The sequence below is a fragment of the Chlorocebus sabaeus genome, chromosome 16 (assembly GCF_047675955.1).
Source record: "Chlorocebus sabaeus isolate Y175 chromosome 16, mChlSab1.0.hap1, whole genome shotgun sequence".
Classification (NCBI taxonomy): domain Eukaryota; kingdom Metazoa; phylum Chordata; class Mammalia; order Primates; family Cercopithecidae; genus Chlorocebus; species Chlorocebus sabaeus.
The window spans coordinates 28,348,120-28,472,854 of record NC_132919.1 but is presented as its reverse complement, the minus strand read 5'-3'; the positions used below and the strand labels follow the sequence as shown (position 1 = coordinate 28,472,854).

General features: G+C 42.3%; 2 protein-coding genes across 4 annotated transcripts; one reads left to right on the top strand and one right to left on the bottom strand.

Annotated features, from left to right (window-relative positions):
- Positions 1 to 17,314: 17,314 nt before the first annotated feature.
- On the top strand, positions 17,315 to 43,468 carry SLC6A4 (solute carrier family 6 member 4). The gene is made up of 13 exons (XM_037992569.2): positions 17,315 to 17,935; positions 20,502 to 20,636; positions 21,086 to 21,305; positions 22,130 to 22,268; positions 23,537 to 23,671; positions 24,037 to 24,140; positions 26,418 to 26,545; positions 27,886 to 27,998; positions 28,665 to 28,796; positions 30,091 to 30,190; positions 31,494 to 31,594; positions 36,263 to 36,430; positions 41,338 to 43,468. Exons 1-13 carry the CDS (start codon positions 17,593 to 17,595, stop codon positions 41,410 to 41,412), a joined length of 1,893 nt encoding a protein of 630 aa, XP_037848497.1. The 5' UTR covers positions 17,315 to 17,592; the 3' UTR covers positions 41,413 to 43,468.
- A 10,028-nt stretch (positions 43,469 to 53,496) lies between these two features.
- On the bottom strand, positions 53,497 to 120,052 carry NSRP1 (nuclear speckle splicing regulatory protein 1). Of its 3 annotated transcripts, none has more exons than XM_008010908.3 (7): positions 119,972 to 120,052; positions 118,675 to 118,768; positions 67,385 to 67,441; positions 61,753 to 61,881; positions 60,650 to 60,857; positions 58,902 to 59,010; positions 53,497 to 55,303 (listed from the first exon to the last, which is right to left on the bottom strand). In XM_008010908.3, the coding sequence occupies exons 1-7, from the start codon at positions 119,989 to 119,991 to the stop codon at positions 54,244 to 54,246; spliced, it is 1,677 nt and encodes a 558-aa protein (XP_008009099.3). In that variant the 5' UTR covers positions 119,992 to 120,052; the 3' UTR covers positions 53,497 to 54,243. The 3 variants fall into 3 exon arrangements, with proteins under 3 accessions (XP_008009099.3, XP_008009101.1, XP_037848606.1); XM_008010910.3 differs by lacking the exon at positions 119,972 to 120,052 and adding an exon at positions 119,503 to 119,964; XM_037992678.2 differs by lacking the exon at positions 119,972 to 120,052 and adding an exon at positions 119,452 to 119,470.
- Positions 120,053 to 124,735: the final 4,683 nt, after the last annotated feature.

Sequence of the window (124,735 nt, the reverse complement as noted above, 5' to 3'; positions counted from 1 at the left end):
CCTTCTTCCTTTATTGTATAAACAGGGCAGAGGCAGGACAGACAGATGGCACCAAAGGCTTCCGGAGGGAGATCCCGGGATTCACATGGTTGGGTCCTGGCTGGCTCCACCGAGGACTCACTGCTGGCCTTTGAGACTCCCAGTAAGTGGGTTTTCTTGGCGGTGTTTGGGGCAGGTGTAAATATTTATGTGCTCCTTACCTCTCAAAGCGAAAGCCTACGTTTATTCTGAGCCCCAGAGCAGCTTCTAAGCCCCACTATTTCTGGGCTCAAGCAGGTGAACAAAGAAAAATATTGCCGTGCGGTGATCGCCTGGCAGCCTCTTCCCAGCTGCCCAGGACCTGTCGCCCTTGACATCTCCATGGCTGTCCCTATACATCACCAGCACCAAGCTTCGCAGGTGCCTGCTGGGTTTCTGGCTTGCATCCCTTCCCTGCGGCCACCCGCTGACACCTGCATTCACATTCTAAGGAACCCCAATCACCACGACGCTCCCCGCTGTTACCTGCAGCGCACGCAGGTCATAGATATTAGATTCTTCCCCGAAACACTGCTTCCCTCCTGCCGCGCTCAGGGCTCCCTCTTGCCTTCCACGCCCAGGATAGGGTCTCCCAGCCTCCCCAGGTCTCTGGAGCAACAGAGGTGGTGACTTCCTCATGCGGTCAGGCTCAGGCTGGGAAGGAGCGGCCAGAGGCGGGGGAGGCACGGGTGTCGGGCTGCCCCTTCCCGGGCGGTGGAGGCTGAAACCTGTCCACCTGAATTGGAGGCGGGGAGGGGCAGTCGACTGACCGCCTGGCAGGGGAGCACGGTGCGGGTTCAGAGGGAGGGAATGGGAGGCCCGAGAAGGACAAGGCGCCTGTGGTGATGAGTATCAGAAGGCAGAATGGAGCTGCTCCAGTGGGGAGAAGGGCTGGCTCTGTGGAGGTGAGGACCTGCAGGTGGGCCTGTCCTTTCTGTGGGATGGTGCCCAGGGCAGGAGAAAGAGAAACACCTGTTTAAAGAGACGGGGAGGGTCTGGACCAATTGTGTGCGGACTCTGCGAGGGAGGCAGGGGGAATCAGGGTGGGGCCGTCTGTGTAATTCTAATGTCGTTTGCTAATGGTGGGTGCCTGCAGCCAGGGAGCAAGAGAGGAGGAGATGGGATCACTCGGCCGGACAGAGGATGGGTCGAAGGCCCCCTTGGAGGAAGGGCCCAGCGCACAGGGCCTGCAAGGAGTTGGTCCCTTCCCCACCCACAGCTGGGCAGTGCCCACTGAGATCATCCTCCCTACTTCACAGACAGAGACACAAAGGCCAGACAGCTTGAGGTTAAGGAGCTCGGCCAAGCCCACACGACTGTACAGGGTGGGGGCCGGGATTTGACCCAGGTCCACAGGGTGCCCACTCTCTAGGCAGCACCCGCACAGAACAGGGCAGTGCCGTAGGGAGGGGCTGCGCGCTGGGCAGGAATGGATGTTCGGCTAGAAAGAATCTAGAAGGAAGGCCAGGAGTGATGAGGTCAAGTTCACGAGACTGCACAGTTAAGAAGTATTAAGTCACACTGGACAGACCTGGTCTTGGTGGCCAAGCGCTAAAGTCACCCCTGCCGCCGTCCTCCGCTGGCGCCTCTTCCCAGCGCCCCTGCCCCCCTCCTTTGGCCCTCCTGGAAACAGCGCCTCGCGTTTTTTGTTGCCCTTGCCTATACGGCACAAACATGCTCATTTAAGAACGAGAACTAGGGGCCGGGCGCGGTGGCTCAAGCCTGTAATCCTAGCACTTTGGGAGGCCGAGACGGGCGGATCATGAGGTCAGGAGATCGAGACTATCCTGACTAACACGGTGAAATCCTGTCTCTACTAAAAAAAAATACAAAAAACTAGGTGGCGGGCGCCTGTAGTCCCAGCTACTTGGGAGGCTGAGGCGGGAGAATGGTGTAAACCCGGGAGGCGAAACTTGCAGTGAGCTGAGATTCGGCCACTGCACCCCAGCCTGGGCGACAGAGCGAGACTCCGTCTCAAAAAAAAAAAAAAAAAAAAAAAAAAAAAAAAAAAAAAAAAGAACGAGAAGTGGAACGTGGGAGGCAGCAGACAACTGTGTTCATCTGAAAGGAGGAGCCCCCACCCCCATGCAGGCGCTGCCCCTGGGGATGAAATTCCCAAGCTTGTTGGGGAATCCCCCGCCTGGTGTTGCCGCTCTGAATGCCAGCACCTAACCCCCTAATGTCCCTGCTGCAGCCCTCCCAGCATCTCCTTGTTCCCCTCCTAGGATCTCCCCTACACCCCCCATTATCCTCCCTGCACCCCTTGCGGCATCCCCCCTGCACCCCCTAGCATTCCCCCTGCAGCTTCCCAGCATCTCCCCTGCACCCCGCAGCATCCCCCCTGCAGCCCTTTCAGCATTCCCCTGCACCCCTCCCAGGATCTCCCTTGCACCCCCATTATCTCCCCTGCACCCCTCGCAGTATCCCCCGCACCTCCATTATCCCCCCTGCACCCCTTGCGGCATGCCCCCTGCACCCCCCAGTATTCCCCCTGCAGCCCCCCCAGCATCTTCCCCGCACCCCCTCAGCATCCCCCCTGCAGCCCTTCCAGGATCTCCCCTGCAACCCCATTATCCCCCCTGCGCCCCTCGCGGCATCCCCCTACACCCCCCAACATACCCTCTGCACCCCCCGGAATTCCCCCTGCACCCCTCCAGCATTCCCCTTGCACCCTCCCAGTATCCCCCTGCATCCCGGGCTCCAAGCCTCCCGCCCACCTTGCGGTCCCCGCCCTGGCGTCTAGGTGGCACCAGAATCCCGCGCGGACTCCTCCCGCTGGGTGCCGCCCTCGCTTGCCCGTGGTTGTCCAGCTCAGTCCCTCTAGACGCTCAGCCCAACCGGCCGCACAGTTTTCAGGGGTCAGTTCCTCCAAGTACAACGGGCTGTGGCATCTCTGGAGCTGCAAACTTGTTACTGCTATTTCCTTTCGGTCTTCTACTTCCTATCGTTCCTGGCCTCTTCTTGGGGAGAGGTAGAGCCTTCTCCTCTCTGCCTCAGGGACAATCGAAAGCAAGTACTGCATGTGCCCTTTTTAAAATTTTAAATAATTTTAGCAAAAAGGGTATTAACATTAAATCCATTTTTAAACTTTTTGAAAAAAATTATCAAAATAACATGCACATGGTTCAAAACAACAGGCTCCTGCTGGGCGCTTTCAGATAATTCAAATTATCACCCAGGTTTGAGTGCAGTGGCTCCATCACGGCTTACTGCAGCCTCTACCTCCTGGGCTCAGCTGATCCTCCACCTCAGCCCCCTGAGTAGCTGGGACCACAGGTGCGGGCAACCACGCCCGGTTAATTAAAAAAAAAAAATTTTTTTTCTAGAGATAGGGTCTTGCTGTGTTGCCCAGGCTAGTCTCGAATTCCTGGGCTCAAGCGATCCTCCCGCCTCAGCCTCCCAAAGCACTGTGCTCCGTTTTGACGCAGCTTTGAACAGTAGCTGGTTAACAAAATGAGAACCAGTTCTTCATTCCTTCATTGTGGAAGTCTTTATTGTGGGACTCTGGGGACAGAGAGGAATTAGACAAGGGCCTCTAAGCTGAGCTCACATCCCAGCAGTCAGATAAACGCATGGGTACCAAGTACTGTTAACGTCCCAGGAAGAAAAAGCAGGTTTCGGGATGGGGGCGATGGGGAGGTGTCGGAGGTCAAGAGGAAGCGGCACCAGCAGACCCCTATGTGCCGTCCTGGGGGAGGGGGGCGGCAGGGGAGGCGCATACCCCGTGCCCCGTTGTGCAGCCTCCCCCCTCCCGCAAAGTTAAAGAGCAGGAAAGTCAGGATTCCTCGCTCGGCCCTGCCCTACCCTGCCTGCTGCTCCGCGCTCCGCTCCTCCCTGCGAGCGTGTGTGTGTCGGGGGTCCCTCCCCTCCTGGCGCTGGGGTCGGGCGCGCACCCCGCCCAGTAGCGCGGCCCCTCCCGGGCGAGCGCAACCCCATCCAGCGGGAGCGCCGAGCCGCGGCCGCGGGGAAGCATTAAGTTTATTCGCCTCAAAGTGACGCAAAAATTCTTCAAGAGCTCTTTGGCGGCGGCTATCTAGAGATCAGACCATGTGAGGGGCCGCGGGTACAAATACGGCCGCGCGGGCGCCCCTCTGCACAGCCAGCGCTGCCCGGTGCCTCGAGGGCGCGAGGCCCGCCCGACTCCCCAGCCCGGGACCAGCCTCCCGGCACAGCCCTGCAGGTGGGTCCGCTTTTCCTCTCCGCCTCGAACCCACGTTTCTTTCCAGAACTTCTTCCCCGCCTCAGGGAGGGGGAGAGAACCGCTGCGCCTCACCGCCCGGCGAGGAGGCGAGGACGTGCATGCGCCCCAGCGGTGGGCGCCGGATCCTGGCCCTGCGCCCTCCAAGCTCAGCAAGAGCCAGAGCTGAAGCGGACCGGCCAGGGTGGGGGACGAGGAACGTGGAGTGCTCAAAGGAGCCTGGGGGGCGGGCGTAGGGGGTTGCTTTGTTGTTGCAGTGGCTTTGCAACCTCTTGAGGACCCCTGGAAGACCCCTTAAAGAGGGTCTTGAGCAAAGTGCTGTCCTGCGCTTTGGGAAAAGTTGCTTTCGTTTCAACCCATGGTTTAGGTTTGATCTTTCCTTTGCTGTCATCGCGTGCAGGTGGCTTTATGCAAAGGGAGAGTTCTGGTTGACACAAATGCCCGGATAGCTAGAGAAGTCTCTGAGTGGCGCTTAAGTGGGCCCAGTCTCCGCGCGCTCGGGTGGTTTCACTGTCAGAGCTGAGGTGCGCTCAGACGTTTCACAGGCCATTCAGAATTTATGTGAAACTCCAACTGCAATGACTGTGCTGCGTGGTTGAAGGGTATAACCATCATTTGCTTGAAAATTGTGTACATTCAAATTTGTTCTTGAAAAAAAAAAGCTCTCTGGAGCTCGAGAGTGGATTTGGGTCTTGGGCTAAGGAGCAGATTTTCTTCTGAACTGGGGCTTTTGCATATTGAATTGTTCCTTTTCCATTTGGGACTCTGAAGAATTTGAGAGGGGTAGAATTTCTGAATCAGACATTGCAAAGGCTTTGTGTATGTATTTTTACGATCAGTTTTGTCCAGAAAAGTGAACCAGGTCAATGGATTATTTATGAGCCTGCTAGCTAACTCTCATCATAGGAAGACGAGATCAAATATTTAATGTGTTTTGCCTTCAGTTACATAGGAAAAATGTCTGAGAAAGTGACATTGGGACTTGTGTTTAATGAAACAGAGAACTGTGGGCAGCGTCAGTGTTGGGTTTTTAGGAGCGCAGGGAGCACACAGCTTTGACTCTTTGTCCCATTACTTGCTTCTGTGAAGCCACTGAGGCCCCAGGGTTTGGGTTTTCCTACCACGCACTCGGGTTGCAGTGACCGTTCCAGCATGGATGAGTGAGAGGCAGGTTCTTAGGAGGTTTATGTAAATTGAGCAAGACACTTGGGGCATGGGCTTTTCTTTCTTTCTTTTTCCCACTAAAGAACAGATTGGAACTGGTTCACAGTTAATCAAAAGTTCCCTCAACACTCTGGTGATCCATCTAAGACCTCTCAGAGATGTAACCACCAACACAGATATTCAAACACATTTTTTCCAATCTGGTTGTTTAAGAAATATATATATACTAGGAGTGGGATAGAGGGATTAATGTTGATGTTTTAATGGAATCCGAAAGACCTCAGAAATTCCTCTTGGGGGATGTTTAGAGTCATCTGAGCATTTTGATGAAACTTGGAGAGGCATGTTGAAGAGTTTTGCAAATGGGTGAGGTGCCTGAGGAATGGGGATGCTTGGCTGGAGGGGGGGGGGTTAGGAGCATGGATCAGTCTCTTTCTTACAGCAGGTACTTGCTTCCCAAACACCCTGGATGTCCCCTGCCAAACAGAAACACAGGTAACTCCAGACATTAAGCCAATACGTGGCGGCTCCTTCTGCTTCCTACTTGTGGAATGAATGGTATAATTGGAGAGAACATAGAAGGCAGGGTTTCCTGAAGAAGCTTAATTTTAATTTGGCTTCATGAATCAACAGGATATGGTCATGACTTGACTTTTTCTAAAGATGTCTGGACAGTCAGAGCAAACATTATACAGTCATTTTTGGCTGTTGTTGAGAAGGTAACTCAGACCTTAGTTATTCCCAGTGACACATCAGCTCCTCGTGGTCCTCAGCTCTAAATGAGGGGCTATGAGGAGGCCTGCCTAACACGATGTCCGAGTCCCCTCCAACTCACTCTGCAACCGTGACCCTAACCTCTCCACTTGAAGAAAACACGAGTTGAAATGATGGTGCAAAAATGCTGCAGGTCTGGTACTCTCCACCCAGAGATCACCTTCAAATCAGGGTCTCCTGGGGATCCCCTCGGGTTTCACTCTAAGGCAGAGGCTGTGCACACTCTGACACACGTAAGTGAGTTAAGCCCCGCACCTTAGCCACATCCAACCAACAGGGGCCCAGTAACCCCCCAGCTGCCCCAATGCCCTTTGCAAGATGCCCAGGGTGTGGTGAGGTAGAAACGGCCCCCAGGCAGCACAAATTTGGGCTGCGTCAATTTTCCTGTCCAGTCCCTGGGCTACTGACAGCCGCCTGCACTCCCCTGAGGTTTGCAATGTTCATGGAATATACGTGGGTGTGGAGCGAAACCTCTCATAAAAGTGCCTGTTTCTCCACACTTGGGACAAGTGAGGCACACTCCCTTGCTCTTACAGAGAATCTGTTTCTGGGCTTAACCAGGCAAAATGACATTCCAAGGAAAGAAAACTCCCACCTTTCTAGGAGGAATCCAGGGGAAAACATGAAACTAGCCTTTCACAGAAACCTGGCATCAATGATCTTCCCTGAGCAGAAAGGCAAATTGCTCTTCTAGGGTGTGCACGGGCTCCACCATCGGCCTGCACAGCCCCGTACTTCCAGGTGGAGCTCACCGTGCTGACTTTGGTTCACATTCAGAAATGTTGGTCTCTGCAGCAGCTGGTCCCTTCAGCCTGACTTTTGTTCGCTCTGGGTGACTGGGAAGATAAAGGCTCATTTACTGAATGTCAACAATGCGCTTTTAAATGGGAGCAAGTGTTTTCCCAGCCCTGTGTCTAATGAGGTGACAAAATGAGTAGTGATAAAGTGGGTGTGAGGCAATCTGACTGTCTTATTATTATTTCCATCTTTCCTTTGGCCCCCCTGGAACCTGGCAGCAGCTCCCCAGCTTCCATCCCAACTGTGAACCAAGGGGATTTGTTAATGGGATTGAAGCCACAGGCTCTTTAGCACCCACGACTGGATGGACCTCCATTAATCCCAGAAGCCCCTGGGCTGCAAAAGGAGAGACGCACCCCAGTGATGTAGAGACACAGAGGCAATGTCCCAGGGCCTTCAGGTACTGAGGAGTGACAGACGGGTCTGTCTCCTGGGAGGGTCTCCTGGGATGGTGAAGTCAAGTTTTTCAGGTACATTATTTGAGGTAGGGAGGGCAGAGGTGACAGGAGGGGTTGTGATGAGACCAGGTGGTGGTCTGGGCAAGCACTTCTCAGCCACGTTGGGGACACAGTGAGCCCGCTGTGCGCTTCGGGAGAGCCCAGAGCCCCAGGCTGGGTAGGCAGCCGGTGGGAGGGGGCAAGTACGTAGGCCTTTGCCATCCTGGGTTTTGGTGTGATCTTTCTGTGTGGATACCAGGAAAAAAGTGCATTTCATTTCCTTTGTTACTGAACTGTCGAATAAAATAAGCCGATTTGTTTTCTCTAAGGGGCCGAGAATTAGAGACTGTGAGACCCGGAAGGACCAGGGAGGGGTTCTGCTGCCCGTAGCTCTGTGTGTGGCTGGCTTGAGCTCGCCCACAGCTCCTGAGGACAGAGCCAGGCCTGGAACTTGAGACTCTTGTACTTTCACTCTCTTCTCTTCCCTCCGTAATGGTGGGCATGTCGTCTTTAAAAGGCGAATCAAATTAGCTGGCCCTTTCCCGTGTTTCAGGGGAGGGGAGCTGGGCCGAAGGAACAGAGAGGGAGGAGCCTGGAGGGGAGAGGGGAGATAAGCTATTCTGGCCAGCAGGGAGCTTTGGCTGACTGGAAGTTTCCCAGCACTGGCTGAGGGCTAGAATTATTTTTTCTTTTGAAAATGTTCAACTGAAAAATCAGAGATATGGTCCATTTTCCCCAGTTAACATTTTGCCAATTTGTGTACAAAGTCACTCTAATTATGCATAGATCTAATTTTTGCATATGCAGTATATGTATAATTTGATATGTGTAATATGTAAGATCATTAATATTATACCTTTTATATATTTGTATATATACATACAGCTATATATCATGTATATATAGATATATAGTATATATAATCTGTATATATACAGATTATATATACACTCTCTGTATATATAGGTTCAACTAATATATATAGTTGAACCTTTGAGAGTTTGCAGACTTCCAGATACTTCTTCCTTAAATACTTCAGCATACATTTCCAACAAACAAGGACCTTCTGGTACATAACCACAGCGCCGTGTTCATGCTGGGGAAACTGGAGATGGATACAATACTATTATCACACATACAGCTCCTATTCCCATTTCCCCCGCTGTCTCAGTGATGTCCTTTTTAGCTTACAGTGTTACTTGGTGAGACTGTAAACTAGGGGTCAGAAAGTTTTTCTTGCTCTCATCTCAGTGCATATCTGAGAACTAGATTGGTGCAATGGTGTGTGAGGATGAACTGATTTTTCGTGAGTGTCCCCAACTGTGTGACTCACACTAAAGCACATCTCAGAAATGTTTGACCTAAGAGTAGAGGCACTGTTGAGCAGCAACACCCAAACTCCAAACACCTTGTGGCTGAAGAGGTGGCTGCACGTGGCCTCCACGCCCCCTCTCCACCTGGATGCACCCCTCTCCTCCAGCAGCCTCACCTCACCTGACCTCACCTCTCCTTCTCCCCTCCATGCCCCGCCCAGAGAAATGGGCCAGTTTCTCCTCTCTTTTCTCTTCTCCACTCCCATTTTATTTTGTAATTCCACTTCAAACCTGTTTTTCCCCGCTTCCCTCTTCCACCTTGCTAAGCAGCCACAGGTAAATCCACCCTTATTTCATAGCACCCTCTCCCTGGGGCTTTTTCCCTCTTCTCCCTGTCTTGGGTCCCTTTGTGGGCCCAATCATGTCTGTTTTACACAAAGGTAATCTTAGTAATATACCCGTACAAAGGAAAAGAGAAGCTGTGTGTGGACATGTTCCCATGTGTTTTATCTTGATTTTTACTTATTGCATAAATTGTATTTATCACAACAGTAAAGGAGTGTTTAGAAGGTGTAAGTGACACTCATAATCCTGCTTAATCTAACACATCACCTGTTTTGAGTTTCTCAAGTCTCTTTCCCAGCCTCGTCCACATTTAAATATACTATGGTAACAGAGTAAAAGCAGTTTTGTTTTCTGCAAAAAGTTGTAAGTTGTGAAATTATGTGTCACAAGTAATTCATGTCATCAACTTCTTCTTCTTTCTTTTTTTTTTTTTTTTTTTTTGAGACGGAGTTTTGCTCTTGTTGCCCAGGCTGGAGTGCAATGGCCCGATCTCGGCTCACCACAGCCTCTGCCTCCTGGGTTTAAGCGATTCTCCTGCCTCAGCCTCCCAAGTAGCTGGGATTACAGGCATGCGCCACCATGCCTGGAGAATTTTTGTATTTTTAGTAGATACAGGGTTTCTCCATGTTGATCAGGCTGCTCTCAAACTCCTGATCTCAGGTAATCCACCCGCCTCGGCCTCCCAAAGTGATGGGATTACAGGCATGAGCCACTGCACCTGGCCCATGTCATCAACTTCTAAAGAACTTGGGCTGGGCGCAGTGGCTCATGCCTGTAATCCCAGCACTTTGGGAGGCTGAGGCAGGAGGATTACTGGAGTCCAGGAGTTCGAGACCAGCCTGGGCAACATAGGGAGACCTCATCTCTATTGTGTATTTTTAAATTGAACAACAAACAAAACTAAAGACCTCAAAAGTGCCTAAAAGACACCTCCATGGAATCTGTACAAGGATCTCCCTGCTCCTTGTTCTTCTTTCCTTAAATTTAGTTTTCCTTAAGAACCAAAAAGAAGGTTAAAATAAAGAAAGAACGAACTTCGGATCAGTCTCATTGTCAACCCCCTCCCCACCCCTACGCCGTCTTGTAGCACTTAACAATGCTGTGTTCATCACAGCTTTCATTTCAGATGCTTTAGTTTACCACGTTTATTTCTGTGGGTGGGAAATATATTCTAAGTTTCAAACCACCAGCTCACAGATGAACATTCGGAGCCCAGGCCGCTGATGGGTGTGCCTGCCAGTACTTGTTTCAAAGTCTGAAAGCCCATCCTGGGCTCTTTAATCCTAGGCATGTCAGTCTCTTCCTGTCCATAGTCCATGAAAATGATTTTAAGGCAGCCCTCCTCCTCTGCTACCAAGATGCCTGCCAGTCTTCCTGGCGGGAGGGGCAGGGAGGGGTAGGGTCCCTTAGAATAGAACCCTGATCCCATTTGACTTAACTCCAGGGAGGAGAGAACGAGCAGCACCTCACATGGAGCCCAGATCTGTTGACACCCTTGCCCAGCCAGGAAACCGAACACAAGCCCTCCGTGCTGAGATCTGTACAGGGCCTGCTCCAGTCTGCAAGTATTTGGACTGAGGGACGTGCAGCCATAGCCCCTGCTTCCAGAGGAACACAAAGCAAATGTACTTAAAAGCATAACTAATGATACCTGGTAATCAATGGCGAGTGACAAATGAGAATCGAGTAGAAAGAGTGTATCTTGGGCTGGAGTGGTGAGAGGAGGTGGATAGAAGTTTATGCCAGGCCTTGGAGGGTGCAGGATAATTAGAGGAAGGGAAGCTACAGGGTGGGGACGCACACAGCACTGTTGGTGCCTACTGGCCCCTTAGTAACCTGCAGTATTTGTTAAAAACTGCAGATCCCTGAGTGCCCACGTGGATCTCTTGAATTAGAATCTCTGGGAGAGCAGCCCAGGAGTCTGTTTCCCAGGTGGCCCCAAGCACTGATTGAGAGAAACAAGCATGACCCATTGAGGCCCGTGCTGGGAGCCAGAGATCGCTTAAATCTCAAGTCTTGTGGGCCTTAGTTTCCCTGACTAGGGTCTGAAGTAGAAAGGCAGAATGGGTTGCGGATGTGTGGTGGTGATACTGACATCAATTCACTGTCATTGATTGATGCTTCCCCGTGCTAGACACTGAGTTAAGCATGTGTCATACTTTAATTCCCATGACAGCCTTTAGGAAGTAGCAGTTTTAACAGTCTGCTTTTACACAGGAGGAAATGGAAGCTAAGAGAGGTGAAGTGACCTACTCAAAGTCACACAGCCAGTAAGTGGTGGACCAGGGATTCCAGTGCAGACCTGAAACAGAAAGGAGAGCTATGGGTTGTGAACACAGGAACTAATGAAGGATGACTCTGGAAGGAAGTTAGTCTGGGCTTGGCTGTTTATGTTCACTGGAGGAGACTGTTCATGTCTGCTATGCCAAATTCATTTCTTTCTAGTAAAGTCAAAATTAATCCAGTGTCCTTTTGGCCAGCCTCTCGGGGGGATCTTAACCCCATCACAAGGAGCAAATCCTCTAGATTTTAGACTCTGTGTAGAGAGAAGCCCAGGGCTATCCTCTCCCAGGCAGGGAAAGTTCTGGACAGAGATTCTTTTCCTTTCTCATGGTAACGGGCCCAAATGGCCCTGAGAATTTTATCCTACTTAATTCCTCTCCAAAAAATTAAACCAGGCTGGGTGCAGTGGATCATGCCTGTAATCCCAGCACTTTGGGAGGCCAAGGCAGGAGGATCGCTTATAGGCCAGGAATTTCAAGACCAACCTGGGCAACATGATGAAACCTCGTCTTTGAAAAAAGTACAAAAAATTAGCTGGGTATGGTGGCACACACCTGTAATCTCAGCTACTCGGGAGCCTGAGGTGGGAGGATTCCTTGAGCCTGGGAGGTTGAGGCTGCAGAGAGCCGTGATCGTGCCCCTGCACTCCAGCATGGATGACAGAGCAAGACCCTGTCTCTTAACAACAACAACAAACAAACAAACAACAAACAAACGGAAAAAACACGAAGCTGTTTGACTCTGTTATATAAGGAATCCTTTGGATAAGAAGATGGCTGTGATAGTGGAGTTCATTTCTACCCTTTTTGCCCAAAAAAACAAGCAGATTTTCTCTATTCTCTTCATTTCTATCATGAAGTCTCTTCAATTCATTGGAAAGGCAAGCCAGGAGTCCCTATGGCTTCCAACCTGTGCCCCGTGACCCTGCACACTTCTGGAACACAGCGGTGCCTTCGGCAGATGCAAACGTGAGCCTCCATTTTACACTGCGGAGCCTGCAAGGAAGGATCAGCCGACAGCCGAGGTCCTGTGACAGAAACTGTGCAATAGCAGCAAAAGAATACTTAAAGCGTGGGGCAACTGTGGTGCAAAACATGTGAGCTATCTAAACATGCCGCGGCAAGTCAGCGGCAGCCACCGTTCACCACCGGATGTGCGGCAGCACCAGCCTCTCTCCAGAAGCATCGTGTTTTTCCTAGCAATTGGTCTTCCTTTTCAGATTTTGGGCTTGGCCTGTGGACACCATGCAGGTGGACACCATGCAGGCAGGACTGCGCCTGTTGTTTCTTTTTTCTTTCTTTCTTTCTTTCTTTCTTTTTTTTTTTTTTTTTTTTTTTTTTGAGACAAAGTCTCTGTGGCCCAGGCTGGAGCGCAGTTCAGCTCACTGTAACCTCTGCCTCCCAGGTCCAGGCGATTCTCATGCATCAGCCTTCTGAGTAGCTGGGATTACAGACATGCACCATCATGCCTGGCTAATTTTTGTATGTATGTATGTGTGTATTTATTTATTTGAAACAGAGTTTCACTCTTGTCACCTAGGCTGGAGTGTAATGGCTGGATCTTGGCTCACTGCAACCTCCGACTCCTGGGTTCAAGCAATTCTCCTGGCTCAGCCTCACAAGTAGCTGAGATTACAGGTGCCCGCCACCATACCCAGCTACTTTTTGTATTTTTAGTAGAGACAGGATTTCACCGTGCTGGCTAGGCTGGTCTCAAACTCCTGACCTCAGGTGATCCATCCGCCTTGGCCTCCCAAAGTGCTGGGATTGCAGTGGTGAGTCACCCGGCCCGGCCTGCCTGCCTTTTTCCCTAGGAGCCTAGCACATGTGGGCCTGCGCGCATCTTTACTGAAGGAGTACTTCTCCGCGGAGAGGGCCAGATTCCATGTTTACTGCTTCGGGCGGCACCAGCATTCTGTAATTCCCACCACCCATGGGAGATGCCCTGGGAACTTCAGCCTCCCTCTGAATAGAGAACATTAACTACCAGTTGCCTCTATGACCTGTAACTAATCCTATCTTAGCGTTAAACACACAGTTCATTTGTTTTTGTTTGTTTTGAAAAAGAAAGTTGAATTTCCTGAGAAATGAACTCACTTTGATCTTGACGCATGAAGTCAAAGTTCAACATTTCTGTAGTGTCTTTCTGCTTAGAAGGCACTGATGGACTTCAAGTAGATGGAATGTCACAGGCATTTCCAAAGGGCTGGGTGTTTATGACCAGTCATCATGATTGCATGCTTGTTCAGGTACGGGTTGCTCCTGGCTATAGAGACAGAGTGTGTGGAAAGAGGAATGGAGATTTGATCAGGAGAGGTTTAAATAGAAACACTTCTTTTTTACTTGGAGTCAGGGATTGGGGAAATGGAGTGCATTAACTTCAGGAGAGTGAAGAGAAAGTCAACCATGCCCATTGGCTGGTCAACTGCACCCCTCACGTACAGAGACCTGGGGGGCGAGGCTCCTGCCTGCCAGCTGTCGTCCCACTGCAGAGATGGGGTCCGTGGCACCACCCTCAGCCTGTCACCAGCACAATCTGGAACAACAGCACACATCCAAGATGCAAAGGAAGGCTTCCTTCTGGGGCTTTTTCTGGCCATGGAGAAACTCAAAGGCTGCCTGGAGAAGGTCACAGCTGTAATATTGACTTCATTTGCAATCTTTCCACCCAGCAGGATAAAAATACCTTTTAAAAAAAGAAAGCTTAGAAGAGGGCATTCTCAGAAACCAACCTTCTTAACAACTCACACTTCTCTATTCCTGGGCCAGTTTGTTTTCAGCCATTGTTATGTGCAAGTCTTGATAGAAAAAGCCAGCCAGGGCTCTGCAGAATCAGAAAAAAAATGAGAAGAGAGTCTGGGGCTCCACAGGCAGGAGCTTGCAGGCAGAAACGGCCCCAGGCACATGGCATCTGCTCCTAGCCGACCCGATTAGTCACCGAGAGGAGTTTTCCTCTACCTGGCAGAGGCAGAGGAGTGAATTAAGAAAAGGAGATGTGTGTCTCCTTTGAGTGGCTGTAACTTTCTGTTTGCATCCCAGATTCTGTGATGAGGGGTGGGGGCTCAGTAGGAGAACCCCAGAAAGCACCACTGGATAGAGAGAGACAGCCTCTGGGGAGAGGCTGCCCGGTCATGAGCTGTCTGAGGGATGCTCTGGGTTTTCTTGCACTGAGACCACTTCAGCCTATTGATATAAAATTTCTTAATTAAAAAAATTAAAAAGAACTAGGGGATATTTCAGGAAACAAGACCTCTGTAATGGCTCAGAACACACAGAAACAGTGTATTACTCTTCCAGGAGCTGCTCACCATTGTCGCCAGGAATTCAGGACTGGATGCCTTCGGGGCTGAAGCCCTGAGGACTCCTGAGAACACATGTTGTCCCCCAAAGTCTACCTACCTGAACCCATTTTCTACCCTCTCTGCACGATGCCTCAAGGGAGAAGGTAAACGAAATCCAGAACAAATCATTTGGCCCCTGAGGCAGAAGCGTAACTGCTCACTGCTGTGGCTAAATGTTTATTTCCTCTCCCCAAAGTATTGCTTCTGAGATGGACCTAGTTTCCCTTCCGTAGACCCTCTGGGCCTGGGTAGAGAGGCCAGGGAAAGATTGGGTGATGCAATTGGAGCTTCTGTTCAAGTGACAGGAAAGTGGCAGTACTGAAAATAGAAGAGGTTCTTGCAGAAAACTGTGGGGCCAGGCTGGGTGTGGTGGCTCACACCTGTAATCCCAGCTCTTTGGGAGGCCGAGGCGGGTGGATCATGTGAGGTCAGGAGTTCGAGACTGTCCTGGCCAACATAGTGAAACCCCGTCTCTACTAAAAATATAAAAATGAGCCAGACATGGTGGAACGCACCTGTAGTCCCAGCTACTTGGAGGCTGGGGCACGAGAATCGCTTGAACCCGGGAGGCAGAAGTTGCAGTGAGCCAAAATTGTGCCACTGAACACCAGCGTGGGCGACACAGCAAGACTCTGTCTCAAAAAAAAAAAAAAAAAATTGTGGAAGGCCAGCAGGAGGAAGAGCAAGGGGTGGGGCAGCTCTGTCAGCTTGGTGCCCTCCAGCCGCACAGGGAAAAGCTCTTCCTCCCTGCCATTTGGCCTCCAAGTTCGTCGGTTGTTAAATGTACAAAACATGTAATTGATATAGGCTGGAAGGAAGTACAGAGGCCTTCTTAAACAACACAACCATTGACCACCAAGTTCAGGTTTAATTTAGCTGAATATTTAAATACGTTGACATCTCATCATGTAATAAAATAATAATATCCATTGGCCTGGTAAAATGGTTACCTGTGGCGGGTGAGGGCATGTGTGATTATTTTAAAAGCCTATCAAGCGTAGTTGAGGGCCCAAGGAAAGGGGAAGCAAGGGGAGGCCAAGGCCAGACAGTAGCATAGATGGTGAGCGGAATGAGGTTATGGAGATTGCTCTTGTCAGAAACTCATATCCTTCTGAGTGGTGTTTACATCTTTGAGCCTGGGGTGGGTGGCAGAGGGCTCAAACAGTGGGGTACAGCCCTAGACATCTACCCCCCCTTACACACACACCCCCCCGGCTACATAGAGCTGATTTATCCCTTGTTGCTGTAGATATTTTTGGCAACCATCAATCCCTTTAAAATTTTTATTTTCCACTTTGCAGAAAAAACGCAGCAGAGGCAAAACCCTAGTGACTGACATTCCCTGGTGTTCTTGTCTAATCCTTGCTCATATTTATAACCGTAGTCATCCATGTGAAGCTACTATTTTGTGTCCTGATTTTTCACTTACTATGTTTTTGTCTTCACGTGTGTAGATAGTTAAGTTGCAGTCACCAAAAACCCCAAGTAGGTAGGAGACACCCATGTGCCGTTTCTATTAGCCAGTCCCTAGCCATCCTCCTAACTGTTGGATCTGGAGGGTTAGCCTCAGATCATTGCAGTTATAAATAGTCCATCCCTGGCTATCTTTTCTAGAAGTGTCCAGTGTCATCTCAGCTAGGCAGAAACATATTTCAACTCCCAAACTGTTTCCAGAGTTTGAAAAGCTCAGGCCCAGAAGAAACAGAGTGAGCAGTTGAACGGTCTTACAACTGCTGCTTACAACTTTATAACAGGCCATAGGTTTAAAGTCCAAAAGGGCTCAAATTTCTACCCCATGTTTGACGACTCAGACCTCAATTCAGAGCTGAGCTGACTTCCCTGCGCCCAGGCCACGGGGGTGAAGTGAAGGCACAGCAGCCCCAGCTGGGCCCTCCCGATGGAGGCACAGGGGGACGGCGACACCAGCCACTCCAGCGTCGGTAACCTGCAAGCTCTTCTCCCTGGGTCTCCTGGAGGCAAGGCGACCTTGCTTGCCCGCTATTGCAGAATAACAAGGGGCTTAGCCACAGGAGTTGCTGGCAAGTGGCAAGAAGAGTAAATGGTGAGCAGCAGTGCCGTTTAAGGACCAGTCGGGCTTGCAAATGCATAATGGGAACGCAGAAAGGCCATGTGCAGATAGACTGGACACAGCTGGAGGCAGCTCAAAGCTGCCCCAACCTTCCTTGGGGTTAAAAGACGAGTGACAGAGTCCATAGCTAAGGAGCTGGGGTGCCTCACAAAGGGAGGCCTTTTCACCTCTGTCCTTTGCTTTTATCCTTTTAAAATCATATCTGTAGTTGATACAAAATGTAACTTTGGGTGTGCAGCTTAAATGCTGGCGAGGACTGTCCTGCCTACTGAAAGGCAGAAACGCCTTTGCTTGTCATTTTTTCCCCAACATGGCATCCAAGACAAAGGGGGTGCTCTGTGACACTTCGGAGCCTCCCTCACGTTCTTCTGAGCTGCTGGCAAACCATAAGGTGAGATTCCAGTAGCTCAAAGGGAAGTGAGTGCTTTACTCTCCAGTCCAGCCTGTGCAAAACTTGGTGATTTGCTATCTATTTTTGTTGGTTTTGTTGTTTCCTTTTGAAATTGCTTGATTGTAATTTGATGCCCTGTATAGGTTGAGAAATTTAGTTGATTTTATGGACTGCCATGTAGCAAATAGGATGTCTCACATTTAACAGATGCATTTGTAATCGTGTTAGCTAATGTAGTTTAAGATGTATGATGAGTTAATACCAAAGACGAGTAAAATGTCTAACTTTATTCTCCTTCCTCTGTGTTTCTTTCCAACAGAGTCAATCCTGACGTGTCAATCCCGACGATAGAAAGCTCGGAGGTGATCCACAAATCCAAGCACCCAGAGTTCAGTTGGGATCCTTGGCAGATGGACATCAGTGCCATTTACTAACCAGCAGGATGGAGACCACGCCCTTAAATTCTCAGAAGCAGCTCTCAGCATGTAAGGATGGAGAAGACTGTCAGGAAAATGGAGTTCTACAGAAGGTTGTTCCCACCCCAGGGGACAAAGTGGAGTCCGGGCAAATATCCAATGGATACTCAGCAGTTCCAAGTCCTGGTGCGGGAGACGATACGCGGCACTCTATCCCGGCGGCCACCACCACCCTAGTGGCTGAGCTTCATCAAGGGGAACGGGAGACCTGGGGCAAGAAGGTGGATTTCCTCCTCTCAGTCATTGGCTATGCTGTGGACCTGGGCAATGTCTGGCGCTTCCCCTACATATGTTACCAGAATGGAGGAGGTCAGTATCACAGGTTGCGAGTAGAGGCTGTGACCTGGGGTGGGCTGTGAGCCGGGGTGGGCTGAGACCCGGGTGGGCTGTGACCCGGGTGGGCTGTGACCTGGGGTGGGCTGTAGGTCCTCTTGAGAGGCCAGAACACAGATCACATCTTTTCAGTCTTCACTGGTGTAAGTCTGGGAACATGATGGCTTAGACTTTCGAGCTGGTCGAAAAGTCAAATCTCGCCAGGCATGGTGTCTCATGCCTGTAATCCCAGAACTTTGGGAGGCTCAGGCAGGTGGATCACCTGAGGTCAGGAGTTCAAGACCAGCCTTGCCAACATGGCAAAACCCCATCTTCACTAAAAGTATAAAAATTAGCTGGGTATGGTGGTGGGCCCCTGTAGTCCCAGCTACTTGGGAGGCTGAGGCAGGAGAATCACATGAACCTGGGAGGTGGAGGTTGCAGTGAGTCAAGATGATGCCGCTGCACTCCAGCCTGGGTGACAGAGCTAGACTCTGTCTCAAAAAAAAAAGAAAAGAAAAGTCAAATCTCCAGCAAGCCAAAAGCTGAAGGGAGTGTGTCTGAGGCTCTCCGGGTTGAAGCTGGGTGAAGCGCTCCCAAGCCTGACCTCATAGATCTCCAGCATCATTAGCACTCCATTTACTGAAGGGCCTCCTCATCCTGCATTCTCCAGGCTCTGTCCTCCCTCAGCTAGAAGTGAGGGAATGGCCATCAGCCCTGTGCTGAGTCCCTTCACTCCTGCTGGCAACTTCTGCTGGGAAGAGTCCAGAAGGGTAGGCCTGCGTAAGGGAAAATTTGGAGGTTGCTTCAGCGTCCCAGATGCTCCTGATCCTTTGGACCCGTGTGAGGTCAGAGAAGGGCATCAACGTAGGTCCAGAGTCTTAATTACCAGTCTGGGCAGAATTTAAGCTGGATTAGATTCACAGCATGACATTAATGCCAACCTCAAAATACGAATGGCTGGCCCTCCTATCTCCTCCTGGGATGTTAGATTTTTGAGGCCAGAGGCCCTATCTTGTTCCTTGTACCCCTAAAGCCTATCAAGTAGATAACTTATAGATTATCAAAAATAGTAGCTGACTATAGGCCTGAAGATGGGAACCTGGGGGAGAGCGGAGCAGTGGGGGAAAGTGAGTGGGTTTGGGGCCTCTGGACTTGTTATCAGCACAGGAAAATAACAAGAAGTGGGTGTCAAATGAGTCAAGCTTGATTTTGATGGAAGCTCTGACAACAGATTTGGGAGGGCAGTTAAAAAGAGGTTTGGGGATTATCCATTTGTGTCACTCTCACTTCTCCCATGACCTAACACAGAATGGCCTGGATTTACTGTCTCTTTTAAGGATTTCTGTCCATGCAGCTACAAAGGTAGTTCCAGGGGGCCCCCGGGAAGTTCAGAGCTTCCTGCCTAGGAGGAGCAAAAGTCATAATCACCTTATCTCCTGCTCCAGAGGACTCACCTTTAGCCTGAGCATTATGTAAGGGGCTGGGTCACTGGTGACGTTTCCCTTACACTCATTCCCCAGCGTAAAGCTGATCAAGCAGGCTCTTTGGAGGAAGGCCGTCACGAGAACACATGGTTTTATTCTCGAGCCGGGCTTACCCAGTGTGACTGTAAATTACGTGGACCTTTATGACTTGCATGGACCTCAGGTTTCTGGGTTCAGAGCATTTTACAGCAGGTAAAATTATCAGGGAAAAATCACAGCTGACCCCCACTTTAGGCTAAAAACTCAGGCTGCAGGTGAACATTCCCCAACTTGGTATTTTAAAATTCAGCCTCAGCCACAAGATCCGGGAGACACCAGCATCTCCAGTTAGGTAGCAGCTCTGTGCTTTCCTGTTCTGTGAAAACTACCCTGTCCAGCCCCTCCTGCAAACGGCGCTTGTCAGGGAGCGTTCCGGCTCAGTGGAATTACGGAAGTGTAGCCAAATATGAATAACCATGTGTCTGGAGCCATAGACAATACTGATGAACAAAGATGCTGATTCCGTGACTCACAGGTGGTTGCAGCTGTTGCTACAGATTGTCACAGGTGATCTATTCCAAGGATCCCAGGTATTGGTTGCATCAGAATCACCTTAGGGAGCTTGAACACAATTTTTGTGTTGTACTCATGCTTGGAGATTCTGCTTCAGGAGGTCCAGGGTAGACCCAGGAATCTAGGTGACTATGATGTGTGGCTACATTTGGGAAACTCAGCTCTCCTCAACTGTGTTCTTTTATAGGGAGGAAACTGGGGCTCAGAGAGGGGAAGTGGCCCAGGGTTCTCAGGCAGTCAGAAGGGGACGTGATCCTGCCCGTTCTGTTGACTCCCAAACCCGGCTTTCTTCCCAATTGGTCTCTTGGCCTCCTCTGAAACCTCATTTTAGTCATGGCGCTCCCCCTACGACTGCTTCTGGCAAAGCAGTAAGACCAGAGGAGCATAGCGTGAGGCCACTCAGCCCAGGGTGGCTCCGTGACACTCACATCATCCGGCGACTGTGATTCTCAGAGTCACAGATTGGTTGGGCTATCCTGGGACAGATGCGGGCAGGAAGTGAAGTTGTCTTTCATCTGCCTCAGGGGCATTCCTCCTCCCCTACACCATCATGGCCATTTTTGGGGGAATCCCGCTCTTTTACATGGAGCTCGCGCTGGGACAGTACCACCGAAACGGATGCATTTCAATATGGAGGAAAATCTGCCCGATTTTCAAAGGTAACTGAAGGGCTTGGTGGGGTGGGTTAGTGGAGCCTCTCAGGAAGGGATTTCCATCAGTGGGTGGGAGCTGGGGACCTTCTCCTGGAATCAGTCAGGCCTTAGGAGATGGCTTGAGTAATTAAGGCTTTGACTGTGTAAGTGGTGTGAAATGGTTAAAGAGAAACAGAATAAATGGCGATGAGAAGTAAACGAATGTAAATATTTTAAAGCATTAGCAAGACATGTACACATTTTCTAAAACGTGTTACCTTGCAAATACATACGAGTGACTCACAGCAGGGCCAGTTTTCCCGTGGTGGCCTGGAGTCCTTGAAATGGAACGGAGGGCGGCACCCACCTGTACCCCTCTGCTGGGCTGCGGGGCTTTCCGATGCCGCGTTTCAGCCTTTTGTCATTGGGCCACCCTTAAACTCGGCCTCTGTCTCCCCGTCTCACCCACTGCCCAGGGATTGGTTATGCCATCTGCATCATTGCCTTTTACATTGCCTCCTACTACAACACCATCATGGCCTGGGCGCTATACTACCTCATCTCCTCCTTCACGGACCAGCTGCCCTGGACCAGCTGCAAGAACTCCTGGAACACTGGCAACTGCACCAATTACTTCTCTGAGGACAACATCACCTGGACCCTCCATTCCACCTCCCCAGCTGAAGAATTTTACACGTAAGTGCATGTAAGTGAGGGGTGGGCCTGTTAGGGGCAGGCCACACCCCTGGGATTTGTCTTCTTAGGAAGGCCAGGGCCAGGGGCTCCCCACCTCTCTCCTGGCAGATTTCTGAGAGATGACGCTATCAGGGGTGGGAGTAGCAGAATTCTGAGTTGGGAAACTCTACCTCAAGTGCTCCACGGCCTGGCCCTGCTGTGCCTCCCGCACTTTCTCATGTGCCAAGCCAGGTTGCTCCAACGCGCCCAAGCCCGTCCCTCCCTTCACATTCCAAAATTACTCCCCTCCCCTTGTTCTGGGTCCTCCTCTCAGCCGAATGTCATGGAGGCAAAGCATCCTAGTACTTTGAAAGTTCAAAACTATTCAAATGGTTTAATGTGTTAACTTCGTAAGTGGCATCTACCCTTTGGAAGAAGCAGCTTGGGGAAGGTAGTATTCTTTAATGCTGGAATTTCAGGCAATGGCAGCCCAAAGAGAGAGCTACTTTGGGGTAGGGAAGAGAGCCGACTCCCCACGCTTATACATCCCTCATGTCCCCAGAAGCCAGTCACATTGGCAAAGGAGTTCAGGTCTCAGCCAGCAAAGGAGAATCCAGGAAGTCTGCCTTTAGGTTGAACACTCTTCCCGGGGTGTTAGCCAAATGGGCTTTGTGGTCCTTCAGGACAGGCAGGTCCAATCCCAGCTCTTCCTGGGCCTCAGTGACCACTTGGTCCTAGCAGCACAGTGTCCATTTGTCCTGGGCACCCTCAAAGGAGCAGCACAGATGTGTGCCCAGGTCACTCTCCAGAGCCTCTCAGGGGCCTTTCTTTCTCCTTCACCCCAGGCGCCACGTCCTGCAGATCCACCGGTCTAAGGGGCTCCAGGACCTGGGGGGCATCAGCTGGCAGCTGGCCCTCTGCATCATGCTGATCTTCACTGTTATCTACTTCAGCATCTGGAAAGGCGTCAAGACCTCTGGCAAGGTGAGGAGGGCTCTGACTGCCGAGCCAGGCCTGCCCAGGGGTCCACAGGCTCTCAAATTCAAAACCCAGTAGCCTGGACAGACAGCACTGTTTCCTTCCACACCAAACACATTCTGTGATGCACCCTCTCTCTCTTCACCACATTTGTTAGAAAATTCTAGAAGTGGGTTGGGCATGGTGGCTCACGCCTCTAATCCCAGCACTTTGGGAAGCTGAGATGGGTGGATCATTTGAGGCCAGGAGTTCAAGACCAGCCTGGCCAACATGTCGAAACCTCATCCCCACCAAAGAAAAAAAAAAAAATAGCTAGGCGTGGTGGCAGGCACCTGTAATCCCAGCTACTCGGGAGGCTGAGGCAAGAGAATCACTTGAACCTGGGAGGTGGAGGTTTCTGTGAGCCAAGATCATGCCATTACACTCCTGGGCAACAGAGCAAAATTCTGTCTCACAAAAAAAAAAAAAAAGGAAAAGAAAAAACAATATTTTCTGGAAATGGGCCAATGCCAAGAACCATTACATGATTTTTTTTTTTTTTTTCAGAATTCCTTTAACCCACCGGTAGTACCACAATTAATAATTGTGGCAATAATTTACTGGAAACCCATCGTGGACCATGTTCAGTGCTTTTTATACACTGGCCAGTGCTATTGTTTCCTGCTAGATACTCCCTCAACCTTACAGATGCGTAGTGGGCTCAGAGGTAGTTCTACTGGCCAACCTGAATCCGATCCTGTCTGTGTGATTCCAAGGGCTGTGATCTTTCTGCCACACCACCTTGCCCTCCTTTCCCAAGGTCTTCAAGAATAAAAGACATGGCTGGGCGTGGCGGCTCACGCCTGTAATCCCAGCACTTTGGGAGGCCGAGACGGGTGGATCACGAGGTCAGGAGATCGAGACCATCCTGGCTAACACGGTGAAACCCCGTCTCTACTAAAAAATACAAAAAAAAAAAAAAAAAAAAAAAACTAGCCGAGCGAGGTGGCGGGCGCCTGTAGTCCCAGCTACTCAGGAGGCTAAGGCAGGAAAATGGCGTAAACCCGGGAGGTGGAGGTTGCAGTGAGCCAAGATCCGGCCACTGCACTCCAGCCTGGGCGACAGAGCGAGACTCCGTCTCAAAAAAAAAAAAAAAAGAATAAGAGACACTGATGTCCATCCACCCATCTCCCTCCCCTCCCCTCCCCCGCTCCCCTCTGCTGTTTCCCTCCCCTCCCCTCCCCTCCCTGGAACAGCACGGTGATAACCCATGCTTTCGCCCTTCTTCCTTACAGGTGGTGTGGGTGACAGCCACCTTCCCTTATATCATCCTTTCTGTCCTGCTGGTGAGGGGTGCCACCCTCCCTGGAGCCTGGAGGGGTGTTCTCTTCTACTTGAAACCCAACTGGCAGAAACTCCTAGAGACAGGGGTAAGATAATGAGGGAAATATCTGTACCTGTCTCATTTTACTAAACGAAGCTGGTCCTCCTCCACATCGGACAGTAGGGACAACTGAAATGTGGCTTTAGTGTGCAAGTCTGCCATGATACTTTAACCAAGAAATACAAGCAGTAAAGTACAGTTGAGGCCACTGGATGGGTTTATGCCTAGATGATAGGAAGAGAAATCACATTTGTTGGCACTTGATTTATGGCTATGCCTGGAATGAGCCTTAAAAGCTGGTTTTCTGCCTCTGCACTTAGCCACATGGAAGCAGGAGAGACGACCCTGTTGGTGCCAGGGTCAGCCTGTGTCTCCCCCTCACCCCAGGCCCTTACCCCTGCTGTGTTCCAGGTGTGGATAGATGCAGCTGCTCAGATCTTCTTCTCTCTTGGTCCGGGCTTTGGGGTCCTGCTGGCTTTTGCTAGCTACAACAAGTTCAACAACAACTGCTACCAGTGAGTATCTGAGGTCCCCAAAGAAAGCTTGAAAGTGGCGTGAAAGTCAGCCAGTGTGGAGGAAGGTGATTGGACCGATGGCCTCGAATCTGGCCAGGTTTAGGCCTTGATGCCACTGCCCCTCAAGGGTACTGCAGGCCCCTGACCAGCTCACCCATGGCCAGAGCACTCACTGAAGCCGGGGCTTCACCCGGGCCGCTCAGAGGCTGAGAGGGCCCCAGGCCCTTCAGTTTTGTCAGCGCTCCTCTATATAAAAATAATAAGAGGCTGGGCGCGGTGGCTCACACCTATAATCCCAGCACTTTGGGAGGCCAAGGCAGGCGGATCACCTGAGGTCGGGAGTTCCAGGCTAACCTGGCCAACATGGCAAAACCCTGTCTGTACTAAAAATACAAAGATTAGCCAGGCGTGGTGCACACCTGTAATCCCAGCCACTTGGGAGGCTAAGGCACAAGAGGTTGCAGTGAGCCGAGATCGTGCCATTGCACTCCAACCTGAGTGACAGAGCAAGTTTCCAGAGAGAGAGAGAGAGAGAGAGAGAAAGATTTCAAAGTAAGTTTACAAAAAGCTGCAACATACAATTACATAGTTAGGTTTAACTAGTCAATGTGTTTAACAACAAAAATTATAACGTGATTATTTGTATTACGTATAAACAAAAAGTATGATGATCACGTTATTTTGACTAACACAAAATGCCATAATTTTTCTTTTCTTTTCTTTTCTTTTTTTTGAGACAGAGTTTCTTGTTGCCCAGGCTGGAGTGCAACGGTGAGATCTCGGCTCACCGCAACCTCTGCCTCCCGGGTTCAAGTGATTCTCCTGCTTCAGCCTCCCAAGTAGCTGGGATTACAGGCATGCATCACCATGCCCAGCTAATTTTGTATTTTTAGTAGAGACAGGGCTTCTCCATGTTGGTCAGGCTGATCTTGAACTCCCAACCTCAGGTGATCCACCCACCTCGGCCTCCCAAAGTGCTGGGATTACAGGCGTGAGCCACTGCACCCAGCCAAAATGCCATAATTTTTGCAACAAAATCCTATTTCAGAAATTTTAACAAAATAGGAAGTGTTACACCAATTATGGTTTTAAATATCATCCACTGGGCCAGGTGCGGTGGCTCACACCTGTAATCTTAGCTCTTTGGGAGGCTGAGGCAGGAGGATCATTTGAACCTAAGAGTTTGAGTCCAGCCTGGGTAACATGGCGAGACCCCATCTCTACAAAAAATTTAAAAATTAGCTGAGTGTAGTAGTGCATACCTATAGTCCCAGCTATCCAGGAGGCTGAAGCAGGAGGATTGCTTGAGCCCAGGAGGTTAAGGCTACAGTGAGCTGTGTTCATGCCACTGCACTATAGCCTGTGCAACAGAGGGAGACCCTGTCTCAAAAATAAATAAATAAATATCACCCATCATCTTTAGACTTAATTTTGATCGATCACAGATGGCAGCATCCAGCAATCTCCTTGTGCTATGCATAAGATAATTGTAGAACTGATTTTTTTTTAAAGGTGGGAGGGAAATTCACATGTACCCTAAGCAATGTGGCCTTGCACTGGGACACCACCCTGCAGTTGTATGATGAGGCTGTCATTTAAAAGTGTGAGGGTGGGAGTTTCAGACCAGCCTGGCCAACATGGGAAGACCTCGTCTCTACTAAAAATACAAAAATTAGCCAGGCATGGTGGCAGGCACCTGTAATCCCAGCTACTTGGGAGGCTGAAGCAGGAGAATCGCTTGAACCCGGGAGGCAGAGGGTACGGTGAGCCGAGATCGTGCTACCCGCACTCCAGCCTGGGCAATAGAGCAAGGCTTCATCTCAAAAAAAAGGAAAGAAAAAAGGTGTGAGAGTATCTCTCTGGCTGGAAGTCTGTGACTTAGTTTGAAGATAATGTCAAAGTCTAAATCTGAGGATCTCACAAATGTGAAGCTTAGGCCCTGTCCTGGCCCCCACTCCAACCCGGGCCGTGCTCCAGAACAAGGCTGGTTTGAAATGGAGAGGTCTGCGCTGGCAGGATCACCTTTTAAAGCACCTGCCACTGCTCTTCTCCCTGCACCATGTGTGGTGGTCATGGCAGTCGGAGCTGCAAGCTTCGGCAGCTGGGCTCTGGGAGAAGGGGAAGGGGCTCTGGGACAGGCTGGAGGTTCCTTCAGTTCAGCCTGCTTGTCCTTGCTGTGGCCGGCCTGTCTAAGGCAGGGCAGGCACATAGACAGTTGCTCCTTAGAGCCCTGATCTTGGAACTGTCTCAGGCAGCCCCTTGGGTTTTCCCCTCCAGAGATGCCCTGGTGACCAGCGTGGTGAACTGCATGACGAGCTTCGTTTCGGGATTTGTCATCTTCACGGTGCTCGGTTACATGGCTGAGATGAGGAATGAAGATGTGTCTGAGGTGGCCAAAGATGCAGGTAGGACCTCAGGTTTTGTGCAGGTCCCTTGCTCCTACTGAGTTGCTTTGCTTTGAACCTTTATAAAGATCTAACTTTTGATTTATTTCTAAATGTTCCCGAAATTTTCCAAAGAAGGCTGGGCATGGTGGAGTTCAAGACCAGCCTGGACAACATAGTGAGACCCTGCCTCTGTAAAAAATAAATGAGCTGGGCATGGTAGTGCACACCTGTAGTCCCAGCTACTCAGGAAGCTGAGGTGGGAGGATTGCTTAAGCCTGGGAGGTCAAGGCCACAGTGAGCCATGATCACGCCACTGTACTCAGCCTGGGTGGCAGAATAAGACCGTGTCTCTAAAGTAAAAACATTTTTTATTCAAAGATTTGAGAGAAGGTTGATGCCTTGGAGATCTTTCCATGTGTTCAGGCCATGCAGGGACAGGGCAACTTCCTTGGCACCCAGTTCTGGGGCCTTCAAAATCTGTGGGCTTGAAATGTTGACTCTGATGATGGCTTTAAAACCCGTGTTTGCTTCCTGTGATGGTCTTGTGATGGCTCAAAGTCTAGTAAGCAAATAATCATTTATCCGTAGAACTGCACCTTGCAGAAAAAGAAAATCTAGCCAATATGACCACTCTATTTTACCATGAAGTTTTCGTGGAAAAAGAAAATAGCGACAGAGGTAGAAAAAAACAGATGACGGCATCTAGTGGGCGAGGTCCCAGGGCCTTCTTGCTAACAAGCTTGTATCTTTGGCCTGATTCGGTGCTTTGACCAACTCCATGCCCCAAACGAGGGCACTGCTTTGACCAACTCCATGCCCCAAACGAGGGCACCCCTAGCTAGCCCATGAGAGGCTGAAGACATGTCCCTCACACTATCAAAAGGGACTTCACAATAGAAAGAGGTCTTTATTCCAAGGCCTCTGTGACTCTACAGAAATCAATGTAACATTTCCTACTGTTCTGGAGCTGAAGACATCAGAGGGGGTAACTGCCACGGACTTCAGAAATATCAATCCTGGTCCTGAAAAATCCCACAGAATTGTTACACGGTGGAAACTCTTATTCTTGTGTGCAGCTTTGCCAGTCTCTGGGTCTTGGGTCTGTTACCCACCCCCAGGGTTCATGGAGGGCACACAGTTTTCAAGATGGAGGCCCCACCCTTCCTGCCTCCCAGGAACTGGGGTGGCCAGGTCAGATGGAGTAGAGAGTGAGGAAGCACTTGGTGTGTGTCAAAACCTGATTCGCGCATAAGGTCTTGTGATGAGAATTGTAACTTGTTGTGGCTGAGTTTTCCTCTGTGACATCTTTGTAGGATAGGTCTTGTCAACCACCTCCTCCTCTCTCCCCTCTGTCTCAGGTCCCAGCCTCCTCTTCATCACGTATGCAGAAGCGATAGCCAACATGCCAGCGTCTACTTTCTTTGCCATCATCTTCTTTCTGATGTTAATCACGCTGGGCTTGGACAGCACGGTGAGGACATGGGAAGGGGAAGTGGGCTGTGGGAGGATGAAGTGGAAAGGAGGAGGACGCAGCTGGACTCAATTCCCTCCCATCCCTGGCCATCCCAGGCAGTGGTGGCTGCTCCCTTCTGGTGCCCCATGCCCCCTGCTGACTCCTCAGCATTTACCACCCTCTGGTGCATTCGAGTCATTCATGAGATAATGTGGGTCAAGCGCCTGGCACAGGCCCAAGGCTCACATACATGAACTGTTATTGAGCACTGTTCCTTGGCCCAATTATGGCGCCTACAGGCCAGGGCGAGGTCTCTCCTGGGTCTCTGCTTTGTCAAGCATTCAGTTCAGGGCCTGGAATTATTAGTGTGGAGTGAGTCTCAGCTTTGAGTTGGCCTTTCTGGTGCAGAGAAAGTCTCCCCGAGACCTCATATATCAAAGTTCTGTCCACGTGTTCTGTTTTGTTTCCTGGCTCTCCTTAGTGACGGGCTTTAAATGACAGTGTAAAACGGCGAAATACTCTTTGAGATGCTTTCATGGTCCAGTGAGTCGGGGAACTGGTGATAATCAGCTTGACCAGTCACTCAGCAACGTCACCCCCTTACCCCTCCCTCCCATTCACTGTTCTGAAGGCTACAGCCTTGTCCCAAAGCCTCCACTGTGACTGCTTGCCTGTACCTCCCAGTTTGCAGGCTTGGAGGGGGTGATCACAGCTGTGCTGGATGAGTTCCCACACATCTGGGCCAAGCGCCGGGAGTGGTTTGTGCTCGCCGTGGTCATCACCTGCTTCTTTGGATCCCTGGTCACCCTGACTTTTGTGAGTACCACCCCCCCAGCTTTGAGTTGGCCTCCCCTAGGGCAACAGAACACTAAGGAAGCTGTTCCTCTCCTTCCATCTCACATGGCGCCCTGGCTTTGGGACCAAAAGAGGGGAGGTTGTTATTCCCATTAAAAAATTTGTCATCAAGAAGAAAAGTTGTTTCTTGCACATCTGCTTGTAGACTCTGTGCATAGTATCCACCGGCTCTCAGCATTTTACAGTAGATCCCACTGGATTTCAGGCTTCAAAAACTATCTGGAGAAAATGAGGATTTGCTTTTCCAGCCTATTTCCACTCTTTAGAGCTGCTTTCGTGGGGATACTGCCCTGACATTTTGTACGTCATGTGTGTCATGCCGCTTGGTCTCCTCCAGAATTTGCAATGGTAAAAAAGTCACACCCTCTCTAGAGATTTCTTTCTTTCTTTCTTTCTTTTTTTTTTTTTTTGGTAACTGAAGTAAATACTCTGAAGCAGATTTTGCAGATGTGCATCTTTAAGCCCTGACCCTGATGGCCCTGGAGTGGGGGTCACAGGGACTGAGTGGAACCCCAGTGAGTCATGATTTAGGACAGAAGGCAAAACTGTGACCAAGGCCCTTAATGTGTCTGGTATCCTGGGCCCTTCTGGATTCAGTCTTTAGAGGCAGGGATTCTCCAGGGTCCGGTCCACAGCAGGTGTTCAATAAGTTGAAGAAAGTTTAAAATAGAACCCAAGGCCCTTTGGAGTTTTTCTCTTAAAGTTTAATGGGGAGAGGAAATAAGAAGAATGAACTACACAGGATGGGGGAAGAGGCGTCTGAGTAGGTAAAACCTGCCCACACTGCAGAGGCCTGTCCAAGAAGCAGTTTCTTTTTTTTTTTTTTAGATGGAGTCTTGCTCTGTCCCCCAGGCTGGAGTTCAATGGTGCTATCTCAGCTCACTGCAACCTCCACCTCTTGTGTTCAAGCAATTCTCCTGCCTCAGCCTCCTGAGTAGCTGGGATTACAGGTGCCCGCCACCACGCCTGGCTAATTTTTTGTATTTTTAGTAGAGATGGGGTTTCACCATGTTGGCCAGGCTGGTCTCGAACTCCTGACCTCAGGTGATCCGCCCGCCTCTGCCTCCCAAAGTGCTGGGATGACAGACATGAGCCACCGCACCCGGCCTAAGAGGCAGTTTCTGGGGTACTCACATTCAGTCCCAGGTGGGATTTTTCCAGAATGATTCTAAGTGAGGAAGCCCCTGCAGGTCTCTATAGTTGGAAGGGGTGGCACCTCAGAGGGCCCTCACCCAGGCTCTGCTCTCCCCTCCAGGGAGGGGCCTACGTGGTGAAGCTGCTGGAGGAGTACGCCACGGGGCCTGCAGTGCTCACTGTCGCGCTGATCGAGGCAGTCGCTGTGTCTTGGTTCTATGGTAAGACGCTTCCTTCAGCCAGCTGGGTCTCTTCTACACCATCAGCTGGCACAATGGCAAAGGGCTGATTTCACCAAAAAAGGCGGTGAAGGGCAGTTTGCAAGATGTGACCTCCCGACGATGGGTCTGTAAGAGTCTCGGCCAGGCGTGGTGGCTCCCGCCTGTAATCCCAGCACTTTGGGAGGCTGAGGCAGGTGGATCACCTGAGATCAGGAGTTCGAGACCAGCCTGCCCAACATGGTGAAACTCCGTCTCTACCAAAAATACAAAACAAACAAAAAATTTAGCCGGGCATGATGGTGCATGCTTATAATCTCAGTTACTCGGGAGACTGAGGCAGAATTGCTTGAACCTGGGAGGCAGAGGTTGCAATGAGCCAAGATCACGCCACTACACTCCAGTCTAGACAACAGAGTGAGAGTCTGTCTCAAACAAAAAACCCAAAAACAGACAAAAGTAAACCACTTTTGCTTGTTATTTGTTACACATATTATCCAGGAGGGGACACACATTTTGGGTTGCACACAGGCCCGTTTTTTTTTTTTTTTTTTTTTTTTTTTTAAAGAAGAAATCTTCTTACCTCCTTGGCAATTTAGAGGACCAAGTTCAATTGTGTGAATCTCCATAGACCTGCCCTAGGAACTGCTGGGACCTTTCGGGGAAGCAACCACAGAGCACCTTCTCCTTCTCAATTTCTCACTCTTCTTTGGGAATTTTCAGTTCTCACTTCCACACCAGTGACTTTTTGTAGAAGAACCTTTGATCTTGATCTGGCATATGAATGGGCAATATTGTGGTTAAAAATTTCCCTTGAAAGTTTCCAGTGTCATGGTCAAAGCCAGTGTCTGTCAGACGGATTCACCATTCCTGGACAAAATTCAACTTTTTTACAATAACAATGAAATCAGATACACACTCAGCTCTCAGGAAGGCAGTGCGGCACCAAGAAGGGGGTGTGCATCTCTTCCCAGATGCCCATCCATCCTCCCAGATGTCCATCCATCCTTCCAGATGCACATCCGTCCTCCCACCCTATGTAGAAAGAGTCTTGCTTGCTATAAAAATGCAGTTTTGTGACAAGTCCCCCAGTCCCACTTTCGGACCAGATTGTTGTTGCTGCAGTCCTCCTAGAGAGAAATTCCAGAGCTACTCTGTGTCCAGGGTAGGAATTCCGGCTTGTCATTTCCCCTTGTCATTCCCAGTGCTGATTCTGTGACTCTGACTCTCCCAGAGAATCAGGGCACAGCAGCACAGCCCGTGCCCTTTCTCAGCCTCTGCCTCTCTTCCCCTTGGGCGGTTCCAGGCATCACTCAGTTCTGCAGGGACGTGAAGGAAATGCTGGGCTTCAGCCCGGGCTGGTTCTGGAGGATCTGCTGGGTGGCCATCAGCCCTCTGTTTCTCCTGGTGAGTTGCGATTTCCCTGTTCCTCCTTGCCCTGGCGAAAGACTTGCCCCCAGATACATAAAAAATGAATTGTAATGGCTGGGCGCGGTGGCTCATCCTGTAATCCCAACACTTTGGGAGTCTGAGGCAGGCGGCCAACATGGCAAAACCCCATCTCTACTAAAAAAAATACAAAAATTAGCCTGGTATGGTGATGGGCACCTGTAATCCCAGCTACTCAGGAGGCTGAGGCAGGAGAATCACCTGAACCTAGGAGGCGGAGGTTGCAGTGAGCCGAGATCGCGCCACTGCACTCCAGCCTGGGTGACAAAGCGACACTCTGTCTTAGAAAATAAATAAATAAATAAATAAATCGTATTGAAGAATAACATATGCATAAAAGTATTAATATACATATCATAAGTGTACATCTCAAAGAAATGTTATAAATTGAGCACACCTATGTAGCCAAAACCATACCAGGAGACAAAAACATGACCAGCACTTCAGAAGCCCCTCTTGTGCTCCCTCCCAGCCACTATGCCCACCATGGTTCCCCACCCTTCTGACTCCTAACACCGTGGAGTAGTCTGGGCTTCAGTCACTCTGGCGCGTCACACCTCTGCTCAGTCTCAGCCTTTATGGAGTGCTAAATGCCAGGCCAGACTTCAGGCTCAACTTACACCCACTGTTCTATAAATCCTCACGATAGTTCTATGAAGTGGTTATAGTTCTGGCACTCCCGTCTTACATTTAAGGAGATTGAGGCCGGGTGCGGTGGCTCATGCCTGTCATCCCAGCACTTTGGGAGGCTGAGGCGGGTGGATCACCTGAGGTCAGGAGTTCAAGACCAGCCTGGCCAACATGGTCAAACCCCGTCTCTACTAAAAATACGAAAATTAACTGGGTGTGGTACTGGGTGCTACTCAGGAGGCTGAGGCAGGAGAATTGTTTGAATCTGGGAGGCAGAGGTTGTAGTGAGCTGAGATCATGCCATTGCACTCCAGTCTGGGTGACAGAGCAAGACTGTTTCAAAAAAAAAAAGAAAGAAAAGAAAAAGAGGCCGGGCACGGTGGCTCAAGCCTGTAATCCCAGCACTTTGGGAGGCCGAGATGGGTGGATCACGAGGTCAGGAGATCGAGACCATCCTGGCTAACACGGTGAAACTCCATCTCTACTAAAAAATACAAAAAACTAGCCAGGTGTGAAGGCCGGTGCCTGTAGTCCCAGCTACTTGGGAGGCTGAAGCAGGAGAATGGCATGAACCCGGGAGGCGGAGCTTGCAGTGAGCTGAGATCCGGCCACTATACTCCAGCCTGGGCGACAGGGCAAGACTCCGTCTTAAAAAAAAAAAAAAAAAGAAAAAGAAAAACGAAAGGAGATTGAGGCTTACCAATGTAAAGTGAAGGGTCCAAAGTCACACAGCAAAAAGAACTGTTCAAGACCAGGGAAGGATCTGCTGTGCTCTTCATGGGGGCCCTGATGGGGTACTAGTACTTGTGTGTTTACAATTTTGTATGCATCTTCTTTAAGATAACACAAAGCTCTCTAAGCAAAAATGCACGTCAAAACTAGAATCCCTGTATTACCAAAGGACCTGGGTGAGACAGTTGAGTCCCAAGGGTTGTCCATGTGTTGAGATGTGTTCAATATTCACTTTGTCCTTGGTTCACGTGCCCCTGTCCAAGATGGATAGCCTGCTGGCCTCCCAAGAGTGTGCTGAGGTAGCCTGGGGTAAACTGATGTCATGCACACCAACAGGCACTATTCTTCAGTTCTTTCATTTATCTGGAACTTTGTTTTTGTTTTTGTTTTGTCTTTTAGAGCCAGAAATGTTGTTAGATTGTTCCTTCAGTCCACCTCCAGCTTTTTAGGAGTATGTAGGCTATCCCATTTTGTTTTATGACATCTCTTTGGCATCCAGCTGTTCTGTGTCCCCTTTCAAAACAGCTGGGTGCAGTGGTTCACACCTGTAATCTCAGCATTTGGGGAGGCCGAGGCAGGTGGATGCCTTGAGGTCAGGAGTTCAAGACCAGCCTGGGCAACATGGCAAAACCCTGTCTCTACTAAAAATACAAAAATTAGCAGGGCCTGAGCAAGAATCAGTCTAAAAAAAAAAAAAACAGAAATGAAAACAGCTCTTTTTGTATTCTGTGTTTTGACTTTCTTGGGGTAGCCCTTTATTTTTTGTACTTCTTTTGTACCCACACATCTTGACATTAACTTATCTATGATGGACAACATGCTTGTTCTTGCCTTTGTGACACTGCATGTGTCTCTCTGTACCCCAGAATTCCTCCTTGACTTCCTTTCCCCGGACCCTTGAGGTTTCCAAAATCAAAGCCAATGTTTGCACCAAGCAGCACATGTTCCCAGGGTGCAGTGACTCTGGTGCAAGCTCTGGGCTCCTGAGATGTTGGCCTGGGAGCTCATTATGACCTTATCAGCTTCCTGATGTTTTTAGGCACATTTGAAATGCATGTGTTTTTAAATCCAGAAGTTTTAGTTGTTTTCAGTGAGAGGGTTGTTGGAAGTCGCCTAGCCCATCCCACCAGAAGCAGAAGCCCTGACATAAATGGGTTATTAATTTATATTATTACCAGTACTTCTCAATAATCTACTTAAACATTTTTATTTGTTTTTCAAAGGAAGAAGAGTCACTGGATTAATTCCTTGAGGGCAGAAAGATTGTTTGTTTGTTTGTGTGTTTACTTCCATATTTATTCCCCCCACAGTGAGGAAATGATGTCTAGGGAGACGTGAAGGCAAGTAAAACATTCACTGTGGGTATAAAATTTAAGAAGGCACCAAAGAGCTCAGTACTCATGATGAATATTATTTTAATGCAATATTTTTTAAAAATACAAATTAATTCAAAAAGATCCATGATTAACAAAATATCAACATTTTCAATAAACACAGGGGCCAGCCCTGTACTTGTACGTCTTACCTCACTTGCTTTACCCTAATCTGGCCGTGTTAGAGCCTGTCTTTTAAAAAATTGTAATAAAATATTATTTATTTTGATTTTGGCTCCCGCTTAAATGTTGTGCCTGAGGTGAGTGCCTCCATGTGCTTTGGGACTTGAGTCTGTTCATTTCTGTCAATTTCTGGCTGTCAGCCTGGGTAAACTCTTGGTACACAGTCATTGCGTTTCTTTGCCCAGTAAAACCCACGTGCAGCTTTGGATGTGGGCGCATTACTCACAATTCCCATGATGTTTGCCATACTCACCCCCTCTACAGCCAACTGCCGTAGTGCCTAATTGAGAGAGGCACATCTGTCTTCCGCTTCTGCGTTTACTTAACAGGTCCCCTGCTTTGGGCTTCTTAAGGCTGCTTTAGGTAAACAACAAGTAGCTTACTAAAAATATTCTTTTTCACTGCAGCCAGGTTGAAAGAAAGAAAATATTGTGCATGAGTAGAAGCCAGGATGTGTGAGGGGGTTTCTGAAGTAGCACTTGCCCCAGCCAGAGGTCGAGCCCGCGACGACTGAGTGGGATTCCATACACCTGACATTAGGAGACAATTAGCCGGGATGGCTCCTAACCACATCCTCCTTCCCTGTTCCCAATCTTCCTCCGTAGCCGGCTCTGGGGATGAGGAGCGTGGGTTAGGAGGAAGGTTTGCAATTGACCAGGCTCCTGTTTTGAAGGCTTCCTCCTAGACTTAAGATAGCACCGCTCAGAGGATGGATGTGTGTTTAGCAATTTCCCATTTTATTACCTGCAGACAGAGAAAAAAAAAGATATAAATAGATGTTTAACCACACAAATAATTTACATTACTGTCTTCTTTATGACTATGAAATAATAAAATACAATTAAATCAAGAGCAATAACGATTTCGGCACAGTGGTACTAAGCAAAATCTGGAAACCAAGGAAATAAGAAAACCCATAAACCGGGTGTTGGGAGCACACTGTGAAATTTTTCTTGGTCAAAATTCTCACAGTATGTTCAAGTGAAAGGTGTATTAAGCTGCTTTTTTTCCTTCCATAATTCCTTTCACGATGAGGGCCTGTGGCAGGCAGTCATTCACTGCTGAGATGCCTAGTGGCAGAGCTATCTTTCTTGAAACCCCAGGCGATGAAGCTTAATGCAGAAGGCAGAGAGCTCAAGAAAATGAGAGAAGGAGCACACCCCCAGAAGCCTGAGTCCTCTCTGGGTCTTGAGAACCTTCTTATCTTTCCTGGACATCAGGCACCTTCCGTCTGACCGAAAACAACCACAGCCAGAAACGCAAGGCAATGAAAACAAAGCAGAGGAAGCCCGGGGCCTGGCGGGGGCTGCAGAGAAGTCACCCAGTTTATTCGTCTGCCTTCTGGCAAGACAAGGCCCAAATCACTCTCAAGGTTGCCAGTCTCTTCGCCTGGGCAGAGGCCCGTCCTGAAGTGGGAGCTGCAGGCTCCCCGACTATAGGGGCAGCTGTAGGGCTACTGCAACATCCCCCTATAGGAAGTGAGGGCTGGGGAGGAAAATCAGGGAAAGCACCTGGCTGGTTTAGTCTTGCAGCTTGGGTACAGAGGCTGGTAATTCTGTGTGTCAGAGTTCAGTCCAGGATATATCACATCTTGGGAATTTCCTGAAAGTATCTTACCTTTAGCGTTTAGTGTTTATGGTATCGGAAATGTCTCTACCTGCATGGATATTGTTAAGGTTTTTAATGTTTCTTGGAATTTCTGTTTTAGTTCATCATTTGCAGTTTTCTGATGAGCCCGCCACAGCTACGACTTTTCCAATATAATTATCCCCACTGGAGTATCATCTTGGGTTACTGCATAGGAACCTCATCTTTCGTCTGCATCCCCACATACATAGCTTATCGGCTGATCAGCACTCCAGGGACATTTAAGGAGGTACGTGCTAGTTAGTGTGTATATGTGTGTGTTCAGACTGCTAATTGTTTTGGGAGAAAAGGATTCTCTTGTTATCCTCTATTCAAAATAGGATTCACCAGGAGGCACGCAACCCTAGATATGTATGTACCTGCGCCATAGCAAAGACCTCTCATGGCTGTCACTGTCATCTTAAGGCATCTCCCAAAGCCTCAAGTGCAAGGGTAAAAGAGTGAGCTGATCATTTGGGTGCACCAGAGCATTCAGCTTGGGCTATGCATAGGTTTTCAAACTTGTCAGGCAACTCCCCTGCCTCCTGCTTGCCACTGGCCATGGACATCAGAACTGTGATGTCTGGAGCAATACATAAATCTTAAGTGGCGATTGTGGTGGAAAATGTCCATGGTGACTTTTCTAACAGCAATGTGACAAGTACTATTTTGGAAATCATCACAAAATAAGGATGTTGCAACAATATCATAGTTTTAGCTCAAAATTGTTAGCTATCTAACAATAGCATAATTTTAGCTCAAACCATTGGAGTAAAAATGTTTTGCCAGGATAGCAAGATTCATTTTAGCAATGAATGCGCTGTAGAAACGTTAATAACAGTACCTTACAATTTGTATGAGTGCCATTTTCAAAGCATCTGCATGTCAAGTATCCTATTCTGTTATCAAAGTACCTTGGGAGGTAAACAAGCAGGCATTATTACCAGACAAGGACACAGAGGTGGGGAATAATCTTCTCGAAGTTTCCTTATTTCCGGCTGGGCACGGTGGCTCACACCTGTAATTCCAGCATTTTAGGAGGCCAAGGCGGGAAGATCACTTGAGGTCAGGAGTTCAAGACCAGCCTGGCCAACATGGTGAAACCCTGTCTCTACTAAAATTACAAAAATTAGCTGGGCATGGTGGCACTGACCTGTAGTCCCAGCTACTCAGCATAATCTATAATAGCCTGAGACCAGGGGTGGGCTAATTTGAGATCTTACAGCAAAATTTAGACATGAGACCATCACAGTAGTCATCCTAAGACATTTCATAAGAAATGAGAAGCAAGAGAACACAGGCAATTAAACATCAGCTCTTTCTTTTCTTTCAGACAAGGTCTCACTCTGTACCCCAGGCTGGAATGCAGTGGTGTAATCATGGCTTACTGCAGCCTCAAACTCCTGGGCGCAGGGGATCCTTTCACCTCAGCCTCCTGAGTAGCTGGGACTATAGGCGCCTGGCCAATTTTTAAAATTTTTAATGGAAACAAGGTCTCACTGTGTTGCCCAGGCTGGTCTCAAACTCCTGAGCTTAATCCTCCTGCCTCAGCTTCCCAAAGTGCTGGGATTGCCGGCATGAATCACTGCACCCGGCCAAACATCAGCCCTTTCTGAGAACAACTGGGTTCATTTCTTTTTCGAAACAGGAAAACTGAATTCAGGGTGAACAGAACTCTGAGCTCTGTAGTTACTAATTTCCTAGAGCCAAAGCAGCCCTCTCGTGACTGCGCTCCCCGCAAAGAGCCTTGGGCCCCGTGCTGCTTCCTGCACACTCTCTTACCCAGAGTCACTGAACGCATTCCTTCCAGTCGTCCGTCATGGCAGTTGTGATGATCTATGAGCTCTGTTGCTTCAAATCCAGAGGCCAAGGTTGGAGGTGGGAACCGTGTTAGGTTAGTAAATGTCAGGATTCTTCAGTCACAGGCTACACCTCAGATCCTGGCCATCTTTCTCACAAATTCCCCCAGTTGGCCACAAGGGAATGCCACCCAAAAGTGTGTCACTAACAGAGCTCAGATCCGTTAGCAGTAGAGGTAAGACTAATTGTAGGTAGGGCAGTCTTCATGAGGGACCACCAGACGGGGAGCAGTGGTTACCCGGAAGCAGTGTGGTACATACACCCTGTCAGTGCGGACCACGGAAAAGGCCCTAGTCGGCTCTGGCAGACACTCACCTTATCTGGGCCTCGGTTTCCTCATCTTTCAAATGTGCTCATTCGGCCATATTAACATTTCCCAAAGTGTGTTCCAGGGGCTGTCACAGGTATTATTGCTGGAGAAAAAGTTTATGTAGTCAGGTAATTTTTTCAGACGCTGGACTAAGGCAAGTTAAACAGGTTTCTTGGCTGGGCATGGTGGCTCACACCTGTAATCCCAGCACTTGGCAGGCAAAGGTGGATGGGTCACCTGAGGTCAGGAGTTCAAAACCAGCCTGGCCAACATGGTAAAACCCCGTCTCTACTAAAAATGCAAAAATTAGCTGGGCGTGGTGGCAAGCACCTGTAGTTCCAGCTTCTCAGGAGGCTGAGGCATGGGAATTGCTTGAGCCTGAGAGGCAGAGATTGCAGTGAGCTGAGATCATCGAGCCACTGCACTCCACCCTGGGCAACAGAGTGAGACTCTGTCTCAAAAAAATTAAATAAATAAATAAATGGGTTTGTTTACCTCAGGACTTCTCAGAAAAACTTCTCAAAAAATATGCCGTTGTGCATGTTTAATCTCTGAGAATAAAGCATTGCTGTGTTTTTTTTGCCAAAGGTCTAGAATTCTTCACAATTCTTTATGAATACCAGACTTGCTAGTCTGTAACTTTCTGTCTGTGAGGGAGGGAAGCCTCATATAAAATCCTTTTGGGCCCTGGCCACATGCAAGGTTGGAGTTTGTGGAGTGAGCCACCGCTTACTGGTGTAATTTGAAGCGTATCACACGTACCCACAGCCTGGAAGTCTCGTGTTGGAGTCATCCACTGGCTTAGGTCATTTTTGCAGAAACTACTAATAATCCACCCAAAGATACTGGAAAATGGTCCCTAATGAGTACACGTTTATGAAGATATCAAGAGGAATCCATTTCTTAGATTAACTTGTTATCATCTTGCAGAAGGCCAGGGCCTGGCAAATTTTGAGAGCAGCAGTGGCCTGGCAACTAGAATGCTGACAAAGTACGGAAAACAGACGTGGGCCTGGCATCCTGGGTGGTCAGTCACCAACAGGGCAGCAGACCATGTGGGTAGGTTAGGGCACAAAAGCCAAGTGTTTGACTTTACGACATTGTTCATTGCTGGCCTTGCCCCACCAAATACCTCGGTGATCTCTTCTCTCTCTGAGCTGTGGTGATAGCTCCACTTAAGACAAGTTCTAGGAGTCGAGCATGGTACCATGCACCTGTAGCTCCAGCTACTTGGGAGGCTGGGGCAGGAGGATCCCTTGAGCCCAGGGGTTCAAGACTGCAGTGAGGCATGATTGTGCCACTGCACTCCAGCCTGGGCAACAGAGCAAGACCCCGGCTCTAAAAAAAAAAAAAAAAAAAGGCGGCCGGGCGCGGTGGCTCACGCCTGTAATTCCAGCACTTTGGGAGGCCTAGGCGGGCGGATCACAAGGTCAGGAGATCGAGACCATGGTGAAACCCCGTCTCTACTAAAAAATAGAAAAAAATTAGCCGGGCGCAGTGGCGGGCGCCTGTAGTCCCAGCTACTGGGGAGGCTGAGGTAGGAGAATGGCGTGAACCCGGGAGGCGGAGCTTGCAGTGAGCCGAGATTGCGCCACTGCACTCCAGCCTGGGCGACAGAGCGAGACTCCGTCTCAAAAAAAAAAAAAAAAAAAAAAAAAAAAAGGCTTGTTATAGTGATCTCTGTCTAGTTCTCAACTAACAAGTCATAATTCCGTTGAATCAGGCATAGTTCACATGTTAATCTGTGGGAATGTGTGCCTTCTGAAAGGCTGCTTTCTGTGACTCGGCATGCTCTGGCAGCTGATGAGCCCTGCAATGACTCCTTTTAAAACGGATTTCTAGCGAGAGTTCAGTGCGCAGATACTAAGGTCATGAGGAGCACAAAATGTGCAATTTTGTGCATTTTGCCCTATAGTGCATTTCATTAACTGTAGGACTGGAACTTTTTGAATTTTATAGGCCCTATTCCTTAAACAACAAACTCCCAGAAAGAGGACATAGAAAAGCTTGAAGGCGTCTCCAGACGTTTTCAGTCCAAAATTAAAATGACAGGAGCAGAACGTCGCCTAAAGATCAGTAAATCAAAGGATGCTTTGAGATCCAAATTGTCTGCTTATGATACATACAGACTTTTGGCCAAAAAAGATTTTATTAAGCCACTTAATAAAGATTTTTCGAAGCCTCTGCAGGCAGTGCTGCTGTTTTTTTTCCTCCATATCCCTGAGCTGCTTTTTGCCACTCTGATGCTGAGTTTTACAAGGCAGGTTGTATATTTCATACTTAAGCCTAAGTATATTTCGGATCCATCTTAAAGCTTCTGTGTACCTCAGCTGTTTCTATAGTAGACCTTCTCAGCCACTTCTCTGTGATGAGTACTACATCAACACAATGTTGCATTAGAAGTGATGATTTCAATAATCGCATCTTTTACAATTTAACTATGTGATAATTTACACTCTTGTATGAACTAACCAGTATTGCTTTACAGGTGAATTCATTAAATTAGTAACATCCTGGCTGTTACAGTGGCTGATAGCACTGGGCACTATGGCTGCAGTGTGTCTGCAGGGGACAAAGAGCCTGGGTGAGGGGATGGGGGCCAAAACCCAGCAATTGCTCTGCTCCCCAAGCCCTGTGTGGCCGCAGAAGCCTCCTCTGTCCAGAGAAAAGTGTACCCTTTCCCAAGTCCTTCAAAAGCATGTTATTGGCCATCAGAGATTCTATTGAAGGCTCATCATTTTCTTCCATTAGTGTTATAATGATTTTCTCAGTTTACAGATGCGTATAGTTCCTAAATATATCATTTTAATTCATATTTGAGAGTAAATAAATTGGGAATTCTTTTCCTAAGGAAAGTCAAATTCCAACTCGCTGTTAGATGTTATTGAAGTGTTGGTTTAAGCTTTGTTTTAATATTAATGTTGACTATTTTTGCAAGTTTTAAAAATTACAAGAATGTTTATAACGTTGTATTTTCTTCCCAATAGCGTATTATTAAAAGTATCACCCCAGAAACACCAACAGAAGTTCCTTGTGGGGACATCCGCTTGAATGCTGTGTAACACACTCAATGAGAGGAAAAAGGCTTCCCCATAACCTCCTCCTCCAGTTCTGACGAGTCACGCCTGCCTTGTCCCCTCCAAGTGGATGAGTTTCCAGCTAAGCCTGATGATGGAAAGGGCCTTCTCTACAGGGACACAGTCCCAAGAGACGATGGTGCCCAGACTCAAGGCCTCCAGCCACTCATTTCCACGGACTCCCCTGGACATATTCCCACGGTAGACTGTGATGCAGCTGAGCCGGCCTGTTTTGGACATGCGAGGATGTGAATGGAGGTGATGAAAAGCACCCTATCAGTTAGGATTAGGTTTAGAATCAAGTCTGTGAAAGTCTCCTGTATCATTTCTTGGTATGACCACTGCTATCTGGTATCTGTTTGCTTCTAAAGGTTTCACTGTTCATGAATGCGTAAACTGCGTAGGAGAGAACAAGGATGCTGTGTCACTAGCCATATATTTTCTGAGTAGCATACAGAATTTTATTGCTGGAATCTACTAGAACCTTCTAATCCATGTGCTGCTGTGGTGTCAGGAAAGGAAGATATAAGAAGCTAAAATGAAAAATAATGTGTCCATGTAAGCATGTGAGTCTGTGTATATTGTTGTTTCAGTGTATTCTTATCTCTAGTTCAATACTTTGGGCCCATTACAAATATATGAACTTCCCCAAATTTTTCTTACATTAACAAATTCTACCGACTCAATTGTGTATGGAGGTTATTACTTGAAGGGTACAATCACTACTAAATGCTCTGCCACCCACTCCTTTTCCAGCGACACTGCTTGGCCCACACACTTTCCTTTACGGGCCAGCCTCTGGCGTTTGCTGCACCTCATTGCCACCTTCCTGTCTCTCTGTGCTAAACATTCACAACAGTGTTCCACAGGCAGATCTGGCCTATTTCATTAGTCACTGCAGCTTGGCTGTGAAGTACATTGCAGGTGGATCTTGTCGCATGCCCCTTCAGTGTTTACCTGACTCTCTGGTTTAAGCTTTGTCTGCCTTAGGCGACTGAGTGTGACTGTCCAGGTTGCTTTGCTAGGTAAAGAGAGGAGAGTAAATTGGATTCTTGCTTAGCCCTGGGACATACAGATCTGGCACCCTAACCTAAACCAAGGCATCTTCACTCCAAGAGCAACTGGAGAGTCTGGGTTAGCCTTACATGGACCTCGCCACTTACTGGCAGTCACAATTGTGAGCCCTCCAGATAATTTTTAAGATTGAGTCTAAGTAAGGCTGCTTGGGAAATGGTCAGCTCAGTAAATCACCTTTCATTTCACATAAAGCCCTTAACATAGATAGGTAAATTTGGCCTTTGGTGGCTCGTGACTCTCAGAGGCATAGGTAGAGGAGCAAATTAATATTTGTAGCATGGGAATTCCTTATCAGAATTTTGAGGGGAATAAATCCTCATCAGAGACAAAAGGACTTCATCATCTGGCCGCCTATCACTTCAGTTCTCTGTATAAATGAAATTTAATTCTAACAACCTTATAAAAAGAAGGTCTAGACAGCAGAGGAAACGTCCTGTCCAATTCTAGGTTTTTCTCCCTCGGCCCCCTTTCCCCAGCCTTGTCTACCCTGGCCTGCTTCCTGCATTCTCTCCACGCCCTGCTATTTCTGATTCTTTGCTTCTCTTAGTGAGATACTTTCCTTGTATGATAGCTGCTGAGACGTTTCCCAGAATACTAGAGGAAAAGAAGAGGGGAATTTAGAAATGTCCCTCACTGACCTAGCTCCATTATCTTCACTCTTTCATTCTTCCTGCCGCCTCATGCCCATTCTCTTTACCGTCTAGCATGCTGAAAAGAAGGAAGTGATCTAAATGCCAGCATATTCAGTGGTAAATATTAGTTGGGGCAAAAGAAAAACCGTGATCACTTTTGCACCAACCTAATAGCTTTGCACATTTTAAGAACTTGCTTTATGAAGATATTCAGATATGGATTCTCTGCACCCCACATACTTAGACATTGTTCAAATATGCTACTTTAAAAAAAAAAACACCTTTTCAAACAGAATTAGAGTTTTGCCAAACCTGGTATTAAGGGAATTGTGCAGGAGCTTTGAAAGTTTTCAAACTTTATTAAACTAAAATAAATAAATAAATAAAAATCTCTGTCTGTTCTGCATAGTATGCATTTATTTGACCCCTATTTATCACTACTACTACGTTTTTTTTTAAAAAAGAAAATTTAAGAGTAGGTAGGTGGATTTTAAAATAATATTTTAAAGACCTTTTACATCTATATGTAGCATTTATAGAAAAACAAAAACTAAAAATAGAATTGAATTATAACATTATTTAAGGACTGAAGTTAATTTTTTTTTTCTTGTAATTGTATCAGTAAGAAATACGCAAGAGGCCGGGTGTGGTGGCTCACACCTGAAATCCCAGCACTTTAGGAGGCTGAGGTGGGAGGATCACCTGACATCAGGAGTTTGAGACCAGCTTGGCCAACACGGCGAAACCCCGTCTCTATTAAAAATAGAAAAAATTAGCTGGGTGTGGTGGTAGGCGCCTATAATTCCAGCTACTTGAGAGTCTGAGGCAGGAGAGTCGCTTGAACCCAGGAGGCGGAGGTTGCAGTGAGCTGAGGTAGCACCATTGCACTCCAGCCTGGATGACAAGAGCGAAATTCCGTCTCAAAAAAAAAAAAAAAAAAAAAAATTGTTACACTTAGTTCCATGGAAAGAATATTCTAAAGCTTTAAGTCTTCTTTTTCTATTTTCCATAGTATTGCCCTTTCCCCACTTCATTGTTTAACTATCTCTAAATTTGAATGATAGAATAATATTTTAAAGGTCAGATAATGCCATTAGAGGCAGAGACAAACCCAAACCTGGGGACCAAGCTAATTTCTCTGCTCTTGAGAGCACTAAAGACAAGTGAACTGGAATTTTATTGCCCCTGCTAGAATGAAATAATACCTTCTCCGCCAGGCGTGGTGGCTCACACCTATAATCCCAGCACTTTGGGAGGCCAAGGCAGGCAGATCACTTGAGGTCAGGAGTTCGAGACCAGCCTGGCCGACATGGTGAAACCCCATCTCTACTAAAAGTACAAAAATTAGCCGGCCATGATGGCAGGTGCCTGTAATCCCAGCTACTTGGGAGACTGAGGTGGGATAATCACTTGAACCCAGGAGGCAGAGGTTGCAGTGAGCTGAGGTAGTGCCACTACATGCCAGCCTGGGTGACAGAGCAAGACTCCATCTTAAAAACAAAACAAAACAAAACGAAAAAAACCCTCTCAATTGGTTTAATGCCACAATAGAAAAGATAAATATTTTAGGATGGAATCTTAAATATGTCTGTCCTTTTGTTTCATATAGTTGAAATCAATTCAGTATTGTTTCTATATTAGGTGTTTCAAAAACAGTCACCTTTGCAACAGAAAAGCTCTTTTGTTGAAAATGATTCACAATATAGTTCAGTTGGAATATCAGGTGGTATTTCTCTTACCAACACCTCACAGAATCTATGCCAAGCTGCTCTACCACCAGTGCAAGTATTTTTTTAAAGCTACCAAAATAAACTTTCTTCACCAGTCAACTCTAATTTGGAGACAGCGTGCATTGGTGAAGGACCTCATCAGAATAAGTTTGAATGTCTACTGAACTAAGAAGAACTTCGTCATTTGGGGAAGAGAATAGATGGCATCGGTCCTTCAATTATGTAACTGAAGACTCTAATTATAGTAGATAAGAGTCGTGTTTTTTTAAATACTGACAGTCCAAACAAAAATATTTGGTGAAGAAGGATGTCCCATCTTTTTGCTTAAATATCATAAACAAATACGAGCATTTACTAAATTTTTAAACGATATTTTGAAAGATTACTCTTATTTACACTCTAAAATTAAAGGCGTACTTTACCTTAAGAAAGTGATATATGAAAAATGCATATTTTAAAAGATAAAATTGGGGAATTTACAGTTATTTTGTGAATGGCATTTAAACTATGATTTGATTTATATACAACTTTTCAGAATACTTTTGACTGCGTGTTGGACATATCTAAAGTTAATTTTATCTGGCAGAATTAAACCTAAATTTATTTGTGTAAAAGAGTCCCCTTTCTAAAATTCATATAGTGTCCTTGTATTCATTTATGCAGTGTTTATAAATATTTCAAGTGAGATTGTGAGATATCAATAAATGATTTATGCTGTGAACTGTTACTGTAATTAATGCTTAATATCATGACTTGTTGTATCATTAAAAAAACACAAAATTCTAAACTCTTAAGGTTAAAATAAAAATCTTACCATATAGTCAAAATATTTAAACATCTTCCAAAACATCACTGCATAGCAGTACGAAATCTACATTGAATTAGATGTATTCAATTTCAGTAAAGTTAAATTTCAGTAAAGTTATAATTCTTTGTAATTTGTGAAGAGCTTTAGTTTATAATGTGCTTCCCCATGGGATCACCAGCGGTCTAGGTGACAGATGTATTTTCCCAGGTGACGATGGGGGCGGGATGAGGAGCCTGAGGCACAAAGAGGTTGATTGATTTGCCCGAGTTCACACACCTGGGACGTTCCAGGACCGGCCTTATGCCTGGGTTTTCTAATTCCAGCCCAAAGGTTATTTACATGTTTAGCTTTAAAATTAGCATCCATAGAAGCTTGAGAAATCCAAAGAGTGTTCAACTGCGGAATGGGTTTTGTTTCTAAACTTCAAGGATGTTCTATCTCATTTTAAAGTGTGATGGGGAAGAATAATTAACATAGGGGAAGAACCTGTTACTGATATATCATTACATGTGCGCATAACCTACAGCAGCAGTCCCCAGCGTTTTTGGCATCAGGGACCGGTTTCATGGAAGACAATTTTTCCATGGATGGTGGGGAGCAGAGGGGTATTTCAGGATGAAACTATCCCACCTTAGTTCATCAGACATTAGATTCTCATAAGAAGCACACAACGGCCTAGATCCCTCGCATGCATAATTCACGACCGGGTTCACACTCTTGTGAGAATCTAATGCTGCTGCTGATGGGACAGGAGGTGAAGTTCGGGTGGTAATGAGCTGTGTGGCCCAGTTCCTAACAGACCTCCTGCCCTATAGTTAAAGACTCTCCAGTTACCATCCACACTCAATCTAATCCTTGTACTAGATTCAAATTAACTGATTTACATGGACTTGTTTAAAGAGGTATTAAGGTAGGGATTCCCAAAATAAAGGATAACATAAGCCAAAGATGGGTGACAAAAAGAAAGAAAAACAAGAGCGAGAAAATAAAATGGACCAGAAATGAGGCTACATGTCACACCAGAATGATTTTCACATGTGCTGTTGGTATGCCACAAATCTGATCCTAGGCTTTGTTAGAGATAACCATTTCATCCAGATATGAGATGCCATTTATTATCACTAAGGCTTAGTGGTCACTCTGGGTGCTGCTGCTTTTCCAGGGATATTGCTATTATTTAAAATAAATGCTAATGCTGTCAGTGCTTTATAGAGAGTTGGGGCAACTCCAGTATCAAGTGTAATATTTCAATTACAGGATTCTCTTTGGAGTCTCAGCTCCAGTTTTGGAACACATCACTAAGTAATAACTAAAGATCTCAAAATGATTACCAGTATTTTTTTTTTACACACTTTTTTTTTTTTTTGAGACAAAGTATCCTGTCACCCAGGCTGGAGTGCAGTGGCGTGATCTTGGCTCACTGTAGCCTTGACTCCTGGACTCAAGTGATCCTCCCACCTCAGCCTGCTGAGTAGCTGGGACTACAGGCATGCACCACCATGCCCAGCTAATTCTTTGCATTTTTAATAGAGACCGAGTTTTACTATGTTGCCCAGGCTGGTCTCGAACTCCTGGGCTCAAGCAATCTGCCCGCCACAGCCTCCCAAAGTACTGGAATTACAGGCATAAGCCAGTGCACCCAGACACATGGTTTTTATAAACTAAAAAATTCAATATGTAAAATGATGGAGAGGATAGTTAATGCTGAGATCTGAATAAATGGACTTGAATAAAAAGTAGAACATATCTTAAAGTATAGATTCTAACTACAAAAATGAAAATGAGGGATGTGTTTCTGACAAATGAAGACATTCTCCTACATAACCGCATTAAACCATCATAGTTAGGAAAGTAACACTGCTACACGACTGTCACCTCATCTTCAGACCCTGTTCAATGATCTTTAGGAAAAAGGATCTAGTCCAGAATCATTTTCATTTAGTTTCATGTCTCTCTTGTTTTCTTCAGTCTGGAACCGTTTTCCAGTCTTTCCTTGACTTTCACCACCTTGAAGCCTTTGACGTTAACGGGCAAGTTATTCTGTAGAATGTCCCTCAATTTGATTTGTTTGAAGATCAATTCCTCCTAATGAAATACAGTACGTATTTTTGGCAGGATTATCACTGGAATAGTGCTGTGTTGTTTTCCCTGCCTCCTACCAGGTGGAGCGTGATTTTGATTTGTGCCCTCACTGGTGATGTTAACTTCAATCATTTGGTTAAGGTGGTGTCTACCGGGCTTTCCACTGTAAAGTTCCTTTTCTTTTTGCCATTAATATTTTGGGGGATGGAGTTATTCTAACACTGTGCAAATATCCTGTCCTCATCAATCCATTTGCTTTTTAAAATAGATTCCTGTTTTATCCAATGGATTATAATCAATTTTATCCATTTATTCATTCATTCATTTTTGGATACAGGGTCTCGTTGTGTCGCCCAGGCTGGAGTACAGTGGTGCGATCATGGCTCACTACAGCCTCGACCAGGCTTAAGTGATTCTCCTGCCTCAGCCTCCTGAGTATCTGGGATCACAGGCACCTACCACCATGTCTGGCTAACTTTTGTATTTTGTGTAGAGACAGGGTTTCACCATGTTGCCCAAGGAGGTCTCCTGTGCTCAAGCAATCCTCCTATCCCAGCCTCTCAAAGTGCTGGGACTACAGGCGTGAAACACAGCACCTGCCCCCATTATTATTTATTTTGATGCTCAATTTGTCCCAAATTTAGCCAGTGAGAAAGTCCCTTCAAGCTGGTTTCTGTGTGCTTTTGACATGTCCCCATCATTCTGGGACCAGTTCCTTGTTTTCCAGAGTGAGATGTTTCAGGACCAGCTTGTACTTTCTCTGCCACAGCTCTGAAATCAGTTCTATCTCCAAGAAGCCCTGGTTCCTCTTAGTCAAGAGCAGATTTAGAAACCACGATCTAGGTGTTAGGTGTTCTCATGGCTACTGAGCTGTCACTGATCCTCAGCCCTCTCACTGGACGGAAGTGTGTATAAATAATATGAATTTAATAGTTAATTCCGTATCTTAAAAACCATGTGGTCACACCAATATCTCCAATTCCAACCCAACACTACAAAGTTCATTCTAATTTTCTTCCTTTCCATATTTATAACCCCTTTTACCACCTACCTATGTATTTTTAATAGTTTTGCCTTTTTCCCCCCTATATATATATTTCTTCTTCTCACAAGACTGAAATTCATGCAAGTTGGGTATAGCTCTAGTGTGTTCATTTAACTGTTATATTGCCTATGTGTGCGTGTGAATATATAATTATATATATTCTATATATATTTATGTTTTATATATTTATATATAATATATATAATTATATATATATATGTATTTTCTGAGACAGTCTTGCTTGTCACCCAGGCTGGAGTGCAATGGCATGATCTCGGCTCACTGCAACTTCCATCTCCTGGGTTCAAGTGATTCTCGTGCCTCAGCTTCCTAGTAGCTGGGATTACAGGCATGCACCACCACACCCAGCTAATTTCTTGTAATTTTAGTAGAGATGGGGTTTCACCATGTTGGCCAGGCTGGTCTCGAACTCCTGAGATCGGGCAGTCTGCCCACCTTGGCCTCCCAAAGTGCTACGATTACAGGCATGAGCCACCACGCCTAGCTATATATTCTCTACTACTGATGGAGATTTAGGTTGTATCATTTATGAAAAATGTATTACAGATATTCCTGGTGTATCTGTGGAACATGAGTTATAGGAAACATGCAGTGTCAGTTACTAGGTAAAGCCAAACTTTTCCCAAAAATGTTGTACCAGTTCACCTATTACTAGTAGCACACAAAAATTACTGTTGCTGCTGGGTGCAGCGGCTGATGCCTGTAATCCCAGCTCTTTGGGAGGTCGAGGCAGGCAGATCATATGAGGCCAGGAGTTCAAGATCAGCATGGCCAACATGGCAAAATCCTGTTTCTACCAAAAATACAAAAATTAGCCAGGTGTGGTGGTGTACGTCCGTAATCCCAGGTACTCGGGAGGCTAAGGCAGGAGAACTGCTTGAAGCAGGAGGCAAAGTTTGCAGTGAGCTGAAATTGCATCACTGCACTCTAGCCTGGGCGACAGAACAAGGCTATCTTTGGAAAAAAAAAAAAAAAAGGGAGCCGGGCATAGTGGCTCTCGCCTGTAATCCCAGCACTTTGAGACGACAAGGAAGGCAGATCATGACATCATGAGGTTAGGAGATCGAGACCATCCTAGCCAACACAGTGAAACCCCGTCTCTACTAAAAACAGAAAAAATTAGCTGGGTGTGTTGGCGGGTGCCTGTAGTCCCAGCTACTCCGGAGGCTGAGGCAGGAGAATGGCGTGAACCCGGGAGGTGGAGCTTGCAGTGAGCTGAGATCACACCACTGTACTCCAGCCTGGGCGTCAGAGCGAGACTCCGTCTCAAAAAAAAAAAAAAAAAATTACCGTTGCTCCACATCCTCATCAACACTTCGTATTGTAAGACTCTTAACATTTTGCCATCCTTGTGGAAGTGTAATGGTATTCACTGTGGTTTTAATCTGAACTGTCATTCATTGTTGAGTCTATTTGATATCCATATGGAACAAAATCTTAATCCCTATCTTACTCCACAAACAAAAATTAATTCCAAGTGCATTGTAGATCTAAATGGGAAATATAAGCAATAATGCTTCTAGAAAATGTTGTCCAGTATAACTTTGTGCAGTGGAAATGTTCTATAAATCTGCACTGCCCTATGTGGCAGCCACCAGCCACATGTTGAGCATTTGAAATGTCTAATGCAACTGAGGAACTTTATCTTAAATTTTATTAATTTTAATTAACTTTGTAAAATTAGAGCTATCTGTTCATTAAAAATACCGTTAAGAGAGTGAAAAGGTAAAGTCATAGAGGGGAGGGAGAAGTTCCATACAAACAACTCGTATCTAGAATATCTGAAGAACCTGTACCGGGGCCAGGCGAGGTGGCTCACGCCTGTAATCCCAGCACTTCAGGAGGCCGCGGCGGGCAGATCACTTGAGGTCGCGAGTTCAAGATCAGCCTGATTGACATGGAGAAACCCCATATCTACTAAAAATACAAAATTAGCCAGGCATGGTGGCAGGCGCCTGTAATCCTAGCTACTCAGGAGGCTGAGGCAGGAGAATCACTTGAACCTGGGAGGTGGAAGTTGCTGTGAGCCGAGATCGTGCCACTGCACTCCAGCCTGGGCAACAAGAGCGAAACTCCGTCTCAACAACAAAACAAAACAAAACCTGTATTGGATTAAGAAAAAGGCAGAGAGTTCCTCTCCACCCCCCGCCAAAAAAAAAAAAAAAAAAAAGCAGGGACTGGAAAGGTAGTTAATACCTGTAATCCCAGCACTTTGAGAAGCCGAGGCAGGCGAATTGCTTGAGCCTAGGAGTTTGAGACCAGCCTAGACAACATAGCAAAACCCTGTCTCTATAGAAAATTGGCCAGGCGTGGTGGCATGCAGCTGTAGTCCCAGCTACTTGGAAGGCTGAGGTGGGAGGATCGCTTCACCGTGGGAGGTCAAGGCTGCAGTGAGCCATGATCGCATCACTACACTCCAGCCTAGGTGACAGAAGAAGACCCTGTCTCAAAAACAAATACCACGCCCTGCCTCGCCAAGATATCAAAATGTTAAATGTTAATAAAGATATAAGAGCCATCAGGGAACCACAAAATAAAATCATGAGATACCACAACACCTACCAGAGTAGCTAAAAGACAAAAAGCTAAAAGACAAATACCAAGTGTGAGCAAGACGTGGGGCAACTGGAACTCTCATACATTGATGGAGGGAGTGCCTTTTAGTTCAAATATTTTGGAAAACCGATTGGTAGTTAACTGCTAAAGCAGAACATGAGCATACCCTATGAATCAGCAATTCCATTCCTCAGAAATACCCAACCAAAACATACATGTATGTACCAGAAGACAAGCACAAGAATGTACCTAGAAGATACATTACCTGGAAGATATTATTATTCACAACCCAAAAAGAAATAACCAATATCCATCAACAGAATGGAGAAGTAGTATACTCTAGAAAACAAGCAAAACTACTCTATGGTGCTAAAAGTCAGAAAGAGTAGGCTGGGAGAGAAGTTTAAGGGGAGCTTCTATGGCACAGGTAATGTCTTTTTAAACTAGGTGTACTGTGTGAATCCATTAAGCTGTAAACTCCATGTGCACTTTAAACATATAACAAAACAATTTACTAACAGTGTTCTGGTAATTTTTGGCACAGAGCTATCATGAATGGAACCTTGTATCAAATAGGACTTTTTGAGTTGTGACAGCAGAAATCCAATTCAAACTAATGTAACAGAAAAAGGGAAAAGTATTGGTTTAAATGTCTTTAAAACAAAACAAAAACAAACAAACAAACAAACAAAGCTACACTAGAGCCAGAGATGCAAAAGCAATCATCAGGTTTTTTGTCCTTCTCTGTTTGGCTTTTTTTGTGGGCTTTTTTTCTGCCAGGTATCAAGGCACTCTCTCATGAAACTCAGACTTACCTCATCGCCATAATCAGCAAAGACAACAGAAAACATCTTTCTGTAAATTCTGACAACAGGACCAGCATCAGCCTAGCTTGAGTTGCATACCCTTCCTGTAGGCTATTCTGCCCCATTTGAACCCGTGGACTAAGGATAGTAAAGGTGTGTTTTCTCAAGGACAAATCAAGGTGCTGTTACCAGGAAAAGGGGGGAATGAATGCCAGAGAGGCAAAACCAACATTCTGTATATTTGGAGGAGACAGAAGAAAACTCTTCATTTGCAGTCTCTCATACTGATTTATGTCAAATTAAGTCAGTTAATAAAAGTAATTTATAGCTTTCCTATCTAAGGATCCAAGCTGCTTTGTAAAACTTTCTGAGCTTTTCCCTCTGGGAGAGGGAAACGGAGTTTATCATCAGATGTCTCTGATATCAGTCTCTCCTCCTGGACTACCTTGCACCCTATGATCAAATTAATCTTCCCAATGCATGGCTCTAGTTATAAAACAATCCTAACAAAGAAACCATATTCCCCACCAAAGTTAAAGATTTTGTCTGTCACTCATGGTCCTTCCATGACGTCACCCTTTTACCTTTCCATACTTACATTATGTTGCTCCCTTTGTGTACACCAAGTCAGTGATTTTGGGAGTTTGTCACTGTCACTGACTGACTTTAGAGTATTAGGATGTAACTGACATTCAATGTATCAGTCACAGATTTGGGCGTTAACTTTCCTGTGACTTTTCCTTTCTGGTTTTAAAGGTACAATACAATAAAATGATTTATAAATGCTAGATCTGACCCTTAATATATAATGTTTTTCATCTAGTCAGCATTCTTACTAAACCAAGTTTATCCTTCTAAAAATAAGAAAGTGTGCTAACTCTTTATGATAAAGTATTGTGAGAGATATAAACAGTACTTTCTTAACGGGAAGACCTATTAGAGAACTATTTTCTCCACAGCATTCATCTTTCCCCATAAACAAAATATTTACAGTGTATAATTATTTCTCCCGAGTTTCAAAGACTCAGGAGAAAGATACTAGTTTTATTTTTATACACAAGTGGAACTTGTAATAAACTGCACTATCTTTTTCAGAGTATGTAAAACAAGATATGTTTAGAAATAGGCCACCTGGATCTTTAGCTAATTTCATTTAGGCTAATGTCCCCACAGCTTCACCTTTAACCAAAAGTGATTTACGTACATAACCAATTTACTAACTTGTCAAGGTTTCAGAATTACAAATTAATTTCTACTAAAAGCAAAAAGATGAACTGCGACATGAGTAAAATTACTTTAAAATAAACGCATAAAATGTATAAGCATATCATTTTATTTTCATTTAAGCCAACTATGCTGTAAGCTATTTAGACAAGATGTATGATTCACATTTTACACTTTAATACAAATTTCAGAACATAAAGTATATTTTCTATTTTTCAAATCCGTATTTTATCTTAAATACAATATTTATAAAACAAACAGCTCCTGCAACAAAACATTATTAGAAGAGTTAAATTATTATAAAATTTTTTTTTTAGAGACAGGGTCCCATTCTGTCACCCAGGTTGGAGTGCAGTGGTATGATCACAGATCACTGTAACATCAAATTCCTAGGCTCAAGTGATCTTCCTGCCTCAGCCTCTCGAACAGCTGGGACTACAGGCATGCACTAACATGCCAGGCTTTTTGTTTTTTAAATAGAGGCAAGGTCTCATTATCCTGCCTAGGCTGGTCTTGAATGCCTGGCCTCACGTGATCCTTCTGCCTTGGCCTCCCAAAATGCTGGTATTACAGGCACGAGCTACCACATCTGGCCAAAATTATTTTTTAATGGTTGTGGTGGAGCCAATTTTCCTCATTATGTACCTACAGGGAATTAGCACACTCTCACAGTTCTTGAATACAACAAAGAATGTGGTAATGATGAGTACATACTATATATAAATTCAGCCAAACATCCACATCCAAAATTTAAGACTGACTTTTGATTTTAACCTAAAATTTTGAAAATAAAATTTAAAATGCCCTCCAAACTATCTTTCTCTTAGGGTAGCCATCAATCATCTTCTTTCTCAATATAGGTCTTTGTATTAACCCGCGCCATCTGCCTGGCCAAGTACCTGTCTCTAGCTGACATTACAGTTTCTTCATTGTTCCGCTTTGCAAACTTGCTCACTGCCTCAGGTGGTCTGTCTGGTTCTTTACCCTTCTCTTGCCTTTCCTCTGTGAGTCTGTGTTTTGTTCCCAGTGATGATTCAGAATTAGAGGCTTTCTCCTGGTTTCTTTCTTTGTCCTTTGCCATGTTTCTCATTTTGTTGGATATTTCTTGGTCAAGAAATGTATCCTTTGCCCTAGAATTTGGGCTGCTTTCCTTTCTATCTCGATTTCTTTCTGAAGATTGAACACTTACTTCTCGTTTTTCTCTATCTCTGTATTTATCATTATTTTCATATCTTTCCTTCCTTACTTTCATATGCTCTTCCTTTGCTTTGCTTTTCTCTTCCTTCTCTCCTTTCTCACTGTGTCGGTTCTGATCATTTTGTTGTCTATCTCTTTCTTGTTCTCTTTGGGAATATTTCTCCCTGTCTTTCTCCCTTTTCCACACTCTGTCACTTCTTTCTCTTTGGTCCCTTGACCTTGGTTTATCTTCCTGTTCATGCCTCTTCCAATGGGAATCTCTATAACTGGCCTCTCTGTGCCTATGAGAATCCCTTTCTTTCCAGTAATCACGGTCAGTGTAATGGTTCTCCTGGTCTCTGGATTGCTTCTGTTGGTGCTGATCTTCCCTTTTCTCATGTCCTCTCGATGTTCGTGATCCTTTCGTGTGGTGTCTGGTACTGTGCCCTCTTTCTTCACTAGGCGACCGAGAGTGGTTTTGATTCCTGTGGTGCTTGGAGTCATTCTCAGGAGTCTCTATGACCTTTTCCCTTCTGCAGTTCACTCTCGTTTCTTCTACTTCATCATCCTCACTGCTCTTAGCATCAAAGTCACTGTCTGCATCTGGGTTTTTCTCTACTTTCACATCAGTTTGAAGAATGCATTTCTCCTGTGGTATTCTGCTTTTTGAACTTACTTCATTGGAGTAGCCCCTTGATTTTTCCTCCTTTATACCAGATCTTAAAAACAAAAAAACAAAAAGGGCAGAAAAAATGCCACATTATCAGTTGTAATAAGCAAATGAAGGGTTCATATAATTTTTATCAATACTCAAATCAATACACTTAAAATAGTGATATACAGTATCTGATTATCCAAATGCAAAAAGGTCCTGATGTCTATGCAAACTAGTAATTTCAAATTCATACCATTCAGAACATGTCTAATATTTGTAGAAGTGAAAAAAGAAAATTAGCCCTTGTCTACTATATTACTAGAACCTACAGGCAAGGGTTCGTACAGGTCTTCATTTTTTGGTAAGCCTAAGACAAAGAATAATTGGGAAAAGTAAGATATGTTCTGAATCTAAGTTCTGTTTCACAACATGAAGCTTAAGTTGTGACTCTTAGATTTTTTGTTTCCTTTCTTATTTATTTTGAGACAGTTTGTCACCCAGGCTGGAGTGCAGAGGCACAATCTTGGTTCACTGCAACCTCTGCCTCCCAGGCTCAAGTGATCCTCTCACCTTAGCTTTCTGAGCAGCTGGGATTACAGGCCTGCACCAACACACCCAGCTAATTTTTGTATTTTTAGTAGAGATGGGGTTTCACCACATTGGCCAAACCGGTCTCAAACTCTTGACCTCAGGTGATCCAACCACCTCAGCCTTCCAAAGTGCGGGGATTATAGGCGTGAGCCACCATGCTCGGCCTTTTTCTTTTCAAAAAATTATAAAAATAGTCCTAGAAATGCATGAAGATAATCTCTGCACAGCAAAACAGTGGCAAATATAATCCTAAATATTTACTCTCTCTCATGATGAAAAAAGCACTAGTATCCTGATATACTCCTTGGCACCTATCACAAAATGGAAATATATTAATTTGTCCATTAGAATCAACAGCACTAAAATTATTTATATTACTTACATTGTTCCAGCTGGCAAGTACAGTTAACTTTGTACTACTCACACAGTGAGTATAATGTAAATAAGAATCACTCAGTGATTCTTACTAATCACTTACTAACCACACTAATGCTGCAACAACTTTGGTTCTCCAGGAATTATCGGCAGAACTATCTTGGCTAAAGGACCCACTAACAGTTAGGAATTTGATTATTAGACTCTGAGAAGTACAACTATGTCAACGACATTACAGAGTTTCCAGATGAAACTCTAATACAAAGACATAATGTATAATTTCCATTCAAAACCTGAATCTTCAAATACAGTTTCTTAGGTTCATACTTCTCACCAATTTTATAATCAAAACCTAGCAGCGCAGGGAGAGAGTGGGGCATAAACTTCCTCTCCTCACCTTAATTCTATTCTCCTACCTCTTCCCTTCCTTAGCAACACAGACTCAGATCTACTCAGAACCGTTTCTGTTAAATTTTTTTTTTTTGCTTAGGACAGACTCTTTTATCTTCAGCTACATATGGCATAATCATCTCACCACTCCTATAATACGTTATAACTTTATTCAAAAATCCTCTAATCCTTTACCTTCTAGACCAGCACTAATAGAAATGCCTCAAGAAAAGGTAATGTTCATATCTGAGCTGTCCCAGTATGGCAACCATCAGCCAAATATGGCAACTGAGTATCTGAAATGTGGCCGCTGTGATCAAAACTTTAAATTTTATTTACATTTTTTATTTTATTTTATTATTAATTAATTAATTTATTTTGAGACAGAGTCTTCCACTGTCGCCCAGGCTGTAGTGCAGTGGCGCAATCTCAGCTCACTGTAATCTCAGCTCACTGCAAGCCCCCCCTCCTGGGTTCATGCCATTCTCTGGCCTCAGTCTCCCGAGAAGATGGGACTACAGGCTCCTGCCACCACACCCAGCTAATTTTTTGTTTTTGTATTTTTAGTAGAGACAGGATTTCACTGTGTTAGCGAAGATGGTCTCGATCTCCTGACCTTGCGATCCGCCCGCCTCGGTCTCCCAAAGTGCTGGGATTACAGGAGTAAGCCACCGCGCCCAGCCATTTTATTTTATTTTTTGAGATGCAGTCTAGCTCTGTTGCCAGGTTGGAGTGCAGTGGTGCAATCTCAGCTCACTGCAATCTCCGCCTTCCGGGTTTAAGCAATTCTCCTGCCTCAACCTCCTGAGTAGCTGGGATTACAGGCACGTGCCACCACGCCTAGCTAATTTTTGTATTTTTAGTAGAGACAAGGTTTCACCATGTTGGCCAGTATGGTCTCGATCTCCTGACCTCATGATCCACCCGCCTCAGCCTCCCAAAGTGCTGGGATTACAGGCGTGAGCCACCACGCTCAACCTACTTCATTTACTTTAAATTAAGTAGCTACACGTGACCAGTGCCTACATACTGAACAGTGCTGTTCTAGCCCCTGATATGTAAGTCTTACATTTTATGAAGGCTGGGTCCTATTTTTGAAAATAAATCACTTTCCTTTTTATATACGATCTGAACATGTATATAAGACCTACGTTGTAGACACCTAATTCTTTCCAAATTTCTCCTTAATTCTGACAGCAAAATCATTTTACGGTACCAGGCACCGATCATTTTAAGGATCATGAGGAATACCTACATTCTTATTTAAAAAAAAAAAAAAAAAAGCAGCCAGGTGCAGTGGCTCATACATGTAATCCCAGCACTTTGGGAGGCTGAGATGGAGGGATCACTCAAGCCCAGGAGCTCGAGACCAGCCTGGGCAACATAAAGCCCCATCTCTACAACAAAAATACAAAAAGAGGCTGGGCGTGGTGGCTCACGCATATAATCGCAGCACTTTGGGAGGCCAAGGCAGATGTATCACCTGAGGTCAGGAATTCGAGATCAGTCTGGCCAACATGGTGAAACTATCTCTACTAAAAACACAAAGATTAGCTGGGCATAGTGGCATGCGCCTGTAGTCCCAGCTACTCAGGAAGCTGAGGCAGGAAAACCGCTTGAACCTGGGAGGCAGAGGTTGCAGTGAGCTGAGATCACACCATTGCACTCCAGCCTGGGCAACAGAGCGAGACTCCATTCCATCTCAAAAAAAAAAAAAAACCAAAAAACCAAAAAAAAAAAACAAAAAACACAAAAAGAAAATTGGCTGGGCATGATGGCTTGCACCTGTAGTCCCAGCTACTTGGGGGGATCATTTGAGCCCCTGAGGCAAAGGTTGCAGTGAGCTATGACTGAATCACTGTACTCCATCCCACCCTAGGCGACAGAGTGCGACTGTATCTCAAAATAAAAAAAAGAAAAAGAAAAAAAACACAATTTGATTTTGCTTTCCCTTGAAGATTTTGCTCTCCCTTGTTAAGACTTGTAAGTCACTTAAAAATTCAGAAACTTTATACATTAAAAGTCTGTCTTTGGTTTTACAATAATATTAAACTCAATCACTGACTATGTTTTAATGTAACAATTTCTGTGAACTGCAGTTATAAAAATGATCTTAAACTAAATCTGTAGGTTTTAAAATCAAGAAACTGCAAATTTCTAGTCATTCATTCAATTAGGTAAGGCTGGCTGACAACACAATATGCAATGTTGTAATCTTCCATCTTTCAGAGGGTTAAAATGACCCCACAACCACAGATTATTATAACAGTATCTTTCTTCAAAATATTTCATATACATCTCCTCACCTGGCTTCACGAAAACTGCATTTAGGTACTTCCTCTTCACCAACTGCTTGATTTAATAGGTGCCTATAAAATCCACTGAGATCTCTCTGCTTGGTTACATCCAAACATGCTAACAGAGGGAAAGCAAAAATTAGAATATATTCAATAAGGCACAGTGCAGTTTCATTTTATAGACGTAGAGTATATAACATACAGTGTGTAAACTATTCTCTGGATCAGGATTTGGCAAACTATATCCTACAGGCCAAATTGGGCCTGTTGCCTGTTTTTGTAAATACATTTTTATTGAAACAAAGCCCTGTTCATTTATGTACTGCCCAAAGCTGCTTTTGTACTACAAAAGCAGAGCTGAGTAACTGCGACAGAGATCACACATACAAAAAGCCCTAAAGTATGAATACGATCTGGCATTTATAAATATGAATTTATAAATTTAAAGTCTTAAAATATAAATACTAAAATACTATCTGGTCCTTTATAGAAAGACTGCTGACTGGCACTCTAAACACATAGTACATGCTTAGACAGAATGTTATAGACTTGGTTTTCTTCTACTTAAAAGCTGAAGAGGCCAGGCACAGTGGCTCACACCTGTAATCCTAGAACTTTGGGAGGCTAAGGTGGGTGGATCATCTGAGCTCAGGAGTTCAAGACAAACCTGGCCAACATGGTAAAATTCCGTCTCTACTAAAAATATAAAAATTATCCAGGTGTGGTGGTACATGCCTGTAATCCTGGCTACTTGGGAGGCTGAGGCATAAGAATTACTTGAACTCGGGAGGCAGAGGTTGCAGTGAGCCAAGATCACACGACTGCACTTCAGCCTGGGCGACAGAGCGAGACTCGTGTCTCAGATTAAAAAAAAAAAAAAAAAAAAAAAAAAAAAAAAGGCTGATGAGCATTTGCCAATTAAAGTATTTACAGGGCTGGGCATGGTGGTTCATGCCTGTAATGCCAACACTTTGGGAGGCTGAGGCAGGAAGATTACTTGAGCCCAAGAGTTTGAGACCAGCCCTAGAAACATAGTGAGACCCTGCCTCTACAAAAAATACAAAAATTAACCAGACACAGTGGTATGTTCCTATAGTCCTAGCTACCCAAGAGGCTGAGGTGGGAGGATCACTGGAGCCTGGGAGGTCAGGGCCGCAGTGAGCCAAGGCTGAGCCACTGCACTTCAGCCTGGGTGACAGAAACCCAGTCTCAAAAAAAAAAAGTATTTTATAAATACATACTCTACTTAGATCTTGAGACATAATCATAAGCAGAAAGCACTAAAGCATTAAGATATTCTTAATTCATCCAATTTTTATTCTTTCTTCAATTAATGTTATTCTTTTACTAATTGCCTCATTGATGCTTCTTGAGTGGTGTTACTCTATTATTTTCTCATTCCAGAAAAATGTAACTAGGGTTTAAAATTATATTTATATTGTTTCTGACAAATGCCATGGTGTTATACTTTGTAATAAATGTTTTTACATTTCAAATCATGTTCTAAGGCAAAAGCCACAAAATGAGAACTAAGTCTAGTAGAAATAATAGTTACTGAAAAGTTCAACTGTGTTTTTAAACTTTCCTCTCTGTTTTATAGTACTATATAATACCATATTTCTCGTGTCTTGAATTCCTAAACATAAGTTATGATCACAAATTCATAACCCAAAAGTTCAGTGACAGAGCAAACAGCTAACCACAGGGTAGAGATTCTGCTACTGTTTCCTTGTGCCTTTCCCACTCTTTCATGTTACCTTCCAGCGCAGCAGCCCTCTTTTCTCTTTCTTCTTCCTCAGCTCTCTCTTGCAGTTTTTTCTTATATGCAGACGTCACAAATGCTTCTTTATCATCAAACTCTCCCTTTTCCATTTCTCGTTCTCTCTGGATTTTCTTTTCCATTCTTTTTTCCTGTTCCTTTTTTCTGATCTCAACAGCTTTTAGCAAGTTGTGAATATACTTGGGCTAAGGAAATAAAAAAGATTTACGAAAAGAGTAAAAAAATAGTAATTGTTAATATTACATTTTTTATAATGAATTCATTAAGATAGAAATGATCGGCCCAAATAAGATTGTCTTCCCTACATTCAATATGAACTTACTAGCAAGATTAATATTGAAACTGTTTTCAATAAAAATTTAGGTGTAGCAGAGATAGAAATTGTTTATAATGTGATTTAACTTTAAAAAACATCAAACTAAATACAATTTTTTTTCTCTTTTTTCTGATATTCTCTTAATTAAAAAAAAAATCAGAAAAGTTCCTGCCAGTTTTTCACATTTAGTAGAAATATGACTATTTAAAATAGTAGCTTTAATATAATTTTATACCATCACTCTACTAGTAGGTAACTGTCAGATGCAAATGCCCTTAAAATCAGCCTGTGCTTGTGAAAGAACAAGAGTTGATAGAAAGAAAATCTGAACTTATTTCAGTTTTTCCCCCTCCCACATTTTTGTCTCACTGAAAATAAAATCATGATAGGTGCAGACAGATGATTCAGTTACCAGCTAGGAAGAAATAAAAAAAAATGAGAGGATAATAAAACACAAGTAAACATACACAGGGCAGGAGCAGTACAAATTTGGTACACTAGAATTCTAAGAAAGTTTCCAAAAAACTATTTGCAAAGGTTTCAAAGCAAAAAACAAAATTGTTAGATAATTCACTTGGCCTGTTAGGATAATATACGTAGTACTTCTTGAGTTCTAAGATCAAATCTATAATATCTGGAATTAGGGACTCTTCACACTTCACATACCTAAAAGCTTTTTCTCAGATCATTCTCATGTTAAAATAAGATTAAAACACAAAATGTAGGTCAAGGTCAAAGAAAGTCTGTTATTTCAGCTAACAAACCTTTCGGTCTTTCCCCAAAAGCAATTTGGGATTATTTTCCTCCTTTTTTTTCTGCATTTCATCATAAATACTGTCATATTCATACACAGTAGCATCTTCTGCAAGGGCCTTCTGGATTTCCAGTTTGGTCTTAAAAAAAAAAAATTAAACATGTTTCAAAAATATGAGCCAGCAAATAGATATAACAAAATCTATGTTTTTTGAGAATGGTTCATAAATTGAAAATATATCATAAAAATTACAATCACATTTCAGATACGAAATATGAATAAATTCTGGAGCCAGGCTGCCTGGGTATGAATCCTGGCTCTACACTTACTAATTACCCTGGGCAAGTTTGTTTATAATCTTTTGGTACCTTAATTTCTTCATCTAGAAGAGAAAGAATAATGATTATCTTTACATTCTAAGCTGTTATAATTAAATGACTAAACTTAAAACACTTAGAGCCTGATAAAGAATAAGTATTCAATAAACATCAACTATTATTATCATCTATTCATTTGTATATAATTATCCACATCAAAAGGTCAAAAGGTACGATGGAAACACCTAACCTTGGTTTTGACAGGCCTGTATTATACACTAAACTTTCATTATCATTTTCAGAGTTGTCAAACATAAAGTCTCTGCCTTTATCATGTTCCTTCCATCTTAAATGATGTTTTTTCCTCCTCTTTCAAGCTTTCAAAATCTTATCCAGTGTTTAAGGGCCAGTCCTACTTCTTCTTTGAGCCCATTTCTGAGGCCTCTAACCCCCAATGATCTTTCTTCTAAACACTGAGGAACATTCTATTCTGCAATAATTAGCTCTTAATAACACACTATATATTTTTTTCTTTTTTTTCTTTTAAGAGATGGGGTCTCGCTCTGTCGCCCAGGCTAGAGTGCAGTGGTGCAATCTTGGCTCACTGCAACCTCTGCCTCCCAGGCTTCAAGTGGTCCTCCCACTTCAGCCGCCCAAGTAGCTGGGACTATAGGCATGTGCCACCATGCCTGGCTAATTTTTATATGTTTTGTAGAGACAGAGTTTCACCATGCTGCTCAGACTGGTCTTGAACTCCTGGGCTCAAATGATCCACCTACCTCAGCGCCCCTACAAAGTGCTGGGATTACACGCCTGAGTCACCATGCCAGGCATGGGTGTTTTTACTTCCTGTTTTACAAATCTTAGCCTTTTGCTCCCGGTTGTAAATTCCTGAAGTACAGAGTCTATACACTTTAACTTTTTCCTGAATTGCTAGGTTGGCTAATGTAGAACCCAAGAGGGATCCTTTTTAAGTGACAGGATGATGTAATTATTCAAAAGAATCTATCTGATAGACTCGGGTTTTTACATACCAACATTTAAACTCTGAATAATGCACATGCTAACTGAAAAACCTTTTTTCTAGAATATTGTTTAAAATATTAAGAAATTCATTTTTTTCACTTCTCAACCTTTAGAAAGTGAAAGAATTCTCCTGCCTAGATGTTGAAATGGCACTCCTGCTCACTCCCCAAAACCAGCCTGGATAACACAAAGAGGGAAACATGGAATCTAAGAAATAATCACCACTACAATAACAAAAAGCAAGGGAAAAGGGAGACTGAGGGCTGTTTTTTTTTGAGACGAAGTCTCTCACTGTTGCCCCGGCTGATGTGCAGTGGCGCCATCTTGGCTTGCTGCAACCTCCGCCTCCCGGGTTCAAGCAATTCCCCTGCCTCAGCCTCCAGAGTAGCTAGGATTACAGGTACCTGCCACCACACCTGGCTAATTTTTTGTATTTTTAGTAGACACGGGGTTTCACTATGTTGGTCAAGCTGTTCTCGAACTCCTGACCTCATGATCTACCCACTTTGGCCTCCTGAAGTGCCGGGATTACATGCGTGAGCCACTGTTTTAAACTGATGACATGCCTTTGTATATGTTGGGAGGAGAGCTGTAGGGGAGCACTTGAGTAGGTATGTTACTATTAACTATGTTGCAACATAAATAAAGCAAAAACTGAACAGATATCCAAGGAAAAATAGACAAATCCACAATCACAGCAAGAGATTTTAACATATGCCTCTCAGTAACAGAATGGACCAAAAAAAAAACAACAAAAAACCACAAAACAAAAAAACCAACCAACCAAAAAACAACAACAACAAAAACACAGTATGAATATATATGGATTAACACAACTGGCCCAATGGCACATACAGAACATTTTCTTTTTTCTTTTTTTTGGGGGGGTTTGGAATCTTGCTCTGTCACCTAGGCTGGAGTGCAGTGGCACCATCTTGGCTCACCGCAACCTCCACCTCCTGTGTTCAAGTGATTCTCCTGCCTCAGCCTCCTGAGTAGCTGGGACTACAGGTGCACACCACCAGGCCCGGCTAATTTTTATATCAATACAGAACATTTTCAAACACAGAAGAAATATTTATAAAAACTGACTATATACTGGACCATAAAGTATGTTTTAAAGGCATGAAACAATACAGTGCAGTGTCTTGGAACCCAAAATAATCATGTTAGGGACTCGGTGTGGTGGCTCATGCCTGTAATCCCAACACTTTGGGGGGCCAAGGTGGGCGGATCACCTGAGATCAGGAGACCAGCCTGGCCAACACAGTGAAACCCTGTCTCTACTAAAAATATAAAAATTAGCCGGGCATGGTGGTGCACACCTGTAATCCCAGCTATAAGGAGGCTGAGGCAGAAGAATCACTTGAATCCAGGAGGTGGAGGTTGCAGTGAGCCACTGCACTCCAGCCTACGTACAGAGCGAGACTCCATCTCAAAAACAAAAACAAAAACAAAACAAAACAAAACAAAACAAAACACAAAAAAACCCCAAAAACAAACAAGCAAAAAAACAAAGTAATCACATTAGGAATGAATAACAAAAAGGTAATCAAAAACCTCCGTTATGTTCAGAAATTAATACTACATGGGTCAAACAAGAAATCATAATGCAAATCAGAAAATATTTTGCATGAAACAACAAAAATATTGCCTATCAAAATCTATAAGATGCAGCTACAGAAGTACTTAGAGGGAAACATATAGCATTAAATGCATATATCAGAAAAGAGAAAGAACAGAAAACAGAGAGCTATGCACCCATCTCAAACAGTTAGAAAAATAACAAAATAAACCCAAAGAAAATAGAATGAAGAAAACACTAATCTGTCAGGACAGAAAATGAAGTAGAAATGAACAAAATGTATACAGTATTGTATTAGCTCATAGTATAAGACTCGCCAAACCTTGGTATTATCAGACTTTTTCAATGTGGATAATTATAGTGAAAGAAAAGGAAAACTACCCTATTCTGCCCAGTCTCACTTATGATGCAAAAATCTTCAATACTTAAAAACTCTCAAAAACTTCAGTAAGCCAAATGCTACAATATAAGAAAAGGATAACATTTTATGCTCATGTTAGGTTTATGCCACTTATGTGAAGTCACAGCAATTGATTTTCTAAAGTTAAGCTGACTTCACATTATTGGTATAAAACCAACATGGTCATGAAGTAGTATTCTTTCTGTATATAGTTTACCATTTAAACAAATAAACAACAAAACCCTCAAACTAAGAAAACAATTTCCTTAGATTAGCATCAAATATCTACCAGAGACCTACAGCAAATGTTTTATTTCCTGATGACATACTGAAAGTTTTCCCAACGAAATAGGGAATACAACAATAATGTTGCCATCATCGGTTCTGTAAACTTGAGGTTCTGATAAAAGAATAAAAAAATCCTTTAAAGTACCCCATTTTAAAGAGCACTTTCTCTAAGATTCAGTAAATGCAATCAAGCTAGTATTCTTCATAGTAAAATGAAAAATAGCTTCAATTGGTATGGATAAAGACACTCGACAAGCTGAATCAACCAAGTGGGGAACAAATGGAAGAGTATGTAATATACATGTGAGGAAAAAAAAAACAGCAGAAAGCAGGTGAAAGGTATAAGAGTTGTAGCAGCATTCCTAATTTTCAAGCAAACTATGAAAAAGTCCCACTAAACACATAAAGTGTCTTGAACAAGACAGAGTTAAGAATAAAATTAGATTTGGGATTCATGCTTTAAGTGAAGAAAAAAAGGCAGCATAAAAATGTTAAAATAATCCTGGAAAACAAGATACCTGTATTATCGTGGATAAGTTACCCAACTCTCCAGAACTAAGTCTCCCATTTACATAGTGAGGAAGTTGAATTTAACGGTCTCTCCAAAATTCTGACTCAAAGCACTACAGTGTTTACATTAAATAATCAGTTTTTTTATGTTTTATGTGTATATTAAATCATTCTGAGGCTGCTGAGTTACACATTATATTTCACTGTGAAACTCTGACATTATCTTAAAATGACTAAATATATTCTTCTGTGCTAATTCGTCCAGGAGGGTGTGAAACACAGTGGTTAAAAGCTTAGGTTCTGAAGTTTCACTGTCTAGTTTTGAACACAGCCCTATCATTTATTAACTATGTGGTCTCATGCAAGTCACATAAATTCTTCTTGCTTTCACTTCCTTAACTACAAAATAAGGATTATAAAAGCATAATTATTGTAAGAATTAAAGATCATTCTTAAAACATAGTTGACATGATGCCTGGCACATACAAGGTGCTTAATAAACTTACCTTTATGCAGGTTTCCAGTTAGACAAAGAGGAAACAGTATCAAAAATTATAAAGCTAATGTGGAGGATAAATAATTTAAAATGAAAAAGAAAGGCACCTTGCTATTGTTTAATTTCATTACATTCCATAGCAGAAAATCTAAGATATACTAGTATAGAAGTAGAAAAATTAGTAAGTCTTCAGGCCTAGTTTGATATTTAGTAGTATGATCTTAAGGAGCACTTTATCCTTTCTGAGTTTCAGATTTCTTAATCAGGACTATGGGCAAGTTTGTGAGAATTGTAAAAGATAAATGTATGTAAAAAGTATTTGGAAACACTAAGGTACTAGCAAGTCTTTTAAAATTATCAGGCCAGACACGGTGGCTCACGCCTGTAATCCCAGCACTTTGGGAGGCTGAGGTGGGCGGATCACCTGAGGTCAGGGGTTTCAGAACAGCCTGACCAATATGGTGAAACCCCGTCTCTACTAAAAACACAAAAATTAGCTGGGCGTGGTGGTATGCGCCTTTAGTTCCAGCTACTTGGGAGGCTGAGACAGGAGAATTGTTTGAACCCAGGAGACGGAGACTGCAGTGAGCCGAGAGTGTACCACGGCACTCCAGCCTGGGCAACAGAGCAAGACTCCATCTCAAAAATAAATAAATAAATAAATCTCTATGTCTATATATTTTTATCTATCTCTGATATTCTTCTTTCTTGGTAGATGAGTTTCAAATAATTATAAATTTGTGAAACGATTTTGATTGTGAAAAGGTTTTTTTTCCCCAAGTAAGCTCACTAGCAAGAATTCAATAATAACAACAGGCCAAACAATCCATTATTAGACTAATGAGTCATCTACAAGTAGAACTGGTTTAATCTATAGCACAGCAATAAGGAGCTAATTCTTCATTGTGTTTTTCCTTAAATCTACTCTATTTTAGTCTCAGCACCTAGATACCAAAACTGATGCTTAAAAATGAGCCAAAATGCTTCACTGAATGCACTTATCCCAGTCTTCTACCTTACCTGTTTCATGGCCTGCTTCTTAGCAGCTTCCCTCTGAAGGCTTTCACTCACGGAGGTCTATCAAACAGAAATATATTATCACTTTTTAAAAAAATTTAAAATTTATTTTCCAGTACGAGTGTCCCCTATCTAAAATACGTGGGACCAGAAATGTTTTGTATTTCAGATTTTTAAAATACTTAGTGGTTCAGCATCCCAAATTAGAAAATCTGATATCTGATGCTCCAACGAGCATTTCCTCTGAGCTTCACATTAGTGCTCAAAAAAGTTTTAGATTTTAGAACATTTAGGATTTTCGATTTTCATATTTGGGATGCTCAACCTGTTTTCTGGTTGGCAATGGTGCCTTACTTATAGCTAAAAGTAAAAAGATAATAATACGAATTAAACTAACATTTTCAGGTGCCCACTTATAGCTAAAAGTAAAAAGATAATAATACGAATTAAACTAACATTTTCAGGGTTTCTCCCCTAAACTTCAGGAAATAAATGAATTTGCATTGTAAATTCTCAGAATAGATTATAAGGTGTCAGAGAAAATAGAATGTTACAGGAAAAAATGAGGAAACATGAATTTTTAATCCTAACTTCACTACTGTCATTCAACCTTTATGGATTTCAATTTGCTTCATGTGAACATGAGAGACAGACAGAGAGAGAGAGAGAGCATGTGTGTGTGTGTGTGTGTGTTTGAGTGTGTGAAATGGGGAAAGACTGGACTAGATAATATTTCAGGTACCTTCCAACACTAAAATGGTATGATTCCCAGCTTACAAAAAGCAAATTATTTTAACATTCACCACTCAATATAGTGTATCAAGCTCTTGGTTTATGCTTAAAGCTTAGGGACAGCAGTAACTATTCGTGGCTATAATCATTCAAAAACTATGTACTGAAAAGCCTTCCATACCAGGCATATTTAGGTCCTGAGGATAGTGAAAAAGCAAGAATAGTCTCTGTCTTAAGGCCAGAGACTGAAACAAGATCTTGCTTCAGATAAATGGTCTGAAAGGGAAGACAATTAAAGAGATAATTATAATATATGGACAGGCACGGTGGCTCATGCCTGTAATCCCAGCACTTTGGGAGGCTGAGGCGGGCGGATCACTTAAGGCCAGGAGTTTGAGACCAGTCTGGCCAACACGTTGAAACCCTATCTCTACTAAAAATACAAAAATGAGCCGGGAGTGTTGGAGCACACTTGTAATCCCTGCTACTTGGAAGGTTGAGACATGAGAATCACTTGAACCGGGAGGCAGACGTTGCAGTGAGCCGAGATTGTGCCACCGCACTCCAGCCTGGGCAACAGAACCAGGCTCCATCTTAAAAAAAAAAAAAAAAGGCAATTACAATATAAATGTGATAAGCAATATAATGAAGGAATAAACAAAGGGCTGGGAAGCCCAGGGCAGAGAAGGCATCTAGATGTATATGAAGAATCCGGAATCCCTTTCCAAAAGAGATATGATATTAGATGAGAATCAAAGAGAATAAAACTGTAAAAGAACGCAAGAGGAAGACAGGAAGTAGTCATCACATGGGCAAAAGTAAAGATTACATACAGCTAAGAAAAAAAAAATACTTAAGAAAAATATGTTTCCTTAAAAGTATCAGGCTTTAATCATCAGGGAAATGTAAATCAGAACCACTATAAGATAACACTTCAGACCTGTTAGAATGGCTATTATAAAAAAGTCAGAAAATAACAAAGGTTAGCATGGTGTCAGAAAAGGGAATTCTTGTATACTGCTGGTGCAGATGTAGGCTGGTACAGTCAATATGGAAAACAGTATGGAGGTTTATAAACAAATTAAAAATAGAACTACCATACAGCCTAGCAATCCCTCTTGGCATATAGCCAAAGGAAATGAAGTCACCACCTGGTAAAGGTATCATGTTCACTGCAGCATTATTTGCAATAGCCAGGTATGGAAACAACCTAAGTGTTCATTGACGAATGGATAAAGAAACTGTGGTACATATGTATGATCGAGTATTACTCAGCCTTTAAAAAGGAGACCCTGCCATTTGCACAACATGAATGAACCTGGAGGACATTATGCTACATGGTAAGCCAAACACAAAAAGAAAAAAAGTACCTGACATCACTTGTAAGTGGAATCTCTCACAGAGATAAAGAACTTAAAAACAATGGTTACTAGGGGTGGGGTGGGAGGAAATGGGGAAAGGCAGGGATGTAACAAGATGAACAAGTCTAGAGATCTAATGTACCACATGAGGACAATACGTAATAAAATTGTACTATATATGGTATTCATGCTAACTGAGTAAATTGTAGCTGCTCTTGCCACAGAAACAAAAAAAAGTATGTAAGATAATGGATATGTTAATTTGCTTTACTGTGGTAACCTTTTAACCATCTATACCCCATAACATTGTTATATACCTTAAATATGCACAATAAAAATTTTTTTAAAGTATCAGGATTTGCAAATATACTGACACTGAACTGTATAAAGGGTGAATTTTATGCTATGTGAATTACATCTTTTTATGGCTAGGGCTACATGGGTTATCCCTGTCCGTCTCAATTTTGCTGTCTAAAACTGCTGTTTAAAAAAAAATGAAGTCTTAAATATAGATAAAAACATGTCTAAGTAACATATATATTAAACAAATATACGTTTAAACATATTAACATATATATGTTTAAATATAATCAGCTCTAGAATTATAGTAGTCTAGTTTATTAACACTTGCTATCTTCAGTTGTATTGTATCAGCAATTGGTGCTTTTTTTTTTTCATGGTAATAACCAGAACAAAATAGTTCTCTATGACCACAGACAAATAAATTCAATACACAAAGGTCATACAATATAGTACATATTTAATAAATTAAATAAGTATGCAAAGAACTAAAGACATTTTAGGTGATGGTAAACTGACTAATTGGGGGAAAGATGTTGATAACAAAAGCAGTAACAGCTGCTAACATGTATTGAGCTAGGTGCTATGCTAAGTACACTAGCTGTGTATTACATGTATTACTCATTTAATGCAAATTTCTGTTACATGTAATATGACACTTTCATTCATTAGAATATCAATTTTAAATACCAAAACTGAAAGTAACAGTAAATATTTCCAATGTATTTTCATGTCTGTATTTCTAATTAGTATGAATGAAAAATACTTTTCTTGACCACTGAGTTGATGCCTTCAGGACTGACTGAGAATACATCTCCAAATGCTGGATGTTTTCCTCTTTTACTTGCTTTTATTAGTTTTTCCTATCTCCTCCTTCAGTCTGTCACCTTTAATCTGTCAGAGTTTACCTGCTGCCTTTCAAACTGGATGCTTCAATCTAAACTATGTAACTTGGTTATTATAGAGGATACTCAGAGAAATAAAATAACTTTCAAAAAGAAAACTTGGGAAAGAAAAACACAAGGCTATGCCTTTTCAGATTTTTATAAAGTATAGAATAAACAGACTGGGAAAGGCCTTTCCAATGTAAGTTGTATCTATTTTGAGATATCTCAAAAGATTTTGTTTCTATGTTTACAGTTGTTTAGAAGAATGAAATATGACTGTTGAAAAAACAAGCTGTTACTACTTACACAGGAAGGTAACATAATGGAAGGAGTGCAATAGTTTTACATATTCTATTCACAAACTTATATCCCTAGAATTCAACAGCATCAGTGGATAACTCTGAACCTAACCTGAAAAAGTCAGGAAAGATTGACGATCTTCTTCTGAAGGTCATTTGATTCTCAATTTTCTAAATAAAGGTACTTTAACAATCAATGACTACTTGGGATGATGATTAAAATGCCAAAAACCTGTTTAAACAAATACAAAAAGCTTAAAAGAGTAGCAGTAAAACTCTTACTTTTTTCTGTAATAGTAACCCTACATAAAAATACATAAAATGATCTTCTATATAACATAAAAAACTCATCTAGATCAGACAGAAAAATAACTAGTACAATTAAAGGCAAAATCAGTAAGATCTTTTTTTTTTTCGTTGAGATGGAGTCTTGCTCTGCGGCCCAGGCTAGAGTGCAATGGCGCAATCTCGGCTCACTGCAACCTCCACCTCCCGGGTTCAAGTGATTTTCCTGCTTCAGCCTCCTGAGTAGCTGGGATTACAGGTGCACACCACCATGCACAGCTAATTTTTGTATTTTTAGTAGAGACAGGTTTCACCATACTGGTCAGGGTGGTCTCAAACTCCTGACCTCATGATCCGTTGGCCTTGGCCTCCCAAAGTGCTGAGATTACAGGTGTGAGCCACCGTGCCTGGCCAGATCTTATGTTTTTAAAGGTCAAGTCTTTTTACATTTTTAGAGGTATCTCTAAAATACTAATACAGTATACATACACAACAGAATAGTATTTGGCCATAAAAAGAATGAAACCATGTCATTTACAGCAACATGGAAGGAACTTGAGGTCATTATCTTAAGTAAAATAAGCCACACACAAAAAGATAAACATCATATGTTCTCAATTGCATGTGGGAGCTAAAATAAATTTGATCACATGGAGGTAGGGTGAAAAGGTAGATAACAGAGACTGAGAAGGATAAGTGAGGGAAGTGGGGAGGATGAAGAGAAGCTGGTTAAAGGGTACATACAGTAAGATAGAAGGAATATATTCAGTGTTTGACAGAAGAGTAAGGTGACTACCCTTTTTGTTTGTTTGAGATGGAGTCTTGCTCTGCTGCCCAGGCTGGAGTGCAGTAGTGTGATTTCAGCTCACTGAAACCTCTGCCTCCCGGGTTCAAGCAATTCTCCTGCCTCAGCCTCCCCAGTAGCTGGGATTACAAGTGCGCACCACCACACCTGGCTAATTTTTTTGTATTTTTAGTAGAGATGGGGTTCCACCATGATGGCTAGGCTGGTCTCAAACTCCTGGCCTCAAGTGATCTGCCTACCTCGGCCTCCCAAAGTGTTGGGATTACAGGCATGAGCCACTGCGCCCAGCCAGGGTGACTATACTTAACAGAAACGTATTGTACTTGGGTAACAAACACTAATTGCCGACTTGATCCCTAAACATTATATACATGTAACAAAATCTCACAGGTACCCCATAAACTTGTATAAAATTTTTAAAAATACTAACACAAATTTTAAGAGAACTTTTAAATCATAAATCAGGGAAGGGTTGATCTTACTGAACTCAGCAAGAGAAGAAATAGATTTCACGTGTGTCCTATGAATAAAACAAAATTTAAATATAACTGCAAAGATTATTAATCTCTAACTTCAGAGTTCCTATACTGTATAGCATAAGGAGGACGTACAGAATAACGTTCACAAGTGTAGGCTCAGAAACAGTCTACAACTGTTCTCTCTTGCTAGCTTGTTATTCTAGGTGTGCTAATTTCTTCCTGTTTCAGTTTCCTCATCTATATAGCTCACAAAGGTTAGCTACCATTTTTGTTATTATTACATTCCTGTTTAAAAATATATGGCTGAAGAAATGCTTATATTTAAACAAATCAAAATTATGAGAACACAGTAGCTATACTTTTTTTTTTCTTGGAGTATTATAGTTAAAATTATTCACCAGAAAAGCATGCAAACAATATTCCTCTTTATAGTACATTTATCAGTGTGCTTAATAAAATGTAAGGTTGGTATTTATTTGAAGTGACATTAATATAATATTTCCATTTACTGAATTAGAAAAATCTATTCTGCTGAATATTTAAAAGGCTGTATATGTTTTCTTTTGTGTTAAGATTCTTTAAGGTTTTATATTCAGTATGTCCATAAACAGGAAAATGTAGGATGCACATATTTGAATACTTAATTAACCATGGGAGCTGTAGCATAACTAGAAATGGGTTTTCTAGAATTGATAGTGGCTTTACTAGGAACTATTCATAAACAAAAATACACTGCCCCCAAACCTGAGTAGATTAGAGAGTACTCTCCTTTGAGGGTATCCTCTGCTGTGCTGCTATAATCAAATGGCAAGATACCAAGGACACGCTAAATGAACAGACATTTGTTTTTAATAATTGCCCCGGTTTGGGGTGAGAAGGGGAAGTACTTGTTTAAAAAAGCGTATTTTTAAACTTCAAAGAAATGTACAGTTAAGTACTGTGTACCCTTTACCTAACCTCTCCCAATGTTAGTAAGTTGCATAGAGTACAATATCAACACCAGGGAACTGACACTGGTACACACACACTGCTTATTCAGATTTCACCATTTTTATACATATACATCTGTGCGTGTATGTGTGTAGTCCCATGCCATTTTATAACACATAGCTTCATGTAACTACCACCACAATCAAGACACTTAATTGTACCAGTCACCACAATACTCCTTTGCACTACTCCTTTATAAGCCGTACTCATCCTTCCTCCTCCGTCTCTAATCCCTGGCAACCATTATCTCTGTGTTTGACGAATGTTAAATAAATTGAATTATGCAGTATATCCTTTTGAGATTGGATCTTTTCTATCAGCATTATTTTCAAGGATATTTTGTTTAGTATAAACATTGCAAAAACATTTTTTTCTTGCCACAAAATATCTTAACTTACAAGTTATCTAGGGAAAAATAGCTGTTTAAAAAAAGATTAAGGCTGAATGTGACCAAACCACACAATACAGTCATTAATTGACTCATTTCAGAATTAGTAGGTAGACAATTATTCTAATTCTATGCCTGAGGACCAGTTTGCAGTGTAACACAGGAGAATATTCATTAAAAGTGGCTTCTTTTTTCTTTTTTTTGAGACAGGGTCCTGCTCTGTTGTCCAGGCTGGAGTGCAGTGGCATGATCACAGTTCACTGCAGCCTCAACTTCCTAGGCTCAAGCAATCCTCCTGCCTCAGCTTCTGGAGTAGCTGGGACTACAGATGTATGTCACCACATCCAGCTAATTTTTTAATCTTTTTGTAGAGACAGGGTCTTACTTTGTTGCCCAGGCTGGTCTCAAACCCCTGGGCTCAAGCAATCCTCCCGCCTTTGCCTCCTAAAGTGCTGGGATTACAGGCATAAGCCACCATGCTCAGCCAACGGTGCCTTCTAATAAAATCATTAGTTTTAAATTTAGGGAGACAAAATTTACTTCCTATAAGGGACTTTATCTCAAAGGAAAAAAAAATCAACTTATAAACAAACAGGTTCAAATGCAAACATTAGAACTTTTGTAAAAGTACAAAAAAAACACTAATATTTCAAGATAGGTTCTTCATCAAAATCTCAGGAAAACACCTTTCCAAAAATCTGAAGTAGCAGCTCCTTCCAAATGTTTAAAGTTAATTCAGTAAACATGCTGAGAGCCTAACATGTGGACAGCACTTAGACTAGGTGCTACAAAAAGATTACAATCTAGTGGGAAAGGAGCCATATTTGGTCAACATTTAAATTTATGTCTAAGAGTTAGTAGGTTCCAGTTAGCTTTAATTCCAAATAAGAAAGGAACCCACAAAAAAAGGGAAGAAAGTGGCTGGTCTATTTTACAAACAAAATTAACATAAACAATACTTCGCACACACGCACACGCACGCACACACACATACATATTATAAGGGTAAAAAATGTGGTCACTGGCCGGGTGCAGTGGCTCATGCCTGGTAATCCCAGCACTTTGGGAGGTGGAGGCAGGCAGATCACCTGAGGTCAAGAGTCCAAGACCAGCCTTGCCAACATGGTGAAACCTCGTCTCTACTAAAAATACCAAAAAAATTAGTTGGGAATGGTGGCGCGCGCCTGTAATCCCAGCTACTCCGGGAGGCTGAGGCAGAACTGCTTGAACCCAGGAGGTGGAGGTTGCAGTCAGCGGAGATCACGCCACTGCACTCTAGCCTGAGTGACAGAGGGAGACTCTATCTCAAAAACCAAACCAAACAAAACAAAAAAAAAACAAAAAGTGGTCAAAGTATAGACACCATAAACTGCAGAATTAAGAAAAACACTGCAACTAGATTTCTTAGTTTTCTTCTCCCTCCATTGTTCTGTGTAGAGAATAAAAATTAATCAATCTAATACTTGCTTCATTTTGAATAGCAGTCAGATATGACCTAAAAGGGAGACTTACAAAAAATCAAAAAACCTTTACAGTTAGCTCAGATAAATCGAAGAGAAAATAAAAGACTATGGACCTTTGTTGTGTCACTATACAATTTTAAATCGATTACCTCCTGGGCGGTAGTAACCATCAGAAAAGAATCAAGGCCGGGCACAGTGGCTCACGCCTGTAATCCCAGCACTTTGGGAGGCTGAGGAGGATGGACTGCTTAAGCTCAGGAGTTCGAGACCAGGCTGGCTGTGAAACCCCGTCTCTACTAAAAATACAAAAAAAATTTGCATTTCTCTGATGGCCAGTGATGATGAGCATTTTTTCATGTGTCTGTTGGCTGTATGAATGTCTTCTTCTGAGAAATATCTGTTCATATCCTTTACCCACTTTTTGATGGGGTTGTTTTTTTCTTGTAAATTTGTTTGAGTTCTTTGTAGGTTCTGGATATTAGCCCTTTGTCTGATGAGTAGATTGCAAAAATTTTCTCCCATTCTGTAGGTTGCCTGTTCACTCTGATGGTAGTTTCTTTTGCTGTGCAGAAGCTCTTTAGTTTAATTAGATCCCATTTGTCAATTTTGGCTTTTGTTGCCAATGAGATACCATCTCACACCAGTTAGAATGGCAATCATTAAAAAGTCAGGAAACAACAGGTGCTGGAGAGGATGTGGAGAAATAGGAACACTTTTACACTGTTGATGGGATTGTAAACTAGTTCAATCATTATGGAAAACAGTATGGCGATTCCTCAAGGATCTAGAACCAGAAGTACCATATGACCCAGCCATCCCATTACTGGGTATATACCCAAAGGATTATAAATCATGCTGCTATAAAGACACATGCACACGTATGTTTATTGCGGCACTATTCACAATAGCAAAGACTTGGAATCAACCCAAATGTCCATCAGTGACAGATTGGATTAAGAAAATGTGGCACATATACACTATGGAATACTATGCAGCCATAAAAAACGATGAGTTTGTGTCCTTTGTAGGGTCATGGATGCAGCTGGAAACCATCATTCTCAGCAAAATATTGCAAGAACAGAAAACCAAACACCGCATGTTCTCACTCATAGGTGGGAACTGAACAATGAGATCACTTGGACTCGGGAAGGGGAACATCACACACCGGGGCCTATCACGGGGAGGGTGGAGGGGGGAGGGATTGCATTGGGAATTATACCTGATGTAAATGACGAGTTGGTGGGTGCTGACGAGTTGATGGGTGCAGCACACCAACATGGTACAAGTATACATATGTAACAAACCTGCATGTTATGCACATGTACCCTAGAACTTAAAGTATAATAATTTTGAAAAAAAAAAAAAAAATAGCCGGGTGTGGTGGCACATGCCTGTAATCCCAGCACTTTGAGAGGCCGAGGCGGGCAGATCACTTGAGCTCAGGAGTTCGAGACCAGCCTGGCCAACATGGTGAAGTCTCGTATCCACTAAAAATGAAAAAAAAAAAAAATTAGCCAGGCATGGTGGCATGTGCCTGTAATCCCAGCTATTCAGGAGGCTGAGGCAGGAGAATCGCTTGAAGCCGGGAGGCAGAGCTTGCAGTGAGCTGAGATCATGCCACTGCACTCCAGTCTGGATGACAGAGTGAGACTCGGTCTCAAAAAAAAAAAAGGAATTAGGTCTGTATTATTGGTACTCCCTTCAGCAGGAAACAAAATACAGTCTAATGACACTGAAAAAATTATAGATACTAGACCATTATTTATATTATTAAATTACCTTCAATCATAAATTTATTTTAACACAAAAATTTAGTAATGGGTTCTGAGTTTTTTCTTTTTGCAGAAATAATTATTCCATAACTAATAAAGCACAATGGGACATATGAGCTTCTTTCTTAAATAAAATTGTACCTACCCAATTATCCAAAATGGCTCTTAGCTAAACAAAAACAGTTCAAGAACCAATCCTTCTTTCAAATGGCTCACGGCTAAAATTTTCTGTTGTGCTCTGAGAACTTCCTGTTCTTTTGTTCTTTTTTAAACTTAGTAACAGATCACTTATTAAAAGTCTTATAACTCAGCAATCTCTACTAGGGGCCTTATTTGTCCATATTCACACAACTCTTGTAAGTACACAGTTTAAGAGCTGTGATGAGTACCTAACATTTTCATTACATAAGCTCAGACCTAAGACAAACACTACAACAGAAAAAAATAGACACAGCTGGCCAGGTGCAGTGGCTCACGCCTGTAATCCCAGCACTTTGGGAGGCTGAGGTGGGCGGATCACGAGGTAGGGAGATCAAGACCATCCTGGCTAACAGGGTGAAACCCCATCTTTACTAAAAATAAAAAATAAAAAATTAGCCAGGCTACAGAGGTGAAAATAAAAATATTAACTTTTATCACCTATCATGTTGGTAAAGATTTTAAAAATGATATTACTCAACCCTGGCAAGGTATACTGGGGCAAGCAAAGACATACTCTTACAACATAAAAATGTGACAGGGAAAATGTCACAGAGAGATCATTTCATCCATAGCTGTGTTTTTAGAATGGTTCTAAATACGAACAAAAGAAAAATTACATTTCTTATCCAAAAGGATCTGAATGTATCATCTTTGACAAGTCATACTTCAACAGTTCACCACTGATGACTCAAATCCCATACACAGGACAAGATTTTCATAATCTAACTGTCTTACAATACTGTACCTCATCACAAAAGGAAAACTTTCTGTTTTCCACATTTTTCTTTAATATTCAAACATTTAGGTTTTGAAGAATATGCAAGTAAACTAAAAATGTGTCTATCTGAAACAATTCCATAGGAAAGCAACAGGGTAAAAATTTTCCCAAAATATGCATTAGATATATTATAAAGCCACAGAAATTAAAACAGTATATATAACAGTGCTAATACAGTACAAAGCAGATCCATAGACAAGAGACAAAAATGAACACAAGCATATACAGAAAACTAGTATAAGAAAGAAGTGACATTTCTAATAACTAGAAAAATGACTATTTAAACAGACACCTTAAGCGACCCAGCCATTGCATGCATAGGTATTTACTTAAGAGAAATGAAAGCCTATGTACACATAAAGAATTGTGTACAAATGTTTATAGCCAGTTTACTTGTAATAGCCAAAACCCAGAAACATATATACTTTGTATGGGGGGGTTATCTACTTCTTTCAGTATAGTTTGAGATTAATTCACATCATGTATCAAGTCTGTTCTTTCTTGCCAAGTAGTGTTTCCATTGTATAAACATGGCACAAATTGTTTATCCATTCACCCGTTAATGGTCTTCTCAAAGTAAGCCTGTCTTTCATTCCTGGTTACGCATGAGAAAAGGCCCTAATCCTAACAAAGCCCCTTAGTAGCTTCTGAAATTTTAGCTTCTCTCAGAAGTGAAGATATTTTAGTTTTAACTTGAATTATCTATAAATTCATTTTCATAATGTATAATAAATATCTTTGAGAGCAGAGATCTGTCTTATTCAGCCTTCTACTTACTACCAGTAGTATCCAGTACAGCGTCTTCTACACATCAGATGATCAAGAATGATGGTTCAAGTGTTTAACAAGAAAACCATTTTACAAAATTATGTTTCTAGACCAACCAAGAACTCAAACAAAATCAGAAATGAAAAAGGAGACATTACAACTGATACTACAGAAATACAAAAGATCATCAGAGACTACTATGAACTACTATACACCAACAAACTGGAAAACCTAAAGAAAACGGACAAATTCTTGGACACATACAACCTATCAAGAATGAATCAGGAAGAAATAGAAAACCTTAACAAATAATGAGTAATGAGATTGAATTAGTAACAACAAATCTAAAAAAGAAAAGCCCAGGATCTGATGGCTTCACTGCCAAAGTCTACTAAACTTACAAAGAATACCAATTCTCCTCAAACTATTCCAAAAAATAAAAGAGGAGGGAATTCTTCCTAACTCTTTCTGTGAAGCCCTGAAACTAAAACCAGACAAGGGCACAACATTAAAAAACAAAACAAAACAAAACAAAAAAATTACAGGCCATAGTTGAACACAGATGCAAAAGTCTTCAACAAAATACTATCAAACCAAATCCAACAGTACATCAAAAGGACAATATACCACAATCAAGTAGGATTTATCCCTGAGTCGTAAAGATAATTGACCATATGCAAATCAATAAACATGATATATCACATCAACATAATGAAAGACAAAAACCATATGATCATCTCAACAGGGGCAGAAAAAGCGTTCAATAAAACTCAACATCCCTTCATGATAAAAATGCTCAACGAACTAGGCACAGAAAAAACATACCTCAGCCTGGCACAATGGCTCACATGTACAATCCCAGCACTTTGGGAGGCCAAGGCGGGCAGATCACTTGAGGTCAAGAGTCTGAGACCAGCCTGGCCAACATGGTGAAATCTCATCTCTACTAAAAATACAAAAAAAAAATTAGCCGGACATGGTGGCGCATGCCTGTAGTCCCAGCTACTTGGGAGGCTGAGGCAGAGAGTCACTTGAACTCAGGAGGCAGAGGTTGCAGTGAGTTGAGGTCGTGCCACTGCATTCCAGCCTGGGCAACAGAGCGAGACTCCATCTCAAAAATAAATAAATAAATAAATAAATAAATAAATAAAAATAAATAGAAAGAACATACCTCAACATAATAAAGGCCATATATGACAAATCCATAGCCAACATTATACTGAACAGAGAAAAGCTGAAAGCTTTTCCTGTAAGAACCGAAACTAGACAAGGATGCCCACTTTCACCACTCTTATTCAATACTATACTGGAAGTCCTAGCCAAAGCAATCAGGTAAGAGAAGGAAATTAAAGGCATTCACACTGGAAAAGAGGAAGTCAAACTGTCCCTCTCTGTAGATGACATGATCTTATATTTAGAAAAACCAAATGACTCCACTAAAAAAAAAAAAAAAACCTCTTAAAACTGGTGAGCAAATTCAATAAAGCTGCAGGACACAAAATCAACACAAAAAATCAGTATAGCTTTCAATATACTAGCAACAAACTAGAAGAAAAAGAAATCAAGAAAGCAATGTTATTTCCAAAAACTAAAAACAAAAACAAAAACCCTAGGAATAAATTTTACCAAGGTGAAAGACCTCTACAAGGAAAACTATAAAACATCGATGAAAGAAATTAAAGAGGACACACAAAAAAGGAAAGACATCCCATGTTCATGGATCGGAAGAATTAATATGGTGTAAATGACCATTCTACCAAAAACAATCTACAGATTCAATGCAATCTCTACCAAAATACCAATATTTTTCACAGAACTAGAACAAACAATTCTAAAATTTGCATGAAACTACAAAGAGCCTGAATAACCAAAGCAATCCTGAGCAAAAAGAACAGCTGGAGGCATCACACTACCTGACTTCAAAATATACAACAAGGCTATCATAACCAAAATGGCATAGTATTGGTATAAAAACAGACACATAGACCAGAATGGAACAGAACAGAGAATCCAGAAATAAATCCACTCACATCTTTATATCCAACTGGTTTTTGACAAAGGTGCCAAGAACGTATACTGGGGAAAGGACACCCTCTTCAATAAATGGTGCTGGGAGAACTAAATATCCACATGGAGAAGAATAAAACTAGACCCCTGTCTCTCACCATATACAAAAATCAAAACAAAATGGATGACAGACTTAATGTAAGGCTTCAAACTATAAAACTACTAGAAGAAAACATAGGAGAAATGCTCCAGGGACATGGGTTGAGGCAGAGTTTATGGCCAAGATCCCAAAAGCACAGTAAAGAAAAACAAAGATAGATAAATGGGACCGTATTAAACTAAAACGCTTCCGTACAGCAAAGAAAACCCTCAGCAAAAGAGACAACCTGATGAATGAGAGAAAACATTTACAAAATATTCATCTGACAAGTGACTAATATCCAGAATATAGAAGGAACTGAAACAACTCAATAGCAAAAAAAAAAAAAAAGCCATTAAACAGTGGGTGAAGGACATGAATAGACATTTCTCAAAAGACATACAAAGGCCAACAGGTATATGAAAAAATGCTAATCACTAATCATCAGTGAAATGCAAATCTAAACCATAGTAAGATATCTTACCCCAGCTAGAACCTCTATTATTAAAAAGACAGGAAATAACAGATGCTGGTGAGAAAAGGGAACTCTTACACACTGCTGGTGGGAATGTAAATTAGCAAAACAAACCTAAAGAAATCAGTATGGAGATTTCTCAAAAAGTAAAATTAGAACTACCATTAAGACCCAGCAATCTCACTATTGGGTATCTATCCAAAGAAGAACTCAGTGTATCAAAAGGACATTCTCACTCATATGTTCCTCACAGTACTATTCACAATAGCAAAGACATGGAATCAACCTAAATGCCCAGCAACAGATAAATGGATAAAGTGTGCTATACATAAACAATAATACTATTTGGCCATAATGAAATAATGTAATTTGCAGCAACATGCATAGAAACGGAGATTATTATTTTAAGTGAAATAGGCCAGGCAAAGAAAGACAAATACTGCATGTCCTCACTCATATGTGGGAGCTAAAAAACTTGATCTCATGGACATAGAGAATAGAACAATAGATAACAGAGACTAGTAAGGGGAGGGAGATGGGAGATAAAGAGAGCAGAGACACAAAGACTATAAGAAGTATAGTCACCCTAGTCTGCTATCCAACACTGGAACTTATTTCTTATGTACCCAAACATACAGTTAGATAGAAGAAATAAGTTCCAATGTTTGATAGCAGACAAAGGTGACTATACTTAGCAATAATAATATGTACATTTCAAAGTGATTAGAAGAGAGGGCTTGAAATGATACCAACATATAAAAATGATAAACATTCTAGGTGATGGATACCCCAATTACCCTGCCTTGATCATTATATATTCTTTGTATGTAACAAACACATGTACACCATAAATATGTAAATTATTGTATATCAATAAAAAGGGAAAAAAGTGGGAAACAGCGATTTCTCAAAATACATAGGAGTAGCCAACAGGTATATAAAAAAATGCCCAACACCACTAACTATCAGGGAAATGCAAATCAAAACCACAATGATATCATCTTACCCAGTCAGAATAGCTATTATCAAAAAGACAAAAACTAACGGATGCTGGCAAGGATGCAGAGTAAAAGGAGCTCTCATACACTGTAGGTGGGAATGTAACTTATTACAGCCATTATGGAAAACAGTATGGAGATTTTTCAAAAAATTAAACACAGAACTACCGTAAGATCCAGCAATATCACCACTGGTATTTATTCAAAGGACAGAAAATCAGTATATCAAAAGGATACATGCATTTTTATGTTCACTGCAGCACTACTCACAACAGCCAAAATATGGAATCAACCTAAGTCTCCATCACATATGAATTGACAAAGAAAATGCGGTATATTTACACAGTGGAGTACTATTTGGCCATAAAAAAGAATGCAATCAGCTGGGCACGGTGGCTCACGCCTGTAATCCCAGCACTTTGGGAGGCCGAGGTGGGCAGATCACCTGAGGTTGGGAGTTCGAGACCAGTCTGATCAACATGGAGAAACTAAAAACACAAAATTAGCCGGGTATGGTGGTGCATGCCTGTAATCCCAGCTATTTGGAAGGCTGACGCAGGAAAATTGCTTGAACCCGGGAGGCAGAGGTTGCAGTGAGCCAAGATTGCACCATTGCACTCTAGCCCGGGCAACAACAGCGAAACTCCGACTCAAAAAAGAAAAAAAGAAAAAGGATGGAATCATGTCACTTATAGCAACATGGATTAAACCAAAGGTCATTATCTTAAGTAACATAAGCCAGACACAGAAAGACAAAATCTCATGTACTCACCCATATGTATGAACTAAAAAAATTTATTTCATAGAGGTAGAAAGTAGAATGATAGTTAACAGAGGCTGGGAAGGACTTGGGGGAGGAGGAAGATAAAGAGAGGTTGGTTAATGGGTACTAATGGGTATGAACATACAGTGAGATAGAGGAATAAATTCTAATGTCCGATAGTAGAGTAGGGTGACTACAGCTAACAACAATGTACTGTACACTTCAAAATAGCTACAAGTGAGGAGTTGAAATGTTCTCAACACATAGAAATGATAAATGCTAGTGATGACAGATAGCCTAAATACTTTAGCTTGGTCATTAACATTCTATGCATTAAAAATATCACATGTATCCTGTAAATATGTACAAATAGCATGTATCAATAACAAAATTTAATTGTTTACTGAAACTCAAATTCTCCACTTTTTGAATTATCATAGTATTTCTAGACCAGTTTACTTCCATTGCCTAGGGCCTCTCGTGTTCCTCTCCCACTAATAAGAGAACATGTGATGACTAAATACAAAACAACTAGTAAAAGTTTAAATATAATTAGTAAATTTGTGGAAATAAATCTTACGTACTCAAAGGCCAAATATATATAATATAAAAAATTAGTTATACTCAGCTTCCAACTCCTCTTAAGTCAGGCTCCCTCCCTCTAAAGAGGTTCTACAAGTCAGGGAGGTTAAATGTGAGAAGTAAACATAAAACTGTAAAAACCCCTGGGGAGGCACAAGCTCGCTTTTGTAAATGAAGGGAGGGCAGTGTAGCAATCCAGGGTTGAAAAGTACAGGGCACACCACTTGAGGCGGGGGTGGGGTGGGTAGGATGAAAGAGAGTTTTTCAGAAATGTTCTTATCTGTCTTCAGTTTCCTCTGAGGCAAAAAAGCAACACCAACCTAGTGCTGAAGGTAACATCAGGTTGAGGTGGCAGCCCTGATCTGTTTGTTCAATGAACTTCCATGAGGGTCTGTGCTTGATAAACAGCAACTTCCTGATGGATTTACTGCAAGGTGTCCTGAGAGACAAGGTAAATAGAAACTATCTGAAATAATATAGTCAAAATAAAAATATTAAGAGATGGGTCGGGCGTGGTGGCTCACGCCTGTAATTCCAGCACTCTGGGAGGCTGGGGCAGGCGGATCACTTGAGGTCAGCAGTTTGAGACCAACCTGGGCAACATGGTGAAACCATGTCTCTACTAAAAGTATAAAAATTAGCCGGGTTTGGTGGTGGGTGCCTGTAATCCCACCTACTAGGGAGGCTGAGGCACGAGAATCACTTGAACCCGGGAGGTGGAGGTTGCAGTGAGCCGAGATCATGCCACTGCACTCCAGCTTGGGTGACAGACTGAGACTCCATCTCAAAAATAAATAAATAAATAAATAAAATAAAATTAAGAGATGGGTAAATGAGTGAATGGATATAGCTGAAAAATGTTTTAATAAGTTAGAATATTAGGCTAAGAAACTCCTAGAACACGCACGGAAAGGGTAAAAAGCTTAAAAAAAGAAAAAAGCCACACGGTGGTGTATGTCTGTAGTCCTAGCTACAGCCAGGAGGCTGAGGCAAGAGGATCACTTGAGCCCAGCAGTTTGAGGCACAGTGCACTATTACCATGCCTGTGAATAGCCACTGCGTTTCAGCTTGGGCAATATAATGAGACCCCGTATCTTAAAAACAAAACAAAAAAAGGTATAGTGATATGAAAGATATTTACATAACAGAAGACCCAGAGGAAGACATATAAACTAAACAGATTCAAAGAACTATTTGAACGACTGGTAATTTTCCAGAATTGGAGAAAAATATCATATTGAACAGGTTTTGAATGCAAAAGAGGACAGAGGATAAACAAAACACACACACCTGTATATACAACAACTAGATACATTATAATGAAATTTAAGAAAATCAAAGATAAAAAGAAAATTCTAAGAGCTTCCAACAAGGAAGAGTAGGTCACCTATAAAGGGGTACGATCAGAATGTCATCAAATATCTCATCAGCAACCTGGGATTTAAGAATAAGTAATCCATATTATGCACCACATGCCTGTACCAAAATATCTCACATATTCCATAAATATATACATCTACTTCACACTCACAAAATTTTTTTAAAAAAAGGTAGTAAATCTTAATTAACATTACCCAGATGGAGTAACTTTAAAGTGCTAATGGAAAGCACTTTGAACTAAAAAGTGTATATCCAGAAAAACTATGATCAAAAGTAAAGATGTTTTAAGCACATAAAATCTCAGAAGGTCTGCCTCATAAAAGCTCTCTTTGAAAATAAAGGAAGTACAGGATGAATATCCCTAATTCAACAATCCCAAATCTAAAACTTTTCCAGTGTCAACAGTATGCTCAAAGAAGCATTTTGGATTTCTGGATTAGGAATGTTCAGCTATTAAGTATAATACAAATATTCCCAAATCTGAAAAAACCTGAAATCTGAAACGCTTCTGGTCCCAAGCATTCATTTCTTTCTCTCTCTCTCTCTTTTTTTTTTTTTGAGACAGGGTCTCACTCTGTTGCCCAGGCTGGAGTTCAGTGGCATGATCATGGCTCACTGGAGCCTTGAGTTCCCAGGCTCAAGAGATCCTCCTACCTTAGCCTCCCGAATAGCTGGGACTACAGGTATGTACCACTACACACGGATAATTTTTTAGTTTTTTGTAGAGACAGGGTATCACTGTGTTGCCCAGCTGTTCTTTAACTCCGGGGCTGAAGCAATTCTCCCGCCTCAGCCTCAGAAAGTGCTGGATTATAGGCACCAGCCACCACACCTGGCCCCAAGCATTTCGGAAAGGGATACTCAACCTGTACTCCCAATAATAATATTATGAGATACATGAAAGCTAAATACACAACTTAGTAAAACTTAATTTTTTTTTTTTTTGAGACAGGGTCTCACTGAGTTGCCCAGGCTGGAGTACAGTGGTGCAATCACGACTGACTGTAGCCTCAAGCTCCCAGGCTCAAGCAATCCTCCCACCTCAGCCTTCTGAGTAGCTGGGACCACAGGCACCTGCCACCACGCCTGGCTTATTTTTTTATTTTTTGTAGAGATCTCAGTACGTTACCCAGGCTGGTCTTGAACTCCTTCCTGGGTTTAAGAAATCCTCCTGCGTCAGCCTCCCAAAGTGCTGAGATTACAGCACACATGAGAGCCACCACACCTGGCCCTAATATTATCTTTAAAAATGAGACAAAAAACAACCATAACAATCCAGGACCAAATCTAGAGCAGGGCTATACAACTTTCTGAAATGGCTAAAATATTTACCTGTGTTGTCCAATATGTTAGCCACCAGTCATATGTGGCTATAGAACACATGAAATGTGGCTAATGTGACTAAGGAACTAATTTTTAAATTTTACTTAAGCTAAACAGCCTCTAAGACTACTGGCTATCATATTAACACAGATCCAGAGCAGGGGTCAGCAAATTTCCTCAAGGGACAAACGGTGAATACACAGGCTGATGGACCATGTGGCCTGTTGCATCTATTCATGTAGCACAAAATTAGCCACAGACAGACAAATGGCAAGGCTGTGTTCCAATAAAACTTTATTTTAAAACAGGATGTCAACACGAGACACAGTTTGCCAACACCTCATCTAGATGATATAAACACAGTGGCAAGGCAAGCAGCAAGTGGAAGAGAGGGAGAGAAGACAACCAGAAGGTAGCCAGAGTGTGCCATGGTACTTATGTTGAAGACAGTGGGTGACATAAAGATACTTGCAACAACAATAAAAGAAACCAAACATATAAATCTAAGCATAGATTGGTTTGGGATAATGACCAAAATTATAACTGAAACACAGTGAAATGTGTACATTTCAAATGAGGAAAAGAAAATTCAACCTATTAAATGAAAGAGAGAGAGAAAAAAAGAAGACAAACTCTGGGATTAGCTTTTTAAAAGATCCAGAAATAGGAGGTCTGTAAAAAGAGTCTAAATACAATAGGATATAAAAATGCTGAAAATAGGCCGGGCACGGTGGTTCATGCCTGTAATCCCAGTACTCTGGGAAGCTGAGGCAGGCGAATTACTTGACGCCAGGAGTTTGAGACCAGCCTGGTCAACATGGCAAAACTCCATCTCTACTAAGAAATATAAAAATTAGCAGGGTATGGTGGCACACACCTGTAATCCCAGCTACTCAGGATAGCTGAGGCATGAGAATCATTTGAACCTGGGAGGCAGAGGTTGCAGTGCAGTGAGCTGAGATCATGTCACTATACTCCAGCCTGGGCAACACAGCAAGGCTCTGTCTCAAAAAAAAAGCTGAAAATAAATGAGTGGGAAAAAATATGACAGGCAAATATGAATCAAAAGCTTGATAGTAATTATAAAATCAGGAAAAACAGAATTAAAGAGAAACGTATGTGAAGAACAAAGTAGGGTACTAGATACTGAGGAACAGATCAAGAAGAAATAGCAATCATAAACATTTATGCTTTTAACAATGTATCTTTCAAGTAAATAAAGCAACACCAAGACAATCCAATGGGGAAAGAACAGTCTATTCAACAAACGGTGCTGGAACAACTAGATACGCATACGCAAAAGAATGAAGTTGGGCCCTTACCTTACCTTGCAAAAAATAACTTAAAATGGAGTTAATCTAAATGTTTACATTTAGCTAAAACTATAAAACTCTTAGAAGAAAACGTACAAGTAAATCTTTGTGACCTTAAATTAGACACATGACAAAATCTGTGTAGCTAAAACCAAAAGTCCAAATGACCAAAAAAACAAAAACAAAAACAAAAATAAAACTATTAGGCTGGGCACAGTGGCTCACGCCTGTAATCCTAGCACTTTGGGAGGCTGAGGCGGGCTGATCATGAAGTCAGGAGCTCAAGATCAGCCTGCCTAACAGAGTGAAACCCTGTCTCTACTAAAAACACAAAAATTAGCCGGGCACAGTGGTGCACACCTGTAGTCCCAGGTACTTGAGAGACTGCGGCAGGAGAATCACTTGAACCCAGGAAGCAGAGGTTGCGGTGAGCTGTGATTGTGCCACTGCACTTCAGCCTGGGCAACAGAGCGAGTCTCCATTTCAAAAGAAAAAAAAATTTATTTCAAATCTCATCAAAATAAATTGTTGCTTCAAAAGCCATCAAGAAAGTGACAAATAGGCTGGGTGTAGTGGCTCACATCTGTAATCCCAGCACTTTGGGAGGCTGGCGCGGGCAGATCATGATGTCAGGAATTCAAGAACAGCCTGGCCAACAGAGTGAAACCCTGTCTCTACTAAAAATACAAAAATTTGCCAGGCACAGTTGTGCGCACCTGTAGTCCCAGTTACTCGAGAGACTGAGGCAGGAGAATCGCTTGAACCCGGGAAGCAGAGGTTGCGGTGAGCTGAGATCGTGCCATTGCAGTCCAGCCTGGGCAACCGAGTGAGACTCCGTCTCAAAAAAAAAATTATTTGAAATCTCATCAAAATAAATTGTTGCTTCAAAAGCCATCAGGAAAGTGACAAATTAGACTGGGTGTGTGGCTCACGCCTGTAATCCCAACACTTTGGGAGGCCAAGGCAGGCAGATCACCTGAGGTCGGGAGTTCGAGACCAGCCTGACCAACATTGAGAAACCCTGTATCTACTAAAAATACACAATTACCCCGGCATGGTTGCGCATGCCTGTAATCCCAGCTATTTGGGAGAATCACTTGAACCCAGGAGGTGGTGGTGGAGGTGAGCCAAGATTGTGTCACTGCACTCCAGCCTCGGTAACAAAAGCAAAACTCCGTCTCAAAAAAAATAAAAAAAGGAAAGTGACAACCCACAGAATGGGAAAAAATACAGTTGACTCTTGAACAATACAAGTTTGAACTGCATAGGTACATCTCTATGTAGATTTTAAATAAAAGTTACACCCAGTGTGCCTGCCTCACCTTTCACCTCCTCCACCTCTTCTGTCTCTGGCACTCAGAAACAGTTAAGACCAATCCCTCCTCCTCCTCCTCAGTCAGCTGAATGTGAAGATGATGATGAAGAGGAAAACCTTTATGATGATCCACTTCTACTTAATAAATAGGAAATATATTTTATTATATATCTTCCTTCTGATTTTCCTAGTAACATTTTTTTTAAATCTAGCTTAACTGTAAGAATACAGTACACAATACATATAGAAAGTGTGTTAGTTGTTTATCAATGAGGATTCCGGTCAACAATAGGTTACTGGTAGTTAAGTTCTGGGGTAGTCAAAAGTTTTCAACTGCACGGGTGTTGGTATCTCTAACCCCTGTATTGTTCAAGAATCAACTGTATTTGTAATCATATATCTATTATGGAACTTGCAGCCCATCAAGAATTCCTACAATTCAACAATAAAAAGACAAATAAACTAAAAAATGGACAGAGGAGTTGAACATTTTTTTTCAAAGAAGAAATACAAATTTATTTCAACGAAGATATAAAAATGGCCAAAAAGCACATGAAAAGGTGCTCAACATCATTAGACATTGGGGAAATGCAAATCAAACCCACATTCAAATACCACTTCATACCCAACAGGATGGCTAAAATAAAAAAGAGTCACAAATGCTGATAAAGATGTGGAAACAGGCAAGTGTGGTGGCTCTCACCTGTAATCCCAGCATTTTGGGAGGCTGAGGCAGGCAGTTCACCTGAGGTCAGGAGTTCGAGACCAGTGTGGCCAACAGAGCAAAACCCCATCTCTACTAAAAATACAAAAATTAGCCAGGCATGGTGGCGGGCACCCATAATCCCAGCTACTCCAGAGGCTGAGGCAGGAGAATCACTTGAATCCAAGAGGTGGAGATTGCAGCCAGCCGAGCTCGCGCCACTGAACTCCAATCCAGGTGACAGAGCGAGACTCCAAAAAAACAAAACAAAACAAAACAAAACGGCCAGGCATGGTGGCAAACGGCCAGGCATGGTGGCCCATGCCTGTAATCCCAGCACTTTGGGAGGCCGAGGCGGGTAGATCACAAGGTCAAGAGATCGAGACCATCCTGGCCAACATGGTGAAACCCCGTCTCTACTAAAAACACAAAAATTAGCTGGGTGTGGTGACGTGCACCTGTAGTCCCAGCTACTTGGGAGGTTGCAGTGAGTCGAGGTTGCACCATTGCACTCTAGCCTGGCGACAGAGCAAGACTCCGTCTCAGAGCGGAAAAAAAAAAAAAAAAAAAAGATTTGGAAAAACTGGTGCCCTCGTACCCTGCTGGTGGAATTGTAAAATGGTATAGCCACTTTGGAAACATTCTCGCAATTTCTCAAAAAGTTAAAAGTAAAGTTACCATATGACGTAGCAATTCCACTCCTAGGTATGCACTCAGGAGAAGTGAAACATATGCCCACACAAAAATTTGTACACCAGTGTTCACAGTAGCCTTGCTCAGGAATAATAATCAAAAAGTAGAAACAATAAAGATGACATGTATATCAACACAATGGAATATTATTCAGCCATAAAAAGGAATGATGTACTAATAAATGCTCACTGCAGCCTTGACCTCCTGGGCTCAAGTCATGTTCCTGCCTCAGCCTCCTGTGTGGCTGGGACCAGAGGCATGTGCCACAGGCATGTCCAATTAATTTTTAAATTTTTTTGCAGAGACAGGGTCTCACCATGTTTCCCAGGCTAGTCTTGAACTCCTGGGCTCAAGCAATTCTCCTGCCTCAGCCTCCCAAAGGGCTGGGATTACAGGCATGAGCCACTGCACCTGGCCTTGCTATGTGAATTTTATCTCTAAAATAAAGTTTTTTAAATAAATGAATAAATAAAAAGCAGCAACTCTCAGAAATATAAGGACAGCAACCATTTTAGATGGCAATTTTAACTTACTCCTCTCTGAAACAAATAGATCAAGAATAAAAATATACATCAGATAATCTTATGTTCTTCAGTCATAACACAATAAAACATAAGAAAAAAAACAAGAGCCAAGTGCAGTAGCTCAACCCTGTAATCCCAACACTTTGGGAGGCCAAGATTGGAGGATCACTTGAGACCAAGAGTTCAAGACAAGCCTGGACAACACAGCAAGACCCCATCTCTATTTTTTTTAAGTAAAAATTAAATAAAATAATAGAAACAGCAATAAAAATATCTTTGAAAAAACCAAACCTGTATGTCAAAACTAAAAGCTATACTTGTAAGTCTTCAGGTTAAACAAATCATAAAGGAAACTACAAAATATTTATAAACGTATAACAGTGAAAACACTACATGCCAAAACGTATGAGATACAGCTAAAATGGTACTCAAAAAGAAACTTGAGAAGACTGACAAAATAACCCAGGGAAGCAATAAGGATATGGGCAGAAATTAGAGAATAAATCAACAAAATATAGATGAACAAAATCAAAGGCTGGTTATTTGAAAAGATTTTGTGAGATGGACAAACTGTTGGCGAGATTAATCAAGAAAAGTAAAGAGATGCAAGTAACAGTAGATGAAAGATTTAAAAAATACTATCGTGAACAATTAAATCTCAAAACCTGGGCAGAACAGATACATATTCTAAAAACTGTAAATCAGCCAATCCACAGCCCAAACTTAGAACCATCTCCTCTGGCCCCTAAGCCAGGAATCAACAGTCCTCTGCCTTCATTGCCCAGGGCCAGATATGAAAAAACGGGTGATCACCCCTACAGCCCAGAGGCAACTGACATGGTTCAAACTAGCCAATACTAAACTTTTCCCCTTTCTTTCCCATGAAAAATAAAATAATAAAGACTCTGAACTATGCTTTTCCTGATCCAAACTGGTTCTTCCCCATGTAGCCCTGCATAAAATGGCATGTCTCCTCCTGTCAGTAAATGTACATAACAATAATGTTCTTTTAAAGGGCACTGGTCTCACTATGTCATTTGTCACCTCCATAAATTAAAATCCTACAGACATTTTTAGACAATAAACAAAGCCTTTTGCACTTATAGACACAGATGTTTGAAAACCCTAAATCAAGCTTTAGTGAATTGAGTGAGTTCACTAGCATATTAAAAATGAAACATCCTGCTCAAAAGGATTTAAGCCAGAAATTCAAGAATGGTTTACACTTAAAAATGTATCAATCTAATAAACCATATTAAAGAAACACAGGAGAAAAACGACTTAACTAGCTCAATAAATTCAGGAAGGCATTTAGTACCTATCTGTGATTTATAAAAAATTGTCAGGCTAGGTGTGGTGGCTCACGCCTGTAATCCTAGCACTTTGGGAGGCCGAGGCGGGCGGATTACTTGAGGTCAGGAGTTTGCGAGACCAGCCTGGCCAACATGGGGAAACCTACCAAAAATACAAAAAATTAGCTGGGCATGGTGGTGCATGCCTGTAATCCCAGCTACTCCAGAGGTTGGGACAGGAGAATTGCTTGAATCTGGGAGGCAGAGGTTGCAGGGAACTGAGGTTGCACCATTGCACTCCAGCCAGGGGGACAAGAGTGAAACTCGGTCTCAAAAAAACAAAACAAACAAACAAACAAAAAAAAACAAAAAGAAAAGTTGGTCAGTTAACTATGAATATAAGAGTTCCTTAACTTAAAAAACTCTGGCCGGGTGCAGTGGCTCACACTTGTAATCCCAGCACTTTAGGAGGCCAAGGTGGGCAGATCTCCTGAGGACAGAAGTTCAAGACCAGCCTAGTCAACATGGTGAAACCCCGTCTTTACTAAAAATACAAAAATTAGCTGGGGCATGGTGGCGGGGGCCTGTAATCCCAGCTACTCAGGAGGCTGAGGCAGCAGAATCACTTGAACCCAGGAGGTGGAGGTTGCAGTGAGTCGAGATCGCACCATTGCATTCCAGCCTGGGCAACAAGAGCAAAACTCCATCTCAAAGAAAAGAAAAAGAAAAAGTCTACATACCAAAAGCCAATAACAAAAATCAAACTTAATGAAAAAACTTCAGAAGCATTCCACTTAGGATAGACACGTCAGAATGCCCACTAAGGACATTTTTCAACATACTACTGAAACCTTGTCTAATAAAGTAAAACAGGAAAAATAAATACAGGTATAAGGATTAGAAGAGATGAAGCAGATCGTGTAGACAAACTATTACAGTAAATATGATTAGGCTCAGGTGTGGTGGCTCATGCCCGTAATCCCAACACCTTGTGAAGCCCAGGTGGGCAGATTGCTTGAGGCCAGCCTGGCCAACAGGGCAAAACTCCATCTCAACTAAAAATGCAAAAATTAGCTGGGCATGGTGCTGCACACCTGTAATCCCAGCTACTCAGGAGGCAGAGGTGGCAGTGAGCCAAGATTGCGTCGCTGTAGGTCAGCCTGGGGGACACAGCGAGACTCTTAAAAATATATATATTCCTAAAAATATGGTACCACTCACAGTAGCTACAAAATGTAGGAAGTACCTAGGAATTAAACTACAGAGAAGGCACAGGACCTTAATGGGGTAAAAAATTACCTCATAAAAAAAGTCTAGGAGGGGTGTGGTGGCTCACACCTATAATCCCAACACTTTGGGAGGCCAATGTGGGAGGACTGCTTGAGCCCAGGAGTTTGAGACCAGAATGGGCAAGATAGCAAGACACTGTTTCTATTTAAAATTTAAAAAGTCTAAATGAAGGAAGAACTATACCACACTAACATATAGTTCCTTCAAGACTAATATAACTTATAAATCCAAGGCAGTTCCAATACAAATCTCAGAATAGTTTTAATTTTGAAGGAATTTCACAAACTTTATCTATATAAGAATAAAAGTCCACAAATAGTTTGATCAAGTTTGAAAAAGAAGTGTAGAGTAGGGTGCTCACCCAACTAGATACACTAAGTTATAGTAATAATAAAAAAAGATGTTTTGGTCAAGCACAGTGGCTCACACCTACAACCCCAGCAGTTTGAAAGGCCAAGGCAAGAGAACTGCTTGAGGCCAGGAGTTTGAGACCAGCATCAGTAACATGGCAAAACTCCAATTCTACAAAAATTAGCCAGGCATGGTGGCATGCACCTGCAGTCCTAGCTACTTGGAAGACAGAAGTGGGAGAATTGCTTGAGCTCCATACATCGAGGCTACAGTGAGCCATGGTCATGCCTCTGCACTCAAGCCTGAGGAACAGAATGGGACCTTGTCTAAAACAAAACAAACTATGTTTTGGCACAGCAACATATAAAAATAAAACAGGAAAGCTTAGCAGCAGTTTCGTGGATATATGGAAATGCATACAGCATGATGAAGATAACCCACAAATCAGGAAAAAAATGCATCCACTATTTGTGGATGGTACTGTAAAAATTGTCTCCAAAAGAAAAGGTAAATAAATAAAGTGCTGATGAGAATAACAACAGTGGCCACCAATGAAAACGTAAACTGATACAGCCATTTCAGAAAGTGGTTAGTGAAATAATTTTGTTTTTTGAGACGTAGTCTTGCTCTGTTGCCAGGCTGGAGTGCAGTGGCGTGATCTCAGCTCCCTACAACCTCTACCTCCCGGATTCAAGTGATTCTCCTGCCTCAGCCTCCCGAGTAGCTGGGACTACAGGTGTGCGCCACTACGTCCAGCTAATTTTTGTATTTTCAGTAGAGACAGGGTTTCACCATATTGGCCAGAATTGTCTCAATCTCTTGACCTTGTGATCCACCCAGCTTGGCCTCCCAAAGTGCTGGGATTACAGGTGTGAGCCACTGTGCCCAGCCTTAGTGCAATAATTTATATACATATCCTATGATCTAGAAATCCCTCTCCTGAATATATACTCCCACAGAAACTGTTGCACGGGTTTCTACTGGGACTTGTATGATAATTTTTTAAAATAACATCACTGTGGTAGCAGGGAACTGAAGTGTTTATCTCAGAAGGAATGGAATAGGTAAAATACAGTAGATGTATATGCTGTAGTTAAAAACAATTAACTAGGTATACATATTGTAATGCAGTATGGACTTAAAAAATGACATAATGCAGTACATCTATGTTTATAAAATCATGTGTACTCAAAACAAAACATAATTTAAAAGTATACACAGATATTTAAGTAGCATATATATCAAACACATCAGCACATATATCAAACAGATATCCAAGCAGCATATATATATATGTTCAAAGGGGAATGAGAGGGGATCAGAAGAAGAAAATTAATAAAGAAGAAAAGAGCTTTGTGCAGGCTGGGCTGATGATAGGAGTGTGCGCCTTGAAATGAGAAGTATGACTAACAATTCTCTGAACATGTTTCAAAAAAGAAGTGTATCGTATGCATAGGCATAACAGTTCTTTCCTTTGTAAAAGAGATGTCGTACTTCCAGAAAGACAAATATATCTATATCGACATACAGATGTGTGTGTCTATACATATACATACACATACAGTTGCAAATACATATATAAATTCCATGAAGGATGCAGTTTGAAAATAATCTTAAATTGCCGGGCACAGTGGCCTCACTCCTGTAATCTCAGCACTTTGGGAGGCTGAGGTGGAGAGATCGCCTGAGATCAGGAGTTTGAGACCAGCATGGCCAACATGGAAAAACCATGTCTCTACTAAAAATACAAAAATTAGCTGGGCATGATGGTGCATGCCTGTAATCCCAGCTACTCAGGAGGCTGAGGCAGGAGAATCTCTTGAACCTGGGAGGCAGAAGTTGGAGCGGGCAGATTGTGCCACTCCACTCCAGTCTAAGCAATAGAGTGAAACTCTGTCTCAAAAAAAAAAAAAAAAAAAATCTTACATGCCTTGTGTGATAATTGCTCTGAGATTAAAAAACAAACAACAAAAACCACAAAAACCACAGCAAAAGGTGGGAGAAGCATAAAGGGGTTGTGAACAGGAGGGTAATTTTAGATTGCTCATGAGGAAAACGGTATAGTTCCCTGACACTCGAATATAGTCTAAGATACTGATTAAAGGGAAAAAAATCAGAATATGTTTTTCAATATTCTGTAATGTTAGCCAAAAATCGTGGTAGAAAAACAAATATTTACTATTTTTAAAAATTATTTAAAAAATGTTTGTGGATACATGGTAGATGCATACATTTATGGGGTACAAGAGATGTTTTGATACAGGCGTGCCATGTGAAATAAGCACATCATGGAGAATGGGGTATCCATTCCCTCAAGCTTTTATACTTAGTTACAAACAATTCAGTCATATTCTTTAAGTTTATTTAAAAATATACAAGTTATTATTGACTAGTCACCCTACTGTGCTATCAGAAATGCAAATATTTAATAAGCTTTAGTGAAAACATATATACTAGAATTAATGACATGTTTTCCAATTATTGCTTAATTAACCAATAAAAGAAAAACTCCATAAGTTTGTTCCAGCTAGAAACACAAACTTATTTTCAAAAGGAACATCATTAACTATGTTGGTAACAACTAGCACACTTATAATGAACAGTCAAAGGTCTTACAACCTTTTCTACACAGGCCAAATTTTAATGAAAAACACTTGGTATTTTTTTCAAGAGACAAGCAATAGTTTGGCACCTAATATATAATCACAATGACCAAGTCAGGTGTGCAGTGTCCCCAGTACAGACTTTATTAGAGTTCAGTTATAAATACACAATCTCTTGACACTAAAGATGTAGTTCTTGCAGATAAAGCCCAAAGGCAGGAAATGAATCTCCTTCCAAATGCTGCTTCTTATCTTTAAAGTAACCTCAAATTATTACTAAACTAATAAAGTAATTTTGCTTCAGAAAGTGATCTGATCTATTTTACTTTCAGCTTTTGATAAATTCAAGAGTGAGATGAGGGATTATTGCTTTTTGTCTGACAACACACACTGAAACACAACATGAAAATAAAGGAAAAACTTTATTTTAATGACTTTTATGGTAAAGCTGGAATGGGTAATATCAAAGCCTGTCAGTATATGGAAGCAGATGTGTATGGTTTTGGAGAAATACAAAGCTAATTTTGTTATTTAACTTCATAAATTTGGAAGTAAAGCTTATATTACCTTCTAATTAGAAATTGTCAAACAGGTTGAGTAAAAAGAGTGCAATGAGATTGTACACAAACCAAAAAAAACAATAACTCAAAAATGTAATTATGGACATTACTGCCTTATTTATGGAATTTTTCTAACATAATGGTACATAGTGAATGGCCACAAACCCAAATTGGCAATCAAGATTCTATTAAAAGGTCATTAAAAAGCCAGGCTACCAAATATGACAAACACAAAGTGGGATGGAGACAACACAGGAAACTTTCAGGCCACTAATGATGAATAATAATTACTGCACAGATATAATTATTATTGTAGCAATATAGCTACCACTTATTGCACTTCTGTGTCATGCACTGGACTAAACACTTAAGATACACTGTTTCTAATACTTAGGTCGGGTGAGGTTCCAGCACTTTGGGAGACTGAGTTGGGAGGATCATTTGAGACCAGGAGTTCCAAACCGGCCTGGGAACATAGCAAGACTTCATTTCTATAATTTTTTTTTTTTTTTTAACTAGCCAGGTGTGGTGGCACATGCCTATATTCCCAACTACTCTGGAGACTGAGGTGGGAGGATCACTTGAGCCCAGGAGTTCGAGGCTGCAGTGAGCTATGACAGAGCCACTGCACTCCCGCCTAGGCAACAAAGCAAAACCCACCCCGCCCCGTCTCTAAAAAAATAAAACACATTTTTTAAAATTTTTTTTTTTTCTGAGACGGAGTCTCACTCTGTCGCCCAGGCTGGAGTGCAGTGGCGCAATCTCAGCTCACTGCAAGCTCCGCCTCCTGGGTTCACGCCATTCTCCTGCCTCAGCCCCCCAAGTAGCTGGGACTATAGGCACCCGCCACTGCACCCGGCTAATTTTTTGTATTTTTAGTAGAGATGGGGTTTCACCATTCACAGGATGGTCTCAATCTCCTGACCTTGTGATCTGCCCGCCTTGGCCTCCTAAAGTGCTGAGATTACAGGCGTGAGCCACTGCGCCCGGTCATAAAATACATTTTTAAAAATGTAATGAGTCTTTACATATCTAACATAGTTTTGAAATACATAAACGTAAAACTTATTTCAAAAGAGAGATATTTAAAACACTATAACCATAGCGGAAAACTATCACACCACACACATAAAAAAAAAATCATGTAGACCAGTGAGAAAGGATATAGATGTGAATAACAGCATTAAGGCTGGACAAGAGATACAAACTCAAATTGCTTGCAAGGTACAGAGATACAGCCTCTTGTAATAGAGTAGGGAGTGGAAGAAACTACAGCTAGTCAAAGAGAGCAAGCCCCACCTAAAGACAGTCACATTTTTTAAATTTTTTTGAGACAGTCTCACTCTGTTGCCCAGGCTGGAGTGCACTGGCGTAATCTTGGCTCACTGCAACCTCCACCTCCTGGGCTCAAGTGATCCTCCCACCTCAGCCTTCCAAGTAGCTGGGACTACAAGTGCGGGCCACCACACCCAGTTAATTCTTTGTATTTTTAGTAGAGACGAGGTTTCACCACATTGCCCAGGCTGGTCTTGAACTCCTGGGCTCAATGAATCTGCCCACTTTGGCTCCCACAGTGCTGAGATGACCAGCATGAGTCACTGCGCCCGGCCGATATTCACATTTTTAAAGTTTTAAAAATTGCCACAACCACCAATTTGCTTGTGACCAATTAATAAACAAAGCACAAATATATACACAAATATATATTCAAACGTACATAAGTATGTAAATGTATATCGTACTTTAAAGAAAACAGGAAAAACATTCATTTCAAACATAGATGAATTGTCACAAAATGTGACTATGTATTAAGATACTAAGAAAATGTCAAAAAACTACAAAAAACAGAAATCACACGGGCCATAGACATGTTTACAGACAAAATGAGTTAGGATTAACAGCAAAAAGTGGAGGAAAAAGGCCAAATATTTGAAAATTAAAAGCATAATTCTAAATGTTTTGTATTAAAAACAGAGAATCAAAACAAAAATTACAAATTATGTCTAAAAAAATACACAATGTGGTCACTAAATAAAAGCCTGTGGCATGCACTCAACGCAGCACTGAAGAAAAATTTACAGCTATTAATAAATTTCTTAGAAAAAAATTAAAGAATTTAAAAGAGAACTAATATCAAAGAAAGATTATACAGAGATAATAAAGATAAAAAAGTAATAAAATAGAAAACTAAAAGACAGTGGACAATGAATAATCAAAAAGCTGATTCCAGCTAGGTGTGGTGGGTCACGCTCATAATCCCTTTGGGAGGTCAAAGCAGAACTGCTTGAGCCCAGGAGTTTAAGACCAGCCTGGGCAACATAGCAAGACCTCATCTCTACAAAACAATTTTTTCTTTTAAATTAGCCAGACGTGGTGTCACATGCCATAATCCCAGCTACTCAGGAGGCTGAGGTGGGAGGAATACCTGAGCCCAGGAGGTCATGGCTACACAGTGAGACCCTGTCTCTAAATAAATGTAAATAACCAAAATTAGCTGAAAAAGTAAAATCTGGGGCCGGGCGCAGTGGCTCACGCCTGTAATCCCAGCACTTTGGGAGACTGAGGAGGGTGAATCACGAGGTCAGGAGTTCGAGACCAGCCTGACCAATGTGGTGAAACCCCATCTTTACTAAAAATACAAAAATTAGCTGGGCATGGTGGTGCACACCTGTAATCCCACCTACTCAAGAGACTGAGGCAGGAGAATTGCTTGAGCCTGAGAGGCAAGGGTTGCAGTGAGATAAGATCACACCACTGCACTCCAACCTGGGCCACACAGTGAGACTCATCTCAAAAAAAAAAAAAAAAAAAAAAAAATCTGAACAATTAAAAAAAAGAAGAAACTGAAATAGTGAAGGACCAATTCCAAATATATTACCTTTAACAAAATTTCTGTTAACTGTCCTAAAACAGAGGTTCACAAATATTTTGGTCTCTTTCATACTCTTTAAAATTATTGAGGACCCAAATAAGTTTTTGTTTATAAGCATGGATTTAGCTGTCAATATTTACCACAGTGGAAATTAAAAGAAAAAATTTTAAGTTATTAACTATAAAATAACCCATTTCATGCTACTAACATTCTTATCAAAGGTTATAAAACTAGTTACGAAAAACAACTAGTTTCAAAAAATTAGAAAAGTCAAAGTATTTTGTATTTTTGCAAATCTGTTAACAAATGATTGCTGAATTCTAATATGTGCTCTATGTTCAATTATAATATCACATGTATGCAGCCTCTGGAAAATACCATATACCTGTGACACTACAAGAGTGAAAAGCAAATAACGTCTTTTTTTTCCTTGAGATGGAGTCTCGCTCCGTCGCCCAGGCTGGAGTGCAGTGGTGCGATCTCGGCTCACTGCAAGCTCCGCCTCCCGGGTTCACGCCATTCTCCTGCCTCAGCCTCCTGAGTAGCCCGCCACCACGCCTGGCTAATTTTTTGTATTTTCAGTAAAGACGGGGTTTCACCGTGTTAGTCAGGCTGGTCTCGATCTCCTGACCTCGTGATTCGCCCGCCTCAGCCTCCCAAAGTGCTGGGATTATAGGCATGAGCCACCGCGCCCAGCCTCAAATAGTGTCTTAGTATTCCTGTGAAAAAGTTTTGTTTTTGCAGATCCTAAATAATTCCCAAGGGCTACCCCCCATTTCACACCTGAAGAGTCATTGTTCTAGAGGAAATAAAAGAAAGAAAGCAAAATCAACACCAGATTAGAACAGCACAGGAAAACCATAGGCCAATGCAACTTAATAGCAAACACACTGTACATAAAAATTTTGTGTCAAAATGGATTAAAGACCTAAACATAAGGGCTAAAACTAAAAAAACTCTTGAAAGAAAACAGAAAGCTTAATGAAACTGGATCTGGTAACGATTTCTTAGATATGACACCAAAAGCAGAGGTAACAAAAAAATTGATAAACTGGATCAGCATAATTAAAAACTTGTGCAGGAAAGGACCCTTCCAACAGAGTGAAAAAGCAACCCACAAAAAGGAGAAAATATCTGCATATCATATATCTGGATACACGGATTGATATAAGAACTCCTACAACTCAACAAGAACAAAAACCCTGATTAAAAAATGGGCAAAGACAGCTGGGTGCGGCGATTCATGCCTGTAATCCCAGCACTTTGGGAGGCTGATGTGGGTAGATCACGAGGTCAGGAGATTGAGACAATCCTGGCTAACACAGTGAAACCTCGTCTCTACTAAAAATACAAAAAATTAGCTGGGCATGGTGGCAGGCGCCTATAGTCCCAGCTACTCGGGAGGCTGAGGCAGAAGAATGGCATGAATCCAGGAGGCGGAGCTTGCAGTGAGCCGGGATTGTGCCACTGCACTCCACCCTGGGCGACAGAGCAAGACTCCATCTCAGGGAACAAAAAATAAAAATAAAAGTAAAAATAAAAGGGCAAAGACTCGAGATACCACTTCATACCCCTTAAGATAGCTATTATCAAATAAAACAGTCAATACCAAGCGCTGTGAATGGATGTAGAGAAATTGGAACTTGTGTGTATTGCTGGTAGGCATGTAAAATGACATAGCCACTGTGGTGGTTCCTCAAGACTGAAACAGTCCTCAAAAACTTAAACACAGAATTACCATATGATCCAACAATTCCCCACCACCACCCAAAGTATACAGTTGGCCCTCCGTATCTGTGGGTTCCATCTACATGGATTCAACCAACCATGGTTTGAAAATATTTGGAAAAAAAAACTGTGCCTGTACTGAAGATGTACAGGATTTTTCCTTGCTATTATTCCCTAAACAATAAAGTATAACTATTTACATAGCATTTACATTGTATTAGGTATTACACGTAATCCAGAGATGACTGAAAGTATATGGGAGAACATGCATAGGTTATGTGCAAATACTATGCCATTTTACATCAAGGACTTGGGCATTCACAGATTTTCGTATCTGTGGGAGGAAGGATCTCAAACCAGTCCCCCACAGACACCAAGGGACAACTGTACACTCAAAAGAACTGAAGGCAGGAAATGAAATGAAGACTTGTATAGCCATGTACATAGCAGCATTATTCACAATAGCCAAAAGGTCCAGGCACGGACGAACAGATTAAACAAAATGTGACACACATATACAATGGAGAAGGAAATTCTGACACATGCTGTACCGTGGATGAACCCTGAGGATATTATGCTAAGTGAAATAACCCTGTCACAAAAAGACAAATACTATATGATTCCATGTATATGAAGTATCTGGAATGGTCAAATTTATAGACACAAAGTAGAATGGTGGTTGCTAAGGACTGGGCAGGGCATGGGGGAAGGGGAGTTATTATAGAACGAGTATGTAGTTTCAGTTTGTGAAGATAAAAAAGTTCTCAAAGTAGACCATGGTAATAGTTGAACAACAGTGTAAATGCATTTAATGCTACTGAACTACACGCTTAATGCTTAAATGGTAAATTTTATGTTATGTATATTTTACAATTTAAAAAACAGCAAATAAAATCCAGTTGCACATTTAAAGAATAATACACCAAGACTAAGTCCAGTTTATCCTAGTATTTTAGAGTGGTTTCACTTTTCAAAAAAATCTATCAATGTAATTCACAATAGTAACAGATACTGAAAAAAGAGCTGACAAAATTCAATCCCTAATTAAAATGTTTAGCAACTAAAGTTATTGGTCAATTCTGATAATTGATCCTGTGTTAACAAACATCACCAAAGTCTCAAGGCTTACAATACAAAGGTTTATTTCTCACTCATGCTACATGTCCATTGTGGACAGCCGTGGCTCCTCACTGTCTTCATTCTAGGACTGAAGCTGAAGGCACAGTACCTATATGCAACATATTGTTCAAATGGCAGAGGGGGGAAAAAGCAATGACTTAATCAGGCAACGACTCCTGAAGTTTTGCTCAGATACAGCATACATCACTTCCACTGGCTAAAGCAAGCCTCACGGCTAAGCCTGATATCAAGAAGGTAGGAAGTATATTCTCTCACAGGGATGGGCACCTGATAGAAGGACTCTATAAAGACAGACTCAGTAAAGAGGATTGCCCAATAGTTGTAAACAAGATTTGGGAATGACAAATCTACAATACAGGAAAACTCCCTTAATTTGAAAAAGGATATTTACCATGAACCTAGTGTGAATAGCATACTTAATGGTGAAACATTAGAAATACCTTCATAAGGTATTAAAATATTAATATTAAAATCATTTTCAGGTAATATGATTACCTACCCAGAAAATCCAGAGGATTTTTAACCTATTATTACAACTAATGAAAGAGTTTAGCAAGGTGCTCAGATACTATATCCACATACAAAAAAAATCCTTAGATATATACATAAAATATGACATATGTACAAATGTGTGTGTGTATATAATTACTTTTGCTGCGTATCAGCAATAAATGTTTAGAAAATGTAGTAACTTTAAAAGATCCCAATCAACCATATGGATTATTAAGTCAATCAGCTTTTAACCTCAGGCAAGTTATTTAAACTTTCTGCCTGTTTCCTCAACTATAAAATGAGAATAATGACATCTTATTTCACTGATTCTAAAACACAGATTCTTCATATCTTAACCTCTCAGAAATCAATGACTTCTTAAAAAAATGCTGTCACCCAGGAAGCAATAATGATGTTCTGTCTGAAAAGTTTTCATTGACACTTTCTGGTAACACCAAGAAAGCATCAATATCAAAGCATCTTAGATTTGATAAAATATGGTAAATCAATTAACACATCGTAAAGCCATGCCTAACATATACAAAGTGCTCAATAAACTTTAGCTTTTCTTATTCTTTGTCCTATCATATATTAAAAGAGATTATAATGCTAGAGTAATTGAAATAATATGATATTGAAGGAGGATTAAAGAAAAAAAATCAATGAAACAGAATAGTCCAAAGAAACAAACCTACATATTTATGGAAATTTAATATATAATAAATGAGCCATTTTTATGTCAGTGGGGAAAGCCCAGACTGGTAGTTCTCAATCATATCATACCCAATACTCTTTTTGTTTTTGTTTTTAATTTTGAGACGGAGTCTTGCTCTGCCTCCCAGGTTCAAGCAATTCTCCTGCCTCAGCCTCCCAAGTAGCTGGGACTACAGATGTGCACCACCACACCCAGCTAATCTTTGTATTTTTAGTAGAGAGGGGGTTTCGTCATGTTGGCCAGGATGGTCTCAAACTCCTGACCTCAGGCGATCCACCCGCCTTGGCCTCCCAAAGTGCTGGGATTACAGGCGTGAGCCACCACTTGAGCCTGGGACATCAAGGCTACAGTGGGCCACGATCACAAAAATGAAATAAAATAAGCAGTTTTTCATCTATATGCATGTTCAGAGGGATTTCACCTATATGAGTCGGGGCATGAGATGCACAGTTATCTACCACCTCTGGTCCTCATCAAAAACTGGTGCCAGCACCGGGAATGGTGGCTCACACCTGCAATCCCAGCACTTTGGGAGGTTGAAGCAGGTCACAAGGGCAGGAAATCGAGACCATCCTGGCTAACATGGTGAAACCCTGTCTGTACTAAAAACACAAAAAAATTAGACAGGTGTGGTGGCGGGCACCTATAGTCCCAGCTACTCCGAAGGCTGAGGCAGGAGAATGGCGTGAACCTGGGAAGTGGAGCTTGCAGTGAGCCGAGATCGCGCCACTGCACTCCAGCCTGGGTGACAGAGCAAGACTCCATCTCAAAAACAAAACAAAACAAGAAACTGGTGCCAACAACATCCTACCTAAGATAGCTGTGATAAGCGCCAGGCATGGTGGCTCACACCTACAGTTCCAGCATTTTGGGAGGCCAAAGTGGGTGGATCACTTGAGCCCCAGGAGTTCAAGACCAGCCTGGGCCAACATGGTGAAACCCTCTCTACAAAAAACACAAAAATTAGCTGGGCATGGTGGCATGTGCCTGTAGTCCCAGCTACTCAGCAGGCTGAAATGGGAGGATCGCTTGAGTCCCAGATGCAGAGGTTGCAGTGAGCTGTGACTGCACCACTGCACTCCAGCCTGGGAGACAAGAGTAAGACCCTGTCTCAAACAAATAAATAAGTAAGTATAAATAAATACAATTGTGATAAGCAAAAGTCACTCCACAAATTTCTGAATGTCCTCTTGAAGTAGCAACATACCCACTGAAAACCTTTCGGATAGACTGTTAAAAAAAAAAAAAAATATATATATATATATATATATATATATCTCCAGACAATGGGATATCCCCTAATCTCCTCAAAACATTCCTAGGTCACTGGAAGGCAAAGTTGTGTAATTTCACATGATAAAAAGCACATTTGACCACAACTTCTATTTGTGTTCCCTTTCCAAATAATAAACAAGATTGACCCTTTGAAGTCAACCTGATCTTTACCAGTCCCCTACTAACTCCTTTTCTATTGTTTCTGAAATCCATTCTCTGAAACTTTGGAAATTCCATGATGAACAAACTAACTCTCAGAGGGAGTACATTAAATTGTTTAAAAGCATTGACTTTAATCAAGCACACCTGGATTCAAAATTTAGCTCTATTATCTAAGTACTCTGTGTGTGCTATGGACCAGCTAACTTCTTGACACCCTTGTTTCCTTAGCTGTAAAATCTCTCGTTTTTCCTTAACTGCTTCTCTTTCAGCCGAAACCTACACAAATTCTCTCTATCCTAAGACAACAACAAAAAGGAAAATTACACTGACTGTACCATTATAGGCATTCTTTGTTTTACTGTGCTTCACCGGTACATTTTATTACAAATTGAAGTTGTGTGGCAACCCAACACTGAGTAAGTCTATCAGTGCCATTTTTCCAACAGCACGTGTTCACTTCATGTCAGCGTGTCACATTTTGGTAATTCTCACAACATTTCAAACTTTTTCACTATTACATGTTACAATGATCTATAATCAACAATCTTTGGTGTTACTAATGTATCTGCTTGGGTAAGCCATGTACCATGCCGAGATAAAATGGATAACTTAACTGACAAATGTGTGTGTTCTGACTGCTCCACCAACCGGTGTTCTTCTCTCTCCCCCTCCTCAGGCCTTCCTATTCCCTGAGCCACTACAATACTGAATGTAGGTCAACTAATAATCCTACAATGGCCTTTAAGTGTTCAAGTGAAAGAAAGTGTAGCAGGTTTCTTACTTTAAATCAAAAGCTGGAAATGATTAAGCTTATGGAGGAAGGCATGCTGAAAGGTGAGACAGGCTGAAAGCTAGGCTTCTTGCAGCCAAACAGTCAAGTTCTGAATGCAAAGGAAAAGTTACTGAAGGAAATTAAAAGTTGCTACTCCAGCGAACACATGAATGATAAGAAGGCAAACAGCCTTATTGCTGATATGGAGAGAATTTCAGTAGTCTGAAGAGAAGATCAAACTAGCCACTACGTTCCCTTAAGCCAATTCAGAAGCTGCTGTAAGTTATCCAGAAAACCTAACTAGGACCATCAATGAAAGTGGCTACACTAAACAACAGATTCTCAATGTAGACAAAACAGCCTTCTATGGGAAGATGATGCCATCTAGGACTTTCAAAGCCCAAGAGAAGTCAATGCTTGGCTTCAAAGCTTCAAAGGCTGACTCTCATTGAGCATCTGAAAAATGCTAGGGTCCTTAAGAATTATGCTAAATCTACTCGCCTGTGCTCTACAAATGAAACAACAAAGCCTAGATGACAGTACATCCATTTACAGCTTGGTTTACTGAATATTTTAATCCCGTCATGGAGACCCACTGCTCGAAAAAGATTCCTTTCAAAATACTGCTCACTGACAATGCATCAGGTTATCAAGAGCTCTGACAGAGATGTACAAGGAGACGAATGTTGTTTTCAGGTCTATCAACACACTATCCATTCTGGAGCAAATGGTTCAAGGAGCAATTCTGACCTTCCAGTCTTCTTTATGAAATACATTTCAAGACCAGGTGTGGTGGCTAATACCTGTAACCCCAGCACTTTGGGAAGCCAAGGCGGGTGAATTGCTTGAGCCCAGGAGACCATACTGGGCAACATGGTGAGACCCCTGTCTGTACCAAAATAAACAAAAAAAACCAAAACACAGCCGGCTGTGGTGGTCAGTGCCTGTGGTCCATGCTACTCAGGAGGCTGAGGTGAGAGAATTGTTTGAGCCCAGGGGCAGAGGTTGCAGTGAATCAAGATTGCACCACTGCACTGCAGCCACAGTGACAAAGCAAGACCTTGTCTCAACAACAACAACAAAAAATACATTTCTTAAACTCTACAGCTCAAGAAATGGGTGGGCAAGTAAACTGAAAACCTTCTGAAAGAAATTCACCAGTCTAGAAGTCATTAAGAACACTTGTGATTCATGGGAAGAGGCCAAACATCATTAATATGAGTTTGGAAGAAGCTGATTCCAACCCTCATGAATGACTTTGAGGGCTTCAAGACTTCAGTAGATGAAGTGGCTGCAGATGGGGCAGAATTAGCAAGAGAACTAGAATTACAAATGGAGTCTGAAGATGTGACTGAACTGCTCATGATAAAACTTGAACTGATGACAATCTCATGATTAAACTTGAATTGATGACAAATTTATTCTACTGGATGAGCAAAGAAAAAGGTTTCTTTTCTTTTCTTTTTGAGACAGTCTCGCTCTGTCGCCCAAGCTGGGGTGCAGTGGCATGATCTTGACTCACTGCAACCTCCACCACCTGTGTTCATGTGATTCTCCGCCTCAGCCTTCTGAGTTGGTGGGATTATAGGCGCGCGCCACCATGCCTGGCTAACTTTTCTATTTTTTAGTAGAGACGGGATTTTACCATGTTGGCCAGGGTCGTCTTCAACTCCTGACCTCAGGTGATTCGCTTACTTCAGCCTCCCAAAGTGTCGGGATTACAGGTGTGAGCCACTGCACTGGTTCCTTTTTTTTTTTTTTTTGAGACGGAGTCTCGCTCTGTTGCCCAGGCTGGAGCGCAGTGGTACACCACAAGCTCTGCCTCCTGGGTTCATGACATTCTCCTGCCTTAGCCTCCCAAGTAGCTGGGACTACAGGCGCCTGCCACCATGCCTGGCTAATTTTTTGTATTTTTAGTAGAGATGGTTTCACCATGTTAGCCAGGATGGTCTTGATCTCCTGACCTCGTGATCCACCCACCTCGGCCTCCCAAAGTGCTGGCATTACAAGTGTGAGCCATCGCTCCCAGCCTTGCACTGGTTTCGTTATATGGAATCTACTCACGGTGACGACATGAGCATTGTTGAAATGACAACAAAGAATTTAGATTGTACTAATGTAATATAAACTTAGTTGATAAAACAGCAGCAGGATTTGAGAGGACTGACTCCAATTTTTAAACTTCTACTGTGGGTAAATGCTATCAAACAGCATTACATGTTATCAATAAATAATTCATTAAAGGAAGAGTCAGTCAATGCAGCAAACTTTGTTTCAATCTTAAGAAATTGCTACAGCCACCCAGCCTTCAGCAACCACTACCTAATCAGGCAGTAGCCGTTAACACTGAGACGAAACCCTCCAGCAGCAAAGAGATTATTGCTGGCTAAATGCTCAGATGATCATTAGCAATTTTTAGCATTAAGTATTTTAAAATTATGGTAGAGGCTTTTTTTTTTTTTTTAGCTATAATACTATTACACACTTTAAAAACCATAGCATAGCATAAACAACTTTTATATACACTAGGGACTTGCTTTACTGAGATATTTATTTTACTGCAGTGGTCTGGAAACATACCCACAATATCACCAAGGTATACCTGTATTTCTTCGAACTATCATTTCCATCTCTTCCTCTGTCTCTTCCCTGTCAAACTCTTTCAAAATAAGATCACTAATTAAATTTTAAAAGTTAATATTCAGATGAGGGGACAATAAAACACAGAAAAACTGTAGAGCTAAAGAAAACATATTGAAGACTAAAATAACACCAATAGAGCTAATAAATAAATTAGAAACAGTAAGAAACAGAAAAGCTATAACTGAAGCACTGACAAAAGTTTAATCTTAGTCAGTAGAGAGAAAAAGACATAGACTGAGTAATTTCCCTAAATACCTGTTTAATTCTTCTTACCCTACTCTACTTTTTCACAGCTCTGTAATCTTCTAAATTCACATGTAACTTACTTCTCGGTTATGTTAATTACTTATCACCCCGCCCCACCACCTGGTGCCACCTCTAGAATCTAAGTACCACTGAGGCAGTGGCTTTTGTTATGTCTCATCGGCACAGGGCAAGTGATCAGTAAGTGTGTGGTGAGTGCGTGAATGAACGCACGACAATGGCATGGAAGAAAAGACAATCCTCCAAAAGGATAACCTAGCGCGTGGATGACAGTAAATTTCAATGCAATGAAGAAAAAGCTAAATATTTAGAGAACAAGCAACAACGTATTCCTGGAAAAAAAAATTCAAAATTATTTGCAGCAAGACACATTGAATTAAAAAGGCTATAAAAGAATACACTCTCCAGTAGTCCAAGCCAATTAAAAAAAGTCTAGAAGTAGGGATAAAATAACCTATAGTGTACTTCCTGATAAGAACATTAAGTACCAGAAAAAAATGACTAATTCTGTAAGATTTTGAAATAAATTGTTATTCTGGAAATACTACACCCAATCAAGTAGATATTTAAGTGACAAAAGCAATGGGCAAGCATTCTTTAAAAATCAAAAACTTAGGCCGGGCGCGGTGGCTCAAGCCTGTAATCCCAGCACTTTGGGAGGCCCAGACAGGTGGATCACGAGGTCAGGAGATCAAGGCCATCCCAGCTAACACGGTGAAACCCCATCTCCACTTAAAAAATACAAAAAACTAGCCGGGTGAGGTGGCGGGCGCCTGTAGTGTCAGCTACTTGGGAGGCTGAGGCAGGAGAATGGCATAAACCCGGGAGGCGGAGCTTGTAGTGAGCTGCACTCCAGCCTGGGCTCCGTCTCAAAAAAAAAAAAAAAAAAGAAAAACAAAAAAACAATCAAAAGCTTAAGAAATAATGCCCCAATGAGCACATGTTGAAAAACTGAAATTAAGTCAAAGACCTCAGAAATGGAAAACAATGGTTAAAAAGACTAGTGGAGGCTGGGCTTAGTGGCTCACACTTCTAATCCCAGTACTTTGGGAGGCTGAGGCAGGAGGATCGTTTGAAGCCAGGAGCTCCAGAACAGCCTAGGCAACATAGTGAGACTCTATCTCAACAAAAAATAAAAAAAAATTAAGCGGGCATGGTAGTGCATGACTGTAGTCCCAGCTACTTGGGAGGCTGAGGTGGGAGGCGTGCTTTGGCCTGGGAGGTTGAGGCTGCCATGAGTTGCGACTGCACAAACTGTACTCCAGCCTGGGTGAAAGGGCAAGATCTTGTCTCAAGAAATGGAAATAATAATAATAAGAAGTAATATAAATTAAATAAAATGTAAAACTAAGTTAATAAATTTTAGCTATCTAAACTTAATACTCTCTTTTAAAGCGGTTAAAAAGTTTTGTCTCTTTATCTAAAAGCCACAACCAGGTCAGTTACAGTAGTTCGCACCTGTAATCCCAACACTTTGGGAGGCTGAGGCAGGAGGACTGCTAGAGGTCAGGAGTTTGAGACCAGCCTGGGCAACAAAGGGAGACCCTGTCTCTACAAAAAATAAACAAATTAGCCGGATGTGATGACATACCCCTGTGGTGCCAGCTACTGGAGTGTAGAAGTGAGAGGATCACTTGAGCCCAGAAGGTCAAGGTTGTAGTGAGCCGTGATCACACCACTGCACTCCAGCCTCGGCAGCAGAGCAAAATCTTGCCTCCAAAAAAAGTGCAACAATTTTCAGATTGTATACATTGTATCTCTTAGTGGCATATAAATTATGCTACAAAACTAGATTTCACCAGTATACCACTGTTTAGAAATAAACATTTCAATTGCTGACATTAAAAGGAAAATTCATTACGCTCTGCAAAATGGGCAGACATTTATCATAGATAAACATCTAAAAAGGAGTTCAATGTTTAATCTGTCACGCAACATCTAACCATTTTGGTCACTTACAACACTCGTGAAATATTTGTTATCACAAATACTTTTTTTTTTTTGAGATGGAGTCTCGCTCTGTCGCCCAGGCTGGAGTGCAGTGGCCGGATCTCAGCTCACTGCAAGCTCTGCCTTCCGGGTTTACGCCATTCTCCTGCCTCAGCCTCCCAAGTAGCTGGGACTACAGGCGCCTGCCACCTTGCCCGGCTAGTTTTTTTGTATTTTTTTAGTAGAGACGGGGTTTCACCGTGTTAGCCAGGATGGTCTTGATCTCCTGACCTCGTGATTCACCCGTCTCGGCCTCCCAAAGTGCTGGGATTATAGGCTTGAGCCACCGCGCCCGGCTATCACAAATACTTTTAAGCACAATCATACAGACCAGTGGTCAGCAAGTTATAGGCTATGGGTCAAATACAGCCCATCTCCATTTTTGTAAATAAAGTTTTATTAAAACACATTTATTACTCATGCTCATAATTTACGTATTGCCTAATGGCTGCTTTCACACTGAGACTGAAGTTGTACAGTTGCCCTGCAAGGCCTAAAACATTTACTTCCTGGCTCTTCACAATACAGACAGCTAAAACACCTGAATAAATAATCTTACTGATTTTTAGAAGCTAGCCTAGGCCAGGCATAGTGGCTCATGCTTGTAATCCTTTGGGAGGCCAAGGTGGGCGTTTTACTTTGAGCTCAAGAGCTTGAGACCCACCTGGGCAACATGGCGAAACCCTGTCTCTACAAATAAATACAAAAATGAGCCAAGAGTGGTGTCTCACACCGGTGGTCCCAGCTACTCAGGAGGCAGAGGCTAAAACATCACTCAGGCTGGGAAGCGGAGGTTGCAGTAACCCGAAATCTCATCACTGCACTCCAGCCTGGGCAACAGAGCAAGACTGTTTCAAAAAATTAAAATGAAGCTAGGCTAGATGGCCAGATCCTAACTCACAGAACTCATACTTTATCTAGTACAGTGACAAGACACGTATGTAAACAACTTATAATGCAAGATTTTAAAAGCTAAGTGCAATAACAATGTAAGAAAAAGGAACAGATTCTTTCCAGTGAGGAAAATCAAAGAAGGTATCTTGAAAGAAGTAGGTTTTGCACTGGGTTTTGAAGGATGGCTATAATTTGGACATTTAAAAAATGGGGAGAAGACTTGCACTGTAAAGAAAAGCAGAGCTGTGAAAAACTGCAAGCACGACAGCGTACTTTTTACGAAGGAACAGTTAGGAGAAAATACTAATAAGCATTTTAGGGGCAAAGAACAGAGAAAGTTTCCAAAGTCAAGATTAGATTTTAAATATAATTACGTTCAGGACTGAGGATCAGTGATTATAACTGCTTTATGAAGATCAATCTGACAATAATATCTGAAATAATTTGAGGAGACAGATAATAAGGAAAGTAGTTATGAAACAATTAAAATAATCCAAGAGAAAAGAATGAACATGGTGACAGTGAGACCAGAAAAGAGAGGATTGGAAAAAAAAAAAAAGATTAAATATATTATGATGACAGCAAAACCACTTATGAATTGAGAGCAGCATCAGAATATGCTTTCTTACTCAAATGGTGTAAAAACTTTCACCTCCCCCCAACCATCTCTCCCACCTTGAACAAAATGATAATTAGTTCTAATTTGTTCTGACAATTTCTACTAGGCTGGGCATGGTGGCTCACGCCTGCAATTACAGCACTTTGGGAGGCTGAGGCAGGCAGATCCCTTGAGGCCAGGAGTTCAAGACCAGCCTGGCCAACATGGCAAAACCCCATCACTACAAAAAATACAAAAATTAGCTGGGCCTGGTGGCGCATGCCTGTGATCCCAGCTACTTGGGAGGCTGAGGCACAAGAATTGCTTGAACCTGGGAGGTGGAGGCTGCAGTGACCTGAGATTGCGCCACTGCACTCCAGCCTGGGTGACAGAGCCAGACTCTGTCTCTGTCTCAAAAAAGAAAGGAGGAACTGCTTAAATTACAATTAAAAGGGACAGACTACCACTTTCCCACTAAACTAACCCGGGATGCAAGCACAAAACGAAAACAATTCATGTGCTAGGGCTCCCTCTGCTGGACCACTAGAGAGAAAATCTGATCTTAAATGCTTCTGCTGAATTGATGAAAAGAATAGATTAAGTTGGCTTCATAGCAGCTCCTTTCCAAGTGTATCAAACGCTCTCCTCAGGAGGGGAATAAGAAATTATCTTTCTTCTATATTTTCCACAGCACTAATAATTTAACTGCTGCTTAAATTGTTGACTAATTATGAAAGAGATTTTAATATACAGTCAAATTTCACAATTTTTTAAAATCTTTTTTTGAGACGGAGTTTTATTCTGTCACCCAGGCTGGAGTACAGTGGCTCGATCTTAGCTCACTGCAACCTCTGGCTCCAGGGTTCAAGCAATTCTCCTGCCTCGGCCTGAGTAGCTGGGATTACAGGTGCCCACCATGATGTCCAGCTAATTTTTGTATTTTTAGTAGAGATGGGGTTTCACCATGTTGGCCAGGCTGGTCTTGAACTACTGATCTCAAGTGATCTGCCCACCTCAGCCTCCCAAAGTGCTGGGATTACAGGCCTGAGCCACTGTGCCTGGCCAAATCTCACAAATATTTAAATATACTCAACTAAGAAATTTACTTCTCAGTAAAAAGACAAGCTGGAATTAACCGGACTGATTTTTTTTTTATAGGTAAGGAAATTATTCTAAAGAATGGTTTTATATTCCGTTCACTAAAAAATAACCTGCAGCTCCCTTGTCCATTGGCTTTGACTGGAAGGTCAAAGAAACCAGGCTGGCCAACATGGTAAAAATCCATTTCTATTAAAAGTACAAAATTAGCCAGGCATGGTGGCACATGCCTGTAACCCCAGCTACTCAGGAGGCTGAGGCGGAAGAATTGCTTGAAACAGGGAGGCAGAGACTGCAATGAGCTGAGATCATGCCATTGCACTCCAGCCTGGGTGATGAGCCAAACTCTGTCTCAAAAAATATACACATAAATAAAACCAGAGTTATCATATGAACCAGAAATTCTATCCTAGGTATATATCCAATACAATATCCACAGAAATGAAAATATGTCCACACAAAAAACCTATACACAAGTATTTATAGCAGCATTATTGCCAGAAATTGGGAAAAACCCAAATGCCTACCACTGACAGATAAAATATGGTACATTCATACAATGGAATGTTATTCAGTAATAAAGAGTATTGACACGTTACAATCATGAGAATATCATGCTAAGTGAAAGAAGTCAGACACAAAAGACAGCCTATTGCATGATTCTATTTATATGAAATATGCAGAATAGGCAAACCCATAGAAACAGAAAGTAAATTAGTGTTTGCCAGGGTTTAGGGGTGGGGAGAATGGGGAGTGATGGTAATGGGTACACAGTTTCTTTCTGGGTGAGGAAAATGTTCTAAATAGTGGTGATGCCTGCACAACTCTTAAAAATCAGTGAATTGGCCAGGCGCGGTGGCTCACGCCTGTAAACCCAGCACTCAGGGAGGCCGAGGCAGGTGGATCACGAGGTCAGGGGTTCGAGACCAGCCTGACCAACATGGCGAAACCCTATCTCTACTAAAAATACAAAAATTAGCTGGGCTTGGTGGTGGGTGCCTGTAATCCCAGCTACTCAGGAGGCTGAGGCAGGAGAATTGCTTGAACCTGGGAGGCAGAGGTTGCAGTGAGCTGAGATTGTGCCACTGCACTCCAGCCTGGGCAATAGAGCGAGACTCCATCTCAAAAAAAAAAAAAACCGTGAATTGTACACTTTAAAAGGGTAAAGTATACAGTGTGTGAATTATAAATTTTTTTAACAAGGGAAAATGATGACCAAAAAAAAAAAAGGATCTTGCATAAGGACTCATCTCTTTACTTTCCCATATATTCAATGTGGCTGCCAGGTCCTACTTATTTCTGTGGTATCTCTCACATTTTTCCCCATTCATTCCCACTGACCTCAACCTAGGTTAAGATCTCTCACCTGAACTGCTAAAAAAGCCTTCTAACAAGCTTTGCTAACGAGCATTTTGAACTTTCTCTCTCATTTCTCCCTTTCTTTGCTTTACAATTCAAGAGGTATCTTCCCAAGGTAAAAGTGTGGTAATATTACCAAATTGCTCAAAAACTACTTAAAAATATAAAGTTGAAATTTTATACAAAAAATTTAAGGTACTCCACAATCTGGCCCAATCCTGTTACAACCTCATCTGCAACACTTTTTTCCTATACACCCTATTCTCCAGCCACAGTATTCCACAAAAATGCCTTGTACTTGTATGCCATTCTGTATTTCTTGCTGTTCTCTCCCAACTGAAATTATTTCCACCTCTATTTTTGCCTATTTAAATCTAAACCAGCCTTGAATGTTATTTAAATGCTTATTCCTGCAAAGTGAATGATTTCATTCTCTACATTTCATTCACATTCTGTAACTCTATTGTTAAAACAAGGCAAGACAGAAGAATGAATAGTATAGGTTTGAAGGTCAGATAGGCCTGTGTTCAAATTCCAATCCTGACACTTATTTATCAGCCACATGGCCTTGAACAAATTACTTAACCTGAGCTTCAATTTTCTGATCTGTAAAATGAAATAATACATCACAGAGTGATCCTGAAGATCAAATAAAGTATATAACAAGCACACAGGAATCCTCAGTATATTAGTTTCCTTTTCAAATTTCAGTCTGCTTTATATTCATATTCACATGTCTGTCTTCCCCACTAGACTAGACACTGGTTGAAAGCAACACTATATATGGTCCCAAAAAAACTGTTAAAAGGGTACTACATAATAAAAAGTACATAGGTTACAGGTGCAAAACTGATCAACTCTTAACCTATAGTAGGTATTAAATATTTATTAATGAAACAACATAATTAAAAATTCAAAAGTTGTAATTAGTAACTTCCTCAATATTCCATTTGAAAATATTCTAGTTGGCTACGCAGAAATGGAGATTTAACTAGTAACCTTGATTCAGTTCTTATGTCAATTACTCTAAAATTTTATGAAGAAATAAAAACAGAAAAATAGAAGAAAAACTTAAGTCACTGTTAAAGGGGAAAAAATCCATTTTAAGAAAAAAGTGACTCTACAACTACACGGATAAATCTGGCATTATACTGAGTGGAGTAAGTCAGACATAAAAGAGTACATACTTTATGATAGTTTTTATATGAAATTCTGTAACAGGCAAAACTAATCTAGTGATAGAAATACAAGCACTTGTCTAGGGCAGCAAGTGGAGAGGTAGACTGACTGCAGCAGGGTATGGAAGGCCTTTTGGGAGAGAGCAAAACGTTCTAAATCTTGATTGGGGCATATACATTTGTCAAAAATCATCAAGCACTTAAAATCTGAGAATTTTATATGTAAATTATACCTCAATTTTTAGCAAGTGTGAGCCATACAGAGCCAATGTCTTCAAAAGTAGCAAAGAAATATCAAACATGTTCAGTTATCTACCCATGCTATTATATAATAAAAACTGAAAAACGGCCAGGCGCAGTGGGTCATGCCTGTAATCCCAGCACTTTGGGAGGCCAAGGTGGGTGGATCACCTGGGGTCAGGAGTTTGAGACCAGCTTGATCAACATGGTGAATTCCCACCTCTACTAAAAATACAAGAATTAGCCAGGTGGGATGGTGCGTTCCTGTAATCCCTGCTACTCAGCAGGCTGAGGCAGGAGAATCGCTTGAACCTAGGGGGCAGAGGTTGCGGTGAGCTGAAATTGCACCACTGCACTCCTGCCTAGGCAACAGAGGGAGACTCCATCTGGGGAAAAAAAAAAAAAAAAAAAAGAGGCTGGGCACGGTGACTCATGTCTGTAATCCCAGCACTTTGGGAGGCCGAGGTGAGTGGATCACCTGAGGTCGGGTTCAAGACCAGCCTGGCCAACATGGTGAAACCCCATCTCTCCTAAAAATATAAAAATTAGCTGGGCGTGGTGGTGGGGCACCTGTAATCCCAGCTACTTAGGAGGCTGAGGCAGGAAAATCTACTAAATATACAAAAAATATTAAAAATACAAAAAATACTAAAAATACAAAAAAAAAAAAAAAATTAGCCGGGCATGGTGGCAGGCACCTGTAACCCCAGCTACTCGGGAGGCTGAAGCAGGAGAATCACTTGAACCTAGGAGGCAGAGGTTGTAGTGAGCCAAGATTGCACCATCGCACTTCAGCCTAGGTAACAAGAGCGAAACTCTGTCTCAAAAAAAAAGAAAAAAAAAATATTAAAACATGACAGGAGTATTAGAAAAGCACACATTTACTGGGCATGGTGGCTCACACCTGTAATCCCAGCACTTTGGGAGGCTGAGGTAGGTGGATCACCTGAGGTCAGGAGTTCGAGACTAGCCCAGCCAATATGGTGAAACCCTGTCTCTACAAAAAATATTAAAAATATATAAAACTTAGCTGGGCATGATGGCAGGTGCCTGTAATCCCAACTACTCAAGAAGCTTAGGCAAGAGAAAAGCTTGAACCCAGGAAGCGGAGGTTGCAGTGAGCCGAGATCACGGCAATGCACTTCAGCCTTGGCAACTGTGCAAGACTCAAAAAAAAAAAAAAAAAAAAAGAAAAGCACACATTTGGGGTTGTTTCTGATATATAACTGTGGGTTTCACAGAAAAAGTTTTGGCTGCTAAAATAGAAAAATTTTTTTTTTTTTGAGACGGAGTCTCGCTCTGTCGCCCAGGCTGCAGTGCAGTGGCCGGATCTCAGCTCACTGCAAGCTCCGCCTCCCGGGTTTATGCCATTCTCCTGCCTCAGCCTCCTGAGTAGCTGGGACTACAGGCGCCCGCCACCTCGCCCGGCTAGTTTTTTTATATATTTTTTAGTAGAGACGGGGTTTCACTGTGTTAGCCAGGATGGTCTCGATCTCCTGACCTCGTGATCTGCCCGTCTCGGCCTCCCAAAGTAATAGAAAATTTTTATATTAGATGTTATTGTAGTACTATCAAGGGTAACTATTTACTACCACGATTATAACTGAGCAATCACATTTGGCAGACACTGAATTAAAAAAAAGTAGTGTTGTTAAGAACTGTTATATAGTGATCTTAGCTCATGGTTAACAAAAAACTGCTTTTGCTAATAAAAATTTGTAGGAAATTGGTGACATCTTAATAACTCATACCTAGGGATCTTTTTTTTTTTTTCATACCTAGGGATCTTTACACCAACAATTTTGTTATGACAATTTCAGTAGTCTGAAAAGACTGTGTATTTGTTTAAAGGTAAAGTTCACAGCTTTTAGAGGGAAAAAAATATTTTAAAAAATCGGTGGAGCTGCTTTCTTTACACATTCCTTTTTGACAGTTTTGTAAATTATACTTCACTGTACTGACAAATAACAAAGGCAAAGGTATCAGAGTCGCAAGTTCAATTTTTAAAAAATTTACATTTCCAACAATGTACGAGTAAAACATAGGTTTCCTTACCTCATCATCATCATCAGAATCATTCCCAAACACTGATGGTTTTTGCAAAACAGGGTGCAACTGCTGTATTTTCTTTGGCAAAATAAGCCCATACCTGCATATATTTTTTTTGAAATAGAAATTAAACCATTATGTTTAAATGTTAACAAATACATCTACTATCTCTTCCACATGAAGCTACCAAATCAAAACATGTCATAAGCTTTATGAACACATAACAGACTGTTTCTGCTTCTCAGTGATGTCAAAATTCTAACATGCTGTAAGATTCTATAATTATTACTTTAAGTGATCATTTGTGGACACGGGCCAAACTCGAATACCATTTTTATCAAAGAAGAGAAGTAAATGAAAAGTTCAGAAATGTTTTAAGATGGCGAAGTGACGGTAACATTTTCTAAAAAAACATGTGTAGTGGAAAGTTTAGTTCATGTCCACCAAAGATTTTTAAATGCTTTCAATTATCCTTGTGGTCTAACAAGTCAAGAAAATGGCCAGATTTTTTTTTTTTTCCTACTGTGTACTTATACAGTTTCTAAGAATTGACTGGATAGTGTAACTCACTAAAATTTTTAAAAGATTAACTGAGAAACCCAAGTAGCCATGGGGCAAGTTCGCATTACACTTTATTAAGATCACGTGCTTTGCTAAGCGAACCATCCCATCAGATCCACCTCCTTCAGTTTCTCACGTTTTGGCCTTTAAGATGCGGAGATCACGGGAGGCCGCATCAAAACTAAGGATTACACATCAAAGGTAAACCTTTCAAGTACGTACAGTATTTGTCTCTTTTGCGGCAACGTATATCCCAATTTCCTATATGCCTACCCTTTTTCTGTGGCTTCTCAGAACAATATTCCTAAAACGAGAAGGAAGGGCGGGAATCAGGACTTGAGCTTCTGCCAAGGAGAACAAGGCCCTCTAAGGAAGCCAGGAACTGTCTCTCTTCACACTGCCCCTGAGAGCATCCAAGCGGGGAGAAACTCAAGCGCGGGGTAGGAAGCAAGACTGAGGGGCCTCAGACCGAGCTTTTGGAAAATAGAAAAGTCTCGCTCTCTGCCCCTCAGCCTAACTTCCTTTATTTCCTCACAAGTTTCTCCCTCAAACTTCGAGCTTCCATCCTGCAAAATGTACGGGGGAGGGGAATCTATGTTCCTCAGGACTTCTCGTTTTTTCCCGTCTGTACCCCTGACGACACAGTCCCTTCACTTCCAGCGCATTTAAAACTCCTCGGCCAAAGACACAGTCGCCGTAGTTTCTCATCCCCCAGTCTGACCCTAACTCCCGCATCACTCACTGCCTGCCCGGAATCGCCATCTTGCTCCCGTGTCCGCTGAACGTGGCCGACGCCACCGTGACGCTGACGCCGATGACGTCACTTAAACTCTCGCGCGGCTTTGGGTGGCCCGGATTCTGCTTGTCTGTTGAGTCGCTGGTTTGAGTCACTTCGACCGTACTGGGAATCGGATCCCGTGGCCTCTGTTCTGTTTCGGAGCCCACCGGCTGCCTCAAAATCTGTAGGAGGAAAGAATGACAACGTTCTAGGCCAGTTGTTCTAGAGTGTGGTTCTGCGACCAGCGGCATCAGCATCACGGGAGATATTGTTAAAATGACAAATTCTCGGGCCCCACCCCAAACCTGCCGAATCAGAAGTTTTGGAGTGGAGAGAGTTATCTGAATTTTAACCCGCGGGTAATTCTGATACTCAAGTTTGAAAACCACTGCCATGGCTATCGATATTCCGCCTACCCACTTCCAAGTGTTCAGTTTAACTGGTTCAGGATAATTAGGCGAAAAATGAAAATCCATGTATTAATAATACCTTACATGGGACCAAAATTATTTTTTTATTTTTATTTATGTATTTTTTTGAGACGGAGTTTCCCTCTTATTGCCCAGACTAGAGTGCAAAGGCGCGAACTCGGTTACCGCAACCGCAACCTCCACCTCCCGGGTTCAAGCGATTCTCCTGCCTCAGCCTCCCTTGTAGCTGAGATTACAGGTATGTGCCACCAGGCCCGGCTAGTTTTGTATTTTTAGTACAGACGGGGTTTCTCCATGTTGGTCAGGCTGGTCTCGAACTCCGGACCTCAGGTGATCCGCCCGACTCGCCCTCCCAAATTGCTGGGATTACAGGCATGAGCTACCGTGCCCGGCCCATATATGATACCTTTTTGAAAACTCTACCCACATCTGTGCACTCATTCACTCTTGGTTCATTCCAGATTAGTCTCAGAGCAGCCAAAGAGATCAATTACTGAGAGAAGGATGTTGAAGTCTCCAACTATAATTGTGAATTTGCTTCTCCTTTCAATTCTATCAGTTTGTGTCATGTATTTTGAACTTAGGTATGTAAACATTTAGGATTGTTATGTTCTCTTGCATTAACCTCTATAGCATTAAGAAGTGGCCCTCTTCCTTTATTCTTTGCTTGGTCTGCTCTAAATATAACTGGCTTTCTTTTGATTAATGCTAGCATAGTGTAAGGTTTTCAACCGATTTTAATCTGTGTATTTATATTCAAATTGGATCACACGTTGACAGAATATAGTTGGGTCTTTTTTATCCAGTCTGACAGTCTCTTCCATTTAATTTGGATGTTTAAAACGTTTTCATTAAAGTGACTGTGATAGCAGACTGGGTGGGGTGGCTCAGGCCTGTAGTCCCAGCACTTTGGGAGGTTGAGGCCAGCATGCACAACGTAGCCAGACCCCATCTCAAAAAAAAGAAAAAAAAAGTATGATTGCTGTTTTCTACTTTTCCCAACTGTGATTCAGCTTATGATTTTCATGCTTCAGCCTCCTTTGTTGGTTTATTGACCATACTTCTTTGCTTGTTATTTTTTTAAGCTGTTGCTTTAGGGTTTCTAATATATGTCTTAAACTTATCACAGTCTACCTTAAAGTAAGACTCTACCGCTTTCTATATAGTATAAGAAGCTTACAAAAGTATACTTCCGTTTTATCTCCTAGTTTGTGCTATTGTCACTATGTCATAAATGCACGATAAATTATTTTTGCTATAAAAAGTAAATTCGTTTTTAAAAAGATTTTTTTGAATAGGAAAAATATGTTTACCCACATATTTATCATTTCTCATGTTTCCATGTCTTTGTGTAGATTCAGATTTCTGTCTAATATAATATTTTAAAAAATCTTTTTTAAAATTTTTATTGAGCGGTAATTCACATATCGTACAATTCATTCATTTAAAGTGTATAATTCAGTGGTGTTTAGTATAGTAAAGTTGTATTTTTAGTATAGTCATAGTTCTACTACCCTCACCACAATCAATTTTAGATTTTTTTTTTTTTTTTGAGACAGAGCCTTGCTCTGTTGCCCAGGCTGGAGTGCTGTGGTGCATCTTGGCTCACTGCAAGCTCCTGGGTTCAAGCCTCCTGGGTTCAAGCGATTCTCCTGCCTCAGCCTCCCAAATAGCTGGGATTACAGGCATGTGCCACCACACCCAGCTAATTTTTGTATTTTTAGTAGAGACAGGATTTCTCTATGTTGGCCAGGGTGGTCTCAAACCCCTGACCTCAGGTGATCCACCTGCCTCGGCCTCCCAAAGTGCTGGGATCACAGGTGTGAGCCACTGCGCCTGGCCACTTTTAGATTATTTTTAATACCCAGCAAAGAAACCATGTACCTATTGGTCGCTCCTATTTTCCTCCAAATCCTCCAGTCCTGGGTAACCATTTTATGTCTATAGACTTGAAGTTCTATCAGTTTTAACTTCATGTATTTTGAAGCTCTGTCATTAGGTTTACGATTGTAATATCTTCTTAATTGACTTTTCATTATCAAATAACCTTTAACATTATAATATTCTTTGCTCTGAAATCTACTTGTGTGATATTATAGCCACTCCGGTTTTCTTTTGACATTAACTCTAGGGAAAGCAAAAGGATGTACAGGAATGGAAAATAATTGTAATTTACAACATGGCTAAGCTCTAAATAGCATACATAATCATGATAATACAAACACTGAATATTGATCTATTCTGATTAAATTACCATGTAATAATATTGAGAAGAATGGATGGGAAGTGTGTGTGTATGTATGCTGAGGAAGGAGCTAAATCTTTGTATTGTATACTGGGAGATTAATAGATATTGCCTGAATCGGAAAAACAAAAATAGCCACACAAGCATGTAATTTAACAATATAGAGGTAAATGTCAAAACCACAGCTAAAACAGAGGTTGGCAAACTTTTTCTGCAGTCGGATAGCAAATAATTTAGTGCATGTGACCCATGTGGTTTTTGTGGCAACTACTCAACTCTGCCCTGATAATGTGAAAGCAGCCGTAGACATGGGCATACCTATTCCAATAAAACTTTACCATACTGGGCAGCTGGCCACATTTGGCCAATGGGCTGTTTACCAACTCCTGAGCAAAAAGAATTGAAAGTAGTTGATTCAGAAGCAAGGAAAATAAAGGTAAGGTGGGGCTGGGAAATGCCGTGGTCTCAGCAGACCTTGTGTAACAGAATGACTTTTTAGGAGTATATGTTACTTTGCTTAAAATAAAGAGTAAAAAATAAAGCCCCCTGCCAGGGCTGCCTGCCTCTTGCTTGAAGAGACTGAATGGGGAATTAGTTACCCATAATTACCCAGGGGGGAACTCAATATCCTAGATAATTTGAGTTTTTCAATTGGTATATTCTGTATTCTTCCATTGCCTTTGGGGCATTTTAATGAAGCAAGCGGTCATGGGATTTTCCCTAGGCTAGAAGGGACAGTTTCTCAGATGTAGTGTTATAGAGTCTGCAGCAGTGGTGGTAACTGCAGCGGTGAATAAGGGCACAGAGAAGCCTCCTAACATTTTGGAACCCAACTTTTGAAACTTTAACCAGAAATGCTGTAAGGACAAGCTGGGTAAACCAGTAAAAGATAGTATCATCACTACCATCCTCATGGTTATTATACAACAGAAATTTCCAATCATCTTCAACTTCCAGAACAGAACAGTTGACTAAATTGGATCCATTACCGAAACTCTTGGATCTTCTATTTAATCTTTTGACACTAGCGTTACTAATGTTAACTTCACTACTTTCAGTTTCTTCTCTTTGCACCCAATCTTTTCCCCAACCAACTACTCACACCTTTTTTCTACCTATAGTTTCTGCTAACTTGTAGCATCTTGAAGGCAGTATGCACCAACTTCCTTCAAGGCCTCTCATGACACCTTTGGCCTCTCTAAACACTTAATTTCCTTTTATTATTTTTTAATTTTTATTTATTTATTTACTTACTTATTTTTGGAGACGGAGTATCACTCTGTTGCCCAGACTGGAGTGCAGTGGCGCGATCTTGGCTCACTGCAACCTCCACCTCCCAGGTTCAAGCAATTCTTCTGCTCATCTCCCGAGTAGCTGGGCTTACAGGTGCACACCACCACGCCCAGCGAATTTTTGTATTTTTAATAGAGACGGGGTTTCACCATATTGACCAGGCTGGTCTCGAACTCCTGATCTAGTGATCCGCCCGCCTCGACCTCCCAAACTGCTGGGATTACAGGCGTGAGCCACTGTGCGCGGCCTTAATTTCCTTTTAGACACTGCTCCCATTGTTGTTTCCCAGTTTGGCTTGTCCATGGTTTGGGTGCTTTTTATATTAGGCCATTTCACAAATTGGTCTCACTTTGGTAAGGGGTCACCCCTAATTCAAACAACTGTAACTAGAGAGTCAATCACGTAATGGCCACCTAGAGTTGCCTCATCACTTGAAGTGCTTGGGCAGGACAGTCTAAGCTCAGACAGTAGATGGAGGAGAGGTTAAATACGGTTAATGACTAGGAGATGATACACCTACTGAGGGTAATAACCAAGCTTAAGGGCAGAGAAATTAGGCAATATTTATTTATTTATAAATTTAACAAATTTGACCAAGAAAAAGATTATGGAACTGGACAGCATTCTAGACCAAAGATGGTTCACAATGGCCCTACTTTCAAAGTGGTGAGCTATATTTATAACCAGAAAACAGGTGAAATAGGCAATATTTAATTCACTGATCTTATCAGTTGAGTTTTTTAATTAAAATTTTTATTT

What these genes read in the sequence shown, in the direction of transcription:
- SLC6A4 (XM_037992569.2), top strand. Translation starts at nt 17,593, where the DNA reads ATGGAGACCACGCCCTTAAATTCTCAGAAGCAGCTCTCAGCATGTAAG. An exon ending in CCAGCTGAAGAATTTTACAC is followed by an intron (nt 21,306 to 22,129) that starts GTAAGTGCATGT and finishes CCTTCACCCCAG; the next exon opens with GCGCCACGTCCTGCAGATCC. An exon ending in AGAAACTCCTAGAGACAGGG is followed by an intron (nt 23,672 to 24,036) that starts GTAAGATAATGA and finishes GCTGTGTTCCAG; the next exon opens with GTGTGGATAGATGCAGCTGC.
- NSRP1 (XM_008010908.3), bottom strand. Translation starts at nt 119,991, where the DNA reads ATGGCGATTCCGGGCAGGCA. An exon ending in TTTTGGGGAAAGACCGAAAG is followed by an intron (nt 60,858 to 61,752) that starts GTTTGTTAGCTG and finishes TTATTTCCTTAG; the next exon opens with CCCAAGTATATTCACAACTT. An exon ending in TGCAGTTTTCGTGAAGCCAG is followed by an intron (nt 55,304 to 58,901) that starts GTGAGGAGATGT and finishes TTTGTTTTTAAG; the next exon opens with ATCTGGTATAAAGGAGGAAA.